The 119,555-nt window shown below is 42.5% G+C and overlaps 6 protein-coding genes across 10 annotated transcripts; 4 read left to right on the top strand and 2 right to left on the bottom strand.

The window, feature by feature from the left end:
- Positions 1 to 4,291: 4,291 nt before the first annotated feature.
- Positions 4,292 to 41,722, top strand: LOC310709812 (vitellogenin-2-like; the record flags this gene model as incomplete). The annotated part of the gene is made up of 31 exons (XM_083509851.1): positions 4,292 to 4,556; positions 11,604 to 11,624; positions 12,280 to 12,431; positions 14,063 to 14,314; positions 15,985 to 16,146; positions 16,266 to 16,414; positions 17,599 to 17,749; positions 17,855 to 18,012; positions 18,364 to 18,529; positions 19,836 to 19,961; positions 20,317 to 20,535; positions 21,393 to 21,610; positions 22,617 to 22,714; positions 24,551 to 24,672; positions 25,380 to 25,481; positions 27,154 to 27,273; positions 27,484 to 27,655; positions 28,234 to 28,327; positions 28,948 to 29,133; positions 29,723 to 29,855; positions 30,249 to 30,477; positions 31,718 to 31,926; positions 32,539 to 32,751; positions 33,524 to 33,666; positions 33,936 to 34,074; positions 37,687 to 37,822; positions 38,092 to 38,278; positions 38,853 to 38,950; positions 39,512 to 39,606; positions 39,701 to 39,860; positions 41,380 to 41,722. The coding sequence occupies 31 exons, from the start codon at positions 4,292 to 4,294 to the stop codon at positions 41,418 to 41,420; spliced, it is 4,716 nt and encodes a 1,571-aa protein (XP_083365977.1). The 3' UTR covers positions 41,421 to 41,722.
- A 1,055-nt stretch (positions 41,723 to 42,777) lies between these two features.
- LOC310709881 (di-N-acetylchitobiase-like) lies at positions 42,778 to 50,868 on the top strand. Of its 2 annotated transcripts, none has more exons than XM_083509937.1 (7): positions 42,778 to 43,025; positions 45,391 to 45,529; positions 47,134 to 47,342; positions 48,057 to 48,228; positions 48,444 to 48,541; positions 49,018 to 49,179; positions 50,486 to 50,868. In XM_083509937.1, exons 1-7 carry the CDS (start codon positions 42,882 to 42,884, stop codon positions 50,672 to 50,674), a joined length of 1,113 nt encoding a protein of 370 aa, XP_083366063.1. In that variant the 5' UTR covers positions 42,778 to 42,881; the 3' UTR covers positions 50,675 to 50,868. The 2 variants fall into 2 exon arrangements, with proteins under 2 accessions (XP_083366063.1, XP_083366064.1); XM_083509938.1 differs by lacking the exon at positions 42,778 to 43,025 and adding an exon at positions 43,055 to 43,137.
- A 4,993-nt stretch (positions 50,869 to 55,861) lies between these two features.
- On the top strand, positions 55,862 to 64,550 carry LOC310709883 (di-N-acetylchitobiase-like). 4 transcript variants are annotated; one of them, XM_083509943.1, is made up of 7 exons: positions 55,869 to 56,074; positions 57,566 to 57,704; positions 59,321 to 59,529; positions 61,398 to 61,569; positions 62,067 to 62,164; positions 62,515 to 62,679; positions 64,217 to 64,550. In XM_083509943.1, the coding sequence occupies exons 1-7, from the start codon at positions 55,901 to 55,903 to the stop codon at positions 64,403 to 64,405; spliced, it is 1,146 nt and encodes a 381-aa protein (XP_083366069.1). In that variant the 5' UTR covers positions 55,869 to 55,900; the 3' UTR covers positions 64,406 to 64,550. The 4 variants fall into 4 exon arrangements, with proteins under 4 accessions (XP_083366067.1, XP_083366068.1, XP_083366066.1 ...); XM_083509941.1 differs by lacking the exon at positions 64,217 to 64,550 and having other exon boundaries at positions 55,862 to 56,050; positions 62,515 to 62,851; XM_083509942.1 differs by lacking the exon at positions 64,217 to 64,550 and having other exon boundaries at positions 55,865 to 56,035; positions 62,515 to 62,851.
- On the bottom strand, positions 62,967 to 93,408 carry SPATA1 (spermatogenesis associated 1). Its single transcript, XM_083509936.1, has 15 exons — positions 92,962 to 93,408; positions 91,004 to 91,822; positions 88,200 to 88,306; positions 85,267 to 85,384; positions 80,883 to 80,936; positions 80,445 to 80,787; positions 79,222 to 79,497; positions 77,735 to 77,879; positions 77,173 to 77,233; positions 75,989 to 76,112; positions 74,474 to 74,599; positions 73,220 to 73,398; positions 70,675 to 70,773; positions 63,865 to 69,118; positions 62,967 to 63,809 (listed from the first exon to the last, which is right to left on the bottom strand). The coding sequence occupies exons 2-14, from the start codon at positions 91,037 to 91,039 to the stop codon at positions 69,014 to 69,016; spliced, it is 1,773 nt and encodes a 590-aa protein (XP_083366062.1). The 5' UTR covers positions 91,040 to 91,822; positions 92,962 to 93,408; the 3' UTR covers positions 62,967 to 63,809; positions 63,865 to 69,013.
- Positions 93,409 to 96,380: 2,972 nt separating this feature from the next.
- Positions 96,381 to 100,574, top strand: GNG5 (G protein subunit gamma 5). The gene is made up of 3 exons (XM_083509944.1): positions 96,381 to 96,988; positions 99,233 to 99,388; positions 100,352 to 100,574. The coding sequence occupies exons 1-2, from the start codon at positions 96,908 to 96,910 to the stop codon at positions 99,356 to 99,358; spliced, it is 207 nt and encodes a 68-aa protein (XP_083366070.1). The 5' UTR covers positions 96,381 to 96,907; the 3' UTR covers positions 99,359 to 99,388; positions 100,352 to 100,574.
- A 567-nt stretch (positions 100,575 to 101,141) lies between these two features.
- On the bottom strand, positions 101,142 to 108,921 carry RPF1 (ribosome production factor 1 homolog). Its single transcript, XM_083509939.1, has 9 exons — positions 108,304 to 108,921; positions 107,665 to 107,721; positions 105,645 to 105,725; positions 104,826 to 104,921; positions 104,009 to 104,162; positions 103,576 to 103,658; positions 103,319 to 103,500; positions 103,111 to 103,237; positions 101,142 to 101,962 (listed from the first exon to the last, which is right to left on the bottom strand). The coding sequence occupies exons 1-9, from the start codon at positions 108,616 to 108,618 to the stop codon at positions 101,921 to 101,923; spliced, it is 1,137 nt and encodes a 378-aa protein (XP_083366065.1). The 5' UTR covers positions 108,619 to 108,921; the 3' UTR covers positions 101,142 to 101,920.
- Between the last annotated feature and the right edge of the window lie 10,634 nt (positions 108,922 to 119,555).

Genomic DNA, 119,555 nt, shown 5'->3' with positions numbered 1-119,555 from the left:
TGGATAGTCCCACTAGGCCAAACCTATTCATCGTGTGTAAAAGATGGAAAGACAAGCTTATTGTTAATAAACAATGTAAATAAAGACCGTACTGAGTCAAAACCACCTTTCTTTGTTATTCCTCTTATCAGCCTCTGATGTTGAGATAAGCTCTCCATATGTGCTATACCTGAAAGAGCATTTCTACCCCCATCATTTAGCATGGACAGCATGGACATCCAGCTCCAAGGCCTTTCTGGCAGTTCCGTCACTGTGAAAAGTGATGTTCCAGGGAACCAGGCAGAGGGCCTTCTTGGTAGTGGTGCTCTCCCTGCAGAACGCCCTCCTAGCAGATGTCAAGCAGACAAATAACTATAGAACTTTAAAAGACACTTGAAGTTTTTAATGTTTATGTTTTTATTATGCTTTTATGTTTTTGGAAGCTGCCCAAAGTAGCTAGGGCAACCCAGTCAGATGAGTGGGGTACAAATAATAATTTTTTTTTATTTTTTTTTTAAAAAATGATATTTATTAGAAGTTTAAAAATTACAGAAAAAAGAAGAAAAGAAAACAAAAAAAAATTAACAGGACATACATTACAATATATAAAAAGAAAAAACATAAAAAATACAACAACATAGCAAAAAAGAACAATAACATTAAAACACACATCCGATATTCCATATCATTATCTTTCATTTACTTGTTTCATTGACCTCCTCACACCTCCCTTTTTGTATTCTAGCTTAATTAATTGTTTCAGCAAATTCTTTCCATCTTTCTCAATTTTTGTTGTATAACAGTCTAACCTATTAATTAACTCAGCAAATCCTTTCCATCTTTCACTATATTCTGTCATTAAATTTACCTTAATTTGTTTTAACCTTATCTTACCATAAAAAGCCTTAAAACTTAAAACTTAATACTTATTTGTACATAACTCCTTATATCATTTCTACTAAAGCCAAATAGTTTCATTCCAACATTTTTCCTAACACTCATTAATTTTACACTAATTCTCAAAATAAATTTTTAAAAACTTTCTTCCAATCTTCATCCAACGTCTCTTCTTCCTGGTCTCGGGTTATGTCAGTCCTTTCTATCCATTCCATCTAGTCCATCAACCTGGTGATCTTGTGTCCGAGGCTCTTAAGTCTTTTCCATGTCCCTTCTGCAGATCTTCTTCTTGTTTATACCTGCACTTTACTTTGTCTTTTGTTGATATTTTTCTTAATTTCTTTCCTTTCTCATTGAGGAGTAGGTCTCGGGGAGACTCCAACCCAACAATATCTCCATCCCCCCTCGACAGGTCAGCCCATTCTCCACAGTCAGCACTGTAATCCAGAAAGTATTTAAAAGCATGTTTCAAACTCCCTCCAAAGTTAAGAGCCCCCAGACCCCCCCCGGCCCAAAACCAAATCCCAAAAGCCAAAACGTCCCTGCCTAGGGGGATCCAACCAACTTTCCATCTCCAAGCCGAACAATGCTCCCTCTCTCCAAATCTGACTTTCTCCAGGTTCAGTCTTCAAAAACAGCAGCTTATGCTCCTGCAGGGCCTAAGGTCTCTCCATTTGTATTACTTGAGGTTCAACAACAACCTCCTCCATTATCTTCTGCACTTGCACTTGCCCTGTCAAAACAGATTCCTGGGTTGGTTCCTGAATGGTTTCTATGTGAGTATTCACTGTTTGTCCAAAATTATTGACTGCAACGGTCATCAAATCCATCTTCTCATGCAGCTGCTCCAACAAAGCGCTTGTCTTGCAAAGGGCAAGCACCAAAACTTCTTCTAAACACATTCTTATCCAAGGTCAAATGTCTGGTCTCACGATCCTTAATCTCCACAGCTGTGAAATTCCCCAGATCGACTCCAGCAACAGTTTAACAAGCTCCCTCTAGAGGAGACAATTTCAATTTGTATCCATCTTTTGAAAGCAGGTCCAACAAAAGAAAATTACTTTCATTTTTCAAATATTTTGTTTCTTTTGGATGCAAAAGGCAACAATGGGATCAACATGTTTCTCTTTTTTAACTATCTGTCAAAAGACATTCACAGTCAATGAACTTCTCCAAAAAATTCTGTCTCTGACAGCCCGTTCCCAGGTTTGAGACGGTGGAAATTTATCTTTCTTTACTCTCTCTCCTGCAGGCTTAAACAATCTAAGATTCCCCCCCCTCTTCTCCTGCTTCCAAGAGGGGTTTTGGTGGTTTTAACTGAAGGAAATTTAGTCCTTTATATACGACTTTCCAGACTTTAGCTTGCAAAATTTTTGCTTCAATCTATTTACAAAAGCGGAAGGCGGACTTCCTGTTTAGAACCTTCCTGCTTCGGTGCCAAATTAAAATATTTCGTAGTCCAATTTTGCGTTCTACTCACGGGTACTTGTTTAGAGTCCAATTGTCCACAGGAAAAAGTCAGCGCTCTCTGGCAACGGCTGTGCGGCTTCACTCCGTAAAAGTAGCGGTCGATTCAAAACACCGCGCCACTCACCCCACTTCGCTTCGGATCCCCAAAAAAGGGTTTCCCTGCGAGTAGGGGAGGCGCTCTTGGTGTCAGCCAAATCCCACGTTCCCAGGCTTCCTCCGCCTGGGATTTTTGAGGGGTCTCCGCCTTCGCCGTGGCGGCAAGACCCGATTTTTGCGGAGCAGGTTCCTCTCGGTCAGAGGAACTCTGCCATTGCTGATGGCGCTAACCCGGAAGTCCTTTCAAATAATAAATTTATTATAATCATTATATTTTTAAAGTCCATACATATTGGGCCTATGTTTCTGTGGTGGGAGGGCTTTTCCCCCAATTGGAAGCAACTATTTGTCTCACTACTGTGATAAGAAAGAAGACCATTTTTTTATGCTTGACATTTGGATTGATATCGTTTTCCATTGACAGTAGGACAATAGGACTTACATGGAATCAGGTACAAGACATTGTCCCATTATGGCAGATGACAGTCAGTAAAAAAAACACCAGGTCCAGATATATTTACCGTATTTTTCGCTCCATAAGATGCACTTTTTCCCTCCTAAAAAGTAAGGTGTGTTTTATGTAGCAAATGCAGGCGGGAGGCTCTGCTCAGCGCTGCCTTCAAAGAGCTGCGTGGAGCGTGTGTGCGGCTCTTGGGGGCTTTCACCCGAGGAGGGAGAAGGGCAGCCCGTCAGTCCTTTCTCCCTCCTTGGGGAAAAGCCCCCAAGAGGCTAGGCGTGGCTCTTTAAAGAGCGCACGGCTCTTGCTGGCTTTTCCGGGAGGTGGGGGAAGGGACAGAGGGCAGTCCCTCAGTCCCTTCCCCCACCTCTCGGAAAAGCCCCCAAGAGCTGCGCTCCCTTTAAAAAGCCACATGGAGCATGTTTGCAGCTCTTAGGGGCTTTTCCCCAAGGAGGGAGAAGGGCAGCCAGTCATGGGCTGTCCTTTTCCCTCCTCAGGGAAAAGCCTGCAAGCACCACACACACGCTCCATGCGACAGGGAGTGCTGAGCAGAGCACAGCACTCCCTTAAAAGAGCTGTGTGGAGCATGTTTGCGGCTCTTGGGGGCTTTTCCCCAAAGAGGGAGAAGGAACTGACGGGCTGCCCTTCTCTTTCCTCGGGGGAAAGCCCCCCCCATGCTCCACACAGCTCATGAAAGGGAGCGCTGAGCAGAGCCTGGGATGCATACAGGCTCTGCTCAGTGCTCCCTTTAAAGAATTTTTTCTCTCTTGCATCCCCCCTCTAAAAACTAGGTGCATCTTATGGTCAGGTGTGTCTTATGGAGCAGGAAAATACAGTAAGCAATCAATACACCACACATGGAGGACTGTGCCTTTAAGCTTACATCCTCTCCAGCATAAAGGCTAGAGAATATAGTTAACTCTTGAGGAAGTTGTGGAGACTGAGGATTGCTACTTTCCCACAGCTCCCTAAGTCTCCTCCTCCAGTTCCTTCCCAAGCAATCTGAAGCGACATCATTTTGCCTGTCTTTGCTCTGCCCTTTTCATACCTCTGCTGGTTCTGGGAGACCGGAGAAGAGCGGAGCTGCTCACAGCAGGAGGAGAAACCCCTTGGCTACCTCTGCAGCCTGCCTAATGTCTGCCTCTTAGCTCCTCTCCAGCCTCTACTTCTGCCTCTTCCTGCTCATTGAAGTCCTATTACCACTTCAGCTTCCAACACCTCCTCCTCCCAGTCTGCTCCCTCTTCTCCCTCTGACCACTCATTGTCATCCCACCCTGGCTCTGAACAGGGGCGAAGGAAGGCGCTGTCATTCCTGGGGCAGGCGTCACTACATAGGGTGCGTGTGTGGCGTTGCTACATACAACGCATGCGCCATACGTAGTGACGCCGCACATGCGCTGTATAGCGGTTTGCTGCAGGCGCCGCTCCAGCACCATACAGACGGTGCCGGGATACCCCCAGAGCTGCTACAGCCGCAAACGGAGGATCCTCCAAAGGCGGCTGCGGTGGCGCAATGGCTGCTCGTGCCCCTGCGAGCCCCTGTGGGATGACTTCTTGTCACCCCCGCAGACATGGAACCCGGAGCATACAGCTCCCCACACCCCCTGTTGTGACACCACTGGCTCTGAGTCTTCTTCACTTGGGGGTTCCCCAGCTGGTACCTCCCAACCCTACTCTGCCAGACCATGACAGTTAAGTAACAAAGGTCCTGCTGTCATGGATGAGCCAATGATACGGCAGGGTGTTGGGTTTCCTCAGCAACACAAGTAGCATCTTGATAGCAGCAGTCCAGTAAAACATCTCTCCCCCCCCCCTCATTAAAATACATATGCCTTGGTAACTTTTAAAAAAAGTATTATGAGGTGCTTCGAGCACATTTTCTTTTTGGGTGGAAAAGCAGGATACAAATTAAATGACCGGCCCCTGAACATGTGAACCGACTGCTGGAACAGCAGTGTGTTTGATGTGACATGAACATACAGCTGGGATAGCTCAGTCAGTAGAGCATGAGACTCTTAATCTCAAGGTTATGAGTTCAAGTCCCATGTTGGGCAAAAGATTCCTGCATTGCAGGGAGTTGGACTAGATGACGCTCGCGGTCCCTTCCAACTCTACAGTTCTATGATTTCAGTTGATCTGTGGTGGTCATTCAAAGCAGCAAGACACCACGTGAAACTGCCAGCATGAAGGAATAAGCAAGGCAGCCCCAGTACATGACAGAATCCTGGGAAGTGGCCAAAGTAAACAGATTGAAGGCTAAACTGAAAGTTCTTTGTGGAGAACTTTGGGTCCAAATTGTGTGTATGTGTGTGTCAAAAGTTGTTGCCTCAGCGCACCTCCACCCCAACTGCTGCCTGTTTCACATTAGGAAGCGCTCTTCTGCCACCAGTGGTGCTCCCCCTGGTGGACAACAGACACAGTTTGTGTTTCGCATGGAAAGCTGCTTTGCACCAAGTCAGACCATGGGTCCATCCAGCTTACTATTGTCTACACTGGTTTCTAATGTTGTATTATTTTGGGAGGTCATAAAGCTACCAGTACTTCTGTGAAATGTCAGAATGGGGGTATAAAATCAACACACCAAATAAGGATGCATGCACACAAGGGATCGTTGACGTATGAGAATATTCAATCCAGTTCACATTGAAAGGTGAACCTGCCTAATTTGCACTTCCATAACAATACTGTGGTACCTCAGGTTAAGAACTTAATTCGTTCTGGAGGTCCATTCTTAACCTGAAACTGTTCTTAACCTGAAGCACTACTTTAGCTAATGGGGCCTCCCGCTGCCGCCGTGCGATTTCTGTTCTCATCCTGAAGCAAAGTTCTTAACCCGAGGTACTATTTCTGGGTTAGCGGAGTCTGTAACCTGAAGTGTCTGTAACCCGAGGTACCACTGTACAAGGACCAAAACACTGTTGGAGGAAATGGACAAGAAGGAAGAGGTTAATTTCCTTCATGAGTGTAAATCACCCTATGTATGAGATAAGCCAACAGGCCAAAGGTCAGCCAAGACAGCTGCTATGGCAATGGCCCAGTGCCACCTATCTAAGTGACTGAGACATGTCAGCTCATTAGTCAGTCAGTGAATCTGTCTGTCTGTGTGCCGGGGTCAGTCTTGAGAAGTGAGTCAGAGTCTGTGTAACATCTAGAACTGCTGGAACAACAGAGATATTTTTTGTTTGTATATATCTGTATCTATATCTGCAAAGTCTACCAGCTGTATGTATATATCAGCATCCGGAACTGTATTACTGAAGCCTAATATTCTACAGCAGTAAACTATTTTGGATCTTAAGCTGCCTCTACATGGTGACTGGGACTAGAGACAATTCCACTGCGTGGGTATCTCACCTCAGATCCCCAATGAACACACCCACCCTTTGATGTCTGCAATTCTCTGAATTTTGCATTGCTGTTTTTTCAGCCAAGTCATGTTAACAAAAACAAATATGGTAGGGTAGTAGGGTAGTGTGTGCATAAAAATGCATATATCAGTGAAAAATTGCATACTGGGGGCGGTTGCCAAGACCACATAACACCGGTCTTGAAAGAAATACATTGGCTCCCAGTACATTTCCGAGCACAATTCAAAGTGTTGGTGTTGACCTTTAAAGCCCTAAATGGCTTCGGCCCAGTATACCTGAAGGAGCGTCTCCACCCTCATTGTTCTGCCCGGACACTGAGGTCCAGCGCTGAAGGCCTTCTGGCGGTTCCCTCATTGAGAGAAGCAAAGCTACAGGGAACCAGGCAGAGGGCCTTCTCGGTAGTGGCGCCTGCCCTGTGGAACGCCCTCCCATCAGATATCAAATAGATAAACAACTATCTGACATTCAGAAGACATCTGAAGGCAGCCCTGTTCAGGGAAGTTTTTAATGTGTGACATTTTAATGTATTTTTAATCTTTGTTGGAAGCCACCCAGAGTGGCTGGGGAAACCCAGCCAGATGGGTGGGGTACAAATAATAAATTATTATTATATTATTATTACAAAATTTTATTTAGAACTATTAGAAGGCATGCCTATATAATAGGTTATGACATGCCCCTCATCTGTCCTGATTTGAGCTGGAATTACAGAAGCTATCCCGGCTTCTTCTTCTTTTTTTAAAAAAATCTTTTTATTAATTTTCATAAGCAAACAGAAAAACAAAACAACCGTACATAAAAAAGAGAAAAAAGAAAACAAGAACAAGAACAAGAACAAACAACAGAAAACCTAAATGGACCAAAAAAGAAACACATGAATTGACTTCCCTCCATCTCGATTTTGGATTGTATAAGATTGTAATTCCATTCTGCAGTTTTCATTTTATATCATCTATGCATCACAAGAATTATGTTAAACCTACTGTGATTTTTAGATTTCTAGAATTTGTTTCCATATATGTTATAAATTTGGTCCAATCGTCATTAAACTTTGTATTTTTTTGCTGTCTGATATTCTGAGTCATTTTTGCCAATTCTAAGTATTCAAATAGTTTAATTTGCCAATCTTTAACGGTTGGGATATTAGGGGTTTTCCAATTTTGTGCTAGTAGAATCCTAGCAGCTACAGTTGCATATTGAAACATTATGTAGTCTTCTTTTTTAATCTCGTCTCCGATCATACCTAGGAGGAAGGCTTCAGTTTTTTTTTTAACAAAGGTGTATTTAAGTATCTTTTTCAATTAATTGTATATAGCTTCCCAATTTTTTTTTATTTCTTCACACTTCCACCACATATGATAGAAACTGCCTTCTTTGGATTTACACTTCCAACACCTATTATCCCTGGTCTTATACATTTTTTTCTAATTTCACGGGGCTGATGTACCAACGGTACATCATCTTTTCCATATTTTCTCTAAGGGTGGTGCAGGCAGTAAATTTCATACCTTTATTCCATAGCCTCGTCCAATTATCATAATCCAAATTATATCCAAAGTCTATTGCCCATTTTATCATAACTTCCTTGACCTCCTCATCCTTAGTATCCCATTCTAGTAACAGGTTATACATTTTGGATAGAAGTTTGGTTTTACTTTCTATAATCTCTACCTGGAACCTAGATTTTTTCTCATCCATCCCCGTTTTTTTGTCTTCTTTCCATAAGGCATTAATTTGATGGTACTGCAGCCAGCCTGTTAGTTTGTCTTTTAGCTCTTCATAGGGTCTGATTTTCCATCCTTTTTTAGATCTTTCCAGGAGGTCTTCATAGTTCCATCTCTCACCTTCTATATTCGTTTTTTTATGGTTAAGATATCAATGGGCGATAACCACCAAGGGGTATTTTTTCCCAACAATTTCCTATTCTTTTCCCACACCTCTAACCAGGATCCTCTGATGATATGATTTGAGAAGCCTTTCTGCACCTTTTCCTTATTCTGCCAGAGATAGGCGTGCTGAAGCTATCCCGGCTTCTGATTTGCTTCTGGGATGTTGGCCCATTTTGGCTCCCGCAAGAGTATGGCCCCAAAATATGCCCCTTTGGAGGGGGGTGCACTCTCTCACAAGTCACCTGGCTCAGTCAAGAGTGCAGCCTCCAAACCATGCACCCCAACTTTCCTCTGAGGCATGTTGGAGGGTATGTTGTGAACATCAGGCCTCTTTCAGAACTGTGGCCCTGATATGGATGCCTTTCTCACCCAGGTGGCTGCTATATCTTATATAAAAAAGGAGACAGGGTGAGGGGTTCATAAGACAGAAAGAGACAACCACACCTACAGTGGCAACGCAACATAATCTTGGGGGACTTTTCAACAAGGCTCCAACAGCTTGTACCAGGGCTAGGGGACCTCAGGTCTGGTGGCCAACAGTAGTCCTCTTGGCCTCTCAGCCCAACCCATGGCATTCCCCTCAAGCCACCCTCATTTCCCCAGACCACACATTCACGGTTCCTGCTCTGTGCCTACCTTGAGTTCTTTTACTTGGCTGGAATGTGTTCATGAAGTATAATAAGTCCTCTTGCATGCCTAACAAGAGAGAGGAAGAAAAGGGTGTGTGGTGTGAGAAACTTTGAACTTTTGCATGGCTGGAATGTAGATAAGGGGCATATCAGCTACTCTGCCTACTTTTGCCCCTGGCCATGCCTATCATGGGCAGCAGTGGCCCCTGGAAGGATGCCCCTGAGGGAATGTGGCCTTCAGGCAAAAAAAGGTCACCTACTTCCAAGGAAGCTACAGGAATGGATGGGAAAGAAGACCCTCCAAGCTTAGCTGTTGCTGATGTTGCTGATGCAACGTAGCAGGACGTGAAAAATTTTGACAAGCTGGAAGATGTGCAGAGGAGGGCGACCAAGATTATCAAGGGTCTGGAAACCACGACCTATGATGAACAATTGAGGGAGTTAGGTATTTTTAGCCTGGAGAAGAGGAGACTGAGAGGAGCTATGACAGCCATCTTCAAATATCTAAAAGGCTGTAACATGGAGGATGGAGCAAGCTTGTTTAATAATAATAATAATAATAATAATAATAATAATAATAATAATAATAATTTATTTATACCCTGTCCATCTGGCTGGGCTTCCCCAGCCACTCTGGGCGGCTTCCAGCTGAATATTAAAATACAGTAATACATCAAACATTAAAAGCTTCCCTAAACAGGGCTGCCTTCAGATGTCTTCTAAAAGCTTGGTAGTTGTTGTTCTCTTTGACATCTAATAGGAGGGCATTCCACAGGGTGGGCGCCACTACCAAGAAGGCCTTCTGCCTGGTTCCCTGTAACTTGGCTTCTCGCAGTGAGGGAACTGCCAGAAGGCCCTCAGTGCTGGACCTCAGTGTCCAGGTAGAACTATGGGGGTGGAGACGCTCCTTCAGATATACTGGACCAAGGTTATTTAGGGCTTTAAAGATCAGCACCAACACTTTGAATTGTCCTTGGAAAAGTACTGGGAGCCAGTGTAAGTCTTTCAAGACCAGTGTTATATGGTCTCCCAGTCACTAGTCTAGCTGCCGTATTCTGGATTAGTTGTAGTTTCCAGGTCACCTTCAAAGGTAGCCCCACATAGAGCACATTGCAGTAGTCCAAGCGGGAGATAACCAGAGCATGCACAGAGCATGCTTACTCCTGCTCTGGAGGCCAGGACCCAAACCAATGGATTCAAGTTACAAGAATGTTGATTCTGACTAAACATCAGAAAGAACTTTCTGAGGGTAAGAGCAGTTCCACAGTGGAGGCTGTGGATTCTCCTTCATTAGAGGTTTTTAAGCAGAGCTTGAATGGCTTTAGTTGATATTCCTGCATTGCAAGGCACTGGAAAAGATGACACTCAGGGTCCCTTCCAACTCTTCAATTTTATTCACATATACACATATACCAATGTGTATACACATATACCAATGCAGTTCACATATACCAATGAAGCCATGCACGTGAGCCGGGCTGTCTTTCAGATAGTTTTATATGATTGCTGATGTCTCTGTCCTGCAGTTGAAAGAACACAGATAAGAGCTTGGGACATGTGTGTCAGGTCAAAATGACCTTGCCAACCTTATGTCTAAATACAAATGTTTCAAAACCTTCCAGCTCATCATGGCCATCCACGATTCTCCTTCTGGAGTAAACATTTCTATATATATATTATTAAATAATCATGTATCCTAAGTTTGCCATTTTTTTAAAAAAAGAAATTAAATCTCCATCATATATACTCTTAGCAAATTCAGGAAGCTGAGCCAAGACAGCGATGTAGCTAAAATTGAGAAATAAGAGAAGGTATCAACGTGTGGGAGGAAGGGGTGGTCCCAAAGTTTGCAGAAGTACAGATAAAAACATATTTAGGAAAGACAGAAAAGGCCTAAGGGGAAAGGAGGAGGAAACATCCCAAAATAGCCCAGTGAGAATTCTCCAAATTTTGCACTGCACTTCACCAACCCAGTAATGAGTACAAAAATTCATATACTGGGAGAATGTGAGCATAAAAATCCATGTATTAGTGAGATTATACACACACACACACATCATGAAGGGAATCCGCTTGCAATAAATAGGTACAAAAATGTTTACTATGAGAAATTGCACAAAAATGCTGATTTTTCATGAAGATAGAAAATGTTGCAGAAATATGGAGGACTGAATTTAAGTTTGGAAAAACGAGAAACCGACAGCACCAAAACTGAAAGATCTGTCCTGCCTTACTGGTGGAATTAATGGGAGAACAACCTTTAGTAAGCCAAATCGAACCATAGCTTGCCGGCTGGCTCAGATCATGAGCAGCTGCACTTCACAATTCCATTGAAGTTGCCCCTGTTTCCTGCCCTCCTCCACCCTGTGCTTGCATCGCAGCAGTGAATAGTTTGAGGGGGCGCATCAATATTTTTCGTTCTCTTTATAAAGCAAAAAAAGCCAATATGGTTGCCAACAGAATGTTTGAGCAACTTGAGTAACCAAGTTGATAACTCAATAACTCCTCCCCCTGCACCAAATGCCTGTTAATCATTCTTTGTGTATAAAAGCTGGTGTTGTTCCCTGACATTTTCATTCACCTTGAACATGAGGGGGGTCGTTTTTGTGCTGCTCATCACTCTTGTGGGTAAGCTCCCTACTCCCTCTGCCACTAGGTAGGGATGGGGATCTCTAGGGGGGGCAAGGTAGAATTGGAAGTCTCACCTCACCCTATCCCAAATGAAATCTCTATCTATCATCTATCTATCATAGATTATCTATCTATCATATTAAATTACAATTCTTTCCACTTACAAATGTATTTCTTCCCCACACAGGGAGCCAGAAAAATGATATCGGTAAGTCAAGCTCTCATTATTAACATGCTATCTTTTTGGTAGTTATTGGCTTAAGCGTAGAGAGGTTGTCTGTGGATTTGTGTAACAGTACTTTACATTTTGCCATCCCCCCCCCCTTCAAAGGGCACAACACACCACAAGGGACCATGTAAGGGTTGTTTTCATTTTTTGTGGCGTGGAGGGGGAGCGAGAAGGATAAATTTATGGGAAGGTCAAGATTCACAGCACGAGTTATAGGCCTGCTCTTAGATACTGTATGTCCAAGCTGTATAGCCTATTAGTTACTAGTGAGTAAGCCTATTGAACTCAGTAGGACACACTTCCAGGTAAACATGTATAGGACTGAATTGTGCAAGGATTATTTATTTATTTTTTGGCATTCAGCTATGTTTAGGAATCACAGAAATTGTTATTTACATGTAAACCTGCTTTTGAGAGACAACCTGTTGGTTTCAAGCTGAATTCAGCATCCTGACATATACTAGAAATATTATAATTCATTCACATATTTTGCATAGTTTATTTTGTATAATTTATAGTACCTTGGGAATGTGCTCAATTCCCAAGCACCACAGATATTAATGTTACTGTTGTGTTCTTATTTGTGTAGGGTGCTATAGGTACTCAGAATTATCTCCCCCCTCCTTTTTAACAGAACCTGGTTTTAGCAATCTCAAATCCTACCTTTACAACTATACCGGACTCATTCAGATTGGATTGGAAGATGGGGATTTAGAAAAATCTGTCTTAAAACTGTCTTGCCAAGTAAAGATCAGCAGAGTGTCCCAGGAAGACCACATTCTTAAGGTAGATTATGATAACAATTTTTAATTTTAGTGACTAAACATACCTGCCAAGCTCTTTCTTTCTTCACCTGGAATCGTGTGGCTTTGGTTGGCTGGCATCCATCTGTCTCAGGGAGTGTGCTTTCAGGGGTGAAGTAAAACCATCATAGAGTTACAGAGCCTGCTGTGGCTGTAGAAACCAATACAGGAGAGACTGGTTTTTTAGATAGCTGGTTTGATGTTGTTGTTTAGTCGTCTCCGACTCTTCGTGACCCCATGGACCACAGCACGCCAGGCACTCCTGTCTTCCACTGCCTCCTGCAGTTTGGTCAAACTCATGCTGGTAGCTTCGAGAACAGTGTCCAACCATCTTGTCCTCTGTCGTCCCTTTCTCCTTGTGCACTCAATCTTTTCCAACATCAGGGTCTTTTCCAGGGAGTCTTCTCTTCTTATGAGGTGACCAAAGTATTGGTTTTATAGGGGACCATTTTAAGTGGAGAAGGGGTGGGCAGCTTAAGCATGGAAGCAAGTGTCTAGAATCTCATGAGAGGCAGGCGGAAACAGGTTGAAGGATCCCCACCCAAAGCTCTTTTCTTTGGAACAAAAATGCCATTGATGCTTTTGTTATGCGTTTTGGTATGTAAGGTGATATCAACACTTAAGGCTATTGATTTCAGTGGTTCCACTCTGAAGATGACTAACATTAGATATCACCCAATACTTTTGGGTTAACTCTTTCAGCCAAAATATACAGATGCTATCAATACATTTTCATCCGTGAAGGAACTGAAGGAGAATGGCTTATTACAACTCGCACAGAAACAAAACATGGCTAGACTAGTGAGGTCCGTTTATTCAGAATAGCTCAGAAAGACATAAGCATCAGTGTAGCTACGTGGGATCTTCTAGGAGATTTCTACTAAGCTAGTGAAGAAGATGTGGACCAGCCTACCAATGCCTGCAACTCCTAAAGAATTAGATGGGCAAACTTGAACACAAATACAGAAGTTTGGTAGCTTAACACAATTTTTTATACTGGGGTGGACAGGTGAGTTGTACGTCTGGGAAACTGATAAAAGGGGGGGGGAGTGGACATGACAGTAACCTCATCAAATGCTTTAGAAATGTAGGAGCTGTTTGTCATTCTGATAGGCCTTGTAAAATTGGACAGAGCTTGTGAGGGTAAGCCTCCATTAAGAGAGGGGGTGGAATGAGCAACCAGAAACAGATAAGGGGGACGGTGTATGAAAGGCAGCAGAAGAGAATAAGTTGCAAGGTTAACCAAAATGGAGGACTCTTGTACCAGAGCACAATGAAGTGTTTGCCAGCATACAACAATTTCCAGCATTGTGTCATAACACAAGGAACAGCGCTGAGGTCATGATGAACCTTACTCAGCATACTATTCTGGTCCCAACTAGAAGGAAGAAATAAGGTTACTTATTACATAGTTAATATGTAATATATAATAACTACTTAATACATAGTTACTTGAGAGTAAGGGCCCACTCAGGAGATACATGTTCTCACTTTTGGTGCCACATTCAAATTTAGGTAAATCTTTCTCTCCTCCTTATATGACTCTTCTGTTGCTTGCATGTAAATATTTTAATTTGGTTCAAATCTTCACTCCTCTGGTGCTTTTGCTCTTAGGTCCTTTCTCCACAAGTGGAAGAATACAATGGAAGATGGCCCAGAGATCCAACCTTCAAAACACCCACTCTCACTCAGAAGCTGGATCTATGTTTTCCTGAACCATTTAAGTTTGAATATAGAAGAGGTTGCATTGGAAATATTTATGCCCTTAAAAATGTCTCAATCGAGTGCATAAATATAATAAGGGGCATCCTGAACTTGCTGCAGATATCTGTAAATGAGATGGAGAGTGTGTACGAGCTACAGGAGGTATGGCATTTTCTTGGTCTTTTCAGATTCTAAAATGACTCGTTTTAAGAACAAACATTAGAGTATTAGAATCATGTGGTGTTGTTTTTACATGGGAACTTTCTGAAAGTGTCCCCCAGGGCTTGTTCCTGTGAACCACTTAATTGCTTTCTAATCACTTGATTACTTAGCAATTAATGACTTGCATCTGAACAGAAGTGAGCTAACTCCGTTATGAGCATTGTGTCCGAAATTATGAGTGGTGCTGCAAAAGCTCTTTCTGTCGTGTTTGATTTATCATGGCTTATTCATACATTAATGGGACGCGGGTGGCGCTGTGGGTAAAACCTCAGCGCCTAGGACTTGCCGATCACATGGTCAGCAGTTCGAATCCCCGCGGCGGGGTGTGCTCCTGTCGTTCGGTCCCAGCACCTGCCAACCTAGCAGTTTGAAAGCACCTCCGGGTGCAAGTAGATAAATAGGGGCCGCTTACCAGCGGGAAGGTAAACGGCATTCCATGTGCTGCGCTGGCTCACCAGATGCAGCTTGTCACGCTGGCCACGTGACCCGGAAGTGTCTGCGGACAGCGCTGGCTCCCGGCCTATAGAGTGAGATGAGCGCACAACCCTAGAGTCTGGCAAGACTGGCCCGAACGGACAGGGGTACCTTTACCTTTATTCATACATTAAATGTGATACTGTAATGATCTAGTGATGAACATGAATCAGCATGCAGAACTATAGGGTTTGAAGAGATGTAAAGGACATCCTGCCAAACTTCCTAGGCCAGCCTTCCTTTATCTGGTATAATTCAGATGTTTTGGAGAACTGCCGTTAGCTGCAACCAGCATGGCCAGTGATCAGGGATGATGGGAGTTGTAGTCCAAAATGTCCTTAACCATCCCTATTACAATCTGTCATGCCAACTAAATCAGAGAGTGCCAAAAGTAATGTGCTACTCCAAACGTTTTCTAAATTAAAGAACTTCATTGTCTGAGTAGTGCAAAACATCTGTGTAGCTTGTGATGTGAGATTATTGCATCACATGCAAATATTGATCAAGAAGCCACAATACACCTCAGGTTTCCAGCTATATAGAAGCAGTGAGATAAACATATATGTAGTGATCACATATGATTAGTGGCTTTCACATTGACCGATGAACTTTCAGACCTTGAAGATGAAAACAAAACCTTCCTAGTGAGCTACATATGGGGATGGGGGAGAATTTAACATAGGTTTCTCACTTGAATTACGCCTTGTCCACAATGATCTCATTGAAGATAAATTGATTTCAAAGATTGGGAACAATATCACTCCAGATTGGGAACAATATCACTTTCCCCAAGTTGCACCCATCTCTGGTACCTCAAGAGAACCATGGGTGAAGAAGAACATCAAAAATGAAATAAATTCCTTCCCACTCAGCCTATCTAAATATCTATTGCCCTGCATTGCCCATGCTTACCTATTCCCATCCTAAAAACATATGACTTTACTCACTTCACTCTGATGAGCTTAGTGTGCCTTGTTCATTCCTGTTTTCTCCTTTTAACAAACTGTAAACTGAATTATGTGGGTTAATAGGAAGTGAGGGAGACAGTTATGTAGGGCACTGCATTGCACGAGACTTTATGATGTTCCTAGGACCTAAGATTTTGTGATTTCATTGTTGTCCATTACTCTTTGCAGGATGGAGTTGGAGGAACTTGCCTAACCAAGTACATTGTCCAAGAGGACAAGGCCAATAATGTAAGCACCATTTCCCGAACCAAAGACCTCAGCAACTGCACAAACAAAGTTGTGAAGAACATTGGAATGGCCTATGTCCGGCCTTGTCCTACATGTCCTTTGGTAAGGAGCCTTAACAGCAGCCATTGATGTAAATATTCACAACGGAGGTTGCTTCAAATAGTATAAACCAAGTTAATTTTAAAAGAACTTGATATAAGCAGTTTATTTGTCCTTCTTAGAACATCACAAACACAAGAGGGGCTGTGGCCTTCAACTACCGACTAAAATACATGGATACCGGAGCCCTGATCACACACGTTGACTCCCGGCAGGTGTATACTATCTCCCCATTCAATGAAGTTGGTAGTACTGCTGTTATGGACGCAAGGTATGTCTGACATGGTGGTATAATCAGAGCAAGGGACAAGCATGTCACCAGAATTGTGGATTGGTTTGCACATGCATGCACATCACTCTATTGGCACATGATTAGGCTGTGCTTGCTGACTGGTAGCTGAGAATGGGAAACCCTTCAAAAGCGTTGTGTCTAAGGTGATGTCAGGGGAGATGCAAGTGTTTGGAGTGTTTGATCTGTGATGGCTGCAGCATCACATGAAAATATCACTTCATTCTGTGGTCAACAAGTGATGACAACATTAAAGATATAGCAGCTCTCCAAATGGTTAGCTGATTTTCTCTTGAAGTGAGAGAACTCTCAAGGTCAAGGACAGCCTATCTCCGTATAAACCATCCCAGACTCTGAGTTTATCATTCCTTTCTGTGTGTGGCTCCTCCATGTGAGGTCTGGAGGGTGATAGCATGAGAATGGGCCTTTTCTGCAGTGGCTCCCCATCTGTGGAATGCTCACCATCATTATATATTTTTAGGTGCCAGGCAAAAACATTCCTCTTCAACCAGGCCTTGGGCTGAGTAATATTTATATCCTTTTAATTTGTGGAAAAGAGGGGCTATTGTTTTGCTCAAAATAAAAAAATTCCTTCTAGTAGCACCTTAAAGACCAACTAAGTTAGTTCTTGGTATGAGCTTTCGTGTGCATGCACACTTCTTCAGATACCTTAACTTAGTTGGTCTTTAAGGTGCTACTAGAAGGAATTTTTTTTATTTTGACTATGGCAGACCAACACGGCTACCTATCTGCTATTGTTTTGCTGTTTTGGTTAAATTATTTACTTGTGTTTTACCTTGTATTTTAGTCTGTGAACTGTCCTGAGATCTTTTGATGAAGGGCAGTAATATATATAATCAGTGTTTGATGCAATGCTGGATGAAGAATGCTGCCTTGAAGCAGCTCTTATAGGGTTTGAAACAAGAGTCTGAACCCAGGACTTTCTTCATGTGAAGCATGAGATCTACCATTGAGCTGCATGTACAGGTTGTGGAATCCTAAACTGACCAATGTTTTGAGCCCTCAGACTGGGCACCATGGTGATGCTGAACATGGGCTTCTCTCAGTCAAAGTGAATGCATTTCCTTTCTGTCAGAATCTATAGACTTCAACCTTAATCCTTCTTCTCAGCGTTAATACATGAATTTATTTCTTACCCCATCCAGACAAAACTTGACTTTGATCGAAACGACAACCAACCAAGACAAAATGCTAGGGAACTTGCTGCAAAACTACGGAAATATTCATTATCAGTTTCCAGAAGACCTTCCCCAGATGGCTCTGCACCTAATAAAGACCGATAACCCTGAGCCACGGGTGAGACGTTTCGCAACAGAAAATGAACGGAAGGCCTAGAAAATGATTCTAAATAGTCAAGAAGGGAATATAACCAGTTCCTTTCGCCCTCTGTTTACCTTATAGATGGTGAAAATGCTCGAGTGGCTAATTCAGGAGAGCCAGCTACAACTCCATCCAGAAACGCCAGCCAAGTTCTTAGAACTTATTGAACTTTCCCGAGCAGCCACCTCTGAAGATCTTGAATCTCTCTGGAAACAATTTGCAGATAGACAGCTATATAGGTATTTGATGCTGTTAATGTGCAACCCGTGATTTTAGTTGGCACGGCCAGCTCTAGGTGTGAGTGGGGCCTCAGTGTAGTGTCCTCTAGTGGGTCCCTTCCTCTGTGCACTGGTAGTTCTTACTTGACTCGAATGGGTGGTTGGAGGTCATCATGGGTGCTCTCTGCAATTTTAAGCAACTGAAATGGTGGCTTACTAGTCAGCAGGGTGCTGAAAAAAGAGGGGACCAAGACAGCCATCAAAGGTGGGCTCCGCTGGGGCACTGGAAGTTGTCCAAGGATGCCAGGTGATTATGCTGATCCTTCCAGTCAGGGGAAACAGAAGATGACGATCTCTCACCTTGCTTTACAGGCGCTGGCTCTTGAGTGCAGTTGCTGTAGCAGGAACCACCAATACGTTTACATTCCTGAAGCAAAGAATTCAAGAAGAGTCTCTCAATTCCTTGGAGTCTGCTCTCAGTCTTACTTTGGCCTTCCATTTAACAAAAACCAGTAGCCTTACCTTAAAAGCAGCAGCAGTAAGTATACTGTTTAATTTTACCTACTTCCCTAAGCAGTAGGAAGCTTCAGAGCAGCATTTTAGTCTTAGTTTTATTTCTGCCTTCAGTGAAAAAGATCACAAGAGTACAAAGCTTCTTTTTCTTTTGAATAAATGATATGCAATCAGTTTTAATCAGTTTGTAATCTCTCCACTTTTTCGAGGTGGTTAAAGCGTTTGAATAATCTTGAGCCTCAGATATTGAGATTTACCTCAGAATTAATATGATCAGCAGCCCTAAACAAATTACCGAAAATAATGACATTGTTTCAATGCTGTGTGTAATCCTTTTGTTCCCATATGACTAGTGTTTCTTCACAGTATCATTTTCTAGCTTGTTTTTTGCACTTGCTGTCCTTATCTGCTGACACTACCATTTGATACAATTGGTAGTGGCAATGACCCAGATGATTTTGTTTATGGGGTCCATCATAGCGGTGTGATGTCATTGGTTATTACACCCCATGTGATCTTGCTTCAGGTTGCATAGGGAAACAAGAGCAAATCAGTGAGGGCAAGTAGAAGAAGTAATATGGTGCTGAAACGGACAGCGTCAAAGCGATATATGTTTTCGCTGGGTGTCAGAATAGGGTGTGCTTTTGACATTCTCAGGAATAAATATGTAATGGGACCAGAAGTTGAGATTTAAACTATTGCAGAAGGCCCGTCTGTGTAGTAAGGCTTATAGATAGCAAGATGATTGGTTTTATCATCATCATCATCATCATTACCTGTCCTTCATCCTTCAGTCAAAGTTACAACAATTAAAAAAACTAAATTAAAAATTATTTTAGAAGCTTACAATTACAAAAAAAAAGGAATCAGAAGAAATAAGGTGGTTCTGAAAGCACACATCTCAGGTGTCAATGGCCAGGGTAAAGGATTTTGTCTTCAGCATTTGCCAAAAACATTTCCTGGTTGCACCTCTATGGAGAGAGAATTTCAAAACTTAGGAGCTGCCACAGAAAATGTCCTCTCCCAGGTCACCACTATCTAAGCTACTGAGGGCTGTAGAACTACTTAGAGCAGGGCATCTGTAGGGAAGGAGGTGGTGCTTCAGGTGATTGGGGGGTCTAAGAAAAATGTAGGAAGGGCTGAAAAATCTTTATAGTGGGTCATTATTTTTGGTTTCAAGCTGTAGTTCTCTGTACCGGAATTATTAATGTAATAATTTTTGTAAGCCTCCTTGAGCTCTGGGAAAAGTGGGTCAGATATATTTCAAACAAACCAATGGTTCCAGCAAATATCCACATTACATTACATTGTCTTTGTTTTGGCTTCTGCAGGATCTGATTACCTCTCCTGGAGTTCAGAAATCCTCAGCGCTTCGCATCGTCGTTGACTTAGGATATGGTGCCATGGTAAACAGGCACTGCACTGACTTCCGCCCCTGCCCTGCTGAAATTCTTCAGGTAACAAAGCAGTGTTCACATTTCTTAAAAGTGTGCAAAAACCTGCCTGCAGATTGGCGCCTTGGGTTGTGGGAATTTGATTGGGACTCATTTATTCCCTGACTTTCGCACATCCTAAATGTCCCAAAGCAGCTCTCATCTACAAATGCACATGTGCATTCTGAGAGAAAATGTGTTTAAAAATATATTTTTTTTCTAAAAGGGATTCAAGTTGTGAGTTTTGTGTGGATGAACTGCTAGTTGTTTTGCTGTTCTTGAGTTCCTGTGCATTCCACACAGGCAAACATCACCCCTGAATTTCCTAGGAAAGATCAGCAACTGAACAAATAACACGAGACCCTTGTTCTGTTTCCAGCCTCTCCATGATCTTGCAGCTGGTGCAGTCAGCGAAGGACACGAGGAAGACATGGTGCTGGCCTTGAAGGCCATGGGCAACGCAGGAGAACCAGCCAGCATTGATTACATCAAGAAGTTCTTGCCAGGGTTTTCATCTACGGCTCATGCTTTGCCAGAGAATGTCCAGACCGAGGCAGTACTAGCCTTGAGGAAAATAGCAAGGAAGCAAGCCCCAGAAGTAAGCAAAGTCATTCTTAACCAAATAAATGGGACGCGGAGCAAATGTCAGGTGTAATCTAAGATAGGGGCCAGGAAGCATGCACATTAATGTAGGGCACTGAACCTGGGTTATCAGCAAATGGATGCCGTGCAGTGCAAATTATTTTGCTAAAAGTGTATTTGCTTAGCAAAGGATCCTCCCAAGGGCACATGAGAGGCGTTCACTGGGATGGTTACGTGGCCTTCTGAGAGACCCTTGCCTACCCTCTCTCACAGAAAGGTAACATGGCGGCAAGCAGGAAGTGCAGTGCCTTGCAAAAAGGCATTTAACTGCTTGTGCAGTTAAATGTTTAGGGGTACTCTCATTTTGACTCAAGAAAAGCACTATTTTATAGTTCAAATCAGGAAAAATAAATACAGTAAATGGACAAAAGTACAAAGATTCACTAAATGTTTAGGGGTATGCGTCCCCCTGCGTCCCCCCCCCCAGGGAAAAACACCACTGTATATATGTGTGGATATTCTCCAACGTTTGCAAAGCAGTTCTCTAGCCAAGTCATGTGTTTAAAAATGATTATTCTGGGGATAAAGTGTGCATAGAAATGCATAAATTCATGAAAATCACATGCAAAAATGCATTCTTTTAGGGAAAATTGCTCTGCAAAACTTGTATATTAGGCAAAATGCCACACAAACATGCATATTAAGAGAAATTTGCACTAAAATGCTGGTGGATTTTCACAACATGATGTGGAAATTGTGGAGATTGGAAAAACGTGAAATTGACAAATTTGCCCATTTCTAGTCATAAGGCAGCTTCCTTTACTGGTACATAAATTATCGTTTAACTTGTGGCATTGTCCTTTTTCTCTCCAGGTGCGGGAAATTCTCTTTCAGATCTTTGCAAACAACTCTCTTCCTTCTAAAGTCCGGATGGTGGCCTGTGTTGTTTTCTTTGAAACCAAACCTGCTGTCCCTCTAGTGACAGCTTTGGCCAATGTCGTGCAAAGGGAGAGAAATCTGCAGGTTGCCAGCTTTGCCTATTCGCACATGAAGGTGTTGGCCATGGGCAAGATTCCACAGCTCTACGACCTGTAAGTAGATGGAGAACTACAAACAAGGGAGCCTAGTAAACCAGAACAGCATCAAGAGTTACTGGAGCTCCATTGGCCTGGTTGCAAAAGTCCTGTGCAAGCAATTGGTTCACACCTCTGGCTGTTTGGAAGGGAAGGGTCTTTCAGAAAGAGAGAGAGAAATAGGGTAGGAGAGAGACGATTGGTGGTCATTCACTTTTTTTTACTCTGGTCCCACCACCAGCATGCAGCCCCCCAAATGTTACACCCTAAGGGAAAGAGGCCTTCAACAGAAATAAGGTTCTACATCCTTAACCGACACAGTCAACCCACCCTATGAGGTTGGATCCTGAATTGATTTCCCACCTGCACAGCATCCACTCACCAAAAAGCAGGCCAGAGGGTCGCACCGGACGCATAGCCAAGAAAGGCACCTTCTCAAAGTCTGGTGAGCACTTGCCCAGCTTTGGGAAGGAGGCATGAGGGCTCAGACAGGGCCCTAGAGCCCTCCTTCCTCCTTCCCAAAGATGGGCAAGCACTTACTGGGCTTCGGGAAAGAAGTGAGAGTGCTCTAGGACCCTGCCAGAACCTCACACGTTCTTCCCAAAGCCTGGCTTAGGCCAGCGCCACAAGGTCTGGGGGGAGGGCATCATGTGGCCTTGCACAAGCCAGCATGTGACCAAGGTCCGCCCCTGAGCAGGCCCCATGTGACTGGGAGAACCTTTCAACTCCACTAGGGTCTTTAAAAACAACCAAAAAACAATAACATGGAAGGTTTTGATTCCCCTCTTCATTATAAGTAAACATCTTCCCGAAAGTTGCTAAGTCTATTGCAGTGCCTTAAATACAGTGCTTTTTTCGGGGGGGCAGGGGTACGCATACCCCTAAACATTTCGTGAACCTAAGTTTGGCCTCATTGAAGGGCAGTATTTCAATATGAGTAGGAAAATGAGAGTACCCCTAAACATTTTTTAAGAAAAAAAGCACTGCTTAGATAGGATTATATTGTTCCACTGCTGTCCCTTAGGTCTGCAGCTTGCAGAGTTGCCATCATGCTGCTCTCTCCCAGACTAGAGAAGCTGAGCATTCGCTACAGCAGCGTCATCCACATCGATGGCTTCTACCGTAAGTAACTGGTTCGGCTGCTTGATTTCCTTTTTTCTTTTTAAGCTGGATTACTTGTCCTGCGAGATGTTGCTGCTGTACGAAGCTCCATCTTTATATTTCAAAAGATTATGGCTGCATCATCCCATGCTGTGCTTTGGTAATATATTAAACGAGGAACTTATGATGAAGGGAGACTCATGTACCAAGGTCCCATGTCAATGTCACGGACTTTAGATGTTGAAGTGGTGAGGGATCTTTTGACTTCACACCACATTCCTCAAACAGGTTTCCTTCCCATTGTCAAATCCAGCACAAACTCCTTATCTTTACCTATAAAACCCTTCCATAAAGCCGCTCCCCATTCTGGGGGAGGGGGGATGCAGGCAGGCCGTGTGCACTCCCTTTGTCAGCGGGGGTGGTGGTGGCCTAGCCTCCCGCATCATTGAGGGACTTGGCTGCGTCACGGTCCCTGGCCAACCTATCTGGTCAACCAGGGGGTATGGCTTACGCTATTTAAACTGCTGCGTGGCTGGGGGGCTCTTCCTTCTTGCCTCCTCCTGTGTCTGAACTCCTGCCCTAGTTTCATGCGTTTGCCTTTGGTCTCGCTATGGACCACGGTTGGTCGCCTGTTTAGGGGGCCAAGTAGGAATTTTCCCACTTAGCAAATTGGCCCCAGCCATGTGGTTTTTGCCTGCCTCGTAGCAATTGTCACAACTTTGTACGGTTTGGCGGTTAGGTATTGGTAAAACCTGGTTTATGGGAGGGGAGGTAGTGGCCTTCACCTGCCCCTCCTCTTGAAGGGTATTCCGTTAAAGGGATCCAGGGGTGTGGATCCTGTCCAAAGCCTGGGTATGGACTAGGGCCATGCCACGACCCCATCGGTGACCCTGGGGGAGCTCGCACTTGATGTACATCAACAGGGCTCCTCCTACAGGTGGTTGACCCTTATGAGACTATCTGCATGGTGGGCAGGAGTCAGATATAGTCAGTTCAGTTCCGATGCCTAAGCCAATACTGCTCACATCTGGAACCAATAAACTTGTGGCCTTAATTATCCCATTAACCCAAAATATTGGTGTTCGTGTGTTTTATTTTCCAAGAGGTGGGGGTGGGCTCAGGGCCTTGCCATACAATATATCTCCCCATACCAGGGGCGCCATCTATGTGGGGCCGTGGGGACCATTTTCAAGAAGGGGGCTAAGCCCCCACAAAAGTCTGCAGCTATCCTCAAAAGGGACGGGAATGCTTGGCTCTGCCACATCCTTTTGAGGATCTCCACCGGGGATGTGGCAGGGCAAAACGTCTTCACATCTAAAGCCCTAAACAACTTGGGATCAGGATGTCTAAGGGATCACTTGGCTCCCTATATCCCTGCCTGGAAACTGCACTCTTTGTATGAGGCACTACTGAGAGCGCCATACGTACTGGGAGAGACCCCTGCCTGCAACCCTACCAATCAGTGTAGACAGAACTGAGCGAAATGGACCAATAGTCTGTCTCGCTATGATTCTACTTGCTGTGTAATTTGCAAGTGAGTACAGTGGTACCTCGGGTTACATACGCTTCAGGTTACAGACTCCGCTAACCCAGAAATAGTGCTTCAGGTTAAGAACTTTGCTTCAGGATGAGAACAGAAATCGTTCTCCAGCGGCGCGGCGGCAGCAGGAGGCCCCATTAGCTAAAGTGGTGCTTCAGGATAAGAACAGTTTCAGGTTAAGAACGGACCTCCGGAAGGAATTAAGTACTTAACCCGAGGTACCACTGTATATCGAATCACATCTAATTTTCTGTGTGGAACAAATCCTACAACGAGCAGCAAACAGTTTTTATTTATTTTTTAAATTCCTATCATAGGAAATTACAGAGCTGGTGCAATTGGAAGAGTCTACCTAATGAATAGTCCGAAGACACTGTTTCCATCAGTCCTTGCAAAGATGAGAGGCTACTACGCCACTTCAGCAATGGATATTGCAGAGGTAAGTACATATCAATGGGAAATGGTATGTAATTCCTTCTTCTAAAGCTACGGTTTTAGAGGAAAATGTTAGCTTTTTCATTAGATCCAACATTATTATTACTATTTGAAGGCATGAAGCTTAAAATTAAGGCCTCAGTTTTGTCAATGGTGCTGGGAATTGGAGCTCTCCAAGGGATTTTCCAACCACACTCAGCACCCTTAACAAACTACAGTTCCCGGGATAGGGGGCGGGGAGCCATGACTGCCAAAGTGGTGTAAGAGTACTTTAAATGTATGGTACAGATGTGATGGTAGTCCAGCTACATCAGGAGCGACCTAAGCTATAATGCTGAGGGCCAAATATGCTTTGTTTCCATTGCATGCTAATATTCCTCCTGTCCCTAGCAACCAGCCATGTTGCTTGCCAGGGGCAAGAATGGTAGTTTATCATAAACAAAGGAACACTGCCAAGAAAAATACTGTGTGTGAAGTAGTCATTTCAGTTTGTGTTTCAATGCTTCAGTGTAGAGAAGGTATTGAAAAGAAGTTACCTGAGATGAAATCGTACTGTCAATGGAATTCCTCAAATATCTTCTCTGTTCTGTTTAGTTTCCTCCAGGCCTTTTCTTTACAAAGATTAACTAAACCACCTTTCCTCATTTTCTTTTCTTCAGAGAATCTGCACTTCATATTTTTGCGCATATAAAGCTTATTTGTTTTACATAGGTTCGTTTCGACCTGGAAGGACTGGCCGATATCTTCAAAACACAAGATATTCCATTTGCTGAGTCTTCAATGTACAAAAAAATTAGGGCGCTTGGGAAACTGGTATGTGTGTGCCTTTTTGTTGTTGTTAGTTTGAATCGCAGTACATTTTTAATTGGAAGTGTGGCCTGCCACTTCATTTGCTTTTTTAGCCTAACTTCATCCCCACTGAAGGGGGTTGCTACTGCCCTGATGGATCAGGCTAATGGTCCATCCATTCCAGCATCCTGTTGTCACACTTGTCATCCAGATGCCAGTGGGAAACCTGTAAACTGGACCTGAGCACAACAACACCCTGTCCACTTGCAATTCCCCAGCAACTGATAGTCAGAACCATACTGCCTTTGGCAGTGGCCATAGAACACAGCCATTGAGGCTAGTAGCCGCTGCATTTTGCATGCATGAATATATATGTTTCTGGATGTTGCCGCAAACCACTCTTCCTCCGACCAAACCTGATAAGTAGCTGAAAGGACAACAATCCCCCATCTAGCCTGAACCCTCCTAAGAGAAGTCAAAAGCTTATTCCCAGAGCCAAACACTGCATACCATGTGTATCTTGGCTTGATCTCCGCTATCCCAGGTTCTCACCATTTGTTGCCGAAATCTCGCATTTATCATCCTTTTCATTTGTTTGTTTCAAGAAGTTTCAGAGAACATTTGTAGCAAATAATAGGTGTTTAGCTAGCATAGGAACACAAAAAGAGCACTGCTGGGTCAGCCCAAAGTTCCACCAAGTCCTGCATTCTGTTATCACAGTGGCCAACCAAACGCCTATGTCAAACTTGTGAGCAGGACCTGAGTACACAACATCCCCCCACAACATTCTCCCCAGCAAATGGTATATATAGAGGCATACTGCCTCAGCCAGTGAAAACAGAACATAGTCATCGTGACTAGTAGCCATGGACAACTTTTTCCTCTGTGAATTCGTCTAATCCTCTTGTAAAGCCGTCCAAGTTGATGGCCATCGCTACTGCTTCTGGGAGTGAATCCCACCATTTAACTACACCTCCTGTGAAGAGTACAATTCAACTCTCCCATTTTAGAGGAGTTGCAAACAACACATTTTCAGACTTTCCCATGGTGGGTTGACAGTACGTCTTAACAATGAGAGTCAGTTAATCAATCAATCAATCAATCAATCAATCAGTGGCAACCATGTGCATGCACACGCAATCTGTAGATCTCCTCCTATATAAATAAAATGCAAGGGTGTCGTCACGCTGCGATTCGTGTGACCATCTATTGGAGACTACGCCAACTTTGGTGTGATAGCAGACAGGGAGATGAGCAAGCAGCATGGGTGGCAGGTGGCTAGGCAAGCTGTTTAATGGGGGGGGACAGGTGCTTCACAGAGTGGTTTGGTTCAGTCACCCCAAAGTTGGAGGTGTCTATAAATACATTGTTGCATCCAGGCATGCAGAAGGCATTATAGGTCAACGATAAACTCCTGCCAGGCAAAATAAATAAAGGAGGGTGTGGAGCAGGGGCAGTGAGGGGTATGGATCAAAGAAGGGTTATGGCCTGGAGAGAGTCCCAAAGACCAGATATAGAGAGGCCCAGAGGTCCCTAGGCTTGCAGTTGTCTACCCCTTGTCCAAAGAAAACCAAATGAGTATGTTTCAATTAGCAACTATATAATTTCTGCAATAATTAAAGGTAAACGGACACTATGTGAAACCCGACATGACTATAAGCAACCTCAAAAAAACCAATTATTTCTCTCTTGCCAGCTAAAGGGATGGAAGGAACTCCCTTCAGAAAAGCCTCAGTTGTTCAGCTCTCTGAAATTATTTAGTCATGATATTGCCTTTGTTCTGGTTGACAAAGAACTCATTGAAAAGGCTGTGAAGGTACGTCAAGTATAGTGTATTTTAAAATGGGGTTTCAGAGTTTTTAGGGGGTTTTGAATGTTTTATGTAGTTTTTCAATTTCATTGTTCTGTATGTGACAATGACAATAAAGATATCGTATATATCAACTTTTGTCAGTCTGGAAGGGTGTGGAAATACTCTCCATCTCCGATTGCTGATTAACACACTTACATCTTTAATTTTGCTTAGCTTGTGACCCAACCAGCAGAGATGCTGACCCCCCTGTTCCAAAATGGCATAACAGGCAGATGGACCCAGCCCATATTGGCAGGAGAACTTCGACACATTGTACCTACCTGTGTAGGCCTCCCACTGGAACTTGGCTTATATAGCGCCAGCGTGGCAGATGTTTCAGCAAAAGGTGAGCACTGGTACAGCCCCATACCACCTTAGCTTTGTTAGTGATCATTGGGGATGGTGGAGAGATTCAGTTCAGCTTGCATGAACCTAATTTTCACTCTCAGAAACAGTGTGTGAAGCGGAAAACAGCTATCCTTCAAAAAAATTGCACTTCTCCTGATTTTGCGGTGTAGTTCCCCATCCAGAAAATGTGTACACAGATGTGCATATTAGAGGAAAGTGTGCCTAAAAATGCACATATTCATGAAAATAACATGCAAAATACTATGTTAGCAAAATATGTATATGGGAATTTGCTTGCAGAAAAGCACATCCTGGGAAAATGCCAACAACTTTTTGTGATTACACACACACACTCATACTCATGCAAACTGATGCAGTAACATAGTGAGCTGCTGGAAAATTAGAAACTTCAGAGAAACCAGTATTGACAGATTCACCCATCTCTAGAACTTAGTGAATTGCTTATACATTTGTGAAAATGAAAATATGCTAGCTGAAAACAAGAAATCCATGTCTTAAGTTCATTTTTCACTTCATGCTTTTGACATTTAATCACTCTTTTTTTACTTCCTGCAGTCGATGGGAAGATATTTCCTTCATTGACTAATGACTCTGGACCAGAACAGTTGCTTAAAGCCAGCCTGCTTCTTAGTGCTGACGTTAACTCAAGGTAGGCATGATTGCTGATATGAAATTCGGATTGCTTAATTTTCTGATGAATGGTGAAATTAGGAAGGAATTGTTTACATAGTCCAAACTGGGGTTTGGTAGTGCCTTGGCCTTCTGTCTTCTGTTCCAAAGATGGGAGATATGAGTCACACTATTGCAAGTTTTTCAAGTGGGGCCACTTGGCACCTGGGAATGTCAGATTGCAGGTGTAGCGGACAGCACTATACCTTTATCAAAGAAGACTATTGCTTTGGGCTTCCATTACCTCAGTCTGTGAGAAATTACAGAGGCAGTGCTTACCCAGGTTTGGCTTCCATTCAAAGGAAAGGTGACAAAAGACTTTTAAAAAATTATTTAATATCTGAGTTTATTTGTAACTATACAAGTCCACTCCACCAAGAAAGAAAGTCCCCTACCACTAAAATTCATAATCTGCATGATCTAACAAAAATATTGACACGGCTCCTATGTTTGAATCACTAATAGTCCCTTGTGGTTATATTTACTGACAGATTCTCATTCTGTATGTTGCATATTAAATGAGATTCTAAATGTGTGTACAGTGAGTGTGAGGGAATAGTTTACATTATTATCTAAGTTGGTATTTCCATCTTTTTTCAGCGTATCAACGCATCTGGTAGGAGTGATGGCAATCAACACACCACATTTCCAATCTGGTCTTGAATTCCACGCTAAATTCCATGCAAACATGCCGGTTAAATTTGATGCCAAGATAGACATGAAAGAGGAAATATTTAAGTTTGAAATGACCCCAGTCCAGACGCAGACAGAATTATTGGCTGTGAGGTACAGTAGCTATAACTTAATTGTGGCAAATAGCAGTGAATTGTGCTGTTGCAAAAATTATAAATATATGTTGGTTTCTTAATGCAGTAATACTTCTGGAAGTATACAGGGTTGCTTTTTCTTTTTAATTTGTCATGTTCTCGGTGGTTTCTAAACATCTATTTACCTTTACAGGCAATTTCTATTACCGGTATTTGGTGGCCCTGATCTTGCAGTCCTTACCAAGGCAATAAAGTAGATGAGAATTTTGCCTAAGTAAGGACTTCAGGGTCAGCCTCAATAGACACTAAAGTGGCTACTACAGATCAAAATGCAATTCTCACTACAGTGGAATTCCAAGAGCAACAAAGGATGTGCGACACAGCGATGTCTGGAGTGTGCTTTGGAAAGGTTGGCCAACTCTCTCCACCCGCAGATTCCTGAATCACACGCCTCATTTGTGTCTCAGTTGTTCTCAGTATCACCTCTGTCATTCATTCAAGTCATGACAAACATGAGAATGACTGGACTGAGAATTACAGTGACCTTATATTATGTATATTTGGTTTATTCCACTTACATATTGAGTGTTTTACACCTGTGCTTTCAGGACTAAATTTTATGCTGTGTCAAGGAATGCGGATGAACCAAATTCATCTTTGATGACCCCGGTTCCGCCAGAACTGATTGGATTTGATGTTCTAGAACAATGCTTTGCATCATCAAAAGTTAGGACCAAAAGGGTAATGGATAGTACATTGTAAATATACACACAGCAGTTGATCCAGGTCCTGCTGCTGATTCCAGTTTATTTATAAATTTCCATACTTATCCAATATGCTCAATGGAAGAATCAAAATATTTGTTTATCCACTGAAATATTGTGAAGTAAATATATACCGTTTCAGTAATTCACAATTGTAGCCTATCTATATAATAAAACGTCACTGAATCTACTTTGTGGAAACGCGTTGGGGCACGGAGTTTACCTATCTATGCATATCCAGGCATTAAGCTTTAACTAATCTGGTGAAGTAAATACAGTTTCATATAAGGGGGGGGGAATTGCCTCAGAATTTATTTACTACTTTTTCCCCTGTCCAATATTTTATCGGTTGTTGCTCTTTTTAACGCAGCAAAGAAGTGTCTTTGATATTGCATCACGGGCATTCATTTATGGCTTGAAAGAAGAATTTCACCACAGTCAAAGAAACGCAATGTGTTCACCCAGCTCATATATCAAACTATCTAGCTTAGGGTATCAAACATGTCTCACCATGAAAGAGTGCAGCACTGCGTTCTTCAAAGATGCATACCTACACAAGTATTTTGGGCAATGCGAAGTCAGACTAGCTGTGAAACCAGGTACAGTTTCTATTAGAAATTTATCATTACTAATCAAACTTGAATACGCACACTAATTTTGTGGTTCTCAACCCTTATACTGAATTGTAAACAATTCCTATACAATAATACTTTGCCTTTCTTGGGGGTCTCCCTCCATACTCTGCATAAGCCCCATCCCATCACCTCATGGCAGTCAATTCTTTGCAAAAAGGAGAGCACCAAACATTTGATTAGAAAAATACTTTCATAAATGCAGTTTCTCCTTATCATTGATGAATAAAGTGCTGAGGAATTATCTGTCATCTTAAAAATGAACAAGAAGCCCCACTAAAAGGGGGAAATCTCACCAGCTTTGATTTGTTTGGGCAGTGTGCACCCTATGAATCAATGGGAAATATTTCCAGGCAAATGTGTTTAGGTCTGGAGAAAGGTTTCATTGCAGTTTCCATGTGGTAGGTCAATGGGTTCATTAACAGTAATCTACACCCACAATAGGACGCGGGTGGCGCTGTGGGTAAAACCTCAGTGCCTAGGACTTGCCGATCGTATGGTCGGCGGTTCGAATCCCTTCAGCGGGGTGAGCTCCCGTTGTTCGGTCCCAGCTCCTGCCCACCTAGCAGTTCGAAAGCACCCCTAAGTGCAAGTAGATAAATAGGTACCGCTTTATAGCGGGAAGGTAAACAGCGTTTCCGTGTGCTGTGCTGGTGCTGGCTCGCCAGAGCAGCTTCGTCACGCTGGCCACGTGACCTGGAAGTGTCTTCGGACAGCGCTGGCTCCCGGCCTCTTAAGCGAGATGAGCACGCAACCCCAGAGTCAGTCACGACTGGCCTGTACAGGCAGGGGTACCTTTACCTTTACCTTACACCCACAGTGCTCACTAGTGTCAACTTTGAAGAGCCCTTGGGCAAGATGCTCTCCTTTGGTCCTTCCCTCCACGAATGGACCCATCTCCATCACTGCTATCCATTTGCTTGCCCTCCTTCTCTGGGCCCAGTGCAGTTATTCAGATGAAGGGGAGAATCTCTTGACTCTGGTCATTGTTTGCATGTCTGGAGGGAGGAACAAGCAGCAGCTGCATGTTATGAGGAGTGAGGCCTGGAAGCTCTGGAGGGCAGCAGTCATCCCCACCCCCCAGCAGCCTGCACAGTTGTGGGCCAGTAATGTCAATGCTTGACACCCTACCTGATGCTCCCCACAACTGATGGTTGTCTACCTTTCAGTAGTTATTGTTCTAACTCATGCATGGGTTTTTCGACAGAAGCGGCTAGAACCAAAATACAGCTGGAGGTTCAAGCAGACTCTAAATCGCATTCAAACACAATCCACCTGAGGCACACCGATGAAGATGAAGATAATGTAGATAATGAATCCTCTTCTTATGAAGACCAAAAGGCTAAGAGAAAGAAGTGGAAGACTAAAGGGAAGAAAGAGGACGCTAAAACCAAGAAGAGCAAAGGAACCGAACTGGTTTGTATGGCTTGAAATGAAAATGAAACCAAGGCGTGTGGAAGAGAGAGAGAATGAATGGAAAAGAGGTGGGTGGGTGAGACTCTCAGAGGGAAAGCACCCAGTCTTATAACTAAGTGCTGGGCCACTCATCCATATTCATAATTTGCATGTGAAAATGGGCTATCACAATGAATGGGGAAACTTTTTCAGCACCTACTCTGTAGTCTGCTCAGATGTAGTTAGGCTATATAATTCATATATGTGGAAGTTAAAATCGCTGCATTATCAAATACACTTACTAGTTAGTGTACTAAAGCTTTCATAGATTATGAACCTATTTCAAAATGTTTTTGGCTTATTAACTAACATCCAGCCTACTATTTAATACTGCTTTGTTTTTTCAGCCCTTGTGCGCATAAAATTAGGACTTTTTAAATGATATAACCTCATTAAATATCTGATCTCACACAATAGAATTTCACTGGAAATGTTTTGTAAAACAGTATATTATACCAGGAAGATGTATTTAAATTCCAGTGTGTTGTTCAGTTTTGCTTGAACTGTGAAACAATGTTTGTGGTAATGTTTCTGAAGTAAGTCCCCCCCCCCCCAATTAACTTCTTACTTTAGCCCAAATTCTTGAGACACAATAAATCATCGGTGCTGGTTGCTGATCTCCGTGCTATCCAGAATGAGAAGAAAGTCACCATATTTCACCTTGAGCTCCACAATGAGTTACACACTTCCAGGCCTACAGTACAAGTCTTTGTGTCAGACTTAAAAGAATCCAAAAGACCCAAGCTCTGTGCTGGTATTTCCATTCTTGATCCTCAGAAGGCTGAGGTAAGAAACAACCATATGACCAAAAATACTGTATTTCCCCAACCAAGTCATTCAGCAACAATTACAATATTTATCAGTAGTAGTGGGGCAGAGCTGCAGAACCACCTTACTCCTGGCACCAGTGTATCTGCTGCTTATGTGGACAGGGCTGGGGAGAGGTGGGGCCACGGGGTATAGTAGTAGTAGTAATAATAATAATAATTTATCATTTATACCCCACCCATCTGGCTGGGTTTTCCCAGCCACTCTGGGCGGCTCCCAGCAGCAGCAGCAGCAGCATAATAATAATAATAATAATAATAATAATAATAATAATAATAATCGATAAAAGATCAAACATTAAAAACTTCCCTAAACAGGGCTGCCAAAAGTATAAAGGAGTCAAAGCAAGAAAGAAGTTTATTTCAGTTGTGGCCTGCTTCTTAACACTTTTTCTTGGGTTTCCACTTTGCTGGTCGCTTTTATTTCAGGCAGATGTTTGGAAGTTCTGCCTGAAAAGATTCATTGCAAATGGTGGCAGAAATGCCATCTCAGTTGTGACCTTGGGCTGCAATGGATGGAAAGTGCTACTTGACTTTCAGAGGCCACTATGGTATTTGGTTAACATGCTTTTTTTTTTTTTAAAGACTGTAACCTAGAACTGCATTTCCCAGTAATGGTTAAGCAAATAGAAGAGTGCAGTGGTATGAAAAATCAGTGTAGTAACTGCAGCAATGTAGCTACTTTAATTTTTATATCAGAGGCATAAAATCCACTACCTATTTCTTCTCAGGGTTATCTAAAATGGGGCTGGGATTGTCGAGACTACAATATTGCAACAAAGGTTGAATATGGATGGTTTGCTGGTTATCCAGCTATGCAAATCAAGGTGGACTGGCTCAGAGTTCCTCCAAGACTAGAAGCTGCTGCAAGTGGGTGAGAATTAAGTAATTCAGAACTTCAAATATATGTTTAAATCTATATGTGGAAATCGAGCTGAGCTATAACTGCAGAAAACTACCAGCAAGGAATGCCATTATGTGAGTGTTTCTTGCCCCAACAAAATGAGTTGGATTAAAACATTAGTACTCTTCCTTTTCTCCTTCCAGTGAAGATGCACAAGGTTGTTTCTAGTCTGAAACGGACAGAATTTTAAGGCATTCTACCAAATGTGGATTTAATCCTTTCACTCCTTTTCCCTTTAGGCTATCCACATTTGTTCCTGATATGGCCTGTAGGCTTGGATTGTCCCAAAGAGAACAGAAGAATCCTTCACAGCAGACTTCTGTAGTCGTGGCTCTCACATCTCCGAGAAGCTGTGCTCTTGTTCTGAAGCTACATAATGTAAATTATTTGCTTTGGGGTTTTCACATTCCTTAATAATCTTAACGCAGCAATCCAAAGTGTACGTGTGGGGATGGGGGGTGGGGAGTGAAGATCTGTCGTGGAACTGCCATGGCATCCGGAACCCTGTGAGCTCACAATGGCCAGGGCAGGAGGTGAGGGGTGGCTTTTGTATGGTTGTTCCTGGCAAATCTTTGCCGTTCTGAATCCCACCACCCTAAAACAATTGTTTAAATAGTCATTTATATCGCTCCAATTAATAAATGACAGATCAGCAAATAAAACCAAGCTTCCCACAGAGGGAGTCATGGAATCATGCTGCTCTCAAGATAAATTCCTCCACAAATCTGCAGATGGAAAGAAGGCTGCATGTGCCAACCGCTCATATTGTACCATAGGAAAGAAGGAACTAATGCGATAAGACTGAGCAAATGAAGCAAATGTGTTTATTTTCCGTTAATCTGTTCCATTTTCCAAAGAGCGTGTAAGGCTTTGTCAAGAACTAAGCAAATGAAAAGAGGAAAGCAAATACAGATGAAGGCTAAAATCCTATACTCGCTTACTTGGGAGAAAGTCCCCTTGAACCGAATAAGACATACTTCTGAGTCTGTATGCCTAGGATTGGGCTATATGCTTGGCACTAGGGCTGAGCCAAAACCAAGCAGGAGGTGACTTTCATTAGCCAGTGTCTCAATGGTAGAGCATCTGCTTTGCATTCAGAAGGCCCCAATTTCAATCTCTGGCACCTCCAGGCAGGGTGAAAAGTATCATCTTTCACCACCCAAATGTCATTTTTGTTCAGCCCTAGTTCTCTAACAGATATATATATATAAAGATATATAGATGCAGGTTTTGGTGTCTTCGGGTGTCTTCCCGTGTAAGAGTTGGGGTGTCTAGGCGACGTTTCGACGAGGTCTCACTCGTCATCTTCAGGCTGGTGCTTTCGGCTTCTTGTTACTGGAACAGAGCAGGATCTCAGTGTTTGAGTTCCTATAAATACTGTTGAGGGGGTGTGGTGTATAGCCTCCAACGTTCTGGGCAGAGAGGAAGTTCCCAGGTTAGTGTGCCTTTTCTTCTTTTGTTCCTTAATTACTTGAGGGATATCTTGAGTGATTTCTTGAGTGATATTCTGAGTACCACTTAGGTGGGTCATTAAGTGTGGATTAGTTGCTAAAGCTTTCGTGTCTTGACCTCTTGAGCTTGTGAAGAGTTTTTCTGAGAAGATGGCTGTACTGCACTTAGTTGTGCTCTGGCTTGGCTTCGTGTATAGGGGCGAGCTGTGGTTTTGTGCCCTGTGCCAGCCAGATCTGTGTAGGGATTGCAGGGGGGTGCAGCATCCGGAGGTGCCACTATGGTTTGGCTACTGGATGGTGTCTGTAATTTATCTGTGGAGAGGGTCTGGGTTTGGGTCTGGTGTGGTTGATTGGTGATGGCGTTCTGTGTGCCTCTGGTTCTGGTGTCGGTTTTTGTGGGGAGGGCTAATTTCCAGATGTCTGGCAGGCGGGACGTGTCGTCACGCTTGTTCATGTTGTGAGGGTGTTTCTCTATCTCGATGGCTTCCATGATTATTCTCTTGTGGTGATGTTCCATGTTAAAGAGCAATTTGGAATCTGCAAAATTAATTTCGTGTCCTGTTTCTTTCATGTGTTGGAAAAGAGAGGAAGTTTTTTCTTCTTTTTTGACGGCATTCTTGTGTTCTGCGATACGTGCATTTATTCGTCTGTTTGTTTGTCCAATGTACGTGGCTGGGCAGACTTTGCAGGGTATTTCATAGACCCCTTGGTTTTCCAACTGGATTTTATCTTTGGGGTTTCTGAGGATATTGGCTATTTTTTGGTTGGTGCAAAAGGCTGTTTTGATATTGTGTTTATGGAGGATTTTGCTAATTTTATCTGTAGTGCCCTTGATATAAGGAAGGAGGGCCATGCCATTGTTTTCTTCTGTGTCTTGGTTTTTGGGGGGTGTTTCTTTTTGGATTAGCTTCGTAACCCTGTTTTGCTGGTATCCATTGGCGATTAACACATTTGAGAGATTCTGTAACTCAGTTGTCAAGTGGTCTTTGTCAGCCAGGCGTTTGGTTCTGGAGATGAGAGTCTTGGCTACGGAGTTTATTTGTGCAGGGTGGTGGTGTGATTGTGCATGTAAGTAGCGGTTGGTGTGTGTTTTTTTCCGGTAGATAGTGTGTCCTAGGGAGCCATCAGGTTTTTTGTAGATTAGGACGTCAAGGAAGGGAAGTTGGTTGTTGGCTTCTATTTCCATAGTGAATTGTATTTTGGGGTGTAGGCTGTTGAGATGTGTGAGGAAGCTATCTAGTTTTTCTTTCCCGTGTGGCCAAATTACAAAGGTGTCGTCAACATATCTGAGCCAAAGTTTGGGTTTGTGTTCTGACTTGTCTAAAGCATTGGTTTCAAAGTGTTCCATGTACAAATTTGCGATGACCGGTGAGAGGGGTGATCCCATAGGTGCTCCTTCTATCTGTTTGTATCTTTGTCCATTGTGGATGAAGTACGTGTTGGTTAGGCAGTGGTTGGTCAGGTCCAGGATGTATTCGGGGGGATTGTATTTGTTTATATAGATATATATATAAAGGTAAAGGGGACCCTGACCATTAGGTCCAGTCGTGACCGACTCTGGGGTTGCACGCTCATCTCGCTCTGTAGGCCGACGGAGCCAGCGTTTGTCCGCAGACAGCTTCCGGGTCATGTGGCCAGCATGACTAAGCCACTTCTGGCGAACCAGAGCAGCGCACAGAAACGCCGTTAACCTTCCCGCCGGAGTGATACCTATTTATCTACTTGCACATGACATGCTTTTGAACTGCTAAGTTGGCAGGAGCAGGGACCGAGCAATGGGAGCTCACCCCGTCACGGGGATTCGAACTGCCGACCTTCTGATCGGCAAGTCCTAGGCTCTGTGGTTTAACCCACAGCGCCACCTGTGTCCCAATATATATATAGGATATGGGAATTTAGCAGGTGAAACATTCGCCATTGCTGCACCTGGTCTTAGTGTCTGGTGTTCTTGGGCAGCTGCTGAGGACCCAACACACTGACACAACTCACCATGGACATCTGCCTTGGAGCCCTTAAGAAACAAAACCCATTTCCAGATGGGCACGTTAGCCACCACCAGGCAGCTGGGTCTAGCTGCTATTTAAATTTCTTACCATGCCCTGGAGTGTTGTGGCATTCTGGGAAATTTAAATAGTGGCTGGATCCAACTGCTCAGAGTGCTGCTGCCGACCCCTGTCACCAGACAGAGCCACCATGAAGCACCAGCAGAGGAGAGGACCTTTCAGAGAGCAGTTAGCCCAGAGGTCTCTCAAACCTGGAACAGACACTGCCCATTAACTGAGTGCAATTGTTTTACTTAACATATTTCCAGTATGACTTTCTAACCATTTCTACCACCTGTGTTGCTTCCCCTTGCAATAGAAATATTATGCAGGGCCTTTCTTTCAGCCAGAACTCACTGGAACTCTGTTGCAGCACCTCTCAGGTGGGCGCCATTGCCATTATAAGACAACAAGGGAGGCGTTGGTGGTGAGTTCCGGCACATCCTTTTCTCGAAAAATAGCACTGATATTATGTATACATCTTACCTTTTTTTTAGGTCACACTTTATGACACAAACATCTGGCTACCACTTCCACTCCCTGTAGCCCAACATGCAGAAGATTTAGCAAAGCAGTCCCACGCCTGGAGTTTCATCTCTAATCCGCTATCCTCATTTGTGGAAAATCTGAAAGGTTAGTAGGTTAGCCAGTGTCGTTTTGCTCTCCTGGTTCCAGCAAAAGTTGGTTTACACCAGGGCTACAAACCACAAATCCTGGAAGCATCTTATCAGGTGGTTGAGAGATCTCATTTGGTCCTCAGCACACCTTCCAAACTCCATGCCAGTTACTGAATCACTTTCTGGGTTGAAAACTCAGTAATAAAATATGCCAGAAGAATATCTCTTATCAGAATATTATTTCTAACCATTTGAAGATGCTTACTGATAGCGTTTGCTTTTTAGGTCGTTGTTCAGTATCACAAGATACTATCACAACTTTCAACAATGTTAGCTTTCGCTATATAATGCCTGCAAACTGCTACCATGTCTTCGTCCATGACTGTAGCCCGGAACTGAAATTCCTGGTGAGGGCAATGAAAGCAGAACAGTCAACTGATCTGATAATGGCCCGTATCGACTTTGTCAATCTGTAAGTAAAGCATTATAAGTTAGGGTTGTCATATTTCAGAAAGTGAAAATTTGGACAAAAAAATTGTTGACCTATTTCTTTATTTAATTATTTTAGGGGGAAAGGTTGTTTAGCTTTTTTGCAAAACCACCAGAATTTTTCCCCCCGTCTACTTATAAGAAAATAGGCAAGAAGACCCATTTATGACCCCCTGGACATTTAGAATGGACATAACAAATTCCGTCCGGACACCAATTTAGGGATCAAAATCCTGGCAATGTCCAGGATTTTCCAGACGTATGGCTGCCCTACAAAAGTCAACCTGATCAAACTATGAGAAGCCAAATAGTTAATGAATATTGGTAATATGACAAGTAGAAAGACTAGTTATACTGGTAATCACACTAGATTGATACACTTTCCCCAACAAATATTTGAATTTGTCATACAAAATATTCTTAACCACCAGTGATTGATAACAAAGTAGAATGTTCATTGGTCCAATGTGAACAAGTTGTCAAAAAAGGTATGCACTTGGTATGTATGACATAAATGTATCATTGCCTTAATTAAACCAGATTTTTTCTGTTTGAAGGGAGGTTGACATGTATTCTTCAAATGGACTTGCAAAGCTGAGGATTAACGGTACTGAATTTCCACCAGAGAATCTCCCATTCACTTCCAATTCCAAAGGTAGCATGCCTTTTCTGACTTCTCCTGAATTGCCTGACTCACTTGAACTATCTATAGCAAATTGTAAAGGGGCTTATGTATCCCAGTGGTTAGCAACCGAAAGGATGACCTTAGAGTCATGTACTAGGGCTTACCACTACCAGAGCTAAACTGTCACATGCCCACACAACCCGGCACAAATTTTTCATCTGTCCCTCCCATTGGCAACTTGGAGGAGAGCAGATGGTTTCTCTCAAGGAGCCAGACTGGGCCCCTACTTTGGCAGGTGTTGATCTCCAATATCTATGGTCTGGTATATATCTGGTTTTTCCTTTGGGACCAGTTGATCGTGGAATTAGGCCTAAACATTATTTTATTTATCCCGGTAACCTTTTATATTGCAAACACAGTATAGAGTAATTCTTACTTGCTGGGTAGCTTTCACATAAGCAGCAGCAAGATTTCAGCTCCACATATCTGATGCTTTAATTGAAACAGAGAGAAATCAGTAATGGTGACAATTTGCACTGAGATGTTACACCAGAGTTTTTAGGGGGAAGTAATTCTGTTTTCTGGTTACAGGTGATATCCTTATCACTCGTGAGAAGAATGGCTTGTCACTAAAAGCTCCAGAAGTTGGCATTGAAAATCTCTTCTATGATGGGCGCACGCTTATGGTATACTTTTATTTGCTATCCTACCAATGTCTTGGATTTTTACAAACACATATGAAGCCAGAAGTGCATTGACTTTTACCATGTTCCTATGCAGATTCAAGTACCTTTATCAATGATTGGGAAAACCTGTGGAATGTGTGGAAGATACGATGCTGAATATGAACAGGAATATAAGATGCCCAGTGGATATGAAGCCAAAAATGCTGTGAGCTTTGCTCAGTCTTGGATTCTTCCATCAGAATCCTGTACCAAAGGTTAGGCAATTATCTATTAATATGTGAATATCTGGGCACTGATGCACATATTTTCTTCTTCACAACCTTTTAACAGAATACAGTTCGGGGAGGGCACCAAAAAGGGAACCAGAAATTTCCATGACTGTGACTAATTTCCAAATCATGGTTCCATCCACCCCTTCACAAAATTTTTAGGAACTCAGGATGACCACTTTACTAATCACTCAAGCCAACATGTGCTTTTAAAGATATATAGCAGCAGCAGAAAAATATGAACAACCTTCAACTCTGGGAAGTATGTGTCTTCTAAAACACAATTGCATACTTCACACATTATGGCTTTCTCTCATGCATTGCATTGATGTAGTCAGGTACTTGGGCTTCCCATTGCAGAACAATGGTTGAGTCCCACTCTTTAGTATAGCTCATAATCCCTGCTCAATTTAAGCAGACACCTTTCCCCATTCTGTCTTCATGTCAGGCTGCAACACATTTTGCACAAACAAAACAGAATAACCCACCCACACAGGCAAGTTATCAATTTCCCATGTTTTCATAATTTATTTTGTAATGCGAGATTTCCAGCTGCAGTTTGGAAGCTTTAGCAAAAATCAGGTTTCTGAAAACAGTCCAGGCTATAATTTAGATATAGTTTAAACTCCATGTATTTTCTCAGTGTGGCTTGCCTAAATGTTCACATACAAATGTTTCAAGATATTAGAAAGACACTTGCAGCTGAACATGACATCTTGACATAGCATAAGTATGTGAAGCAGTATTTTAATCCTTATTCCATGCGGAGGGAGAAATAGTATCCATCAATATTACCCAGAATATGTTGCCTTTAAGATACAGTTTGCTTGGGCTTTAGTTTGACTACCTTATTTCATGAGCCTGTGAGGACTGACATGATTCTATTCCTGGGAGTCTCAGAAAAATACTTGTAGCAGGTTGCACCCTTTCCTGTTCCAGATGTTTGGAGGGGATAGGTAAAAGTCTGTAGCTACTGTTGATTAGTCCTGGGCAGGTAAGCTCCTCATTCCCCTTACATCAGAGGACTAAGGAAATAGGAAGAGGCACCTGGGTCAGGACTAAGGATGAGAGGATAGATTTCTTCAAGAACCATTTTTTTTCTTCCCAGTTAAATGAATATATATATATATATATATATATATGGGTTTGAAAGTGGAAATAAATAAGTAAATAAAAACCACCCTCTCACACTAAAGCATATTAAAACAGAGAACTATGTATTACAGTACAGAATGCAGTCCACTGGGGTTGATCAAGTGAAGTCTCACTGAAGTTACTTTGCTCTTGAAATGATGCCCAGAAATTTATCGTTCATTACTTTGGCTGCAAGCTATGTCCATTGTACTCCAGTTTGTTGTCGATCCAGTGATAAATCTTTGAGAGAAATCTTTATCAGTGTTCTGCTCAATAAGTAGAATTCTAAATGCATAGTCTTTTTAAACAGTCACATGGTGAAATTGAAATTGAAATAGCAAAACTGTATCACATCCCATTTTTGTTCCAGGATCTGCTACCATTCCACGGGGAAGAGCAAATAGGCATTGACCAGAAGCTCAAGGATATCAAAATTGTAACTGAGATTCAGACAGCTTGTTCCTGTGAATACCTGCAATGCACAGCTTGGTGTTATTTGGCAGAAGATTAGAGCTTCAAATGGTTTCCATTCCAAGGCCAATATATTTAATGGACAGAGCAATGGAATTATTTCAAACAGGAAAAGTAGCATCACTTTCTCCTCTGAAGAACAATGCATTTCTACCATAACACTATCAGTAATTTTCAATAATAATTTTTAAAAAATCTATTTGTGTTAAATCATTTAATAAAACATCATGATTCAAAGAGCACAGCTGCACTTGTTCTGTGTCTTTTGAAATACCATGCTGCATCGAGTCCAGATTCCATGACACACATTCACAAAACACACCCTCAGTATTGGCTCTTGCAACCGATACCAGAAATAAGCAGCCAGGCGTTACTGCAGAGCAATTTCAGAATTGGGAGCAAGGTGACTTGGCTTTTAGCCATACAAATGATGCTTAAAAAAAAAAAAACCAAAGCCCTGGGATCTCTATGACAGTGGTTCCCAAGTGGGTGGTACCACCCCCTGGGGGCCGGTGGTATTACCTAGGCGGCTGCTGGAGGTGTAAATGGCAACCAAACTTTGAAAAGCTGACCTTCTCTGCAGTGGCTCCCCATCTGTGGAATGCTTTCCCCAGGGACATTCCCCTGGCGCCTTTATTGTGCACCTTTGGGTGCCAGGCAAAAACATTCCTTCTTAACCAGGCCATTGGTTTACATCCTATGGCCTTTTAAAATGTGTTTTTTCTCTGTAGGGGGGTGTGCTATTGGGTTGTTGTTTTTATTTTTATTAGTTATCTTTGTGGCTTTACATCTTGATTTTATTCTGTGAACCGCCCTGAGACCCCCGGGGATAGGGCGGTATATGAATTCAATCCATCAATAAATTGTGGCTTTTTTTTTGTTCTGTGAACCGCCCTGAAACCTCTTGGTATAGGTCGGTATATAAATGCAATAAATAGTAATTATTTTTATTTTTATGGAGCCAAGGAGTTGTGGTGCGACCACCCCCCTCAAAGTTTGGGAAAGCTTACACAGTGAATACAGAGCGCAGAGGATCAGGTACTCCTGTCTTTAAAGTGTCCAAATTAGGCAGCTCCTGAGGGATTTATTATTTTATTATTTGTATTATTATTCCACTTGAGTTTTGTCTCTGAACTGTTAAGGCAACTGGCACAGCCAATCCCTGAGGGTGAAACATGGCGGGTGACGCTAAGGGGCGCTCATAGAACCGCCAAGAGACGGTTCCCTCAACGTCTCCCCCTCCATTTCTGGGCGGAGCCCAGCTTCCCACCTTCCCCCACGCCAGCCCTCAGCCAGGCATTATATATTCTCGAAGAGGCAGAGGCAAAAAAGGAGCAGCAGCCGCGGCGCGCACGCACTCACGCACGCAGCACGCCCCGCTTAAGCACCTGATACGAAGACATGGAGGGGTTGCTAAGCGGCGCCGGCGCGCGCCTCCCGGTCGCGCTCCTCCTCCTCATCTCCCACCTGCGTCTGAGCTCCGGCGCGTGCCCGTGCGAGGACCCCGCGCTCTGCAACCCCATCTCTGGAGCCAGGGACTTCGAGGTGCGCAGGCGCCAAACAGCCTCTTAGGCGTCGGGAGGGGGAGAGGAGAGGAGGGCGCGGTTGCCTGGTGAGAGCACGTGACGCTCCTCTCAGCCAATCCCCGACGGTGTTGGTGAGGGTGGGGAGAGAGATCGGGAGGTGGTGGTAACTTGGAAGGTTGTTCCTGTCAGGGGTGGTGAGGAAGCCTCGCCAGACGTTGCTGAACTACAAACTCCTATCCCATCCGCAGCAAGAATAGCCAATGGCTAGGGACGACGGGAGGTGGTTGTTCAGCAACACCTGGGCTGGGGTTTCCCGAACTTGGGTCCCCAGCTGTTTTTGGACTACAGTTCCCATTATCCCTGACCAATGGTCCTGCTAGCCAGGGTTGATGGGAGTTGTAGTCCAAAAACAGCTGGAGACGCAACTTCAAGAAACACTGATCTGGAAGGCTGAAGCTTCCATACATATCGTGCAATGCTTGCTAAGTCCGCCATGCCCGCTCCATAGGCAGAGATTCAGCAACTGCAAGTTTTCTGCACCACACGGAAAGCTTTACCTGTTGGATTTCTTCTTTTCATGCAGTTGCTAAAGGCACTGGTGTCCTCTCAAGGAAGGCACAAAACCTGAATATTCTTTGGGGGCTTATATGTAACTCTGGGCTTCCCCATGTTGAAAACTGATTGACATTGCCCTCTGTGGCCAAAACACTAGGAGAATGAGTTAAAACGGAGGCTATGTAGTGGGGAAAAGAGAATCGAAGGAAACAACAGTTTCCTGTTGTGGCTCTAGCCATGTGAAAGTCAAGAGTTTCCTACACACAATTTCTTTATGTAGGTAAGCAGGAGGCATTATCAGAGCTCAAGGACACATTCCACCTATGCTAAAGCAGCAGTGGAAGGCATGAAGTAGGTCTAGCGACGAGAGAATATATATGCCTGGCCTGGGCAGAGGACTGAGGGCCAGATTAGAAAGATATTGAGGGTCACATTTAGCTCCTGGGCCTAAGGTTCCTTATCTCTGCTGTGCATAATATATAGCCATCATGGCTAGTGGCAATGGATAGTCTTATCCTTCATGAATTTGTCTCATCTCCTGTTTTAAGGTGTCCAAGGTGGAATCTACACACATATTTAAAAAATGCTCTGAAAATGCTTTTTTAAAAAACGTTTTGAAAAATACATTGAATTTGGCATAGACCACCTAGTGTCACATCTATATATTGCACTTTACAACACATTTAAAACATTTTATTTTCAGCTGTATAAGCTGAGTCCCAAGTTGCAATGCTGCGCAGAGTGGTGCATAGATTGTAATCCTTTGCATAATTTAACATGTTTGGATGCATAGATTTCAAGGGGCTTGGGTGTATCTTGTGCTCCGTTGAAATGTATACAGGACTGTTTTATTTATTTTTCATTTGAACATGCTCTGTTTTTACCACAACACTGTTGAACTGTAATAGTCCCTTTTACTGAGAAAATTTGTCTGAGGCAGATACGTATCTGAGGAAATGAAACCAATGTGCGCTGCCCCTTCAGGCATGCTTCTAATTGTTAAAATGCTCAAATTAGATGGGAAGTGCATCTCACCTACTTATCTGAAAGTTAACTCCCAAATGTATTGTCTCCTGCTTCCCAGGGATAATTGGTTGAGCCCCGGAAAATCCTCACCAACTTATATTACAAGGTGTTCTGTGGGTTGCTGCCTAGAAGTGGTTTAATTAACGATACCCATCTTTGTGCTTCACATTAGTCAGTAAACCTTGAATTTTAGCTAATCTCTTTAAAGATAATACTTATTTGAAAGGATAAAAGTTTATCATGAGATCCCATAATTTAGCGAACTATCTTATTTGATCCATACAAAGATTAAGTCTCTTTAGAGCCATCGTTTTTTGACAATCTACTTCATGAATTAGGAACACTACTAGCATTTGACTATGAGAGCCTATTGTGGGAGCTACACTGATGACCTATGAGGGCTTTCATGTTTTTTTCTGGTTCTTATCTCTTTGTGTTGCACCTGCCTTTAGAGTTTTCAGGCACTGGGTGCAAACTATTTTATTTACTTGTACATTTAATGGTGTTCAGTAGGTTTAGCTGAGTTGTGTCACTGCTGTTGCCACTGGCTTTTAATTTTTGATTATCATGTAACTTAAGTGTTGGTGGGCTTAAATACAGATATTTTTGTGCTTATAGTTTTGTAAGCCACCTTGAGGATTTCTGTTGAACAATTGATAGAACTATATTGAATAAGTAATAACCAAATGAAGAAATAAACGATTTAAATGACACCAATAACAAGAGTTAGCACATCTGGCTGTTGTAGGGGGAGAGAGAGACTTTTACTATTTTTCCTTTTAATTTTTGCTATGCCTCTGCAGGTCTTTATATTTGACATTGGTGGGCAGGCCTGGAAATTTTATGACTGGTCACATATTACTACAGTGGCGATTTTCGGAAAATACGACCCTGAGCTTATGTGTTACGCCCATTCAAGAGGAGCCAGAGTTGTTTTAAAAGGTACGTTCTGCAGAGAACATTCTGGTGTATCGTCAGCATCTTGTATGCGTTTTGTCATACGTAATCTCCACTGAGTTACTCCTGTTAAGTGTGCACAGGAGCGCAACCTTAATAATTATATGAGAATATTGTGATTGTGTGAAAGTAAGCTTGCACTGTCAACTTGCACCACCAGTCTCAGGACACACTAGCAATCTCCATTATGTTAAGCTGCTTCAAGCACAAAGGGATGATGGACCGATCAGTTTGTCTTTGGGGGGGCTCTCTTTTGAAATTTGCTGGCTTTAGATTCATGCATACTAAGAAGTGTAAAGCATGCATGATTCTCCTCCCATCATCCCTAGTTCTAGACTCATTTACTCCAGAAGATAAAGTTCCAATTGTTTCAGGAGAACTTCTATGTAAGCTCTGTTAAATGGTTATGTAATTGATCATGAGACTTCATGTAATATCCTGTACTGTTGTCATACTGTGGACAGCCAAGGATAAAAGGGGATATAACTGCTTGAGCACATGCTGCCAGGCCAGAACACAAATGTGTCGCTCCAGAAAACCATGGTCTGGATGTAAAGTCTGGAAGCTATGGTGTTTCTATTTACATTGAACGTGCTTTTTTAAAACACACAGACACACACACCCACCCAAAAACAGTGTTGCATTTATTTTGAGAAAGAAGCACACTTGCATATCTTCAAACTTGTAGCGTACTCCCAGTCTAGATCAGGGTCCCATACAGATCTCCTGCCACGAAATCTCCTGTGGCTGCTATTTGTCGCCAGCACCAGAGGTGCTGTTTACTGCAAATAGCATCTTCAGAGGCACATGCCAGCCAGGAGACTAGGGACCCATACAAGTGCTTTTCCTTCAAAATAAAAGTGGTAGCATTAAGCACACTTTTTCAAAAAAAGTGTGCTGGATGTAACATGTAGTTTATGTAACATGTAGCTTACTCCTTGGGCTCCATTACATAGTGTAAATTGTTAGTGTAAGCTCTGGCACACATTGGGGTTAACTAGATCAAGTAATTGGGGACAAGAATCTGGATCACAAAAGAAGGAGGATACAACTCAGTTTTATTCAGCAGTAAATCAACAAACCAATTCAGTGGTGTCAGCAACAGTTTAATAAGTTTAGCACAACAATATACATGCGTTCACAAAAGTTCAGCAATATATCTTGTGACTAGATTTAGTTCTTAAGCAACTTCTGAAGCAGTTTCTAAATGCTTTTTTCATTTCTTATTTCGCTTTCTCCTTTCCTTTATGAACATTGGTGTTCAGGCCCTCTCTTCTTGCTAATATCCATAGCCCACTGCTTATCACATAATCCACTTCAGCAGGTGTTCACACAAACCCTGATCTGCTGGTGAAGGCTTTTTGCCCCAGGATGTGTACAAAGAGCTCTGGGTGGATAGATTGGGATAGTTATGAAGTAAGACATTAGGGCTCCAATCCAAAGCATAGCCTATCACAAAGTAAGCCCCCTTGAGTTAAGTGGAATATACTGCTAAATATTATGTGAGATTTAATATCACAGTAGTCTAAAATGTTTCTTGTCCCGTCTAGCAATTCAAGCCTGGCACTTAATCACATTTTCTTATTTAGGAGACATATCTGTGAAGTCAATTGTTGACCCTGCTGTCAGAGCAGCCTGGATAAAAGAAAAAGTGGATCTGGCCAAAAGACAGCATCTGGATGGAATCAATATAGACATTGAACAGGAGGTTGCAAAGTCTTCACCTGAATACTATGCGTTAACAGATTTGGTTAAAGAAACAACAGAAGCTTTTCACAGAGAAATTCCAGGATCACAGGTAAAAAAATAAAGCAGAGATTACTCTTACACAAATGTGAATTCAGTTCCGCATCAGCCAAATTCCACTGATTCATCTCAGTGCATGACATTAAACACTCTTTTTTTTGGGACACCATTTACTGTTGTGAGCACAAATTTTGGTATTGGATATTGATAGCAGGCACAGCTATTCCATTAAGTGTCAGCCCAGCAACAAAAAAATAGTAATAGGCCAGGAATAATAATAATAATAATAATAATAATAATAATAATAATAATAATAACAATGAATAAATAAATTTATTATTTATACCCTGCCCATCTGGCTGGGTTGCCCCAGCCACTCTGGACGGCTTCCAACACATATTAAAACATCAAACATTAATGATAACAATCTGATCCAATATAAAACGTCACAATAACTTTAAAATAAACAATTTTAGAATCTTATACCTTGTTGCCAAGTTTACACAGATGGTGCTGTGGTTGTGTCCCCAAACATTCCAAGCAATTAACAGGAATGGATGGTATTCAGCTGAGTTTTACTTAGAGTAGACCAGACCCCATGAAATTAATAAACATGAGTTAGGGCCTTAATTTTAATAGGTTCACCCTGAGTAAAGCGAAGTTGAAGAACACACTATATGCAATGTTGAAATGAATTGCAAATTGTGTATAATGTACTAAGAATATCCATTTAGAGATAGATGTGTGTTTTTATTTCCCCCCACAGGTGACTTTTGACGTAGCCTGGTCTCCAGATTGCATAGACAAACGATGTTACAACTACACCGGGATTGCAGAGTCTTGTGATTTCGTATTTGTTATGTCTTACGATGAACAGAGTCAGGTGTGGTCAGAATGCATAGCTAGAGCCAATGCTCCATATAACCACACCATAATGGGTAAGAACCAAATATATAATATTTCCAAAAACGTTGAAGCCATGGAAATTTGTTCCCACTTTCTTCCCCCCAAGGAAGAAAACAAGTAATAAAAAAATTGGGGGAGAGGGGGTTGAAAAATGGAGATCTGAGGTAGGTGAAAATTTGATATATGATTGTTCCAGTTGAATTTCAGATGGTTGGATATAATATTAATTTTTTTGTTATTTAATTAGAATATGAAAAATACATTCACATGGGCATTAATCCAAAGAAGATTGTGATGGGTGTTCCATGGTATGGCTATGATTATACCTGTCTAGGCTTAATTAAGGTAAGAGAAAGATAGCTGCTTTATTATATTTATTATTTAAAACAACTTCTATTTATTATTTAAAATGCTTACAGAGATACATAATATATAACATAACTTTCATATTACAATAACATAAATAAATTATACGGATATATGTTTTCCTTAGAATCATTATTCAAAACAATAGCAATGCCAAATGTTCTTTATAAAAACCTGCTTATTTGCATGTTATTTTCTCTTCTAATACAAGTTCTGATAATGTTACAATGTCCCAAATATTTTCAACCCATTTTGAGACTGGAGATGCAGTGCTCTTTGTCTAAGATTTTGCAATACTTATTTTTTACAGTAAAGCAGACAATAAGGTAGCAGCTAACATCTAACTATGTTTTGTTCGCTGTTGTATCTGAAGTTTAATTCAGGGGCATGGATTATAGGCTGTTCCCTTTTTTTGAGATTTAACACATCTGTGTAACAGAAGTTGCTTTCTTCAGGCCCATGTTTGTTCAATCGCAAAAGTTCCTTTCCGAGGGGCTCCATGCAGTGACGCGGCAGGACGTCAGCGCCCGTATAAAGTAATCATGGATCTGGTAAACATTTCTATTTCCGGGATCCTGTGGGATGAGGAACAGGAAGCCCCATACTTAGAATACAAGGTGAGTTGTTAAAAGACTTGCTTTCTGAAATGTATTTCTTTTATAAGAATATAAATTGCACAAGTACACCAGAATCAGATAGTAGCCGTGTTGATCCATTAAGGAAAAAAACCCAGTGTCACAAAGTGATGAACATGCTTTTGAGTTTGCCGGAACTCTTCAGGGAGCAACGTGCTGCACAAATTAAAAGCTAGGGTGGGAGTGAGTTGGAGAAAGGGTAGGTGATGGTTGTTTTGTCCCTCATATTTATGATTAAGATGGAGAGAGTAGGAGGCATCATGCAGACATAGCCGGAATAGCCACATCTGAATGCAAGACAGATTACAAGATGCATTTTTAAAAATTCCTCTCCCAGGCCACTTCACCCCACAAACTCTCCACTTGGATGTGCATGGATATACAAAACGAAACTTGGGCAAATTTATCATGGTTTTCATCTTCTAAAGATAGGGGCGGACCCCATATAGTAAAAAAAACCAACAACAGGACATATGTTGCCTAGAAAACGAAAGATAACAGGGGAGGCACCAAGCGGATCTCTGTTGGAGGGAGTTTTATAATTGAGGCATAACTAGAGAAATGTTCCTCTAATTGGTCACCACCCATCTAAATTTTGCAAGTGAAATCAGTTGCCTCTAATGATGATTTCAGCTGCTGGGCAAACACTGTTGGAACGATGCAATATTTCAGGGACCCTGATCCCAGACCATTTATGACTTTTTAAAATTGTGCCCAGAAGCAAACTTGGATCTAGTGAATCTCTTTAAGTATAGGGGTGAAAATGCTAATACCAACTAGCATCTCTCAACAACCTAGTTGCTGTATTCTGCACCATCTGGTTTCTGATTTTTTTTCTAAAAGCAGAAGCTATAACATGTTGCATTAATCAAGCATGGATATTCCTGATGAAATGGGTACCTGCCATGTCTTGACTGAAGGCTTCATAAATGGGAAAAGTAGACTTGAAGAATTTGCAAATAATTATTGGAAACATAAACAGTAAGCAGGCATATTATTAACCAGTGCTCTGCGTAACATGTTGTCAATAACCAATCATTTTATATAGCGTTTAAAATTTGCAACGGGCTTCCTCTTGCTTTGCCTCATGGTAACACTTTGAGGCATGTGCCCATTAGCTCCATTTCTCAAAGGCCGAGAGAAGTTGTTTTGTCTGAGTATATGCAAAGGAGCATTTGGCAGAGACTTGAGTTCGGCTCTCTTGGATCCAAGTGCAAAAACCTCTCATCATCAAGCTTACTTTGCAGGAGGCATATTAACACATTCTCTTTGTTTCACTGTTTTGTAGGACGAACATGGCGTTTTTCATCAAGTGTGGTTTGACAATCCCAGGAGCATTTCTCTGAAGGCAGCCTATGTGAAAAAACTTGGCTTAAGGGGTATTGGCATGTGGAACGCGGATTGCCTTAACTACTCCGGTGGATCCTTAGCACAAAAGCAAACAGCAGCAATGTGGGCAGCCTTGATACCAAAGTGACTAAAGGAGAGTGTTTAGTTTGCCTGTTAGCTGTCATTATTTTCAATTTTAATGCATTTTTACATACAGATATAATTAGTTTTAATTATCTGGTTTTTATTTTTTCAATTCTAATACATCTTTATCAACAAATAAAATTAAATAGCTGCTTTATATTTTGTTCAGCATTAATAAATAATGTTTTAAGTACCTTATATCACCTGTGTTTCTTTTATCCTGTAACTGATTGATTATTTAGCAAAACCTTTCGATAGTACCATGGGCGCTAGGAAGAGCCCATAGAATGGGGGAAGAAGCAGAAAGCGAGGGGAATATCCCTAACATTTCTAACCTCCCTTCCCCTGTAAAGGCACATCCTTTTCAACCCATCATGTGTTCCTCTGTTCTCCACCCTCACGATAGCATTTCTAATTCTCATGACACCTCTGGCCTATGCAAACACATAATCTAATTCCAATGTACCCATCCCTTTCTGACTACAACAGGGGGCCAGCAGTGCCCTATAACAAGAGCCAACCTGAGCCCATGGCAGGAAAAAAAAATCAATACAAGAAAAAAAAATACCACACACATTTCCTCTGCTCACCAACCGCCTGGCCTGATTTCACCACTAAGAGATAACCTAGGTAAAGGGACCCCTGACCATTAGGTCCAGTCGTGACCGACTCTGGGGTTGTGGCGCTCATCTCGCTTTATTGGCCGAGGGAGCCGGCGTACAACTTCCGGGTCATGTGGCCAGCATGACTAAGCCGCTTCTGGCGAACCAGAGCAGTGCACAGAAACGCCGTTTACCTTCCCGCCGGAGCGGTACCTATTTATCTACTTGCACTTTGACGTGCTTTCGAACTGCTAGGTTGGCAGGAGCAGGGACCGAGCAACGGGAGCTCACCCCGTTGCAGGGATTCGAACCGCCAACCTTCTGATTGGCAAGTCCTAGGCTCTGTGGTTTAACCCACAGTGTCACCTATGTCCCTAGAGATGACCTAGACAAGGTCAAAAGGCAGAGTACCCTCACTCTTGTGACACAATACACAAGCTGGCCTCAGGACAACCTCTTCCTGACCAGCCACTTCAGAAAGCACCCTGGGGGTACAGTTTCTACATGGGCTCAACATGCCACCACCAGCTCCTCCTTCCAACAGCCGTCTCAAGAAGTAGGATAGCATGACATTAAAGTCGCTCTTCAAGGAGATGTGCTGTTGCTGCTCTACTTTCTTTTTCAGTTAGATCTCGAAAACTTCGCTCCCCCAAGCAAAGATGGAAGTCCAAAGACTCCTATAATCCTGGCGATCATTCGGCAGCTCGTGCATTCATTCTATGTGTATGCCGCTTTCCCACAAAAATAAGCCTGCTAAGTGGCTAAGGGCAAAGAGAAACAATACATTTCAACACCAAACAATACAAAAAGCATTTCCTAGTAACGCAGCAAAGCAACACAATAGCAAATATAATAAACAAAAAAACAGCATTCCAGAACTCTAAATATAACAAGATTACATAAACAATATTCCAGCATCCAATAACAAAAATAAAGGCGCTTTATAATTTCACATTGGTCCTAGAAACACCCTTTACATGAAGTTGCTCATGGTCCTGCCAAGGACAAGTGGGGGACAGTTGGAAACACGACTCCTATGGGGTTAAGTTACCCATTTTCTTTATAGGCATACGCAGAACTATCTGAACGTACAAACATATTGGGCCGTAGCAAAGTACACTGTGCCTTTCTCTCAGTGTACCATTTTTACTCGAGAATATACTGTGCACAATCAACTCTGACTAAAGTATTCTGACTGCTGTTCCTTTTCATAGCTGCAGGAAAAACTTCTCTCTTTTGAAAATACGTACCCTAAGAAAGCAAAGGACAGAAAACTGTTGGTCAGTGTAAATTAAATGCAAGGGGAAGATGCACATAAAACCATGAGCCATATCCTGAGCTGCCAACATCGAGAGAACTGTTAGATCAATGATTTGACATGGGAGAGGGGCAAGAGACTGTTCTGGTTAATAATTGACTACCCATGTTCACAGCTTAGGTCAAAGTGCATAGTTGATAACGCTTAGCTTTTTTCATCACACAGGGACTGGCCTTATATATGTAAGGCCTTTACCTATACAAATTATATTAACTCTGGAAAATCAGCCAAGTTTTATTTTACCTTTTGTGTAACATTTCAGTTTCTTTTTATCAGCTAAGCTGAAGAACAAATCAAGGAATTGCTTAGGAAGATAAGGTGGTGTGTTCAGGGCCGGATTTAGGTTTGATGAGGCCCTAAGCTACTGAAGGTAATGGGGCCCTTTATATGTCCAGCTGTCCTTTGTCAACAACAAATTGTTGCTGTTTTTTGTGTTGAATATATGCTATACAGTATGGTAATTTATGGACCTAAGAGGTATCAAAAGCCATTTGCACATAACAAAATATGTATTTTATCAAAGTAATTGATATAGAAATGAGCAAACCAGTGATATTTTAGGGAGCAGGCTAGCATTACTTACATCACAGGAGCCTACACAACACAAAACACTGTTGTTGTATGTAGGTTTTTTTTTAATCTTATATTTTGGAAATGCACATCCAGGTTTTTTTCCCCTTTATTTTTTTGGGGGGCCCACAAGAGAGTGGGGCCCTAAACTATAGCTTGTTTAGCTTATACGTAAATCCGGCACTGGGTGTATTACACCGAGTCAACCAGACCATTGCTCCATCTAGCAATAGCCCTCCAGATTTTTAGAAAGAAGCATTTCCCAATCCTGGAGATAGGATCGGACCTGGGTCCCTTTGATGCAAGGCCAGTGTACTACAGAATGAACAGCCCTTCCCTAGGGATATTTACATCTTGCCAGAGGGGGTAGCCTATTAGCCTACTGTAGCAAAAACAATGAAAAGTTTTATGATACCTTAAAGCAGTGGTGAGGGGACCTCTGGCCCAGGGTCAAAATACAGCCTTCCAGGCTTATCTAGTTCCCCTTGGGACTTCATAATATGGACAGACGGGATGTCAGTCCCAGCTACATGTAACTTTATAACCTGTTGATAAGGTAGATATATATCTCAGCTTTGCTATCATCAACAGTGGAAAAGGCCATCTGTCCAGAGGAAAAAAATGTTTGAGAGTAAGATACTCTACTGAACGGAACAAAATATGGGCCAAGGGTCTTAAGAACCATGAAACAAGTTACATGAGCCCAAGGGGGCCTTTGTCACCCAGTTCTCCTTAATAACAATAATTTTCTACCCATTGAGACATTTAATAAAACACTATATTTCAAGAACAGATTGACTGCAACATAGCCACACCTTATTTTGTATTTTGTTTTATGAAATAGTATATTACATTTCCACAGTGGAGGCAGATCTGTTTTTAAAAATAATTTTTTTGGGATAGAGCTGGCTCTTCAAACTTGCACACCAAGGAGCAGGCAGAATTGATGCTTTGTGGCTGCAAAATTAAGGACTTGAGTCTCACTTTCAATCTTAGATGTCAAATGCTTCCTTAAAGGTAAAGGTAAAGGTAAAGGTACTCCTGCCCATACGGGCCAGTCGTGTCCGACTCTAGGGTTGTGTGCTCATCTCACTTAAGAGGCCGGGAGCCAGCGCTGTCCAGAGACACTTCCGGGTCACATGGCCAGCGTGACGAAGCTGCTCTGGCGAGCCAGCACCAGCGCAGCACACGGAAACGCTTCCTTAACGAAAGGTAAAAAGGAAATGGATGGGGGGGGGGGTTTCTGTTGGTTGATGTATTTAGGGATACCAAATACAGAGGGCTAGGAGGTGCAGCTCTCTCAAAGCTTGCAAAATTAGGCTGCTTCCTCTTTGTTGAAATAGTCCCCCCTTCACTAATGCTGTAAAATGCTGCCTTCCTCCTTCTGCCAAAATCCCCCTCAGTCTGCAAACACTGGCAGGGGCAGCTGACTGAGGGAAATGGTGACCAACTCCATCTACAAACCCGGTCTGAGGCACTGACTGGCACTAGGGGGAGCCCACAGACTTAAGGTGGCCACCACTGAGTAACCCCAGCATTCACACCCCTTTTTCTGGACACCCCTTGGCCTAGAACTTCCTTCCTTGTTAAGAATCAGCCGAGGAAGTGTTCCCACAGCGACAGATCCGATAGCCATGTGCAAGGCCTAGTCCCCACTTGGACCAGGAATTTTCTTCTGAGGGTCAAGGGCAACAGCATGTAGTGTCTTGATTCGATAGGGTTGGGCTTTGGGTTAGAAAAGGAACCAGCGGAGCAATGTTACTAAATTTACTGTTGCTGAAAATTTAGGCTGCAGCCCTGGTCCGGCTTAACTCACGGAACATAGTGCTGTTTTCTAGGACTGAGCCACACAGCGTGTTTTCTGTGGGGTGCTTCTTTTGCTGAAATCCCATTCAAACCAGCTGCAGACTGAAAGTGACCAGTTGGTGCATTTCACTGCTGCATTTTCAAGCAGCGTTTACCAGATCACAAGGATGGCTAGTCTAGGGTTGCCACCTTTCCCTTATAATAAAGGGACCTGCTGACCAGGGAAGTGGTGGGTACTAGGTGGCCGTGTGGGTCCTTGTTGGTTTTACGTGCTTCTTTGACCCTGTTCCTTTATAGAGGGGTTGGGTGGATATTGCAGGCATAGTCTATAGGTACCAATGAAACCCCCTCCCCTCCCCCCAAAAACCACCTCATGACTATTTAAGTGTTTTAAATGTGTGCTGCAGATGAAAACTCAAACTCCCTTGCAAGAAACGGTTAACAGCCCCAAATTCTCTTTCAGCCTGATCCTTTGAAAATAGAAATAAGTCCCGATTAGTTGAGCTGAATATAGTATGCAGAGGATCGGAGCCTTAAAATGGTGGTTGTTTTTAAGTTATTTAAATAAATATGATGGAAAATATTGTCTAGAGGACTATGGAATTATCACTCTCATCCTTTGGAAGTCTACGGTGACTTTCTGGCACCTGAGACCAGTGGCGTAGCATGGGGGGTGCAGGGGGGGCCGGCCGCACCGGGTGCAACACCTGGGGGTTAGGGTTAGGGGGCGCAAATCCACAGGTTAGGGGGCGCAAATTACTTGCCTTGCCCTGGGTGCTGACAACCCACGCTACGCCACTGCCTGAGACAGAATGATTTGACTTGTCCCACTTCCCGTAGGATGAAAATGAGGACGGGGGTGGGGAGTTCTGTACACACCAACAAAGAATCTTGATTCCGGTGGGGGGAGGGGTTGTGGAAGTGAGATTGTGGCATGGGGAGGTTGCTAGGCGGTAGAGAGACACACCTGCTGGCCGCCCTTCTCCTCCGCCTGTGGCTGGGCTCAGGCACGTGCCCCTGCGACAACCCCATGCTCTGCAACCCCATCTCTGAAAGCAGAGAGTTCGAGGTGCGCAGGAACAAGGTCCCTTATGGGAAACATGTGGGGGTAAAATTTACTATTATTGTTATTTTGCAATGAATAGGATTAAAGGGCACATCATGTCTGATGTAGATTTTTTTTCAATTTTGTTGTTTTGTATGGGACAATGACAGTAAAGATTATCATATCATATGTGGACCAGCCAATCCCTAACAACAAAATGGAGAAATCTAGCAGGCGGTTGCAAAGTCACCTCCTGCGCTGCCCACCTTTTTTAAGGCTACTCGGCCTGCTGTGTTTTCTTCCTCAAAGGGTAGCTCCGATTTTACTGAGCAGGGGAGGAAGGAGCTCTGGCAGAGGGGCTTCCAGGGAATATAGGACACTCTCCCCTCTGAAGGCAGCCAACTCAGAGAGCGCCTTAAGCTGTCACCACCACTCCATTCTCGATTTCCAGGCCTGCACCCACTCCCTCCATCCAGTGGTGTATCGTGGGTTGCCAGCGCATGGGAGGGAGGGAAACGGTTGGAGTACGCATGCACACATTCAACGGCCTCACGGTGTCCACGTCATCCATGAGATTGCAGCCGCAGAGAAAGAGGAGTCGTTCTGTTGTCTGGAGAGGTCACTCCTTGATTCGCATGGAGAAGCCATTTTCAACAAAGCCCAGCGACGAAAGCATGCAGCTGTATTGAGGCAGCACCGGGTGTTGAAATTTTGCGCCCCCTAACAATTTTGCACCCGGGGCAACTCCCATACCACACCAATACCTCCATCCGTTCAGAAAGGAAAGAAGGCAAGCTTTCCTCAGATGAGGTGGAAGGGGAAGAGGAGAAGGGAGACACCATGGGATCTCTTGAGTTACTTTCCCTTAACAAGTTATGTTTTCCCCTTCCTGTTCTGTTGTTTATTTTTTGACTTACTTTCTTAAGCACGAATTGAACTGGTGAGGGGTGTGCCCTGCCCACCAGATGTACCCTCTAATTTTTTTCATTCCCTGCCAATATGGGGGGTGGGGTGGTAACATCCCACACAGACTCCCCTTCCTCCCTACAGAGAAGGAACTTATCGTGGTAAATACCAACTTTCGCACCTCCATATCAGGAGAAGCTTCCTCTGTTATTCCCGCCGCCGCCCCCGACATATAACAAAGGCACAGAAGCACAAACATAGAAATCCTGTCCTGGGATATTGGGTGAGGATGCTTCTAGGACTCAGGAGGGCTTATGTGTAAGTTGGGGTTTCCTCTTGTACAAAACTGAGTGACAGTGCATTCTGTATCAAAACAGTAGAAAAAGAATTGCCTTGTAGTAGGAGGCATGTAGCGACCAAAGGAGACAAATTGAACATATATTTTTGGGCGGCAGTGTACTGCTGGATCCACGATCTGTTGGGCACCCTACTTTTTATGAATTCGCAATGCAACACTTCATTGGTCAACTGCGAGAGTGTGCTTGGCATTTGAGACATTAAACAAATAATAGAGCTGGTGAAGAGAGTTAACATCTCCAGCTGCTGAGGGAGAGAGAAAGAGCTATCTACTTTGCTGTGCCTCTGCAGGTCTTTGTATTTGACGTCGGCGGGAAGACTTGGAAGTTCTATGACTGGTCGCAAATTACGACAGTGGCGGCTTTTGGAAAATATGACCCTGAGCTCATGTGCTACGCTCATTCGAAAGGATCCAGGATAGTTTTAAAAGGTATCTTCTGAGCAGGGTAATAAGAACATTTTTGCGCAAACTCGGAATGGATGCTTTCTGAAGTATACGTCCCTCAGAGGTCAATGACGTTTACTTCCATTAAGTGCACGTAGGACGGCAAACCTTAATATGACCCTATATGAGACTCACATAACAACTGTGATTCTCATCACAGTTTCTCGGTAGTGTGTGAAAGTAAGTTGTTCCACCAGCTGGTACTATCTGAGAGGCCTAGAACTGGCTAATAATCTCCAGTTTACATTAAGATGCATCTGCTATAAAAGAAAGAAAATAGTCTGCATTGCATTGCTTTTGGGGAATCTCTCTTTTGAAGGTTCACAGCTTTAGATGCATGTAGAATCTGCTGTGTTCTTTGCTCACCCACCTAAACAAGTTCCACTGATTTCATAGACGTTCTTCAGGTAGCCTTTCCCAGGAATGCTGTTCAACTGCCGCCACCCATCTTGGTGTGGAAATCCCCAAAGGCATATGGCAAAACATCCTCTCCCTGATTCAACAAAATCAGCTTGTGTATTCAGCCACCATAGCAGCAGATACACATCTGGCATTAGCTTCGCCCAAGGCACGATGGAGAGCAGCAGTGGCTGGAAAAAGATAGACATAACATTTTACAAGGACAGGAAGGACACCACGGACAGAATAATTGTCATACACAGGAGGAATAAGGATGTACAGTAGTTTGAATGCTTCACCTATAGTTTTATAAACCCTTTAAATGTGTGAAGACGAATGGATATCATTAATATTGCAGTTGTTGTATAAGGGATTTTTTTTGAGTGAAAGGTAATTGAGATGAATAAGATTTTGGACCACAGAAACAAAGTAAGTCATTAAACCATCAATTCTAGCATGCAGGAGGCCACCTAAATTATATAATGATTGGGATTAGTAATTGTATTATAATTTGGCATTGTTATAATGAGACTATCATTGCATAGCTGTAATTGAAAACTAATAAAAATTATTGTAAAATAATAATAATACACACCTGGCAATCCATCTGCATCTGTATCACAAATTGACTTTATTGAGTTGGCTGTAGGCAGCTGTGGCCTCTGCATCCCCATTTGGGGCCACTAATTATTACGACTGACTAACTGCCCTTCATTAGAGCTATAACAAGACCAATGTGTTTACTTTATTTCCAACCATTTTTAAAATCTTATCTCCCCGCCCCCAAAAGGAGATTCAAAGTCTATAGGTATAGACAGTAATGAAATAAGTGGTTCAAACTCTAATCCTAAAGTCATGTGGTAGACTTCTGAGTAAACATATTTAAGATGCCGGTGGTATTTTTATATACAGGGAACAACCATTTTGCATGTGTTCAAAGCACATGCAACCATGCGCCATTTTTAGACCTGGAAGATGGCGTAACGGGAGTTCGTGTCCCGCTGATGTGTGCAATGACCCAGAATGCAACTGTTTATATAAACATCTCATCTAGTGAAATTTGTATTTACATTTGTATTAATTTGGTGAAAATTTGTTTTTTTTTTAAATTGAAAAATCAATAAAAACAATAGGCCAAATATATATATATATATCATCTAGTGATTCAAAACTTTGACAACTAATTGCCATTTGTTCTTTAGGAGACATACCTCTGAAGAAAATTGTTAACCCTGGTGCCAGGACAGCCTGGATAAACCATCAGGTGGCCCTGGCCAAAAGGCAATACATGGATGGAATCAATATAGACATTGAGCAACAGGTTAAAAAGTATTCAGCCAAATATTATGCATTGACAGCTTTGGTTGAAGAAATGACAGAAGCATTTCACAAAGAAATTCCAGGATCACAGGTAAAAATAAAGCAGATTCCTCTTACACGTTGTTTACATATCACATGATGAAGTGTGTCACTCCAGTGGGTGGGATTCAAGGCTCCTGCTGGCATTTCCCATTGTGAGCACAAATTTTGGTCCTGAATATAGGTGTAGAACTCTAAAACTATGAAGAACTGCAAAATTCTACAGTACAAATTCTACAAACACCTTCCATATCTCCTCAAAGTCATTTCTCCTGCATATTCCCCATCTTACATGTTAATTTATCATTAACAGCTATATCCCACACCTCTTAATACCATTCTTCCATTTTATATTCTGCTTGCCCCTTCCACTTCCTAGCTATAGTTTGTGCAGCTGCCAATAAATTTGTAAGCAAGTCCTTCATAGTCTCTTCTTATGTTCCTATAGTAGCAGATGATTATGATGGTTGGCATTTCTATTTATTACTCACACTTCTTCACTATAAGGTATTTTAAATTGTTGTAACCCATCCTGGGATCTTAATAATAGTAAAAACAATTTAAAACTAATTACAGTCCCAAGAATAGTCTGGGTCCTAAAAATACGTTTCCCCCCACAGGTTCACTGTTTGTCAAAAACAAATACAGTGGTACCTCAGGTTACAGACGCTTCAGGTTACAGACTCCGCTAACCCAGAAATAGTACCTCGGGTTGAGAACTTTGCTTCAGGATAAGAACAGAAATCGTGCTCCGGCGGCGCGGCAGCAGCAAGAGGCCCCATTAGCTAAAGTGGTACCTCAGGTTAAGAACAGTTTCAGTTTAAGAATGGACCTCCAGAATGAATTAAGTTCTTAACCCGAGGTACCACTGTAACCTAAAACCAACTAACCAACCCTTTATCCACTTAAGCCACAATCCCATCTGAGGGCACTGTTGCGTCCTTTTAGAGTATCTGTGCCAGCTTTCTGGCCTTCTGTGAACACCTATTCTGTAACAGATAGCCAGTGCTTTTTTTCCTTTAAAAAAATGTTTAGGGGTACTCTCATTTTCCTACTCATATTGAAATACTGCCCCTCAGTGAGGCCAAACTTAGATTCGCAAAATGTTTAGGGGTATGTGTACCCCTGCGTACCCCTCAGAAAAAAAATCACCGAATTCACAACATATATGTGTTCAGCTAGGCTGTGGGAAAACCCAAATATATGCAAAGTGTGAAGAGCTGGCTGCTCAAATTGTGGGTGGCTGCACTAATGGAGAAAATTGGCAAGCTAGTCTTGAAATTTAGGCTGGAATCCCACACTTATCTGGGTGTGTGCCCCACTGAATACAGTAGGACATACACCTGAGGAAACATGCATAGAATTCAGCTCTAATGACACTCCCTTGTTATAATTTGGAAAAAAATAATGGGCATATATATATATGGTTCTGATAATGCTGCAGTTGAGGTGGAAACATTTTTTCGATTGTAATTTTTAATGCAATGTTATTGGGCAGGGGTCAGCAAACTTTTTGAGCAGGGGGCCGGTCCACTGTCCCTCAGACCTTGTGGGGGGCCAGACTATATTTGGCGGAGGGATGAACGGATTCCTATGCCCCACAACTAACCCAGAGATGCATTTTAAATAAAAGCACACATTCTACTCATGTAAAAACACCAGGCAGGCCCCACAAATAACCCAGAGATGCATTTTAAATAAAAGGACACATTCTACTCATGTAAAAACACACCGATTCCCGGACTGTCTGCAGGCTGGATTTAGAAGGCGATTGGGCCAGATCTGGCCCCCGGGCTGTAGTTTGCCTACTCATGTTACAGGGTGTGCTTGTGTGTGTGTTGTTACTGCAATAACATTGACAATTGTTTCTACAAATAATGCCTGTTTAGTGACAAATGTGCAGTTCTCTTTCCTCCGCAGGTAACTTTTGATGTACCCTGGTGTCCAGAATGCATATACAAAAGAGTATACAACTATACTGGGATAGCCAATTCCTGTGATTTTGTGTTTGTGATGTCTTATGATGAACAGAGTCAGATGTGGTCACACTGCATACTAGGAGCTAATGCTCCATACAATCAAACCTTAGCTGGTAAGAGTTAGCCTCAGTTTACGGACTATGAAAATCTACTGGACATTGGCAGTAGGCTTAGCAACCCTATGAACCTTAATTAGAATAAATTATGTAAATTGTGGAACTTCAAATAAATCTGTATATTGCTTGGAAGCGATACATTAAAACCATGTTTGAGAGAGTTGCAATGCACATCTTTAAGCAGCTAGAGTAGTAGAAATCCCAGTTGTGGATCTTGGTTCTAAAGGAAATGTAGCCACCTTAAAATCTGTCAACATCTGTTCTCATATTAAGGTGCCTTCTTGATAAGAGTAAGACATAAATCACATGGAAAATGAAATCACACAGCACTCTTCAAAGGTAGCTAGCTGCATGTGAAAAAGACTTGGAGGGCTAGTCGTATCTTGAATGTTTCTCAACAGCTTTTGATTTGTTAATGCTACAAACGTAGCTGCAGGCGTGGAAGTAAGAATAAAAAAGCAGGCAGGTAAATGTTAAATTTTATATTAAATTAGGCTATGACAATTATATTCGCATCGGCATTAATCCCAAAAAGCTTGTGATGGGTGTTCCATGGTATGGCTATGATTATACCTGCCGAGGTTTATCTAAGGTAAGAGAAAGACTGCTAATTTCTAACTATGTTTTGCTCCCTGTGGTTTATAAAGTTTGTTTTTGTGGGCACGGATTCTACACTGAGTCAAAACTGTTGTAACAGCCTGCATTTTACCCCCGCCCAATTCTATAAATTTGCACACCGTGGTTGGTGTGTGGTGTACTTAAGCAGAATTTTGTTAAGAAAATAAATGGAGAGCTTGTTAAACAGGAAATATCTTATTTCTGAGAGATTTTAATGGGGTAGTAGACTCTTGTGTGGACGAGGAATTAAAATATATGCACATGGTCTACATAGCGCTTCTTGTGCTTTAGTACATTTGCATGACACAAGTTGTGTTTCTCCAGGACCACGTTTGTTCCGTTGCAAAAATCCCCTTCCGAGGGGCTCCATGCAGTGATCCTGTGGGACACCAAGTGCCCTACAAAGCAATAATGAAGCAGATAGTTCCCAGATCACTGTCTGGGATCCTGTGGGATAAGGAACAGAAAGCTCCATATGTGGAATACGAGGCAAGTTGTATAAAATTCCTTTATATGTTGTTGTTTTAAACCATTTATTTATTATTCTATATATAAAAAAGAAAGTTACAGCAGTGCATCTGTTCATTCAGGATTTAATCCCTCCTGGCAAGAAGCCACCTCGTACATTCCTAGTTCCAATACACAAAATTCCGGTAATCTCATGGTGATCTATCAGCTTTCTGTAATAATTGGAGAAGAGAGAAAATGATAAATGCACAACAACAATAATTTAACCAAAGGAGGAGGAAAGGTGGACGGAAAGTAATCTGTTTATGTTTTTATTTAATTTTTATTGGAATTTTTTTTACAACATAACACAAACCCCCAATACACAAATCCACCCTCATTAAACATGAACTTAACATACAGTGAACATAACATTCAACAATACAAACAACCAAATAAAAACTTCCTTTATCCTGTATCTGGCCTCTTTATTTACTTCTTATAAACTGTTTCCTTCATGAATAATTATTAAGATTTTCCTAATTATATAAATATCCACAAAGTCTCCTGAAGACATCAATAGAAACAAATCCAGGTATGTATTTTAGGGCACTGTTTTGTGAAGTATTCTCTGCATTTATCCCATGCTTTTTGAAACTCTGGTCTAGTGTGATCTCTAATTGCCTCTGCTAATCTAGCCAGTTCAATATACTCTAATGGTTTATCTTGCCATTTCTTTTTTGTTGGCAGTTTCTTTTTTCCAGTTTTCAGCAATTATTTCTTAAAAAATTCTCTTTTAGCTAGTTGCATCAGTCCCTGTAACCAAGTCTGTATTGAAGGGGATTAGCTTCCCAGTAGCACCATATTGATTTTACTTTTACTATCAAGCAAGTTTAATTATAATAATGTTATTATTTATACCCCGCCCGTCTGGCTGGGTTTCCCCAGGCAGAGTGCAGCATATCTAAAAAACATAATAAAGAACACATATCAGCATTTGAAACCTCCCAATACAGGGCTGCCTTCAGATGTCTTCTAAAAGTTGTGTGATATTTTATCTCCTTGACATCTGAAAGAAGGGCGTTCCACAGGGCGGGCGCCACTGCTGAGAAGACCTTCTGCCTGGTTCCCTGTAACATCACTTCTCACAGTGAGGGAACCGCCAGAAGGCCCTCAGAGGAGGCTTTCAGAGCCCCATACATCTGGCAAGGAGCCGAAAATTGTAACGATAGAAGAAAACTTGCCTACTCTTTCCCATCAGCTTTCTGCAGAATAATTTGCAGAAGATACCAGATCTATTTAACTGGCCAGTGTGTGTATAGTCCTAGTTCAGGCTTCCTCGACCTTGGCCCTCCAGATGTTTTGAGACTACAATTCCCAACATCCCTGACCACTGGTCCTGCTAGCTAGGGATCATGGGCATTGTAGGCCAAAACCATCTGGAGGGCCGAGGTTGAGGAAGCCTGCCCTAGTTCCTTGGAGTTCTCCTATGCTCATGAACACCTAAAGCTGCAAGGCTGGGTTTGGAAAGAACACAGGGAAAGCATGCTAACATCTTTTCTCCGTTTGACTTTTGCAGGACCCACGGGGAGCTTTCCACCAAGTGTGGTTTGACGATCCCAGGAGCATTTCTCTGAAGGCAGCCTACGTGAAAAAACACGGCTTACGAGGCATTGGCATGTGGCATGCGGATTGTCTCAGCTACTCCGGAGACTTGGCAGCACAAGGGCAGACAGCAGCAATGTGGGAGGCCTTGAAACCAAAGTGACTTTATGAAAATGTGGGTTAAAATTTGGACAGCTGTGAATGGCTAATTTCCTTCACGGGCATAGAATGCAAAGAGGGGAGAATCCTTTGAAATGTACCTCACCTTTCCCTCACTACAGTAAAAAGGCATACTGTGTACTATTGTACCAATGGATTCTTACTGTCATTTATTTATTTCTGTATAAGAAGGGGGGGGGGAATGTTACAGCAATGACACTGTGTATGTTACCTTGAGTTCCCTAGAAGAAAGGCAACATAAAAATGTAATAAATGAGTCACCAATCGAAAACCTTCTATAGCTGCCGTTGGATCTCATTACTTGACTTAAAACATGCATGCTATGAACGTTAGGCAGTATTTGGGGATATGCTGCTGCAATTAAAACAAGCATCACGCTGCGCAAATGGAAGCCATGCACAATTTCTCATACACAAACTGGAAAATGAAAAGTCCATCATTTGGGTAGGAAGTAAGAAATATCACTGCTGAATTTATGTGGTTTCCATAGCCTAGTTCAAGATGAGTAATTCAGTAGGACTGCTTGGTTGTATCTTCAGGCCTTCACTTTAAAAAACTATATAACAAAACATTGTTAATAGTTGTATTACATTTAGGCTTGTTTTTATCAGATCAGTTGAAGAGTTACTTAAAAAAAAAAAAGTTCTAAACTTCTTTCCAAAAAATAATTTCATATATTCATTTCAAATTATCTTTAAAACCATACATATGACATAACACAATTTTAGTCATGCAACATTTTAATACTGAAAGAGGAAGCCTGTTGATCCCTAAATATATGTCACACACACACACACACACACACACACACACTTTGCTATTATCTGCAGTGAAAGATGCCATCTATAGTCCAGGACTGTAGCCAAAGTGGCATTTGGGAGTCTGTTCAGAAGTGCCCTGGGTTGGTGAAATGGGAAGCAAATTTTTCCATTGGGCTAGCGCAAGCCTCTTGCGCGAGCCTAAATAGCTTGCTCAGTCCTGGCACTAATCTACTTTAATCAAACACCTGGTCAAGGAAGTGAGAAAGTCAGATGGTCTGCACTGAGACTTTTATTCTTTGCCGTCCCTTCAAAGTTGACTGGCTGTCAAAAGTGACGATGCCACCCATTTATTTAGAATATTTGTGCACAGATCACAACATACACAGATGTTTAACTTGCATAGTACACACACACACACACAGAGAGAGAGAGAGAGAGAGAGAGAGAGAGAGAGAGAGCGATTGTAATAAAATTTGTAAGTGGTTTACAAGGAATATTAACTCAATAAAGAAATAGTTAAAATAATTGAAAATCCTCCAAACTTTGTCAAACAGACCCAACCCCGGAACAGATATGTACATTGCTAACAAGCAATGGCATACCTCTTCATCCCATTCTTCGTGCGAGAGCATGGCAGCCATTTTGGGCGCCGCGATCTCACTCCAATAACTCTGGTTTCTTAGGTACATCTCTGATGGCTAGTAAGACCTGTGTGCCATTTTTGACGTTTAGCAGCTTTATTTTGCATTGTTCTGCATCACTTGTTTTTTTAAAAAATCTTTTGTGGATCCCCCCCCCCCCCCCGCTTTGCTAAAAGATTTGAAAACGGTGCATTTTTTTCTGCCCAGTGACGGACAACAGATCTCCCCTGTTTAAACAGAGAGGCAAAAAACATGAACCTTTGCCTCCTGCAGGAATATTGCTCCCTCCTTGTAAATAAAGCTGATGTCCCCAAGGCTTCAAAACACATTTGAACCAGGGCTTTTTTCCGCCAGAACTCTGTTGTGGCACCTCTCAGGTGGGCGCCTCTGCCATTCTAAGAGAACAAGGGAGAGGTTCGTGGTGAGTTCCGGCACCTTTTTTTCTAGAAAAATAGCACTGATTTGAACCAGCCCTTAATTTTAAGTCTTTCACAATGACTTAATGAATTGGCAACTTCTGTTATCTTAATTAAAAGCAAACATATAAAATTAAACATGAAGCGAAATAGAGTGAGTCCCTATCCATCCTAAAAAGGATTTAAAGCAGGCATGTCTAAAGTCCTTGGGTAAAAGGTCCAGAAAAGCTCAGCAATCCTCAAAAAAGCTCAACTATTTTGGGGTTAAATCCTAAAAAAAGCTCAACAATTTTGGTTGGTACTCACACATGTTCACTTCATCAAATCTGGCCCTCTTTGAAAAAGGTTTGGGCACCCCGATAAAGGTTTTTCTGAATAATACTAGCGCTAGGGATTGCTCAATGTATGCAGAGTTCCTCTTCCCAAAAGCATTGCAGGATTTTAATATCCTCTTTCATATTTCATATCGTCTATTACTCATAGTAATTAGCACTTCCTTGTCAGCTTTCCAGCTGTTACCATGTTAATGCCTCCTATTTGGCTCCTTGACTAGACGTATGACATGGTTTTCAGGCAGGAAGAGCTCACGGGCAGGGCTTGCCGAAATTTACCACAGATGAGGCATTTACGTTCCAGAAACTCATTCTCTGAGGATGATAACAGGTTTAAGATCTGATCAGAATATGGTGGCTGATGGATTTACTTCGATGCGTTTACCTTTTTTAACCAAATCAATTTTTGTTAAAAGTAAATCCATCAGCTGTCATTATTTAGATACATTGTGATCTTGTGAAGGGCAAGTTGTTTCTCAACTTCTACAGAAAGAACAGAAGCTTGTTTACAAGATGAACCAACACCAATGTGGGGCCTAAGGCGTAAGGTTTAGATAGATCTCCATTATCTGCTTTTTGCATCGTTCACCCATCTCAGCTCCCCACTAAGCCGCCAAGGGACTTCAACTAGCCACAAGCAAATGTAAACCCAATAGCAGTCTTCCTCTACTACATTGTCGATCTTGCTAACAATTAAAACCTTGGGGCTTGAGAGTGGAAAGCAAGAAGGAACGTAGCAGCTTATCAGAAGCAGATGCCTTTCTTTTACACCAGAATTGCAACTGCAGAAGAGGAAAAAGGAGTCAAATGTGGTTTCCATAAATGAGAATGAATATAGTAATAATACTAGATGCTGGTTACTTCCTCCTATTTCACTCTACATGGAAACAAGACTAGGGCTGTGTAATTGCTATATATTTGAAGCCCGTTCCTTCCTTCAAAGAATTCTGGACACTGTAGTTTTACCCTTCACAGTTTCAAACCCCCCCCCCAAAAAAAAACCTCATTAACAAACTACAGTACTCAGAATTCTTTGAAAAAAACGGATGTGGCTTAAAGTGTAGCGTGTCTACAGCCCTATTTAGATGCAACTTACAAGTGTGTTTAAGGTTGTGTTTAAGTTTATAACCAGTTTTTGATTTTCAAAACACTTAGATCTGAAATAAATACAAAAAGTGGAGAAGCTTACTCATAGGGGTTTTTTTTTGTCTTTTGTATTTAGATTTCTTATAAATGTTGGTTTCCCTCAATCTGAAGCAGATAACTGTCCACACACACTGTGGCACATGCAGAACCAGCCCTGCTTAACAGGCAACGTGCAGCGTCCGGGCGAAGCTTCAGACAGCATCCTAATCACCAGAGGATGGTGGGAAGAACTCGGGAGTCAACCCAGGTGGCTCTTTGCCATTAAGAAGAAGGCAACTACCGGAGCTGCAATGGTTTTGGAGTCAGGCTTCCTCTGTCTCTGAAGGGTGCCATTGCAATACACACCAGAAGGATTTTCCACCTCCCCCTGTGAGGAAAGGTTCCAGCATTTGGGACTTTTCAGTTTAGAGTAAAAGCAAGTAAGAGGTGAAATGACAGACGTTTATAAAATTATGCGTGGAATGGAGAAAATGGATAGAGGAAAGCTTCCCCCCACTTTCTCATAACACAAGAATTCATGGACATCAATGAAGCTGGATGTGGGAAGATTGAGGTGATATGGAGGTACTTCTTCAAGCAATTGCATGTTTGAACTATGGAGCTTGCTCTCAGATGGCTTTAAAAGAGGACGAGATAAATTCATGGTTCAACAAATCAACAGCTACTAGCCATGACGGCTATGGGCCAATTCCTGACTGAACTTCCTGCTTGCAATGCAGCCAGCTTTTATGCTCTGGTGGTGGACCCGACTGAACACTGGCTCCGTCAGGTCCGTCACTGAAGCAACCGCTGACCAACTAGAGCCATGACTGACCTGTTTTAAATTTCCATTTCCGGCAGGCAATCTCACTAGCTCCTGCGGCTCGCTGAGGCTGGCTGTGGCATCAGCTGGTTGTGAGGGCAGGTCCACCTCACCCACCTACCCCAGCTATCTAGCGACCAGGCTGCTATTGCTACCACCACCTGGAAAACAGGTGTGTGGTCTTTCTGCTGTGAAGACAGGATGTTAGATGGGTCATAGCCCTGATCCAGCAGGCTCTTCCTATGTTCCCCCTTCCCACTGACATTTTTTCCCTGCACATGGATATCCATTACTGGAATGAGGTGATAATGCCATTTAACGCCAGCAGTAGAATTATTACATATCGGTGTCGTGACGAATTACTGTTGTTCAACATTCATTTTCAACACATACAACATCTCTCCTATAGCTGAACAAATTTAAAGCTGGAAGAAATAGGTTCTGGGAGTAGCTATACAAATATGCAAATAAGAATCTCACAAACGGGAGCCAGCTAATAGACTTGTCCTTCAGGGTGGAGTCTTAAAGAAGACTGAACTTTCTTGTGCGCCAGTTCTGCCTTCAGTGCTCGCAAATCAGAAGCTGCCTGCTTCCTCATCTAGAAAAAAAGATTCCAAGGTTGCAAAAGGAAGAATGAAATTAGAACCTTCGTATTATTTTATAGATACAGTTCAACCTTTATGTGGATTAATAACCATTTCCTTGTTCTTTCATCTTTCAAGCCTAATGAGTTAAAGGATGAAGCATTTTGGTTTGTTTCTGGCATATTAAGGTCACTAGTAATGGCAAACCCTAGTGTACAAATTACATCATATTCCCATTAATGAGAGTGGGAAATGAGGTGACGAAATACCACAGATTGTACTGCAGATCTCAAAGTGGTATGTTTCTGTTCCTGTGATTTTTCTGACCACAAATTGCCAATTGTTGTTGTAGTATTATTAGTACAATACCATAAATGTACAACACATTTTAGAGGGTAGTATAAGCAAAAGAGGTCCCTGAGCTACATTTAGACTACTGAAAAGCACACACCATCTTGGTACTCCATGTTGGCAGGTACAATGTTTAAAGCAGAGATACTAAACATGTTTGGATCCCAGGCACATTTTGAATTTTGAAAAAGTGGTGCAGGCACAGCGGATGTGAGAAAACATCATGTTCTCTCCCACCCTGTGTCAGCTGAATGCAGCACTGTTTTCTGTTCCACTGCAATTCATCTTCTGCTGAAATCTACGCTATTCGTCTTAATAGCAAAATTATGTGGCAAAATTATTTGTGTATCCTATGCAATTACGCTGCCCATATGCTATTCCACCCATCATTTTAGTGCAAATGAAAGGCAAGATGAGTGGTTTGCTAATCAGTTACGTGCCCTTTGCCAACTGAAAACAGCAACCACCACAGTGGACCCCAGTTGTATTTGCTGGTTCCAGACATGGGACGAACAAGTAAAAAGCTATATTGCTTTTCTATGTGGTGTAGGACATTCCCTGGTACAGCATCACAAACTTTCAGGTTCCTATTCAAAGAACAAGGGTTGCGTATTTGCTTTTTGAAAAATAGCCTCTCCTTCCTCCTTAGTGGAGTAGTGGCTGCTTACAGAAACACCGCTGCTATGGAAGCAAAGTTAAAGTTCAATGTTTTGGTGAACCAGATCTCAAATATGACCATGTGCTTAACTCCAGGGTAAACACCCTTTAGTCCTCAGCTCCATAGTGCAATGAACTCAGAATATGCCTACAGAACAAAAGCAATTGAAAAGCAAGATACTGTAAGTTCTTTCCCTTGACCTCCAGCTCTCCAGTCTTAAGCTACTGAAGAGCCAAGTGTGGTGTCGTGGGTGACGTGTTTGACTATGACTGGGGAGGTCCAGGTTTGATGCCTCACTTAGCTATGAAGCTCTCAAGAAGCTATGAAGCTATCCCATAGTTACTTTTTCTCAGCCTAAGCTTTGTAAGAGTTATTCTGAGGATAAAATGGGGGATTGGGATGTATGCCACTTTATACTCCTGGAAGCAAAAGTGTGACTTAAATGTGTTTTTTTTAAAAAAAGAAAAACACTAAAAGGTATGCTTGAGATAAAAATCTAAATATAATGTTTACATTCTTCACTTGGATATAAAACAAACTAGGCAAGTTAGTGTGTAATACCTTAATTTCTATGACAAGCTTCATTTTTGCATTATCAACCTTTCTCCTTAGTTGTTCAATTTCATGCTGCAGAGTGGTGATCTGGATTATTGTATTATTCTAGAAGAAACATCGTATAGATCAGAGTTAACATACATCCTGCACTTATTAATATCACTGTCTGTGCAAATCGTCCAAATCTGCATCTCTCCTTAAAATTACATGATTTAGTCCCTCAGCTCCTGTTGTATCACCTTCCTCCCAGAAACATACATAGTGCAGAACTTCAGGGCTATGTCTCATACAATTACTCAAATGGTGGACTGATTGGTCACATGGCAGGTGAGGTCATGGCCTCACTGTATTAACATAAAATAATGCAATTCTGCATGTGAATTTACTTCCATGCTTAGTTGGTACACACCTGGCAGACCTTGCTATAGCTGCCCTAGACTGACCCAAGCCCAGAATAAACTTGTCCTTCCCTTCTCCCCATGAGACTTCTATCTATTAAAAGGCACAAGTGAATTTCAGAGAGAGAGAGAGAGAGAGAGAGGTCATGTGCAGATATGGGTGCTTCCAATGTGAGTTATTTTCCTGTCTCTCCACACCTCTTTGTTGTGAGAGGGCGTGTGCTGGACTCCATTCTGGGGATTGGGGTAGACAAGAGGCTATTTTCTGGAATCAAGGGATCCAGTTTTGTCTAATATTTCTCCGGCAAATGAAGGGAAATGGGCAAGGAATCTTGTGGTTTGTATTTTGATTGTACTGCCAGTTTTAGACTCTCCCATCTCCCCTTTTGATATCACACAGTTTTGAGTTTGAATCTGTGACTATATACGTAATAAAATTGAGTATTAATTTCTCCTTACAGCTATTATTTAAGGCAATGATTGCATCTATCTATCTATCTATCTATCTATCTATCTATCTATCTATCATGTATCTATCTATCATGTATCTATCTATCTATCAGGTGGCTTTCCTTCACCCAAACAGAAGAGACAGTAGTCATAGATGTCACCTGGCATCACAGCTACTGCGCTTTGTAAAGGAAAATGGCAGCACCATTACCATAAAGGAAAACTAACACAACAAGTGGTAGCTGAAATGGTTGAAAATGAAGATAGAAAGCTGTGAGAAACTAAATCACGAAGTTCCTGGTGCTACCGTCTGTGTAGTAGCGAAAATGGTCAAGAATGTGTTTCCTTTACCCACTCAGAGTGTGCTCAGATAATCACATCTTTCTCTACCAGAATGAGCAAGAAAGAACACCAGCTCCTCAACTAACATTCTAGAAAGTTCCAGAGTTCCTCCGTGCAAATGCAGAACTCAGTTGTGAGAATGAACAGAGCTGACAAAGATGTTGTCTTAACGTATGATCAAAACCAGGAATGGAGAACCTGTGGCATTCCAGATGTTGTATTCCGATTCCCATCATCCCTGACCACTGGCAATGATGGCCGAGGCTGGTAGGAGTCCAACAGCATCTGGCAAACCAAAGGCACCCTGTCACTGCTGTAAACAGAAGGTAATCTCAAGGGGGGATCATTCATGCCTTATAACTAGGATATATAACTGGGATAAATCTTGGTTTAACAGGAAGATAACTTGAAAGATGTAAACAGGAGGAAGTTTGCTACATGAGAAAAGGCTGAGACACAAGCAAATCCTTTGGTTCTCAGAGTAATTAGCAGAACTGTGTTGATATCTCAAGGGCATGATTCATATGGGAAGGATTTAATTAACTTAAAACTGTATTCTCACGAGTTTCATTGTCGAGCCAGCGAGAAAGCTATTTTACACACACAAAACAATTTAATTACATATCGGAGTTGAATCAGGCAAGCAGTGTGTTATGCCAATTCAAATTGAGGGGGAAAGAGCCTGCAGAGAAATTTCCATCTTTCCTGTTTGTAAAGCTATGATTTTTGGCAAGGCCACGTTGTTACAATGCTATGTATTAATTTACATTTCATCTAGTTTGGGGGACTTCTCTCTGTCTCTCTCTACTGCCATTATAGTATTTGTCTTCTAGTGCAAGTCACTATCAATTTCCATTATTTTCACATTCTAAACACAATGCCTTGGTACAGAAAAGCTTGCATGGGCAACCTGTGGTCCTTCTGAAGTTGTTGGACTTCCATCAATCCCAGCTGGCATGGTCAATGGTCAATGAAGGCAGAGAGCTGTAGTACGACAACATCTGAAAATCCACAGCTTGCCCATCCTTGTAGCAAAGGAACTGACTACCCAGATAAGTGTATGTTTAGGATCATGGCTTGAAAGTTAATCTGCATGGATATCATTTTCCTGTGCAAAAGAAAAACAGTCTGATACAAATATTCTCGATGAGCGTGTTCCGTTACGGAATTGAGCCTTTGAGATATAAAAAGTAGCTCAATTTAAATTATACAGGCAGGGATTATGTCAGATTAGTGAAGGAAATTATTAAACTCTCTTCTAGGGTTATTATAAAATCTGAAGAATACTTATCTGTCTAAATGGCATGAAGGAGCTTTGATTTTATGGAAAGGGGAGTAAAGACTGAACAAACAGCATTTACCTTTGAATTAGCAACCTGTGTTAAATTATTTCGTTTTTTCCTTATATCCCTAGCTTCTAGCTGCATCAACAATTTCTGGTAGTGAAGTTCTAAATCTTCTCGCAGTTTATTTGAAACTTCCTCCAAGGAAGCTGTGACTTTTTTAGCTTCAAAATATTTCTTTTTCCAGGAATCACGAGCTGTACGGGGGAAACCAGAGCACAGATCAAAATGATATTCTCAATGGCGCAAGTCTATTCAGGTTTTCAGACCCTGTTCAGTTCAGTGAGGCTTAGTCCTAGGAAAATACAGGATTGTAACTTAAGAATCAGAATAGTAAGCAATATTGCTCTGTTCGAACATAAACCAAAAATATTAAGAGTTGAAAACATTGTATAAATTTTAACATGCTAGGTCAAGTGCCACGGCTTTCATACAGTACTTAAAAGAGAATAGCTGGACTCTAGCATGTGGAAACACAAACTCTTGAATGTGTGGTTTGCAGGAAGGTATGAGGCTTCACTTTAACAAAGGTAAAGAAGGGGTATAAACTGAGAGACATCTAAGAAATGGTCCAATTCTGATGGAAACCAGGGTGCTAGATGGCACACTGCCATGGAGGGGGAAGCAAAAGCAAACCCACCCCCAACAATGATGCCAGTGGCGTAGCGTGGGGGGTGCAGGGGGGGCCGGCCGCACCGGGCGCAACATCTGGGGGGGGGGCGCTGGCACTCACAGCTCTCTGCCCCTACTAAAATCCACGGGTTAGGGGGCGCAAATTACTTGCCTTGCCCCGGGTGCTGACAACCCATGCTACGCCACTGAATGATGCTATCTTCTATCTTTTCTAGCTCCTCAGTCCTCCACCACCTCCACTCAAGCAGAAACAAAGTTATTCTTCCTTCACCTTCTTTATTCCCTGGGCTTTGTAACCTTGACCTGTCAAAACCCACTAAACCACACCCACGACCAGCCAAAAGCTACCTAGGTTTTTATATACATAAAGCAGCTACGCTTTGTCAATGTATCTCTTGGGCTCCCCTTTTTCCAAGATACTGCTTTGGTGACTCCAGAGACAATGGAGGCCAACGCAAAAGCTGCCTGTTTACCTAAGTACAACTTTTAAAAAGCAGAAGGTGGGGTGGAGGGGGGAGATTTCGCTGTTCGTTCTTTTTCTGGCCACTGGCCTAAAACAAAACAAAACAAAAACTAAGGAGGTGGGTGTGGGTGTGTCGCTAACAACCTCACCAGATATCTCAGCCTAATAACACATACCCTGGTATCGCCTGAGTTTGTTCTGTTCCAGTAAGCTCCTCACTTTTTTAACCAGCTCTTCTCTAGCCCTCTCCAGGTGCTTTCGTTCTGCCTTGATGTGTTGCAGCTGTCTGATCAACTCACTACCTGAGGAAAAGAAACCTCAAGATTAGTATACTTGTGCTGGTTAAAAAATGCGGAAAGCCCAGGATAAATAAATCTGACACAGGAGGGTGGAGGCCACACTGGGGGTGGGGGTGGAGATTGTATCTGTGTATAAGACGACCCACAATTCTGAACATAATTTTTAAATAAAAAACCCTAGTCTTATACATGGAAAAGTACGGTATATAGACTGTATGTGAAATAACAAATATAAGTTCTATGGGGATTGTGCTAATTGTATAACAAAACACTTTGTCTGTGATGTGACACAGACGGCTGGATTAATTTTAATGATGTAAAAACTGAATTAAGCCAAATTATCCTCCCTCAGGGGCACTCGGTCAAAGGAAAGGCAAGCACTGAGGTTGGGATTAGTGTCTTTGGAACATGCTGGCAATGACAAGTGACTCCTTAGTGGCTCCCCAACAACGGTGTTTGCTTAGACAATGCATGCACTGGGGTCACTTACGTTTAAGCATACTCTGCCTCCTACTTCATAAGAGAGCCAGGAAAAGCCTGCTGCTGTTAACTAATGCCATTTTTAACTACCGAGTTGTTGCACACCCTCAAAAATGAGAGTGGTGAGAGGGGTCCTAGCGCATACTTTGTACTTGGTTTCCTTGGAAGGAAGGTCCCTAGAGAATTGTCATTTTTGTGTGTGTGTTATAAGGTTTATCTACACACATGTATAAGCAGAGCATGAGATTCAAGGCTTTTCCTGCTTTTCCCATTAGGTTTCCAGAGGCTTTGATATCTGTCAAGTCATATTCACACCATACGTTTAAAGAACATGGCTTCCCCCCAGAGAATGCTGGGAAACATAGTTTACCCCTCACAGAGCTTCAGTTCCCAGCACTCTAAACTATGAATGTAAGACAGTGATCTCAGTCCTGACCTAGCTTTTTCGCAATCCGTTTCCATTCTGCTGCAGTTTGGCTTCTGCTAAAACCAACATTTGTTAATCTTACTATCCACTATGACTGAAACTAATTACATAATTAATTCCAGTACATTTCAGTGCAAGAGAAACAGCAAAAACAATACAGAAAACAGTGTAATTATTTATGTGACGTTTATGGACTGAAAAGCAGCAGCGAAAACTGCTCGCATTCGCTTGTGAGATTTCCGTGCCTGATCTCAGATGAACCTGTGAATTAGGAGTAACTTCTCCTGTTGTTTCCATTTCCAGCAGAATTCTGTGACATCCCTACCATTAACTATGGTGCCCAGGAAGGTGTGCTTTCAAGGTATGGTGCGGATGTGTGGGTCTCTTGCTGTCAATCTTTGTTCCCTTTTGCAGTCAGGCATGATCTCGCTAGGTTACGGGGGAGGACTTTAACCCCATAAGATCTCTTAGAACGATTTGCTCACCCTCTGTTGGAAAGATTCCGCTGGGAACTTCAGCTCTGTTTACAGACAGAGCCAGAAGAGGTGGAGTAGGAGGCGAAATATACTGGCTCAGATGTGCAAAGTCATTTAGGTTATTTTCATCAGTCTAGGGACCAAATGAAAAGGCATGTCAGCTTTTGCTGCTTTCCCTACAGTACATGAAATTGGAGAGTCTATTTATATCAGTCTTAAAAGGAAGGCGAACTCAAGTGACCTTTTAGTGGAAAACAATAGTTACCTTCAGGGAACCCTGTCCGCAACCTGTCTGTCTAGGAATCCATATGCCTCTGCCACTGATCTCTGAACATTGCAGAGTATCGAGGGCATATTTCATGGCATGCATCTGGCCCATGTGTTCTGATGGACAAACAAGCTGAACTTCAGCATTGCCCCAGATAGTGGGGTAGGAGAGCTGAAAATAATGCCAATATATTTCACATCTGCCAATCCATGAGCTGCTTTGGTTTCAGATAGCACATGAGTACACAAGTCTAAAAGCCAGGGCCACAAAATTTCATGGCCCTCTAGCAGCTATTGTGGCTCGGTTACCAGGAGTAATGTATTTAGTGTTACCTTTACCTGGAAGTGTATACTAACCAAACTAAACGTCCTAGGATTATTTTTTAAAATACAACCCAAAAATGCACTATATTGGGGTAGATTATTTGCAAAATATGTACATTAGCCAAAACAGGATATTTCACCCTCAAATGTTTAAGGATTTTCCTGAGGATTTATATCTCAAAAAATGTGAACTGCTGAAGAAACGTGGAAAACTGAATTTAACATTTTATAAAAATGAAAAACTGAGAGAACCAGAATTTACATAGCCCTCTGTTCTTATTTCCAACTAAATATGTATAGACTTGGTCTACTCCTTGGTACTTTGGTACTGAATATATCTCTGTGTATGTGTACGCAAACATTATAAACCCACATGCATCTCCAATTGCTTGTAGCATATATGCTACTTCAGATGTATGGCAAAAGCGCTTGTTTCATGAGCATTTGTCCAAGAGTGGGTAAAAGTTATTCTGCTTCAACAACAAAATCTTATTGCAATCAACAATCCAAAAGAAAAGAAAAACGAGCTCAAGTTATTGAAACGATTTCAACCAATTTCAACTATGTTATTTATTTATTTTGCTAGGCGTTTGGCAACATACCTGGCTATCTTGCACGCTACCGGTGTCAGCAATAGACTTGGCAATTCCAGGATGCTGTTGGCTAAAGATGAAATTAAAGCACAGTGCAATTACATTAGAAACAATAAATAATTCCAAGGCGCTGTTGGCTAAAGATGAAATCCAAGTGCAGTGTAGTAATTACATTAGAAACAAACCACCTTAATTAAATTTGTTTAAAAGGCTGGTGGGATCTAGCAAATATAGAGTGCTGGGGTGGCAGATTACCAATCTGAAAACGGGGTGCTGAAATTAGGGCGCGGCAGCTTGCTGGTAGCCAACTGGACCGGTAGCAAACATTCCATGGAAGCGCTAACCTCACACACAGGAAATGAGTTGAAGAGAACAGGTTCACAGGTTTAATTATATTTGTCTGAAAACTAATTAAAGTGTTTGCTTTTTTCTCCATTATCCAACATGTTGGGAGCCCTTAATGCAACTTTAATGAAGGGCAGCTAATACTGTCAGCATGACAGCTTGTTTATTTCAAGTGTTTTTAGCCTTTATCACAAAGATATATAAAGAAATTTCTCTGTTTCGTTACCTCCTCATTCTGTGTGAATAGTCCATGTCTCTCTCCTCCAATGATTCTGGGATTCCGGAATCCCCTGTGGTGTGTCTTCCCATTCCAATTCCTGTCAGGTTACCTTCGTTTTCTGTATTTGCATCCAGCGCAATAGGAGCTTCTTCTACATCAGAGGTCAGAAAAAAAATTGTTTAGCTGTTTTTAATGGTGTGTTTTAATGTTGTAACCTGCCCTGGGACGTAGGGCGGGTAATAAATAATACCTAATATTAAATAATATTTCTGTTTCTATATACATGTTTTTATTTCTGCCATCCACCGCCAGAAGCAATGGCTTGGCAAAAAAAATGAGTGTGTACAGATTCTGGGCATATCCGCCTGAAGCAAAAATGGAAATTATCAACACAAAGTCAAGAATGCCAGTTGGCTCACAGGCAGGATACAGAAGGAAGACCCTGAGATGAAAGAAAAATCTAAGGGCAACTGCCAGTGTGTTTTAATAAAAACGTGTCCAGCCCTATTATACAGGAGATTGTAAAATGTAGAAAATGGGAGGCAATCTGGACAAAAGTGCGTATCAGCCGACGGGCACAATGCATTTCCCCTTTCATAAACTGCTGTAGTTTGCAATGTCCAACCATTTCAAGTTTCCATTTTTTTCATCTAGGTTAGGATTGGTGTCACTCCTGGCTTCTAATTAGGCCTGACGCAAGCAAGCGGATCTTATCACCTAAAGAACCACCAATGTTTACTACCGAAAAGCTGTCCTCGTGTGGCTTCTGGACCAGTTCCGCAGATCGCTGAGCTTTATTAAATAGTTTAATGCAAATTACTGTAGTTTTCCGTGTATAAGACACCCCTGTGTATAAGACGCCCCTGTTTTTGGGACTCCAAATGGGGGGGAGATTGTCAAGAGTTGTTAAGGTTTTCTTTGGGGGGGGAGGTGCCAAATATTGCTCAGTTGCCTCATTGCCACTGCCAATCCCACGCGTTGCCAGAGCCACCAATCGTCTGCCCGCTCGCCACCAGCAGCCACCAATCACATGCCCAATCACCGCTGACAATCTCCTGCTCGCAGCTGCTACCAATTGCCCATCCCCCCTCTGCACTATCCGTGTATAAGATGACCCCAAATGTTTAACATTATTTTCTAATTAAAAAACCTTGTTTTATACACGGAAAAATACGGTTAAGTGCATTATTTATTAAATGCTTTCATGCAAACCAAAGGGTTGGGATTCAGATTGGCTATTCTGTAAATGGAAGGCCTCCTTCTGTTGATGGAAAGCTCTCAGATCCTGTGGAGGTTCCCCAAGTAGAGGAAGGTGGGAGGCAATCTTTGCTTATTCCTCTGCCCCCTGGAATCCTGCAAGGTGCCGCTCATACTTTTCCAGGTAGCTCCCCGAATCTCCAGAGCAGCTTTTTCAGATAGATTTTTTTTTTTTAAAATGCTAATGCAAAATACAAATAAACTTTAAATGGAGTGCTTAGTGGAGCAATGTATACCTTTTTTCTTCTGTGTGATGTGATTGACTTGAATCTGGTTGCTTCCCTCTTGCCCTCGGTTCTGACTCATACGCAAAGGTGCAACAGAATCTTTGTATTTCTTGACCTTTCTAGGAGTATTTTGCTGCCGTTCTCGAGCTTGGCTGAAAGACTTTCGCTGAGGAATTTTCACCGATGTGGATTTTCTTACGGAGTTTTGTCTCTCAGAAATTTTATCTTGGAATGTATAGGGAGATTTAATGGATTCCTTTAGCTCTCTGTTACAACTAATTTCTCCTGGAGGCGGTACATAATTATATATTAGGCTATATATACTTATGAGAGTTGTGTTAAGTTGTAGATTTATCACATATTATTATAAATAATCATATTTAACTATAATAGTCATGTTAACGTAAGTAACGTGAACTGCTTTATGCACATTTTGAACTTTTTTTTTGTAAGCCACTTTAAGTTTATTTTATTTCTAAGAAAGCTGGGTATCAATTTTCAAAGAAATATATACCCATTAAATAAAAATTAAGGGGTTTTTTGGGTAACAAGTGATATTGTTGGAACCTTTGTTAAATTAAAAAAGCAAATGTTACATATGCCACAGTCTAGGTAGGACCAAAATACAAATAAATATCAGGAACTCATATTGCAAACAATTTGTTCTGATTTGATTTCCTCCCCCCCCCCGCCCCGAAACCTTAATTTTGAACGAAACCAGTCTGGACATATGATTAACTGAACAAGGGAATGGCAGTTGTGGCAAATGAAGTTTCAGGGAAGAAAAACCTGATGGAACCCAAACTCTAGCAAAACTGTTAACACCAAAAAAGCACAAAACCAGATTAGTAGATGGGAATCCTACTGCTAGCATCATCAATACAGACAATGAAATAATGGCCAGGTTAAAGATGCTTAATCTCCCTCTCAAATAAGGTATGGTGGGGCAGGGGGAGAGATCGTTTGCCCTCTCCTGACACAACAGGCTCCAAGCCTCGATTGTGGAGAAAGAAATTAAAACTATGCTTTCCTCCTCATGTTGAAAACTCCTCATGGTTTCAAACAAGGTATAACTTGTCTGATCTTAATATGAAGTGCAGCTCTTGCTGGAGGAGAAATAATTGAAAACTATTTTTTAAAAAAAATCAGAGGAAAAGAAATATTTGTGCTGTCCTTGTAATTTGACCTGAACTTGGTTGTTATAGCAATTAAGCAGCCTTGATATATCTCACCTTCCCTTCTTTGTGAATTATATTTCTCTTTAATCCTTTCGTTCTGTTCTTGCTTAGAGATCTGTGTTGCAGGGAGATCTTGAGCCCTTCCTTTTTCAGTTTCGTCCCATCCTATTAAATTATTTTTATCCTGAGTTGGGCTGAGATGATGTTTCAAGGAACTCTCCAAAACGTTGGGGTTCTGGCCAGCTTCACGATCTGGAGCTGATACATCAGGTGGTCTATGATATGATGTATATGCACGTATATAGTCTGCATTACTGTGATGTCTTTCTGGAGTTGACGATGAAGATGAATAAATACTTTCTACTCCAGGCAACAAATAAAGTTCTGGATGAAATGCCTGAAATGTACAGGAAGTTAATCTGAAATAAATAATATATTTTTAAATAACATAGCTTTGCTTTTACACGAAAATTGATGTAACAATATACGTACATAGGGAGGAGCAAACGATTTGAGCTTCAGTTCTGTTTCTTGCTTTGCTTTCACCTTGGAAGTTAACAACAGAAACAACGTTATCAAAACAGGATAGTGCCCTACCATTCAATTTGTATAGCATCTTACATTCCTGAAAGCCAGAATATAACATTTTTTAAAAATGCTATACTCAAAACTTTTGTGAATAATGAAAAACACAGAATATCTATCTTGGGAATTCTGCTAGATAGTTATGCCATTTTTTATTTACAAAGGCGTATAAATTCTTTTTCACTTTGGCAGTTTTATTTTTATTGTTTTATTGCATCTGTCTGTTTTTAGCTAATTTCTAATAATTTTTTTATAAGTGTTAGGCTCAGAGATGCCCTTCTGCAAATGGGTCGTTCCATTTCTGGCAGGGAATGCGATTTAGCAAAAGTGTCTGAACCATCTTTGATCACTGCTCCCTTAGGATTGCTCCATTAATCAAACGATAAATCAATTAATTAAATCTCATTAATCACCTAAGGTTCCTTCAGTTGTGTGAACGCCTTAGAAGTAACATAGAAAATGCTGCTATAAATTTGGCTGCCCTTATTATTATTCTGAATTTATATGATCAGAGGTTTATCAAAAGTACTAAATGGTCCATAATGATTCCAGCCTTCAGAAAGTCACACTCATCAGTGTTAACGGGGAGGCACAAAAAGAGTTTTAGAAGCAAGTTTTCGCAGTTTTGAATCTGGATAGAAAAAGGGAAAGAGCGCCAAGAGCACTTGGAGTTTATAGATAAGCTGACTAAAACAGAAGTATATTTGGGGTGCAATTTTTCTTTTGAGAGCTAATAGAGAATTGGTGGTTTTGCTTTAGAAGTGTGTCTTTATTACTTTCTCCTTATAAATAATCAACTGTTATAAAATCTCTCATTCTTGTGCTACCTCTGGACTTCTCACAGGGGAGTTGGAAGCACATAACAATATAAAAAGATGCTTGTTTAAAACCACACCAGATTTTTACCGTGAACGGTTGCGGTTCATTAAAAGAAAAGCATGTTGCTTAATTTGAATGTCACTTAACTTTAATGGATACAAAAAATAAGGCTGCTGATTCCCCTAAAATAAAAGCAACATGTCTTTACAGAGTTCAAGTATCTCTTCTCTTATTAGAAAGAAGTATCTCTGGGAAGAGATTAAGGCGCTGTTGGGCAACGGTAGAACTGGGAAATTCAGCAAATGTTTGTTCACATGCGTATAATTACATATAATTGCTCTGACCGCTCAAATATTATAAAACAACGTCAACCTTTCCTATCAAGTAAATCAAAAGGGTGCTTTATACCATTTGTACAAGGGCTTTTTGAAACGTAGAAAAAGGTGGGGAAAGACCAAAACAATATACATAGTGATTTCCTAAAGATATAGCATGGGCTCCTTACAAACTATAGTTTGTAAATTGGGAACAGGGCTTGAGAATATGCACTCCCTGCTCCCTTATTCCTCCCCACACCTTCCTAGAATCCCCCGCTGCATCTTCTTGTTGGTCTTAATCATGGTTTGATTATAATGCCTGCAGTGAAACCAACTAATTCCGATATTGATCTGGATTTGAAACCAAGGGTTGAAGCAGCTTTGGAAATCTTGGTTAAGGTGGAACCGGATTAGTGTTAGCCTTGGTTAACATCACAGCAGATGTAACACTACAATATGAAAAGACAGCTGGCAAGTGAAGGAGGGCTTGCACTGAAGGAGTCAGGAGGAAGGGAATGAAGTACATGTTCCTGAGGCTGGCTCCCAGTCAGCAAACCATAGTTTCCAGAAACACAGTGACTCGTATCCAAAGAAAATGGGTCACATTTCTTACAGAAATCAATGGGACAAGTAGGTCATGACTAGCTTATATTCCAGCTATTTCACTTGGGCAACGTATGAATCGCTTTCTCTTGATAAAACCCAGTGCCTTCATCACGTTTGTTGGGAATACCAATGACTGTGTGGGTAACTTTTGTAGTTATTTAAATATTATGACACTAAGCTTTTCTTTGTCCTTAGCAGAGCAGTTAAAACTTGATTTGATTCTGTAAATACAACTGAGAGATTTGCAGTAGAGAGAAATATGTTTGGACAAGAGAAGAGCTTGTCAGCTCTTCCCAGGGACTCTGTGACAACCATCTAGAGTAGGCTTTCCAAGCTCCGCACTCTGCACACAGGCAGATCGTGTACTTGAAAGAACCATCTCATTTTCTTCATGGTTGCGTCTTTTATTAGTCTTGGCACGGAAAAGAATTGGGGCAGTAAAAAAAAAAGGGGAAAGCAAAACAAATTCCAAACCTCTTTGTCAGAAAGGCTTCCAGCAGCTCAAAGGGAAATAAATGATTAAAACTTGCAATTAGACCATTAATTTTCCTCGGAATTACTACTCTCCGCTATGTCAGCTATTAAGATCAAAACATTAAGAGTGCTTTTAAAATTGCCGAGCGTTTTTACATGGGAGGTCTATCTCATTGCATTCGTGGGAATTTACACTGTTAAAGGTGAAATGAAAGTGAAAGCGAGAGGCATTTTTGCAGAGAACAAAGATGGTGGACAACGTAGGTTCAAAGTTTGCTTTGCAGGCCAGTTAACAGCAGGACTCTCTTAAAGAACCTAACACCCGTAAGGTTCCACTCAACTAAGTTACACTCAGGGTGCCGCAATACAACCTATTTAATAAGCATTCATTTGGATTTGATTGCAGATGTCGCCAGCTACTTTATGAGTGTTCGCCCTGATTTGCTCTTGGGAAGATTAAGCAGGCGTTGCATCAACCAAGCATTATCTCACACTTTCCAGTGCATTTTCCTATTATTTCCTTATCACAAAAAGAAACAATGTTTTGGGAAAGCAGGTTTGCTTTGCAAGAGCTCCAGATTGGCTCTAACTACATAACCTGATGTCTAGGGGGCTTAGTTTGGTCAGAATCGAGTACTCACTGTCAGGGTTAACGCTAAATACATTACTTCTGGTAAATGAGCCACCATTGCTGCTAGAAGGCCGTGAAAATTTGTGTCCTAGGCTTTTTGGATTCATCGACCCATGTATTATCTGAAACCAAAGGGGCGCATTGGTAGCCAGATGTTATTTTTTTTAAGCTCTCCTACCCCACTAGATCAAACCTATCCGTTCTGAAGGAAATCAGCCCTGAGTGCTCACTGGAAGGACAGATCCTGAAGCTGAGGCTCCAGTACTTTGGCCACCTCATGAGAAGAGAAGACTTCCTGGAAAAGACCCTGATGTTGGGAAAGATGGAGGGCACAAGGAGAAGGGGATGACAGAGGACAAGATGGTTGGACAGTATTCTCGAAGCTACTAACATGAGCCTGACCAAACTGCGGGAGGCAGTGGAAGACAGGAGTGCCTGGCGTGCTCTGGTCCATGGAGTCACGAAGAGTCAGACACGACTAAACAACAACAACAACCCCACTATTGTTATATTTAAGGTTGTGGGTTCAAGCCCCATGTTTGGGAAAAGATTTCTGCATTGGTTAGACTAGAATCTGAGGTAGGCAACCTTATCCAAGGATGGGCCGGTCGACACTCTGTCCGTTGGAGGATGGGTTGGAGGAGCGCCTGTGCACATGCACACACGCTATTTCCGGCGCTCCTTCAACCCGGAAGTGTGCCAGAAATAGCGTGTGTGCATGTGCATGGGCGCTTCCCCATCCCACACGGAGGCACACATGCTATTTCCGGTGCACATCCGGGTCAGAGGAGCGCCCGTACGCATGTGCACAGGTTCCATCAACCTGGAAGTTGGTCCCCGCACCAGTAAGAGTGGGCAGCGGGGGGGGGGGGCAACAGGGATCACCATGGGCCGGTTAGACAAGCCTTGTGGGCTGCTGCCGGCCCATGGGCCTTAGGTTGCCAACCCCTGGACTAGATGTTCCTCATGGTCCCATCCAACTCTATGGTTCATATTCTTACAAGCTCCCTGCTTGTGAGTGGCAGGTATGGCAGTTACAGAATTTTAGAAATGCAAGCCATGATCAAAATTGCACGTGACAGGAGAGACCCATATAATGTGGACTTCCCCAAATATTCACCTCCTCGTGACTTCAAATTAAACTTGTGGTGTATAGTGTAAGGGAAGCCATGCAGGAAGATAAAGCCAAAAACTCTTTTTGGCATCTGCAGCCCATGAGCAAAGGAGCCTACTGGACTGTGACCAAAAAATGCCTAATTTTAAAAAAATAATCTCCACCTGCTTAGTTTTATAACTCTTTATTTTGAAACGGTAGCTGCCAGGGAGAAAAAGAATCACATTTTTTCCCTGACTGCCACTACATGAACTTGAAATGTTAATTGGGAACATTTGAAAATAAGCATACAGCTCTTCTCGATAACCCAGAAACACAGAAGAAACTTACCACTGCAAGTTTCTTCCCTATACATTTTAGGAAGATATACTTATCCACAACTGCATCTTCACCCAGGTAGTCTCCGAGCTGCTCTCTTAATGTTCTCAATGTCATATAAGGTGGCACCCTAGAATACCAGATTACATTACTGCAGAGACATGATTGATATATTTGTTTTGGAAGTGGGTGTATAAAGGAAATGTACATTAATTACATGCCACAAAGATCTAATTTTACCTCCGAAAGCTCACACTGATGACTTAAACCTTGAACATTAACTTTTAGAGCCCTCTGGTGCCAAGGTGGGTTTTCTTGTGCACAAACAATGAAACATTTATTTTGTGATAACAAATAAAATCTCCAAGGTGCCAGAAATCTCTTTATTCACATGATTCATCCATGTCAGGCTCTGTTAACATTGCAGCCGAAACTTCTAATTTCATGCGTAAGATCTTAGTTAGCAAGACCGATGTTCTAAGCAGTTTCTCAGATAATTAAGGCAGGAATTTTCTTCATTATAAGATAGCATTGTATTATAATTCATAATGCTAGGAATGAATAACACTAATAGGACATTAATAGTTTCTGTGATCTATAGATAAGTAACTATTAAAATTCCCTATGATCTTGGAAATGTAACTAGGTGGGTACAAGTTTCTGAACTTAGTAAGACGATTAACCTGAAGATAATAAGACTCTTGCTGTCAGAGCTGCTCCCAGATCCTAGCTCCCAGAGGATCACGCTAGCCAACGTTCACTTTATAAAAGTCTTTATTGAGTTACAGTTTCCATTTTTAAGCTGCCGCGTGCAGCTCTACGTCCTATAAGCTAGACCGGCGAAGCTCCGTCTGAGTCTCCGCCCCCTGTACACCAACTTAATACCCTAGCCTTACTCCACCTTTTCCGCCTGACCGTTCTTCTCTGGGTCCCTCTGCCCCCCGTGGTCTCTTCCGTCCTGGACTCTTCTGACGCTGACCCCCCGGACCCTTCTGTCTCCTTGCGTCGGGCTTTAGGACCTGGCTCCCTTTCAGGGCTGCTTACTCCGCCGCCTTCCTGTGCATTTGAACTTGGCGCGCGCGCCCAACCTTCCACTTTCCGCTTGACCGTTTCTTCGCTCCCCGATGGAGGTGTGGCCACTCCTGACTCATGCCCTCCCCCCTGCTGCGAGCTGCCAGAGCTCGATACCTGGCGCCCTTCCTCTCCACTGCTCTCTATTGGTGACGCTGGCCCCGATTTCCAACTGCTGCCCTCTGAACCCCCTCTGGACCCTTCTTCCTGGGGTGTCCCCCTAGGCTCCCCCCTTGCTCTGGCCACTGGCGCTCCTTTCTGTGAATCTTCTGATTCACTGGAAAGACTCGGAGATCTCGGGTCGTCGTCATCACTCATCTTTTCTTCGGACTCCTCCCCCTCGCTCTCTGTTTCCTCCCTTGACCTCGCCTCTGCTCCTGAACCCCTGACACTTGCCTAATTTAAAGTTGTCGACATTTTCTACAGTGATTGCCAACATCCTTTCCCACCAATATGTCTGGTATTGAAGGAGTGCACTTTACACAGAAGAACACTAAACACTTCTGCACAATAGACCTGAACAACCGTTACTTATTTCCAGTAAAATCTAGGAATTGTAGTCAGCGATGGAAGAGAAATTTGACTCGGTACTCATTTAAAGCCAAATCTATCAAATTGGCTCTTTCTGAAACAATGCAAACCAAAACACAACTGTCCTTCAAAATTCATACTTATCTGAATATTACCATCCAGTTCTTCAATCAGTGTTTACAAAGATGTATATATATGGGGAAAGTGTGCATAAAAATGTAATTAGTGAAAATAGCATTCAGAAATGCATTATATTTGGGGAAGTACTTGCAAAAATGTGTATAAACTGCATGTAAAAAGGTGTTTATTAGGAAAAATTAACACTAAAATGCTGGTGAATTTTCATGAGGACTTTTAAAAAACATAGAAATAACAAATTGCTGAAAAATGTGGAGAACTGAATTTCAGACTGGGAAAATGAGAAACCGAGAGAACCAAAACTGAGATCTTTGCATCCCTGATTGTAGGTGGCTGAGAAAAGGGAGAGTAGCGATCACTAACAGAAAATAAGCAGAACCTCATAAACTGAAATTTTAAGGATTATTGGCGGCAGGAGCCCGAGAGCCAGAGGAGTCTGACTTAAATGGTTGGGGCAAGTTGCTCCTCTTGTTTGAATCTGAACTCTAGTTTCTAAAACCTTAACAATGAAACTTTCCAATACAATGAATATAACACACATTTTATCATAATCTCCTACGTGGTATGCTGAAATCAGGAGCAAAGCTGAAGAGGAGCTCCTAGACTTTGTCCCTTCCTGTTACTTGTCCAGTCAAAACCCTTCTTCCCAGAAGCTCATGTCTCATTAATGAGAGATAAGATACAAGAAACCCAAATATTTTCCCCTCAGGGAGAAAAGCAGCTTGAGGGTGGTTTTGAGAGGACAAATGATTGAAAAACCCCTCCCCTCCCCTCGAGTAATTTGGCTGCTTTCCATTTTACAAAAGAATTGATGGAAGAATCATGGAAGCTTCCCAGCATACGACAATTGGCTTTTAAGAAGAAGAAGAAGAAGAGTTTGGATTTGATATCCCGCCTTTCACTCCCCTTCAGGAGTCTCAAAGCGGCTAACAATCTCCTTTCCCTTCCTCCCCCACAACAAACACTCTGTGAGGTGAGTGGGGCTGAGAGACTTCACAGAAGTGTGACTGGCCCAAGGTCACCCAGCAGCTGCATGTGGAGGAGCGGAGACGCGAACCCGGTTACCCAGATTACGTGACTACCGCTCTTAACCACTACACCACACTGGCTCTCTTTTAGAAAACTACACCGCTTATATAATGGATAAATTGCTACTAGAACTGCTACGCTCAAAGGCAGACCCGACATTTACTATTCCAACTCACCTTATAAATCCCGCAGAAAAAAATTTGCTGGCAACATCTACAGGAACTGTATTCAACTTGAAATTCCACACGTCTTCCGGAACGTAAAAAACGTGAAGCTCTAAAAGCTAAATGCATTAAAATAAATTTTTAATTTTTTAAAAATCTTATAAGCAATTAGTATGAACAAACTAAATATGCAAAGGGACAACCCAAACCCCCAATCCACCACTCGAGGGGCTTTAGATGGGGTGGAGGTTTGGACTGACATGAGATATCTTTGATTTCTTATACACACAAGTCCTGTAACAGGAGGGAACTATTAATGGTGTTTGTTTGTTTGTTTGTTTGTTTGTTTGTTTGTTTGTTTGTTTGTTTAGTCAAACATTATGTCTACCGGGATGACAGAAACTCTGACATGGTAACAAGACACAATGAAACTGAATAACTACTGTTAAAGGTTTGGCTATCAGATTTCTGCAACTGACCTGCTTGGCACTTAATGCTAATCTAAGGTTGTTGGGGCAGTGGAATGCGCTGTTGGAATGTTTAAACTACATGCTTCCACATGTATGCTGTACGCTTCCACACTGCTCAGGGAATGGGGGCAAGCTTAACATATTGTGGTGATCAAAAGTGGTTTCAGGTAGGATGAAGCTGTCCTAGTTTTGCTCTTGAACTTAGACAAGAGCTTCCCCTTCCCCAATATCTAGCACTATTATCCATGTTTGACTGACTACTAAGTAAAGGTAAAGGTAAAGGGACCCCTGACCATTAGGTCCAGTCGCGGACGTCTCTGGGGTTGCGGCGCTCATCTCGCTTTATTGGCTGAGGGAGCTGGCGTACAGCTTCCGGGTCATGTGGCCAGCATGACTAAGCTGTTTCTGGCGAACCAGAGCAGCACATAGAAACGCCATTTACCTTCCTGCTGGAGCGGTACCTATCTATCTACTTGCACTTTGTGCTTTCGAACTGCTAGGTTGGCAGGAGCAGGGACCGAGCAACGGGAGCTCACCCCATCGTGGGGATTCGAACCAACAACCTTCTGATCGGCAAGCCCTAGGCTCTGTGGTTTAGAGGACCACAGTGCCACCTGCATCCCTTGACTGATAAATAACAGCACTCAAAAAAGAAAAGTAATGTCACCTCAGAACCAGTGTTGGAAACTCTCATTGTTCTAGGCACATTTTGCGACAGGGAATTTCATTAGAGTGAGCAGTTTCTGAGCTCTGGGCGCAGCCTAACATTTCAGATTAAAACTGTGGAGTGGAAGGAAGACCGTTTTCTGCCTCCCCACTTCAAGCTACTCTTCAAAGACTGGAGAAGAGATCCTCTTAAGAATATTAAGGGGGGGTGAGCAGGGGAAGGACTAGACCATGTGAAAAATGAACATAATATTTAGCCACAGTTCATTTATTTTCAGCTTTGTATTCTTGTTATAAAAAAGTGTGCCTAGAGACATTCAGTTATTGCACCCATAACCTAGGTTTAAGGTGCTGTTTAGCTCCCAGCTTTCATATCTCAGTTTCTAACACTGCTCGGAACATAAAAAAACTGTGGCAGATCATTGGGTAAAAATGGCAGCACAGCCATTTAAATTTATGGAAGCTGAATGGAGAGCTGTGCCTGATATAATCTAAAAGTGCCATGGGATAATTACATTACCAGTTTAAAATACTGTTTGAGCATTCTGGAATATATGGGTTGTGGAGACATTTTTATAAAAGGAGTTAAGGCAATATATATTGAACAATCAAGTAAATACTGACTGAGAATTGTAAAATAACTAAAGGAACCAGACAAGGCTGCCCACTGTCACATTTATTGTTTATAACAGTTTTAGAAGTTTTGGTGCAAATAAAAAGATGCAATCAAGAAATTAAAGGAATAAGGATGGTGCAGAGACAATATTAAAAGGCAATAAATTAAAAGCTTTTGCAGATGCTCAAAAGATGACATGGCGGGGGAGGGGGGGTGTTGACGAAAACCCTATATCTCCATTCATGCGATCCTTTCAAAATGTGTCATTTCTTTTCTAGGTTAAACTGATTAGGCCAGAACCGGCTTTCGATCTGGTCAGTCTAGATTTTATTTTCACAACTAGGTGGATTTGTGGGGAGGCTGGTTTTAATTAGAAATTAGGAAAGCAGCGTAATTAGCGAAACAGGGCTTTGTTACCCCTGCTCCTCCCTCCATTAGATCTGTACAGTTAAGCTATTAGCGACATGATAGCAAGGAGGTGCTCCCTTCGCTGTATTAAGGTAGCCTAACACTCCTTTGCTTTGAACTTCTTATTTAAAAAAAGGATCAACTGTTGCTAATAGCATTTCAGGTCTATTAGTCACAGAACATGAACACTGAGCACTCATGTGCGTAACTAGCAGCTGTCGCAACCTTCTAAACTGAAGCACCACGTAGGGTAATATGACCCTGAGCTTAAAGATAAAAAGTGTAACAGACAAGAGAGAATGCTGAGGAGACTTCAGTTACCACCGGCGTTGTTCCTGATGGAGATGAACTCCCACTGGCAACAAAGGAAAATCTTTACTAAATCACACCCAATGCCTATATGTATTTAATCCCCATAAAGCAAATTTAAAACATTATTTGGGTAATGTTTAAAACCAGCCTACTTGTAAACACCTTTCACAGGCGGTGAGATTTGATCGCACAAAAAATGAAGATAATAAAGGGCTTTGTTTATAGGAAAAAGCAATTTATATACGTTGCTGTTACCTCATCAATCTACATCAGAAAGTGTTGCAAGATTATGTACATTTAAGACCGGATAATAGACATGCTTTCTAAGATCCATTATTTCTCACCTCTGATGTGTCAGGTCTGATATGGCTGGATGGCATAGTTCCTGTTTAGCCTCGTTCACAGCGAATTCCGGATCATTTTTTTTTTAAATCGCACAAACATAATTTAACAGAGGATATTGGTCTCTCGGAGTTAACATTCCACTCATTTCATATGTATTTCCATGTCAAAAACATTGCTGCATTTAAAAATGAGACTACTTAGGCGGACAGAAGACTTTGTTTCTAGCTAATCTGAAAACAAAATGAAAGGATTCAAACGTTGGCTAACATCACGCTTTGATGTGAACACTCCTTCTATACAAGTAAATATCACCTTAGTAACCCAGTGAATTGCTCAACCAGGGCCATGTAACTGAGATTTATTTCAGTAATCAAAGGTCTGCTCTACGCACATTGCTTACATGGCGATAATTGCCATGTAGAATAAAAACAATAACATGAATGCCATCGGTTGGACAATGCAGTTTATGCTGGCCAGATAATCCTAACTGTAACTCTACACTCAGAAATATGAAGAATTAGTACCTGAATCTGCTTGCTCTTTTCCTCACTCATAACAACAACACAATTATCCTATACTTGGCAGTAACCAAAATGGAACTTAGGTTTAAAAACATGCATAACTAGAAGGAATGAACAACACTCACACATAAACAGAGCTTGGGAAACACAGTATGCACCACTGATATTGGCTTAGGTGTTTTGTAGATCATATTGTCAAGATGTGTAGTTTTATGATCTTTGGGGAACTAGGGCTGAGCCTGAGGATCATACAAATGACGAGCACTTGAAGCCGGTTGATCTGTGATATTCAGACCCCTTTTGGGAGTTGAAGGATTATGCATGTCAAACAGAGCATGAGGTTCATATGAAACACATTGTCGTGGTGCTCAGTGCATGTCCTGCAGGCAGTCCAGTTGATAAAAGCCAGCCTTGTAAGGGTCAACCCCTATATATTATTATATTATTATTCAATTTATTACCTGCCCTTCACCAGCAACTCCAAGGGCATCTTATAACAATTTAAAATTCCATATTAAAAACAATTAAAGCAAATGAGCGTCACGGGAATAGGATGGGTTCTGAAAACATTTGTGTTAGGGTAAAGGTTAGGGTAAAGATGTGAGTCTTCAGCATACACCAGAAACTATGTAATGAAGGTGTCCGATGCAACTCTGTCAGAGAATATCATTGCCCAGGCTACCATCTCCAGAACCTCTGAGGGTGATGGAACTACCAACTACTACTCTGGTCAATCTTAACACCCAAGAGTAGGGAAGTAGAAAGTTTGTAGGGAATACTTGGCAACTAAGTTGTCTAGGGCTTTAAACACTAGTGCAAGCGCCTTTGAATCAGGCCTGGAAACAAACCAAAAACAGGGGTTACATGAGCTCTAAAAGGAACCACAATCTGTCATCTGGCAGCTGCTTTTTGGACCAGTTGAAGTTTCTGAGTTGTCTTTATTAAGTTTGGTTTCCCGATCCTATCTTGTGAGAGTGAGTCTGTATTTCATTAAAGATATACAAATCTTCCTGTCACCTTTGCTACCTCAGTTAGATCACAAAACATGCGAGTTGTGGTTAGGTCATAAAACAGATATTTTATGATGTCTTCCTCCTGGTTGCTGCCCTGCTGCCCTTGTGGGCATCTTCCCTCAAAAGACAAACAAGTAAACAGATTGGGGAATTTCCACTGTTGCAATTGTACGCCTAGCAACACTCACTAATTTCTGAACCGGGCATTTTTATCATCCTGCCGCACCCGTCCCTCCCTCTCTACGCATTTACTCAGCATACTACATCAAAGGATATTATCTAATGACATGAAGTTCTGTTGAGAAAAATCATGCCAATACTTTAAAGATGTGGGCCATTTGCCATCGGTTGTGTTTTCCTGGACATGCTCCTGTGTGTTTTAACAGCCTTCTCACTTGAAAATATAGAAGACTATAGTTTTACCTGGCAGGGGTAAATGATTGGGATTGCTTGATCCCTGTGTTGATTCAGGAATCAATGATTCAGTCTGGATTAAGCCTGTTGTTGCTTTTTGTTTTTGTTTTAAGGGCGGAGGGCAAACCTACAAGACAGAAACCCTGTATGTAAGGAAAATGCAAGATGAAGAATGCACACTGAGCTGGAGAACAAACCCACTGAAATAAGTGGAATTTACTTCCAAATAAGCACGCAGAGATAAACAAACAAAACCAAAACGAAATTAACTGTGATTATTTATTTTTTTAAAAAAAGCCTGCCCGGGCAATCATCTCACATGCATTTGTTACTTTTCTCCTGGTGTAGCTATAAAATGAGTTCAGAAGTTAAACCCTTGAGGAATAACAAAAACAAAGGAGAGAGCTCACTAGGCTAGAAAAGGGTGGTTGGGTGTGTTTTACTTCATATATATATATAAATATAAATAAAATTGCAGGCCGTTTCACTTGCTAGGGCAGAGTCCTGTTTGCTCTAATGGACCAACCTCCTCTGGTTGGTCGGTGCACAAATAGGGCAAAATTCTCATTTCTGCTGTGTCCCCATCGCCCCCTTACTGGCAGCAGAGGGGAGAAAGGGCAGCTAGGCATGAAGGGCTACAGAGGAGAGAGGCCTGCGCATCAGCCTTCTCTGTAGGGACTAAACTCTGCCCCCAAACTTATATATGGGGCTGGGCGGGAGTGTTTCGAAGCGGTCCCGCTCCCTCGGTTCCCCCAGGGCGAAACAGAGAACGTCCAGCCAAAAGGCCTAGACCATGGGTAGGCAAACTAAGGCCGGATCCAGCCCAATTGCCTTCTAAATCCGGCCCGTGGACGGTTTGGGAATCAGCGTGTTTTGACATGAGTAGAATGTGTCCTTTTATTTAAAATGCATTCTGGGTTATTTGTGGGGCATAGGAATTCGTTCATGTCGTCCCCCGTCCCCCCCCCCCCAGAAAAGAAATAGTCCGGCCCCCCACAAGGTCTGAGGAACAGTGGACTGGCCCCCTGCTGAAAAGGTTTGCTGACCCCTGGCCTAGATGGCTGGGCGCATTGGCAAAGAGAGGCAGAGTGGAGGAAATCCTTAGCACCGATAGGAGGGGGTGGTGCAGGGCTTGATGCCAATTTAAGGGAAACAAGCTGAATTCCCTTCCAGCCTCTCCGTTTGCAGCAGCAGCGCCAGGCGAAGACTTCAATCTGGGCTCAGGCCGGCAGCTCGGCCTGAACACAGTGGAGCGGGGAAGGGTAGGCGTGAGCCTAAAGAGGAGAGTTGGTTCTCCTTACCCGCTCCCTTACTCACAGGAAGGCCAGTTGGCGAAGCAGGACCCAGTGGCTTCTGCAGGAGGATCCTGAGCAACCTATAGGCTGGAGCCTGCTGGCTGCAGAGGACTTGGCAGTTGCTGAAGGCCTTGCTGACTGACATAACACAGACTGCTGTACTGGTTGCAGGAGGGCCCTCCGAGGCATTGGGAGACCTACTAAACCTGGGGGGTGAGCTAGCTGACCTGACCGGAAGCGTCCGCGACCAGAAGGTGGAGGAGTACCAAGAAGAATGGGTGAAATTTAAAGAATAGTTAGTTAAATATGCTAACTTAAATAGAATTATTTGCGAGTACCATATAGGCCTAGGATCTAAATATGTGATGTTGTCAATATGAAAAGAAATAAAGAGGTTAATAGGACTATTTAAATTTTATGTGAAATTAGTTTTGGAAAACTGCTACAATGATTTTTATGGAAACTCAGCCAGGGGATTCGAGGAAGTCACTTAACAATGTTAACAAAAGTGGAATTCTTATAGTTAAGATAAATGTTTTTGTTTGTTTTTGATGTTCTTGTTTTATTTGTTTGTTGTAAATTTGGAAAACCAATCTTTTTTTTGAAAAATAATAATAAATAAACCTGGGGGTGAGAACATGAAGATAGCATTACAGCCAGCCCTTTTGGGGAGGGGCAGTCTCCTTTGTGGTAAAATCCCCCCAGGGGGATCTAGGCAGTTAGCAGCGGCTGGGATTAGAATATTGCCCTTGCTGTTGTGAGGCCTGGGCTTGAGCAGTCGTATAGGGAAGGGTGAAGGGAGTTTCTTCTGGATCTTGGTACTCATTTGCTGTTGTCTTGTTATTTTCTCGGTAGGTAGTGCGGTATGGTGGTTAGCGCACTAAGCCCAAGGAGCTGAGAGAGATCAGGTTTAAAAATCCCCCTTCAACTGCAATCTCATGCCGAGTCTCATTTAGCGGTTGGCTCCCAAGGGTTGCGTTTTGCAACTGTGCTTCTCTTTCCTATGGGCTGGGGCAAGGGAGAATTTTGTTATAGTTGCACATTCTTTCCCAACCTGCATTTTCTTAGCATGGCTCCACGGGAAGGCAAGGGGAGGCCCTAAGGGTAAAGGAACGGCACCACCTGCACCCCAGAGGAAGCGTGAGCAGCCACCCTCTCACCTGAGGTGGAAAAGCCAGATTTTTTGAGGGGTGGGGGCTATATTGACACGCCTTGAGGCCTTGGAGGGGCAGAAATCAGCCCCTGCCTCAGCTGCGGCTTCCAATTCAGCAACTGCAGTGAGAAGTGCCTGGCAGCTGGCAGCAGCAACAAAATGAAAAAGCCTAACCAGGGTGCTGTTGATTTAACTTTAGCACGTTTGGATGCCGGGGGGGGGGGGCAGGTGTCAGTTCTGCTCCACTAGCTGTGGAAGTCTCACAGGAAGCAAGTGTGTCTGCTGACACAGCAACGGGTGAGGCATTTTCTTCCCATCAATGGAATTGGTCAGGGTGGCATCCACAATCGCCATGGGCTTCTCAGGGTTGGAGTTCTGCCCAATGGCCATTCTCCCTTTCGGTGGTGGCTAAGGCTTTTTCTGGACCCCCCCCTCTCCCTCCAGGGATAATCATGGGTTTGAGCCCCACATTGGGCAAAAGATTCCTTCATTCCAGGTTGGGCTCGATGACCCTTGCTGTCCCTTCCAACTCAACAATTCTACGATAACATAACATATTGTAGAAGTTTATACATTTTTAATGGTGCTAATGTTTAAATGTGTTTGTTAAATTATTGCCTCCCCACCCAGTTTTGTTTTTATCTATAAGCCGCCTTGAGTCCCTGTCAGGGAGAAAGGCAGGGGATTAATACATGGATGATGATAATGATAATAATAACAACTGCATGTAACTGTAATCAAGTGCCCAAAAGCAAATCCAAGCATTACCCCTCATCCTTCCAATTTTTAAAAATAAAAAATTACCCTGAAGATCTAGATAACCCACCCACCCTTATTTATTCCCACTACATATTACAAGTGGATGATGGGTGGAGGCTGATTACGAACCTTCCACGGCTAAAACTGCGGCTAGTGTAGGCTGAGTTCAGCAGTTTTGACACGTGAACTCAGAACTATTTCCAGGTAAGAGTGACAAACGGCCATCCAATCTTTGCTTAAAAAACTCCAAGGAAGGACTCTCTCATGGGAGTGGAGCAGGTCTTACTGTCAGTCTTCCTAACGTTTACTATGCAAAGTGTGGGTGTCACCTGCGTAGAACAGTAGAGTTGGAAGGGATTCCCCACGGTCGTGTAGCCAAAACCCCTTGCAATGCAATGCACCGCGCTTCTTAAGTGTTTCTAAACCTCGCCCCGCCACCACACGAGGTTGGGAAGAACCTTAAAATCTGGTTTCTTCCCTTTTAAAACCCTTCCCTTCATTTCCCTCTGGGCAGCTCCCTCTTCCGCCCCTTGGGGCGGTGGGGTGGGGTGAGATCCGGGAGGCAGTCTTTTTTATTCTTCCAAAAAGGAGCCCGGCAGCGAGCGCTGCGCGCGAGTCTGCAAGCCGCCGCGAGTCTGCGGGCGGGAGAGTTTGCCGAGCGCCGGAAACTTAGTTGGGAAAGTTGCGAAGGCGCCTCTTCGGCTCGGCTTGCCCCATAAAACGAGCGGGATCCTCGAGCGAGGGGACCATGTCCGGCTCCTCCAACGTGGCGGCCATGAAGAAGGTCGTGCAGCAGCTGCGCCTCGAGGCCAGCGTGAGCCGCGTGAAGGTGAGAGCCGGGGGGGGGGAAGCCGCGGGTGGAGAGGGTGCCATTACCACTGCCGCCATTATTGCGCCTCGGGGGAGCGCCTACTCATGGCTGCTCCCCGGGGCGTTAATCTGAGCCCTGGGAGCTATTACTCTCGCTCACACAACTGCTTCAAGTATTTCGTTTGCACTTCCCTTCGCTAGGCATGGGAAAGGTTGGTGCGCAGCGCCTTAGCAATGACACAGCGCGCGTAAAAACCCTGTGCGTAAAATCCAGCGCACTCACCAAAAGCGGGGCGCAGGAGACACCCCAACCCGACCTTCCCAGGTTAAAACTGGCTTGATTGCTCTCTAGCTTGGCCCGTTAGGCGCTTGCTCCCGGAAAAGCGGCTGGTCTCCGCCGCCCAGTCCCCACCCATACTTGGATCTCGTTATTCCCCCTTTTTTCCCTGGGATCTGTTGTCTTTCTCTTAGAAAGTTGGAGGAGGAGGGGTTGGCTTGGGGACGCTTCTGAAATCATGAAGCGGGTGCTTTGTCATCTCGGCTTTCTCTCCCTTGGAAGCCTTTTTGTTCCTCGGAGGGAGGGAAGGAAGGAAGGAAGGGGAGGCGCAACGAGCGATCTGGCGAGCTGAGCCGGAGTCCGCCCAAGCCGCAAAATGGGGAAGTGTGCGAGGCCCCGGGCAGGCGGAGGAAGAAAGATCGCGGCGGGGCGGGGGAATCCCCGGCTTTAAAAACAAGCACTTTTGAGCCTTTGGCCTCGGGCGTTCCGAGCAATCCTGGCCGACATAAGAATGGCGACGTTTGGTCGCTTTCCCCCCTCAAGCGCTCAAAGCACTTCGCATCGGGATGCGGAGTTAACATTGCATACAGAACCCACGAGTAAGAACTTCGGTGAGTCCTTGCTTCTTGAAGTGAGGACCTGGCAACTTTATGTTCAGCGTCGCTTCGTTCGCTGACTGATAAGTTAACTGTTAATACACTTGTTGCGTTTTCGCCTTCAGTTCCAGCAAGGGCAATTTGTTGTGCAAGCAAGGAACTCACAAATATTACTCCTCTGGTGCCACCATGTCTCCTTAGGGAAACGTGGCTCTTTCAGAGCAAGAGACTCAGCCCCCAGGATATCCATATCTAGACAGCTTCTAGTTGTCTTGTTCTTGTGAGAATACCTTACAGTTCTGCAGTGGAGCAGGGGCAACCTGTGGCCTTCCGGATCTTGTTGGACTTTCAGCTCCCACCACGGTTGCCAATTGGTTGTACTGGCTGGGACTGATGAGAGGTGGAGGGCAGCATGTGGGGAGCCACAGATCTCCCCCCCCCCCAAGTTAGAGGTTTAGTGCCAGATTCATTCTGTAACATCTCCCATTAATAAGAGTTCAGATGGCTGGTCTTAAAGGCAGTGGTGCTAAGTAGGACTGATGTGTGGCCTCATGGGGGGCTGATGCAGATCACCGCATCCTTCCTGGTTTTAAAAAGTAGTATAGTCAACTGAGTGTGTACACAAATACAGGTGCTCACTTTATTAATTTTGCTTTATCAAATGTACAGTAAGGTAAAGGGACCCCTGACCATTAGGTCCAGTCGTGACCAACTTGAGTTGCGACGCTTATCTCGCTTTACTGGCTGAGGGAGCCGGCGTACAGCTTCCGGGTCATGTGGCCAGCATGACTAAGCCGCTTCTGGTGAGCCAGAGCAGCGCATGGAAACACTGTTTACCTTCCCGCCGGAGCGGTACCTATTTATCTATTTGCATTTTGATGTGCTTTTGAACTGCTAGGTTGGCAGGAGCAGGGACTGAGCAACGGGCGCTCACCCCGCCGTGGGGATTTGAACCGCCAACCTTCTGATCAGCAAGTCCTAGGCAGTGTGGTTTAACCCATAGTGCCACCCGCGTCCCTAAATGTACAGTATTTGTATACCAAATTATGCTTACTCCCAAGATTGCATGATGGGGGCTCTGATTTGATGTTCTTTGTTAGCTTTTGCTCTAAAGCATGTAGAGTGGGTGAAGAAATACTGTGTACTTGATGACTCAAATAATACACGCAGCTGTCAAACGTTAGTCCATGAGGTCTAGGATCAAAAATTGCGAAGCTGTGCAGCTTCTTGGGAGATCTGCCAGTGAAGGAAAACAATTAGGCTTGGTCCAGATAGAGCACCAGTCCATCTGGTACCCGGGGTGTGTGTGTGTGTGGAATCCATTTTGATTTCTGATTAGCATATTAACATTCTATTAAGTATGTTACTGAATCATGTGGATTTGTTCTAGGTTTCACAAGCTGCAGCTGACTTGAAGCAGTTTTGCCTGCAGAATGCACACCATGACCCGCTACTAACAGGAGTTTCTTCAAGTACAAATCCATTTAGGCCGCAGAAAGTGTGTTCATTTCTCTAACTTGTGTGACCTACGTGGACTCTTTTAGTGGTAAGTTTTTAAGTGAATTATATGGCTTTGGTGTCTTTATAAAAGGGATGGGGAGTCTGTAGCCCTCTAGATGCTGTTGGACTTCAGCTCCCATCATCTCCAGCTAGCATGTCCCAAGGGTAAGGGATGCTGGAAGTTCCATTCCTTACGCTACATAGAGTTAAACTAACACTTACCACTTGAGTTGAATGCTAGATATGCTTTCTAGAAAGTAAGTCCCACTGTGTTCTATAGGACTTTCTCCTAGGCAAGTGTATAGTAGTGCAGCTTAAGTTTCACCAGCTTCTAGGCTAAGAACTTGTTGTGAATCATAAATGAGAACTGATTGTGCATATCTACTAACATACTGTAATTTTAAAATAATTAAATTTTGTGGAGATACAGGGCTCTGTTTACCGTTTCACATTAAAAACTTCTGACTTTTGATAGAACTAATGTTAAATCTCTTGGCTGCCTGTGGGCTGGGGCAGTCATCCTTTCCTAACCTTCTGCTGCAGTCCAGCGCCAATTGACCTCAGCCAATGTGATGGAAAATGTAGGCCAAAACAGCTGGAAGGCACCAGGTTGGTGAAGCTGATCTATGTAGGATATATGAATGAGCAGATAATCCAATGTGCCATATGATCTTTGGGGGGAAACCTGCTGTATGTTCTCTCAGCCACAGATACACAGATGAGGGCTAGCCAGCCTTCAGCCTTCCTAGAGCACCCATCTCCTTGCAACTCCTAAGTAAAATAAGCCTGACTAGCAAACTTCCTTTGTAACTTAAAAAACATTTAGCGACCATATGGGAGGAAAGCTGCTTTTTTTGTTTGTTTGTTTTGCATCTTAGCAATTTTGTTTAGCTCTATGTATTTGGAATTGCAGACAGAAGAGCTCAGTTGAAGGAGTTAGTAGTTTTCAGAATTCACACATATCAGCAAATAGTTTTCCTGCAATGAGTTTTTCTTCTGTGTTTTTCAGAACTAATCTGTTGTGGGACTGGTGAATATGGAAGTGAAATAGAGTGACCTGGAACCTGTACAGAAACTTCATGTTAAATGTGCCAACTTAGAACTAGTAATACTGCTACTGTTGTCAAACTTCTTACAATCTACCTCTCTAAACTTGTATGCTAGTTGCAATAACTTCTGTTATCATGATGGAATCAATTTTATATTCAAGCAATAAAGAGTTGATTTAATAACTTTGCTGGTATAATGCTTTACACATAAAACGCAGGGCACGGTCAAAACATAGCTTTCTAAAATGGCACAAGCAAGACACCATCAAACTGCTTGCAGCAGCAGCCTGCCACTTCTCGTTCTTATTATAATGGCTAGAGCAGGGGTAGTCAACCTGTTGCCCCGCAGATGTTGGGCTCCCAACTTCCCATCACAGCCCCTGCTGGTACAGTTAATTTGTCGGGTTAATGTGAGTTGTACTCCATATTTAGAGGGGACTGCATCGAGTACCTTGGGGTTAAAGGATTCTACAACTAAGGGCAGCTACCAGTTTGGCATTATTCTAAGATGGAAGCTGCTTAGGGTTATTACCTCCGTTTTAAAGTTTATGTTGACCAAACAGTTTAAACTCACCAGTTTCTGGCAGTTAAGACATAACAAGCCACACCTAGTTGAAAATAACAAATTCCTCTCTCCTTGTGGCTATGCATAGGTGGTAGGCCATACATTTAACAACCATTAAACCAGGACTTAAATGAGCTGTTTTGAGTATAAACAATAATAATTGCAAGGTAATGCTCAGATTTAACATTAGCAAGGTTTTTTATTGTATTTTTATTTAAATCAATATATGAAGAGTGGTTTTTAATGAAACCTGTTTTATATGCCTTTAACCCTTACTGAAGTTTTTCTGTGTGAAGGAGGGAGAAATTTGGGGTACACTGCCTTCCATGAAGCCAGAATGCAGTGCTAGTCACTGTCTCCTGTATTTTCAGAGTTAAATGGTTGGACTCGATGGCCCTTGTGGTCTCTTCCAACTCTATGATTCTAAATAGAGACAGGAGACAAATCTTACAGATTTATGCAATACTTGACTTGTATTTCCATACCTTAATCAGCACTGAATAATGCGACCATACAAGTTAAGATACAAGACAACCCTTGCAAATTATTAAAAAGGGTATTTGACAATCTTTACTTTTGACAGCTGATCTTGATAAACAACTGAATGAGCATGTGTGCTGTTCTCCGAGTATCAGGATTCTACTCCTAAAAGAGACTACTTTAGAAACAAAACACCCTCTGCAAAGAACAGGATTAAGAGTTCATCTCTTAAATACAAGTGAACGGCAGATTATTCATTTTCTTGCTATTGTAACATGAAATCTCCCACTTCAAAGTAGCAGTGATGTGAGGGAATGTACTCAAGGCACTGAAGAAGATGGGTAGTTCGTAAAGTCTGGTGAAAATAGTCATTTGGGGGGTTTTCCGTGTAGACCAAGAATAGACTTGAGGCAACTCCTTAGCAACCCCTGTGTTCCTGAAAACTCAGCAGAAAATGAAACAGCAGTTTTGCATTTTCAGTCTGTTATAGGTGGAATTTTCTTCGACTTGTGTCCATTTCACGGCGCTAAAAGATAAAGCAGGCATGAGTAAGAGACAGATTATTAAATATTAAACAATTTTAATAGGTTTTTTTTTTTTTTTGCATGTTAGGAATGCTGAATACCAGGCATAGTTTCACAAGGGGTTTAGGTAGGGGATTAGGTAGCCACATAAGCACTTCAAAGGTTAAGTCAGCCTCACTTTAGGCCATCAAATAATTTGGCTTGTGCTTCCTGTCTGGGCTAGCTCAAGATGATGCCACTTGGGCTGGCAGCTAAATCTTACTTTGACACCGGTAGACAAAAAAAGGACTTGTTTTGGCACATGCCCAAATGAGTCCCTGCTCCCGGTTTGGCGCTGGAAAGTGGCAGGCACAATCCCTACAATTGTACTGGGCTTCTGTGACCACCTAATAGGAAGTGCAACTGCAGGAACTGCCTGCTTGCCCCTTCAGCTCTAAACATGGAACTGCAGAAAGAAAGCTGGGGTTGTCCCCAACCACAGTAACAGAAAAGGCACAGGACTAGGGACCAACAGCCTGAACCTGTGCATGCTTGCCGTGTTCAATGGACCTTATTCCCAGGTAAATTATTTTTGCTTGGCAAATTGCCCTGGTTGCTTTGTTATAAGACAAGCCCATTACTACATTAAAATAGATGTACCTAGGAACAAGCATAATTGAAAATAGGATTGCCTCAAATGGACAAGGTGCTGGCAAGTACAGTGAATGATAGGGATAAGGCCCTCACAAGCAAACTTCTGGCTTGGTTATGAAAGCCAGCCCAAATCTGTAGATGCTTGACTTTAGGAACTGCACGAAGGAAGATTGAATTCTCTCAACAGCTGATCCAATGCCTTAAAAAAACAACAACCTTGAAACTACCCAAAAATATGATTTTGCCATGAAACAAAGAGTACACATGAACTAAACGTTTGGCTCTTTGCATTCTGGCTGCGGTCCAAGCTAAATATATAAAACTCTGTCACTCCATAATCAGGAAAACCAATATGGTAATGGCAATTTCAAGTATTTTTAAATATTTTGTAGAAGAAAGATGTTGCATACCCAATTAAGTGCACTGCTATTTGCACCCTGTAAATGTTGTCTAGCCTCTTGACATTTCTTACATAAACAGAATCCTTCATTGCTAAGAGATTGTTGAAATATAATACCTTGTGAATCCATTCATATTCACCAAATTTAGAATCAAACGTTCCCTTTTGAAGAGATCTTAATTTCAGGGTAAAACGTGGGCCCAGTTCTTGAATTGCCACCCTTTTCTCATTTTTGAAGATGTACCTTTAAAAGATAATAGGAAACATTAGCAAAAATGTCAAGCGCAGCGAGTTCTCATACCTTGGAACAGAAGTTTCCACTCACCTATGGAATCTGAAAAATATATAGTCACGCTGATTGTGAAATGTAGCTACTTGTCTACCAACGAACTGGGGATCGTGAGGGAATAAAGAAGCAAACATCCGCCCAATGGAATGGCCCAATCGTGTTGTAAAGTTGTTCAGGATTATTTCAGGCTGATGTTCTGAGGGAGCTTTTCCTTTTCGCTAGAACAAATAGAGTATTACACTGAGCACACAGTCACACAAGTTGGAAGACTCTGCTTGTGAAAATAAACTCACCTTTATTTCTTTACGCAGACGAACACTACTCATCCTAAAATGAGCAGTTGGACCTTCAGGCAAGTGACTTAACACAAGCCCATCTATTCCAACAGAGTTAAGACAAACACAATTAAACAATTTTCACATAAAAGCACTTGGTGCAAAGGCAGCTTCTGTAGAAACTTTAAATAGCGACAGACTATCCAGCGCAAGAGTAATAATTATTGCACTTACCGTTCTATACTTTATGCAAAACTGCAGTTTCATACACATTACATATTATACACTAAAACAGTACCACTAAAATGCTGTTTTTGCTTATAATCTAATTGTGCTATCAATATTTATTAATTGTCTATCTTGCCCTCCCCCCCAAGAGCCAAGTACAGCAATTATCAACAGTAACTTTAATAACTACTGTATAAAAGACAGTCTCATATGTGAAGGATACTTGGTACTTTACGATCTTCATTAATAACAATCAGATCTGTGAAGTCCCTCGAGATACACTGTGGAATAATTCTTTTTAGAGCCAGTCCTCTTCGATAGTAAACATGTGAATTCGGAATACAAGTTGATAACTGTTCACAGAATCTCACAGTTCTCTGCAAAAAATAATAAGAAGAAATACAAAAGACTTGGTTAGGTGAGATAATTCTGGGGATAATATAGCAGATAACCAATTAATTCTGATATATTGGCTAAAAAATATATATGTATCAAGTTATTCTTCCATTATAGCCACCAAATATTTTAAGAGAGTTTTTCTTCAAACGTGATTTTTGTGAATGGGTCATTGCACTTCAATTTTTAAGGTTATATAAAAATTTGTATAATTAACCATTAAAAATCATGCTTGTCCTGAATCAGTTCTTAAATTTATGCACTGTAACCACATTAAGTTCCAGCATGCACTCTCTACAAAATATGAAGGAAGGCTCCTGGAGCCAACTGGGGAATTCTGATGTGCCAGAAGAATGCCACTCTATTTTCTGTGCGTGTCTGACCAAAAATTTGAACTGAATGTGGCTAGAGTGAATAAATTCAAGAAAATGGTGATCGGATGCTGTAGAGTATTGTGTGTCATTCTTTTTAAAAAAGAAGAAACTGGCAGTTGATCATACACATTATAATTTATAAATGGATAAGAAATCTAGAGCAAATAAACAATCCCGCAATATTATGCCTCCTGACCTTACGTATAAGCTAGGTGTAACAAGCTTTTACCATCTTTTTAAAATTTTTATTTAAAAGTATTTTCTTTTTACCCCACGGGGCCTGTCAGATGTCGTGATAAGAATCTTTGGAACCGTCTGCCTGTTGAAATAGGGTGCAAATTCATCTGTAGCTTCATCCAAAGTAACCTGGAAATATAAAATGATAAATATTGCATGAAATCACACAAGAGTATTTTTGTTGTTGATGATGATGCTAAAAATCAAAACCTTCAGTTTGGGAGAGTTAACAGCCAGTAATCACTTCATACCAGAACCATACATATACTTGTAGACGTTTGGATAACAATCTTTAAATATTAAGCAACACATATGAGGCCCTTTAAAATAAGACTGTAACATAAGGATCAGAGGCACTTCTTTTTACCTACCATCAGGCAGATACTTCAGGTATATTTTTCAAGACAGGAGCATAAAAGGCTGCCTTAAGCCAGGTCAGACTGTGTGTGCCCATCTAAATCAGTATTATCTTATCTAACTTGCAGCAGCTCTCCAATCTTTCACACCTTCTGCTATCTGATCACTTTAGATTTCAGGGATTGAACCTGGGACCTTCTGAAAAAATCTTAGGGAAACTTGATTTATTTTGCAAAATAAAAACCCAGTGTTTAATATTTTATTGAGAAATAGGCTCTACCAGCTTGAAAATTTAACATTTGATCAGTAACCTAAGGCTATTAATGACCTATTACAAAACAGAAAAAAGGAATTAAATACTTTTATCCACATCAGTCTACTTTGGTTATTTATTAAATGTAATCATGCAAAAACTATTCAGAATATACAAAAGGGAAATGTTATTTGACACTGGAACATTTTAAGGGAAACTATAGTTTTCTCAAATAGTGCTACCTCTTCATCGTTTGGATCAACTGTGGTTTCATCATATACACGCTGGTTTTCAATTGTCTTTGGTACCGGCTTTGGTGGTGCCTGTAAGAAATAAAAATAATATAAAATAATAAATATTCATGTCATCTCTTTTTCCAACAACTGCTCCGGTAGTTTTTAAAAATAAAAATATTCTTATTTATTGAATTTATATACTGCCCTATACCTGGAGGTCTCAGGGCAGTTCACAGAACAAAATCAAAATATAATACCAAAAAATAATCAAAATAAAAACAACCCAATAACTCCCCCAACCCCCAAATTTTAAAAGGACATAGGATGTCAATCAAATCAACCAAAGGCCTGGTTAAAAAGGAACTTCCTGCGTGGCGCCTAAAGGTGTATAATGAAGCTCCATGGGAAGAGCATTCCACAGACTGTGTTAAGTGTGTTCATTAAGTCTGGTGGTAGAAAGAAAGTTACTAGGACCGCCTCTAGCCAAAATGTACTTGCACCAAAAAGTAACTGTCTTCTAAAACTGTACCGCAAAGTAGCTAAGTTTCTATTAGCTACTCAAAACAATGTGCTCACATCAAGTGTAATCAATTTTAATAATTTCTGAATCTTTAAAGGTTCGAAACAGAATTATAACTATAGAAATTATCAAAATTCTGCAGTTACTAAAATGTATTACATTTGCATGCAAGCAAGCAGCGGTTGTTCTCCAAAACTGTTTTTCTTACAACAGAATAAAATTCGCTAATACTTCTGTAATGCATGAAAAGGCTACCAAAATGGCAACACCACTTTAGTATTTGGTTATCACATTGCATCTTTTCAAAGTCCTGGAGTTGCAGATCAGCATTCAAACCCAGTCAGTGCCTTTCACTTTCAGTTGCCAAGGGTCTACCAGGGTTGAAGGCTCTCATGCTTTGGGTCTTCAACCCACACCCACATTTTCCCATTCAGTTTTTATCTAGCAGGAGACAACTGCTGTCAACCATTTTCAATTCCCTACAACACCCAGGAGCAACACTATGCCAGGGCTTTGTGGTCAAATTGTGGGTGCTTACAGTCACATATTGCAAATAATGGAACGGCTGCTACCCTTCACCATTCATAAACATACCAAGGAGCTCCCAATTAGCAACTCTTCATTGGAGGTTCCCTCAAGCCTGGAAGATGTTCTTATTTGCAATAATATCCATGTAAGGCAGAATAGTATTATCACCTCTCTGTTATGGATGGTGTGATTCCATGTGAAAATATTGTGTTTGTGTGTTTGTTACGGGGCGTAAAGTTTGGTTAACAGAGTAGAGGGCAGTTTGATGCTGAAATCAGTTATCTAGAGCAGTACTGGGCTCTCCACTTTTAAGCTGAGACTGGGCAGCCATCTGTTGGGGATGCTCTAGTTCTAATTTCCTGCACTGAGTAGGAGGTTGGACTAAATAGGCTATGAAGGCCCCTCCAGGTCTAGTATTTTATTGAGTCCCCACAGTCACATAACCTATCTATCCAATGGTATTGCACCCAATGGCGAGAATGTTTTCTAAGACCACTTGCTACAACAAATGTACACATATCAGAAATTCACTGTACAAGAGAAAATAAACTCTACAAAGTCAGTTTCAAGTCAATGAACATTTATTAATAAAAAGTACATATTAAGACAGGACGCAGGCGGCGCTGTGGTCTAAACCACAGAGCCTAGGGCTTGCAGATCAGAAGGTCAGCGGTTCGAATCCCCGTGACGGGGTGAGCTCCCATTGCTCGGTCCCAGCTCCTGCCCACTTAGCAGTTTGAAAGCACGCCAAAAGTGCAAGTAGATAAATAGGTACCGTTCTGGCGGGAAGGTAAACGGTGTTTCTGTGCTCTGCTCTGGTTCGCCAGAAGTGGCTTAGTCATGCTGGCCACATGACCCGGAAGGTGTACGCCGGCTCCCTCGGCCAATAAAGCGAGATGAGCGCTGCAACCCCAGAGTCATCCGTGAATGGCCCTTTACATATTAAGACACATTAAATTCCTACTTCTTCCCCTTTACCTTGTCTCCAAGTGCTTCTCGCTCCTTTTTTCTCTTTTTCTTAATGGCTAATTTCTCCTAGACCATACAGGGAGGAAAGAAAGAAAACAAAACGTTTTGATAAACTTGGCCACTAAGAATGAACGAACAGGCACATCCTTCTCACGAACGATAGCAAAGCTAGTATATACAGAAATTCAGGTACTGATCACATAGATGAGATAAAAACTCAATACACTGCTCTCAACAATAAGTTTTAAAGGCAGAAGAACTTGCCACATTTCTTCCCTACCTCTCTTCCAAGATGTGCACAGTAGTGTTATCCCATTTTCTTCCCCCCAGTCACCTTGTGGCTCAATCTGAGAGAACTGACTTGCCCAGCCCATCGATTTGAGTTTTTACCTCTGAGTGGGCACTTAAAATCGGGTCAGACCAACCGAAATCAAACGAAAAAACGTACAATATTTCCCGATCTCTCTCACGACGAAGCATATCCCTGCCCCAGTCTCCGGATTTTGTTAATACTTCACCGCCCCCGCCCCCCCCCAAGTGTGCGCCTTTAAACGCCCCAACAGCTTCCAACCATCCCTCTTCCTCCTCATCATCATCTGCCAGCGGCCACTCTTCCCAACCTCCCTCCCTCCCTCTCACAACTCGCACCTTCCTTTGCTGCTGCTTCCAGCGCAGAAACATGAAATGGCGCCGCTGCTTGTTCTTGATTTCCGAGACGCTGAAAGACGGCGGGAACAGGACCTGGCCCTGCTCGGGGGCGCTGCCTTGTCCCCCCTCAGGGCCAAGCCCTTCGCTCGTTCTCTCAGCATCGTGCTGCTCCTTCTGCCGCTTCTTCTCTTTCCCCGGGATGCCGGCCATGCTGCCTCCCGCAGCCACTGACCTTTCACCCCGCTCTTCCACTTCCTCTTCCGGGCTCACCCCGCGACAGGCTCGCGTGAGTGCGCGTGCGCGCAACCGCCGCATCTATTTTCGAATTTTTAACGTACCTGAGGCACGGCGTTCTGTGCGAGCGACTCCCGCCCCCTCGGGACGCCCTCATCTCTGCTATAACAGGAGGGCGAGGCGGGGGCGAATTCTGCACCTGCGCATTACGCGAAGGCTGAGGCAAAGTTGTTTTTTCGTGAGGGAACGTGACTAAAATGGGAGATTATCAGGAGGACTGTGTGTGCTTTACTTCAACGTTTCGAAATCGTTACATTTAAAACTTTCAGGGCTGTGGGGAAGTAAGAGGAGGGTCGAGGTCACTAAGCGCATGCTCAGAGCCGTCAAGCCTCGCCCGTCAGCCGACGAGTTAGGCGTGGAAGACACTGCGCATGCGCGAAATGACGCCGAGGGGAATCCTTAGAGATAGAAAAGACTTAGAACGTATCTTGAGGATGTATGGTTTATTTTCACATTTATGCAACCTGAGCTTACAATGGGAGGGCCTCGTACCGTGAACAACCAAGAAGGTCTTGCTTCTTTCATAGGCACAGCCTTAGATTCCAGCAGAAATCATGGATGTTTTAAGTTGAAATTTCTGCATTCTGCGTTCGACTAGATGACCCTTGGTGTCCCTTCCAACTCAATTCTATGATTCTGTGTCCATCAGAGGCTTCAGCCCTCTGCTCACATACACAACTCACTCTGATTTTTGTCCTTCTAGCTACCAACCAGTTGAGGGAGCCCTTTGGCACGGAGCCACTACCTTTTGTTCCCTTAAGGACCCAAGCTTATGCTGTTACCAAGAAGCTGGTCTGGTTATTCCAATAATTCAGGCTTCCACAACCTTGGCCCTCCAGATGTTTTTGGCCTACAACTACCATGATCCGTAGCTAGCAGGACCAGTAGTCAGGGATGGTGGTAATTGTAGTCTCTAAACATATGGAGGGCCGAGGTTGAGGAAGCCTTCAATAATTGAAATCCTTGCTGGATCTGGGAGTTAGAAGGGACTCAGGCAAACAACCTATCCCCCCTCCAAAAAAAAACCCTCACAACATTTAAAATATGTTGTTAAAGTGGCAATTAGGGTGAAATTCCATTATTCCTGTTGGGACAAAATCCTAGCATGGGGACATTTTACCCAACAATTGATGATAATATATTTAGAAGCGGGCATCAACTCGAATGTGTCTGCACAGTTCCACACATTCAAGTCTCATTAAAATCAACGAAGACCACAGTTTTCTGCCCATTCATCCTCGAGTCTGCCAGGGACCCGTCAAGTTGCTATCTGGCCCACCCCACCTCATGAAACTTGCAACAATGTGCACTTAAGAAATAAATAAAAAATGCACTCCTAGGGTGCCATACAATACACATTATTTAACAATTCAGTAATTAATTAGTATTGTTACCTGATACAAGTACCCCTCAACAAACTTCAAGCAATTTTGGGTTAGTGATGAGACACAGGCTGAACAGAGATCAACACCAGAATATGTGCTCTGAACTTTACAGAAGACAGCTGTTTATTTGAAAGTGCTATCGATTTGAAGAGCTGTCCAGCCCAAGTCCAATATAATAATAATAATAATAATAATAATAATAATAATAATAATTTATATCCTGCCCTCCCCAGCCGAAGCCGGGGACAATGACAAGGAATCATAAGAAAAAAGAGCAGGGGGCTTGATGTTTTCCATAAACAGAACCAGAATAGCGGATTGAGCCAGTTATGTGGTCACATACTTCCCCAATGAAGTGAGCTGCGTTGTGTTTCTGTTTAAATGACAGTAATGGGTTTCTGAATTTGCCTCTACACATATAAATTAGCACATGCTAACGTGTCCTTTTTTTGGGGGGGGGAGCATTTCCTCTTTTTTGGCAGTGTTTAGACAGAACACTGGACTGTAGGACTAAAAGTGTTCCTTACTACACTTTTGCATTGGCTCTTGAGACTGGAAGTAAAGGAGTGTTTAGAGCTAAATCTACACTGCCAGAACTCAGCCTGCATTTACCAGTAATTATAGACATGTTTAGTTCAGTGGATACGCAAAGCATGGAGACACATCCCCCCACCCAAATCTATAAAAGCAGGGGAACAATTGGTCTGTCTAGGGTCCCAGCAGACTACAAGGACACTTGAGTTACCTTACCTTTAATTAAAAGTTACTGGGCTGTCTGGAAAAGTGTACTTACAGAGAATAGACAGAAGAGTCAGTAATTTCAGGCAACAAATGATCAGTGTCCTTTCCTGTGATCTGCTGCTGCAGTTGAATTTACTGCTTGTTTTACTGGAAGCATCTTCATAAAAGAGGAAATGTATAATATTTTCATTTTCAGCTATTTTCCTTTTATACTTCTGTAGTTGTAAAGTTCTTTCCTCACAGTAGTTTTGCATTTTGGTGGATTACAAAAGTTGATGAACTTGAAAAACCTGAGCATAGATTCGGGCAAGTAGGAGCGCAAGACCTGTTTTTTATTTGCCATACAGCACCGTCACACTGCCTGTATCTTAAAAGTGCTACTGGTGCTACTTAGCACCAGGGCAGATGTCTACGTATTATGTAGTTTATGAAGCTTATCATCCCCCAGACATGATAGGCTCTAAATTCGTGCTAAGTATTTAATTAAAAATATTAAATGGTCAATTCCTTGAGGTGTCTACATTTCCTTCTGTGTATGTAAAGCAGCTCTCTCACACATACTAATATTTATAAGAATTACACATAAAACTTGCGCGATTTAAAGCAACAGATTTCAAAATTCAAAATTCCAGATTGCAAAATTCAAAATTGATAAAAATGTAAGTGGTATATACATAAGTTGTCTGAATAAATAAAAACAAATGCTAAAGAATGAATTAACTACCACAGGAGGTACCTTTCCCTCCTGAGCTCCTCAACACACACACACACACACCCCTTTTGTAATGGGCACACAGCCTCTCCTGGGCCTCACAACCTGGCTTGCTACATCATGTGTAGCAAAACAGCCCATCAGCAATCCGTACTACATGGAATGAGGAGAAGCGGCACATTATTTTTTTGCTGCAGGCAGGAGAACGTGGCCCCAATGACTAAACAACAGCAAAATCCTCTGACTAAATTTGCACCAGTCCAGCAGCATACGTCTTGCCTGCCCCTTATCCTCCTGTGGCAGCACTGGTCATTTTGCCCAAGGCTTGCTCAAATCTGGAGCTAGCAGTGAGGGATCACTTGCACATCCTCCAACATTTCTCCGGTGAAAATAGGGGCATCCTAAGGAAAAGCAGGACATTCTGATATCGAATCGGAAACTAGGACGGCTTCTGTAAATCCAGGACTGTCCCTGGAAAATAGGGAAACTTGGAGGGTCTGCTCTTGCTGCATCACATTCACACACATGTAATCACATCATTGTTCTCCTTGTTCCTATTCTTTGAACCTGCATTACCTGAAATATTGGCTTATAATACTTATACTGTTGAAATTCACACTGCCACTATGACAGATTGATTGTCTTTATCCCCCAGGTGAACTGCTACTGTTTTCCTTAGGCTTATTTCCAAGAAAATCTAGGGAATACAAACACACGTACACACACACACACACACACACACACACACACACAACTTCCTGGAGCCAAGGAGTGACAAGTGAAATGCATTGTAAACACAGGAAAATTAGACTCATTGACCTGAAAAGAATGTGATACAATCATGAATGAAGTTGTGATTTAAATAACACTTTAATAAAAAGGCATAACTACTGAATTAAATCATAACTCAAACTGTGGGAAGCATAGAGTATTTCTTAATAGAGACAGGATGTCTCCTTCAGGATGTTGTACTGATTATATATATATATATATATATATATATATATATATATATGCACCAAGCATGCAAATAGCTACTTATACTAAAAAGCTTTACAGCTTTACAGATGCAGTGCCCCAAATCTGCATCTGGTTGTTTACTAAGCAAAAGTTACATTCAAAAAGTGCCGTGCGTAGATTTTGACTGCGATCCTATTTGACGGAGATTTCAGTGGGATTCCTGAGTAAATGCAGAAAGGGTCTGGCAGCATGAAGCTTCTAGCACATTTAGAAGTGACTTTAGAGCACAAGCACATTTTTGAAGAGAAAATAATACAATGGGGAAATTTTTTTAAAGTCTACTATACTCACAAAAATAGCATTCTTGCACACACACACACACCAAGTGTCCCTGGTGACTGGCCAGAAATGAGACTTTGGGGTCGTAGTGGATGGGTAAATGAAGATGTCCACCTCATTTGTGGCAGCTGTGAAAAAGGTGAATTCTATGGAAGGAATCATCAGGAGAGGGACTGAAAATGCAGACCCTCCAAGCATCCCTGTGTTCCAGGGACAGTCCGAGATTTACAGAAGCTTCTGATTTGATTCCGGGATGGCCCACTTTTCATCGGATAAATGTTGGAGGGTTCTGGCAGCCTTACCTCAAAAAGGATAGTATAGAGTTGGAAAAGGTTCAGAAAAAGGCAACAAAAATGATCAAGGGGATGGGGCAGCACCCTGTGAGGAATGGTTGCAGCATCTGGAGCTCAGATATGATTTCTAACTGGTCCAAGTTTATGCAGGCAAATTAGCTGAGATAATTTAAAGTTTCTAGTCATTTAGGGCAAGTGCAAATAACTGAAAATACACAAAGGGTTATTCTGTGCAGAACCCTTTCTCAGCTAGTGTTGAGGGTTCCCTTTTATGGCCTTTGCAAAAGAAAAGAAAAATTACTTAAATATGCAAGATTCAGTGATTTCATACCACCTCTTTATATAAGGATGTTGTCATTTGCAACTACAACATTAAACCATCTCTCTCAGATCCTTATGGTGATGGTTCCTAAGGTGACGATCTCACTGTTCATTGTCTGCTTCTTTGAGCTGAATGTTTTGTGCCTTTCCTATATGCATGAACTTCATGCCAGAAAAGATGGGTGGATTTGGGCTGGATTTCCTCCCCTGGGCCTGGTTCTTAATCTTCCCAGGATCTGCTTGTTACATTTGGATCACACCCACCCACTACTAGAGAAAATTTAAAACAATTAGTGCTGACATGCTTTGCAAATAAAAATGCTACGTGCAGGGCTGGCCCTATTCTGTGAGCAGTTCCCTAAAGGTAGATTTGGGGAAGCAAATTATTTTTTATTAATTTATGAAGGTTTTCTTTTTCTTTTTTTAAAATGTACCAGCCCTATTCTATGCAGAGTTAGGAGTGAGCAACCTGACAGGTGTCAATGTTCTTACAGATGCCTGTCTTGGAAAAAAGGAATGGGTTGATTGTGTGGTAAACAATATTGTGTGTGTGATAGATTAATATTGAATCATAGAATCATAGAATCATAGAGTTGGAAGAGACCACAAGGGCCATCGAGTCCAACCCCCTGCCAAGCAGGAAACACCATCAGAGCACTTCATTGGGTTATGAAACATGGATTTGTAGGCATTACTACTGTTCTGAAAGGCCAGGTGGTCTTTTCTTTTGCCAGAGGCTGAAATTTTCTCCATCAGGTGCCAAAATGTTTTTAGCCACTTCTGGCCAAGTACAACTATGGTTGAAGAAGCTCTTATATGAAAAAGATGTGTTCTTCTATATCGAGGGGGGGCACGGAGCTACGCATTTGGTCCTCAGGCCAAATGGATTTCATTTCACCCCATGAAGCCATTTCCCTCAAACCATGCCCACCTGTCCCAAACCTGATATAGAATCATAGAGTTGTAGAGTTGGAAGGGACCTCAAGAGTCATCTAGTCCAACCCCCTGCAATGCAGGAATCTCGGCTAAAGCATCCCTGGCAGATGGCCACCCAAGCTCTGCTTAAAAACCTCCAAGGAAGAAGAGTCCACAACCCCCAGAGGGAGTCCATTCCGCTGTCGAACAGCTCCTACTAACAGAAATTTCTTCCTGATGTTCAATCGGAATGTCCTTTATTGTAACTTGAAGCCATTGGTTTGAGTCCTACCTTCCAGAGCAAGAGAAAACAAGTTTGTTCCATCTTCCATGTTCTATCTTCCATCATACATAACATTTTAGTTATACATACAAATCTGGTCACCAGCAAAGGCCTACTTGTGAAGAAGGCAGATATCACAGCTCAATGCATGTACGTAGAAGTCTTGAGATTCAACCCTTAGCATCTCTAAGAGAGAAAAAAGCGACAGGAAAGGCAATGGAATCAGAAAGGTACATAGTAAGTTTATTGTCCCAAACCCTTGCCCCAACCTCCCACTTCACATAATGCAGTTAGGTTTAGGGTTTAGCAGTTGGCAAGTGAGTCCTACTGAAACTCTTGCACATCTGTGGGACATGGTAGATTGTGCTCTTGGTAGCTGTATGTCCATCAGTCCCAACAGGCTTCAGTGAGATTCGATTTCATTAAGGGCCGGCCCACCCATGAGGTAAGCTGAGGCAATTGCCTCGGGTGGCAGCATCCACAAGGGCAGCAGATCTGGCCTCCAATAAATGCATCGCCTGCTGCTGCTACTGCCACGGTGGCAGCAATGGCTGCAGTGTACACTTCTTGGAGGCCAGACCTGCCTCCCGCTTGGCAGCTACCCCAAATGCCACTTCTACAGCGGCCTCCCAGCGAACAGGACACCTTGAAAGCACATTCAAAGTACATTCGTTTTCCTCAGAGAATCCTGGTAGTTTACCCCTCACAGAGTTACAATTCCCAGTGGCCCTTCACAAACTACAGTGCCCAGAATTCTTTGAGGGGGAAAATATGCTTCAGATGTGGGTTAAAGCTATAGTGTGTACACAGCCATAAAATTCACAGTGAAGGTCTGCTGCAATAATCTTGCCATGGAAGATCAATGATTGGATAGAGCCAGGCACTCTACCCTTCCAGAAGCAACCAAAGTTACAATATAAAATATGAACTTTTTTAAAAAAAGTTGTAAATTTCTCATATGTTTATTCATGGAGGAAGAAGCCTTGCGAGACAAGATGTAAATTATTTCAATCACGCAGGAGAGGTTACATGACTCTGATGCATTAAAACAAATCTCTTTAAAAACCTGCAGGCAGGGCAAGATGCTTTGTAAGAAGCTAACAATAAAAAAATTAAAAAATGTTGAGCACGTACTGGGGAATGTTTCTGGAGTGGCCGCTTTGCATATTCAAAGAACTTCCTTCTAATCTAAGTGACATTTGAATAGGTCCTGTGGACTCTTTCAGGCAGCACACTCGAAATATTGTAAAGGTAAATTAATATGCAGAGCATGTCTGTGAGTCCAAGTAGGCAGGGCAGCTTCAGTATTAATAACGATACTTTGCGCTCGTTAAAAGCCTTTGATCGTGATGATCTCATGTTATTTACAAGGTGCACAGTGTTAATATCCCCATTTTACAGGTGAGCCTACTGAGGCACTGGGACGTAAGCGCATTGCCTATGGCCACACAGAGAACTAGCAGCTTTTGGAGTCCTGGCTTGAAGTCTCTAATTACCCCTATTAGACAACACTTGTTTTCATAATAATGAAACTCATTGTTTGTCTATTACAGGATACCGAGAAGCAGGTCTTAGGCACGAGGCTTGTCCTATACTGTACAGACTTGGGAGAGCTCCGTGGTGGTGACCGGGGTTCCCCTCTATGAAGCTGTGGGAATCAGTGCTGCCAAAACCAGCGAGTTTGCCAATATAAAAAAATTCCCTGAGAAAGAGCCATGTTGCAGCAAAAACAACAAAGTGTCTTGCAGTATTGTACTTGAAACAATTTTTTTATGGCAAATTGTTTATGCCAGGCTAAATGTGCTGGCTAAGGTGATTGTTGCTGTTAATATAAAGCTAAACGCCCATTGGATGAAAACACACACACATTTTGATCTCCAAAGAGCACATTCAATTATAATTTAGCATAATAATGTTACACACACCCAAATCTGTAAGAGAACATGCAGGGGTTCCTGCACGTATCCCAGGCTTGGTTTCTTTTGAATAGGGTCACTTGAGACTTGCGGCATTTGTGTGATGTACAGTTTTATTTATGCATATATACCAGCTGAACGTAAGATGGGGGTTCTCAGAATCAACTCTAGCAGATATTGCTCCATGTCACATTTCTAGGGGAGCTTTCTTAACAGAGAGCAAGTCAGGCTTCTGGGTCTCTTTCAGATAGAGCATCTACACCATACATTTAAATCACAAGACTTCCCCCAAAGGATGCTGGGAGCTGTAGTTGACCCCTCACAGAGATACGATTCTCAGCATCCTTAACAGAGTACAGTTCCCAGGATTTAAGTGTGTTAAATGCCCTTTAAATGTATGACGTGGATATGTGATCGGTTTCACACAGAGACATGTCTGTGTACAAATGATACATTTAAAACACCCCCCTCCAAAAAAACCCCCAAAGATTCCTGGGAACTGTAGTTTACAACTCACAAGCAGCGGCGTAGCGTGAGTTGTCAGCACCCGGGGCAAGGCAAGTAATTTGTGCCCCCCCTAACCCCTAACCTGCCGCGTCAGGTGATCTGAGGCGAGTTGCCGCTGCCGCCCAAACGACGCCGCTTGCCTGGAGGAGGAGGGGGGCAGAGAGGCGAGGAAAATGCAACATGGCCCAGCAGCTGCAGCGGCGGAGGCGGGGCTGTGAGGAGGGGCTGCCTGGCGCGTCCTCCGCGGCCCTGACGCGTGGGGACCGCGACGAGTGCTGAGAGCCGCTGCCTGCCGGACGCCTTCAGCCCGGACGCGCGCACAGCTCGTCGGTTCCGCGAGACATGTGGCTCTGCTACAGCCTGCGCCCGAGGCTCTTCGGCGACTCCGGAGGCAGCGAGCGCGCCCCCCCCAGATGTTGCGCCCGGTGCGGCTGGCCCCCCTTGCACCCCCCACGCTACGCCACTGCTCACAAGCAATAATTCTCAGCACTCTTAACAATCTGCAGTTCCCAGGATTCTTGGGGGAAGGGTGTGCTTTAAAGGGAAACCATACCCTTCAGCAGATTCCCGATGAAAATAGGGATGTCCTAAGGAAAAGTGGGACATTGTGGGATCAAATCAGAAACCAGGATGGCTTTTGTAAATCCAGGACTGTCCCTGCAAAACTGGCACACTTGGAAGGTCTGGGATAGTCTGTACGTAGCCTGTGATGTCATCTCCACCCAGGGGAGGGTGGGAATCAGACCCTGATTCCCAAATGGCTCTCTACTTCCCATACAGTCCATCAATCAAATGACATGCCTTAAGAAAACCAAGGCAGTCGTTGGTTCCATTTAACCTTCTCCAAATCTCTGTCTTGCAACTAAGAATCACAGTGCTGTAAGAGACCTCCTCAGGTGACATCTAGACTAACTCGGTAATTTGCAAACAGAGCACTGTGTCTGGAAAGTGCTTTGCAGATAAACAGTACAGTGGTTCCTCCCAAGACGAAAAGAATCCGTTCTGTGATTCTCTTTGTCTAGCGGTTTTTTCGTCTTGCGAAGCAAGCTCATTGAAGGATTAGCGGATTAACGCTATTAGCGGCTTTTAGCGGCTTATCTGCTGATCGGATCAGCTGATAAGCGGCTTAGCGGCTTAGAAAGGGGGGGGAGGGTAAAAAACCAGCAGGAACTCGCAAGACATTGTCGTCTTGCGAAGCAAGCCCATAGGAAATTCGTTTTGCGAAGCACCTCCAAAACGGAAAACTTTCGTCTAGCGAGTTTTCCGTCTTGCGAGGCATTCGTCTTGCGGGGCACCACTGTAATGGGTGTTGGAAACAATTTCTATGGGTACTGCTGGGGGACAATAATCAAATCAAAGGGAAGTTCAGAGTTAAGTCACATGTCCCCTAATGGATATTTTTAGTGGAACCACTGACTTACAAACCAATCCTAAGCACATTATCCTCCCTGCCACAAAATGAATGGGAGTTACTTTCAATGAAAAGGTTGAAGAGTTAGGTGACAACCGCATTTGATATTTAAGCCACTTATTGCTTTTTTTTTTAATCCTAAGCAAAAATACATAAAATGACTTTTCTTTGCGACGGTAATACTTCCTCGCCTTTCTATAGGTTATCAATGAGCGGCCATGACTGGAACCCCCTGCAATAGGTTCAGCCTTTGCAAGTGTTATTGGAAGAAACTTGCATGATTCTTGCATTTGGTTTTGCTTTAGAGTTCTCCTAAACACAGAAAGATCCAGCCCATCGGAGCTCCTCCTCTAGTCCTGGGCTTCTTTGCTTCCGGTTTCTGGGCTCCTCCAGAAAACCTCTTTCTTTGGCCCTCATCCTGATTTGCTTGCACAAATCTTACAGGGTGGTTAGACTATGGGCATTAAGACTTCCGCTTGCCCCAAGCCTTGAAAGCACAGATCCGAGCAGATTTCCACTTGTCCTGTGCATTTTAGGCAGACGTCTGAGTGGTTTTCTGTCCCCTAGCAAACCTACTTGCCAGCGCTGAATCAGAGCCAACATCTGCTGAAAACCTGATTGATGTTTGCTCCGATTCAGCAACAAAGAGCTGGTTTTCCTGGGGGGAAATTGCAAAAATAATTCAGCTGATATTTTTTCCCCCTGGCTTGCATTGCATCTTCCAATTTGGGCACCTAGCCAAGACGATCCAATTCTGCACAGGCTGGTAAAATTAAGGCTGGGTGGTAGCCCTACGCGTAAGCCTCATTTTTCCCTGTGTGGTAACTTCCCATCAACTGGGAAGCGACAAAACCTATGGCATTGTGGTTTGTAGGCGAATTAACCAAGGGGAGTTGTTTCAACAGGAAGGCGTTGGCATCAAAAGTCATGGCAAGTGTGGTGTCTAAACTAAGGGACATCCCTTACTTATAAGTAAACTAAGGTCACAGACTACCCAAGGTATATGCAGTACACAAGGAACATTGGATAACTCTTATTGCTGAGAGTTTTTGAGTATTTCTGATCTCCAAATCAATCAATGAGGAATCTCTCAGACTGAGAATGCGCAGATATTTAAAGAAGGAACACTGCAGAGGTGGTTTCCTACAGAGAATGAAGAAGCATTCCAAGAACAA

Source organism: Podarcis liolepis (genome assembly GCF_965112155.1).
Source record: "Podarcis liolepis genome assembly, chromosome: 6".
NCBI classification, from domain to species: Eukaryota; Metazoa; Chordata; class Lepidosauria; order Squamata; family Lacertidae; genus Podarcis; species Podarcis liolepis.
This window is presented reverse-complemented; position numbering and strand designations above follow the sequence as displayed.

Bases quoted from the DNA above. Each gene is read 5' to 3' on its own strand.
- LOC310709883 (XM_083509943.1), top strand. From the start codon at position 55,901: ATGGGGAGGTTGCTAGGCGGTAGAGAGACACACCTGCTGGCCGCCCTT. The intron at 61,570-62,066 runs GTAAGAGTTAGC...ATATTAAATTAG, and splicing joins ATACAATCAAACCTTAGCTG to GCTATGACAATTATATTCGC. The intron at 62,165-62,514 runs GTAAGAGAAAGA...GTGTTTCTCCAG, and splicing joins CCTGCCGAGGTTTATCTAAG to GACCACGTTTGTTCCGTTGC.
- RPF1 (XM_083509939.1), bottom strand. From the start codon at position 108,618: ATGCGGCGGTTGCGCGCACGCGCACTCACGCGAGCCTGTCGCGGGGTG. The intron at 107,722-108,303 runs GTGCGAGTTGTG...TGTATGGTCTAG, and splicing joins GGAAGCAGCAGCAAAGGAAG to GAGAAATTAGCCATTAAGAA. The intron at 105,726-107,664 runs GTAAAGGGGAAG...TATTTCTTACAG, and splicing joins GAGAAGCACTTGGAGACAAG to GCACCACCAAAGCCGGTACC.
- LOC310709881 (XM_083509937.1), top strand. From the start codon at position 42,882: ATGGAGGGGTTGCTAAGCGGCGCCGGCGCGCGCCTCCCGGTCGCGCTC. The intron at 43,026-45,390 runs GTGCGCAGGCGC...ATGCCTCTGCAG, and splicing joins CTGGAGCCAGGGACTTCGAG to GTCTTTATATTTGACATTGG. The intron at 45,530-47,133 runs GTACGTTCTGCA...TTTCTTATTTAG, and splicing joins AGCCAGAGTTGTTTTAAAAG to GAGACATATCTGTGAAGTCA.
- GNG5 (XM_083509944.1), top strand. From the start codon at position 96,908: ATGTCCGGCTCCTCCAACGTGGCGGCCATGAAGAAGGTCGTGCAGCAG. The intron at 96,989-99,232 runs GTGAGAGCCGGG...GATTTGTTCTAG, and splicing joins CCAGCGTGAGCCGCGTGAAG to GTTTCACAAGCTGCAGCTGA.
- SPATA1 (XM_083509936.1), bottom strand. From the start codon at position 91,039: ATGCCATCCAGCCATATCAGACCTGACACATCAGAG. The intron at 77,880-79,221 runs GTATACATTGCT...CCTCTGATGTAG, and splicing joins CATCACACAGAAGAAAAAAG to AAGAAGCTCCTATTGCGCTG. The intron at 69,119-70,674 runs GTATTACACACT...CTTTTTTTCTAG, and splicing joins AGCTTGTCATAGAAATTAAG to ATGAGGAAGCAGGCAGCTTC.